We start from the raw sequence: 144,179 nt of genomic DNA, 5'->3' as shown, positions 1-144,179 counted from the left end.
GACTACATATAAAGTCTTGTGTGTGTTTTCCCCTCAGGTGCACCAGGCCCTCCTGAAGAATTCAAAAGGTCGCACCGTGCTGCTCATTACCAACAAGATGGGCGGTGTGGAGATGGCCGATAACGTGGTGTTCCTGCAGGGCGGAGAGGTGCTCGAGCAAGGCAACCATGACAGTCTGCAGAAGAGAAACGGACGGTACGCCGAGTTCGTCCGGCTTCAGAACACCAGCTTCCATCGTAAGGCTCAGGAAGACAGCTGAACCTTCATCTTTATGAAGTAACGACATGAATTTATCACACCGTATCAGCCCACTTATAATATGATTCCTGGCATATACAGTATTTCCGCCTGTAGGAAATAAATCTATCAAACCCTCAATGGCACAGAGATTAAAATATGCAAAACAAATATGCCAGTATTCACAAGATGTGTACCGCCTACATAGCACCTTCATAACATCATGTGTGAACTCTTATTATGGTATTCATTATGTTTAGATCAATATTCGCAATAAAATAGTATATAAATGTATTATTTTATTTAACAAAACACATTATGAATCTTGATCTAAACAGTTATGTATACCTTATGAAGTGTGCGTAGATATTGAGGACTATTACATTGAGGATTAGTTGAAATTCCACTGGAAATGAAGCTTCATAACAGTGTTATAAACACCCATACCGTTAAAATAAGAGTAAAGCACATGAACACGCAGGTAACCACACGCTGGGCCAATAAATAGGTGTGGAGTAAAAATACAGAAAATGTGTAAACACACTGTATATAAAACCCTTGGGAGTGTGCTGTTATAGGGGAAAAACAAACAGCATACATAGAAGGTTTTATCCTTTATCCTTTTTTAATATGTTTATAGTTACATTTATTTTCAAGAAACGTCCACAAAACTGGCTCGTTCCCCTTATCGCTTATGTTATAGCAGATAAGGGCCTAAGGTAAGGGCCTTGCTGGGGCTTGAACCCTGATCAACAACGCAGAGCCTCAGCCACCACTGACCCCAACTTATGTACTATTGCATATGTTGGAATAAAACGGCGGCTTACAAATTCTCTAGCCGGTAAATAGCTGTTAATCCTTTGTTTTGTAGATGATGTGAAGACATGGTGACCATCTAGAATATCAACAATCACGTAATAGCATCAACCACAAGTCTACAATGTAAATACAACAAAAACAAGTCAGGAATAACAACATTTTCACTCAGATATGGTAAAAATGACTCATTTTTCTCAGGTAATCTTGGGAATACTGGCATAAAACACTTGTGATCGCTATATGAACATGTCATACATTGATTATGTGTGCACTAAAATGCTTCTGTTGTCTCCAACAATAAAAATAATGTGTTTCTTTTAGGGTTTAAACGTGCGGTGAAATGAATCTATTGACTATTAAGTTAATTGTATTACACATAAATTATAACTTATAAGTTATGCATAACTCACTCCTTATTGTTGTCATGTCCTGAAAGTTTCCCTACATCTGATGTTTGTATAAAGAGTTTGTACTATTGTAAATTTTAGGATTTTTAAATTAGGTGTAAATATCACAGCCTTTAAAAAAATAGTACAAAAGATCATTTTTCCTCATGACTCCCAACCGAAGTGCAGCCAGTGGGACTGTGAAAATGCTCATTGTTTTTTTTTTTCTTTATGCTTACTTTTTTTCCATTTTAAGCCACTGAAATATCACTGTATGTTATGTTTTTTTTTTTCCTTGTACTCCAACCAATAAAATATCACAGAACATGAAGAGCAGCGACGACTGTGGCGTGAATTACATTTTTATTTTTGCTTCCTAGGTAGGTGCAAAGGTACGCAACAAAGGTAGTAGGTACAAATGCTTTAAATGTCATGTCTTTAGTACTAGGAGGTTTGTGATTTGTTTTTTTTAGGCTGGAAATTCTAATTATTAAATTACGAGACGTACATCATTGACACACACGCACATTAAAGATTAATCATTGGCTCGGACAATCAAAACAAAGAATGTTTGTGTTTGGTTCCTGATATATAGTGAAAAAAAGACCTTTTATGTTCCTTTTCTGATTTTTTTTTTTAATTGTATTTTTATTTATTTACAAAACATATAACAAACCTCAGAATATATTGATACCAACCGGTTGCATTTATTGCTAATAAAACTGTTACGAGACCATGTAAACACGTGAAGGGAACCAGACTACAGGCTAACATTCGTTTCCAGAAAGTTAGCTTGTGGCTAGGGAAACAAATAAATATATAAATAAATGAATTCAATTTTTTTTTTTTTTTTTTTTTACATATTTTTTTATTTAAATAAATGCAAATAAACAAAACAATATACATATATACTTTATTTATTTAGTTATTTATTCATTTATTATTTATTTATTGTTAGCTTATAGTTGGGGGGAAAATCTTTTTTTTTTGGAATGTTGGCTTGTTAGTTTGCAGGGAAATATAATATATATATATATAGTCAAAAAAAGACTACAAGCTAACAAAAAAAAAAAAAAAAAAAAAATATAAATATATATATATATATATATATATATATATATATATATATATATATATTATATATATTTTTTTTTTTTTTTTGTTAGCTTGTAGTTATGGAAAAAAATATTTATAATAATATAATAAATAATATAATAAATAATATAATAAAAAAATATATTTTTTTTCCATAACTACAAGCTAACAAGCTAACACCAAGCTCACATTTAGTTACAAAGAAAAACAACAAAGGAACATTTACCACACGCCAGTTGTCTTATATAACCATAAGAGAACGTTGATTTAAAGTTCTCCCGAGAACATTAACAGAACATTAATAACGAAATGCTGCAGCGTCACGTTTTTGCACTAGATGGCAACCCTGAGCTGAGTAACGACTACTGACGAACTTCCGCCATTGTGTAAGCAGACGTGATCACTGTTTGATTGGCACTCGAGTCAGCCAATAAAACGTTAAGCTTGGAGGCCGAACCGTGACTTGATAGGTCCAAACGCTCCTGCTATTTAAAACCTTCGAGGGCGGAAACCGAAAGGCGCCATTTGCTTCTTGGACTCTATCGGTGAATGACAATAAAACTGAGCTCGCGCACAAAAAAACCGAAACAAATAAAATAAGATAAAAACAACAAAACACCAGGTTCATCCTCATGGAGGCGGCGGTCAACCCGTCTATTGACAGGTAAATGTTCCCAGTTTGTAGATAGTAGTAATGTGAAGTAATTTATATGCGAACACAAAAGGACGCTTGAGGTTGTTTAGTCCCAAATGGCTCCATGTGATCGTAATGCACTACATAGGGCTACATAATAACACCTATTAGCACCGTATGAACTCCTTATGCACGGTATCGGGATCTTACAGGTGATTTAATACCTCGGGATGATTAAATCGGTTTAAAACAGTCGTATGTAAAAAAGAAAATTATATATGTATATTTTATTTTATCATTTTCTAAAACCGTCATCGAAGCTAAATGTTATTTCCGTCCATTTATTAACCAGTTTCGATTGTAACCGCATCGATTTTAAGTCGTTTTCTGCATGTTTGCTTTTAGCCGCGTTATCGGACCAATCCCAATCCGCTCCAATGCACCCTCGATTCGTGCCCTATAAAGGGCGCGTATCGATAGCGCTCGCGACCTACCTAGTGCACTTCACAAAAAAAGGAGGTATTTTGGATGCGGCCTCTGTCTGAACGCGCGGTACTGACACAGCTGTTATGACTGTTGGCTAGTTACGTAAATATCTCCGTTAACGTCTTGTTAATCCGTTAATATGCGGATTAATTTAAACATGTGGATTCTTTAGCGTGTTAATAAGATAGTCAGGGTCGTGGCTACGTGTTTAATACGTGTAAATCACGTGAGTTTTGCCAGGTGAATAATACCGTACGTCAATGGGAAGCTAACATCTTAAGTGTTTACCTCAGAAGAAAATGGCACGTGACGTGTTTGTTTGATTTGTTTACTAAAATGTTTACTAATAGGTGATGGGCGGGGCTATTAAAAACAAACAATAAACAAATCTAAAGTCGATTAGGATGTATCTTAAACAGAAGGTGCCGACATTTTCTGGTATGGTTTTGATATCAAACGTTATTGTAATTAATAATTAACATAATAAATACAATCAAAAAAATCAACTGAAGGTTAATTAACCAAACTTTTTCTACAAAGCAGGAATAACCGTTGAGTCTTAAAGGTGCCAAAATTTATGCGTCAGCCGTGGGGTTTGACAGACAGACCGAGATAGATAGACAAACAAATAGATAGATAGATAGATAGATAGACAGACGAACAGACAAATAGATAGACATAGCTAGATATACATAGATAGATAGTCAGATAGACAGACAGACAGACAGACAGACAGACAGATAGATAGATAGACAGACAAATAGATAGACATAGCTAGATAGTCAGATAGATAGATAGATAGATAGATAGACAGACAGACAGATAGATAGACACAGACAGATAGATAGACAGACAAACAGATAGATAGATCGACAGATGGACAGACAGACAGATACTTTTTTTAAATCCCCTCTGTAGATATCGGTCAGACGAACGTAGCCATACAAAACAAAGGATAAAAGAAATAGAAATAAAGTGGATATTAATTTACAAATACACAATATGTAGTAACATATAAACAGAGTCAACAGTGAAGCTCTTTTGATAAATTAGCAGTCAGACCAGGAGCAAATGAAATTCATTACAGTTCACCGAAGGGGAAAGGACACGGGACCAGAAAGACGTGTTACTGATGGTGGATCGTTTAATCTGCGTCTCGTACTGTGAGCCAATAGAAAACAAGGGGGTGGGACTGTGATCTTTTTGGCTAGTTGTCTTATTTATTTATTTATTTATTTATTTACTCTTTCTTAGAATATCTATAGCTCTGACGTTCACAGACATTCAGATACACTCTGGTTTTTGTGGTCAAATTCAGGATTCTCTCTCTCTCTCTCTCTGCTAAAACGTTCTTATTAGCCCCATTGGCACCTCTGATATCTATAGCTTTAATAATATAGCGTTGATACCGTATCTATATAATATACCACACCAAGGCCTTGGATGATGCTGTTTAAGTTTAATTTTTTTGGTGTCGGTTTGAGCGACACATTTTATTCTATTCTACTATTCGCTGCTACCTGTTTGTTTTTATTTTTTTAAAAACCAGTAATTTGTTGCCAAGTTATGCAAAACGTAGATGTCATAAGGACATGCTGTAAAACAATTTTTTTCATGTGCTCACATGCAAAATTCGGAGTCGTCGGTCAGCTTCACCCCTTCAAGCCATAAAAGCTTCGTGTTGACATTTTTACATGTACTAGAGACACAGATCCAGTGTTTAGGACCACATGCAAATTCCTAATAATAATTTTGTTCTTTAAGTTCAAAACAATATAAAGATGAATCTAGCAGCCAAAATGTTTGTCTGGTTGACTTCTGTTTATTCAAACGATTTTAAGTGCCGTGGGAATGTGCAGTGTTCTCGAGATTTAGAGCAGCGAACGTTAAAAGAGAAAATAAAACTCGGGGTGTGAAACACAAGGTTTCCAGCTAATATCTCTTCACTAATTCATACACAGACAGTGAGGAGGAAACAAATAAAACCAGCCCAAATAACGTACCGTAACGAGTCTATGCTATCAGATTCCTCACCCAGACTCGAGCTGGACTAATAGGTGTGAAAGGGCTCTAAGAGACGGAACAAAGTAGAGCCGTGTCTCAAATTACACACTTTTCTACACGGAATATTTTAGACAGTATGAACACTTGCATTTCCTTAATATTTGATGTTTAGTTTACCGCAAAGTCTGTGATGTTTGATTTTTCTAGATCATTATAAGCTCATTTAAGAGATGGTTAACCTTAATATAATTTTAATTAGGAACTCTTCTCTCATTACCATAATTTTGTTGTTGTAAATGTTTTTTTTTTCTCTCCAGTGCAACATTTAATCATCGCTAAGCGTCACGCTTTTAGCCCGGAAACTTTACTGCTTTAACATCTTGTTATTTTATTTTTATTATTGTTTTTTATTTTATTTATTTATTTATATACACTGAGTGAGAAGGTGGCACTTTCTCAGATGCCAGGCCTTGCGTTCGTTGTCCTATTTAGTCATTTCTCTGCTCCAGAAACATCCAAGCCATCTAATCTCTCTCTCTCTCTCTCTCGCTCTCTCTCCCCCCACAGCAGGTCTGTCATGATGGGCGCCATGGAGTCAAGCGCAGCCAACTCGGGCAAACGCATTCGCAAACCCTCTCTACTCTACGAGGGCTTCGAGGGCCCTGGCCTGCCGCTGGCTCCCACACCTGTAGCGGGGCCTCCGCACTCGCAGCACCTCCCGGTCAAGGATCCGAACCGCCAGAGCCGCATCACCAACCAGCTGCAGTACCTCCAGAAGATGGTGACGAAGGCGCTGTGGCGCCACCACTTCGCCTGGCCTTTTCACGAGCCCGTGGACGCCACCCGCCTCAATCTGCCCGTGAGTGTCTGCTTCGTACAGCCACAGGATGTAACGTCATAGGAATCGGACCAAAAATATCCTTAAATGGCACGAAATCTTTAAATCTCGGACGTAAACAACTCGCAAGGAACGGTCTTACTTATTATTCTGTTATGGTCTGTTATGTTATTGCCTAAGTAAAGTGGAAAGAAAGTTAAAGCAAAAAAAAGCACCAGATCGAATACGAGGCAACCATCTGATAAATATTTTACTTAAAAAAAAAAAAAAGAATCGATGAAGATAACGCCTTTGAGACGAGGTCTTCAGACTCTTATCCACACAGCAGGGCCGGTGCAGCTGCAGGCTTTTGTTCCAGCCACGTAGCACGAACACTCGAAAGCTGATTGGAAACCAAGATGAACTGATTAAACAGGTGGAGGCAAGAAAGCTTGCAGCCTCGCCGGCCGCTCGTGGAGAAGTTCGGAGATCCCCGTCTTGGAGGGTGGATCTGGCCAAAAATAATAATAAATATAAATCCTGTGACTGGAACTGGTCCATAAATATTTTAAAATATTAAAAAAATTATGGCTGAGCCAAAGATTATATGAACAGACTTTAAAAGGAAAAGAAATGATTAAAGTTATCATGAGCCTCCAAATATAGGTGAAAAATTATGTTTTGTTAATGTGTTTTGGTAAGAAAATTGTAATGAATTGTTATATATATATATATATAGCAGTTTTGTGTCTTCGGTAACAAGCATTAGGGAAAAAAAAAGAAAAATAAACAAACATGGAGCATATGCAAGTTCTCTATCGGAGAAAAAACAACATTGAGCAGCGTTTTTGTTCAGTGAAATAGAAGCTATATTTTTGTAAAGGCTTTTAACACGTCGTACCTTAAAGACGCCTTTGCAGCTCGATTGTAAGCGGACGTTCGAGTGGATTCTGACCTGCGGAGCGTTTTACTAACGGCGTGGCGTGTCTTCTGTCCTAGGATTACCACAAGATCATCAAGCAGCCCATGGACATGGGCACCATCAAGAAACGGCTGGAGAACAACTACTACCGCAGTGCCAGTGAGTGCATCCAGGACTTCAACACCATGTTCACCAACTGCTACATCTACAACAAGGTGAGAGAGCGTACACACACACACACACACACACGCACACACACATGCGCACACGCGCACGAAAAGGAGTAAACCCCCCACGGAGCTTGTTTCCACTGGTTACTTATTGTTTTCTTTCCCAGTGCAGCATGTGTTAATTATTCAGGGAGTGTCCGTGTAGCTTACGTTTTGCTTCCGTCTCTCCTCAAGTGTGAAACTTTTTTAAGTTTCAAGTGTAAGCCTCAAGTGAATTGCTTTCAAAAAAATAAAAAGAGCGTAAGAGGAACTAATACAGTGTTATTTGTGACGTAGCCGACCGACGACATCGTGCTGATGGCCCAGTCTCTGGAGAAGGTCTTTCTACAGAAGGTGGCACAGATGCCCCAGGAGGAGATCGAGTTGCCCCCTCCTGCCCCCAGGGGTCGAGCAATCAAGACCGCCAAATCCCGACGAGGAAGAGGTGAGTATTTGGTCTTATTTGGTCTAAAGATAAGTGTATAAGAAGGAGTTTGTGAAGGAAACGAGAGAAATTTTGCAGCTTATTGCTAACAGTCAGTTTCTTTGAATTATTTGAATAAAACTTGCACATTAAGACACGCAGGGTGGCTAATTCTGTCATTTAGCACCGAATGACATGACGTCATTGTTCGATGAGCTCAAAGCTGACATCAGGTCTGTTATTACGATATTATTAGTGTGTTATCGATGTGTTATTAGTGTGTTGTCAGGGTTTTATTATCACTTGTGTGCGCTTCTGCTTTTTGTGTCTTTTACACTGTTTGTGGTCAGAAACAAACATTTATACCACTGGGAGATTTACACGTCCCGCTCCAACATGAGTGTGCTGCTTAGCTAATGATGAACATCATCACTCACTCTCTCTCTCTCTCTCTCTCTCTCTCTCTCTCTCTCGCTCTCTCTCTCTCTCAGGAGGCGGTCTGAGTGTAGCTCAGCAGGTCCCGGCCGTGTCTCAATCCGCCTATTCGCCCTCTTCTCCCGATACTCCGGACTCCATGTTTTCTGGCTCTCCTCACATGATGCTCAGTAAACCTGGACCCCCTCCTCCCCTTCCTCCTCCCACGCCTCCTATCATGACTCTGCCCCCCACGCAGCCCACCGCTAAGGTACTGCTACCATATCAAATGCACACAATCTGTTTTATTTGTCATGTGTGAGCGTTTTGAGTAAAACAGGGCCCGATACTTTAAATAGGGAAGTTTACATGGTGCACTTCTTTTATTTCAGTTCATGTTCTTTATTAGTCAGACTGTCGCCGGTCCTGTATAACGCACCCCGGTCGAATCGGCAAAGAAATGAGGTTGAACCTATTGTGTTGCACATTTTAACAGGACGATAGCAGCACGATTCACTTCGATTCTCATCGTCTCGTTCCTACCTGGATATGTTTAGTTAAAGTGGATCGAAATGACTTATTTATAAATAACATGTTTTATTTATTTACCGGGAAACTTTCTTAATTGAGTTTCTTGACGCTTAAGCGAGAAGCATCGTCATCGTTTCGAGGCCGAATCTCTTACCTCTGTTTTTCTCCACCTACAGAAGAAAGGTGTGAAGCGTAAAGCAGACACCACGACCCCGAGCACCACCGGTTTCCCCGTGCCCCCCGCAGGCCGTGCTTTGGGTATGGGTAAGGGTCGTGGTGCTCTGTCGCTCTCGCCTGTACCCAGCCTGACGTGTGGCATGGGTGTAAGTGAGCCTGTGCACCTGCAGCCCGTCATGGGACGATCCGTGCCACGCCGTCCCATCAAACCCCCGCGCAAAGACCTGCCCGAGCTGGCGAGGCCGAAGAGCGCGCCGCGTCACCGCACAAAGCTGAGCGGCCAGATGCGATACTGCAGCTCCATCCTGAAAGAGCTGCTGAGTAAGAAGCACGCGGCCTACGCCTGGCCCTTCTACAAACCCGTCGACGCGTCGCTGCTCGGCCTGCATGACTACCACCTCATCATCAAACACCCCATGGACCTCAGCACCATCAAGGTCAGTTGTGTGCTCTTCAAAGATCTGATAAGTTTAACGTGCGATCAGGTTCGATTTCTAATCTTTCTCTGTCTAACCTGTACAGAGGAAGATGGACGAGCGGGAGTACAGGGACGCTCAGGAGTTCAGCGCCGACGTCAGGCTCATGTTCTCCAACTGCTACAAGTACAACCCACCTGAACATGACGTGGTGGCCATGGCACGCAGACTGCAGGTACACACAGGCATGCGCACACCCACACACACACACAGGCACGCAGACTGCAGGTACACACAGGCATGCGCACACCCACACACACAGACACGCAGACTGCAGGTGCACACACACACAGGCATACACACTGCAGGTACACACACACAGGGACACATACACACACACAGGCACGCAAACTGCAGGTACACACACACAGGCACGCAGACTGCAGGTACACACACACACGGGCACGCAGACTGCAGGTACACACACACAGGCTCGCACGCACACACAGGCATGCAGACTGCAGGTACACACACGCAGGTGCACACACAGGCATACAGACTGCAGGTACACACACACACACAGGCACACATACACACACACTGGCGTACACACACACGCACGCACGCACACACAGGCACGCAGACTGCAGGTACACACACACAGGCATACAGACTGCAGGTACACACACACACACACAGGCACACATACACACACACAGGCACACAGACTGCAGGTACACACACACGGGCATACAGACTGCAGGTACACACACACAGGCACACATACACACACACAGGCACGCAGACTGCAGGTACACACACACACACAGGCACACATACACACACACAGGCATACAGACTGCAGGTACACACACACAGGCACACATACACACACACAGGCACGCAGACTGCAGGTACACACACACGGGCATACAGACTGCAGGTACACACACACACAGGCACACATACACACACACAGGCACGCAGACTGCAGGTACACACACACGGGCATACAGACTGCAGGTACACACACACACAGGCACACATACACACACAGGCACGCAGACTGCAGGTACACACACACACACAGGCACACATACACACACACAGGCACGCAGACTGCAGGTACACACACACACAGGCACACATACACACACACAGGCATACAGACTGCAGGTACACACACACAGGCACACATACACACACACAGGCACGCAGACTGCAGGTACACACACACAGGCACACACGGGCATACAGACTGCAGGTACACACACACACAGGCACACATACACACACACAGGCACGCAGACTGCAGGTACACACACACGGGCACGCAGACTGCAGGTACACACACACACGGGCACGCAGACTGCAGGTACACACACACACGGGCACGCAGACTGCAGGTACACACATGCAGGTACACACAGGCATGCACACACAGGCATGCACACACACAGGCACACACACACAGGCGTGCATGCACACACACACAGGCGCACACACACCTCTCCAAATTTTCTCTCTTTATTATTTTTCATAAATGTGTCAATTAGAATTTTTTTGCTGTAAACCGATAGGTCAGTGGTTATAACACTGTTATTAATTAAACACCTGATTTGTCACCACTATGATGATTATTTACTAATTTTCCTACCTAATTATTTTCTTCCAGGACGTGTTTGAGTTCCGCTTCGCGAAGATGCCCGATGAGGTCCTGGAGGAAGAGGAGGAGGAGGAAGAAGGCTTGGCGCCTACCTCACTGGGCATTATCGGATTGCAGCACTCCTCCTCATCCTCGTCATCATCTTCATCTTCGTCATCCTCATCGTCTCCCTCCTCTTCTTCGGAAAGCGAACAGAGCAGCGACAGCGAGCCGAGCAGTGAGAGCAGCCCGAGCTCGGACAGCGAGGAGGAGAGAGCGCAGCGTCTTGCCCAGCTACAGGACCAAGTGTGCACTCAGGTACGCACAAAAACACACATGCGCTCGCGCAAACACACACACACACACACACACACTTCTATATATGATTAATAACTCGAATCCCACAAACTCACCTTGTGTCCCCCTTCACAGCTGCGGGCAGTGCACGAGCAGTTAGCAGCGCTCTCGTCCGGCCCCATCATAAAACCCAAGAAGAAGCGAGAGAAGAAGAAGGACAAGAAGAAGAAGAAGAAGCCGGAGAAGCGCAAGGGAGGCCGGAGCAACGAGAGGGAGAGGGAGAAAGCAACCAAAGTGACCAAGAGCAAATCCAGCAAAATGGCGTCCATGTCCACTCAGAGCAAGAAAGCTCCTGCCAAGAAGAACAGCAAGAGCAACAAGTAAGGCGACTGTTTCAGCTCTGAACCGAATCGTCTACATCGTCAGCTGTAAACCACACTGCAGTATTAACCTTTAAACACTGCATCAGTCACAATACTCCTAACCTTTTTTCCTCCACTTAAAAATCTGTAGGTTTAAAGTCAAAATCACAGACGTCATGTTGGTTAAAATTCATTTGTTTGAATTTAAGGACTTGTTCCTCTTGTACATTATTTTTGTAATATTTATTTATTTATTTATTTTTTTGACTAATATTTTTGTAATATTCCTCTGGTCATTTTTTTTCTTATTAAGAAATAACCATTTATTTTTAGGCCCCTGAGCTTCACAGTACTGTCTGTAATATTGTTGCCTTATTTATTTTTTGTAACCCGTATGTCGTATTTTCTTTTCAGGACGACTAAGAAATCTTTGGCCGCCGCGGCTCGTTTTTCGTCCCCTCCCCCGCCGATCCCGCAGTACGACTCGGAGGAGGAAGAGGACGGTCTGCCTATGAGCTACGACGCCAAGCGCCAGCTCAGCCTGGACATCAACAAGCTGCCGGGAGACAAGCTGGGTCGCGTCGTGCACATTATCCAATCCCGCGAGCCCTCGCTGCGTGACACCAACCCGGAGGAGATCGAGATCGACTTCGAGACGCTCAAACCATCTACTCTGCGTGAGCTCGAGAGCTACGTCACCAGCTGCCTGCGCAAAAAGCCACGGAAACCTTACGGTAAGATTTTAACCGGTCATGGATACCCAGCATCATCAAATCAAGGTAGAACCCATAGCTGACTCCACCCCTAAGTGCACAGAGCTCTTATGAGGTCATGGATATTTATGAAATTGTAAATGTTCCTAAATAGAGGTTTAACTGTGTGTGTGTGTAGTGATGAAGCCAGCTAGTGGAAAGTCTCGTGAGGAGCTGGCTTTGGAGAAGAGAAGGGAGCTGGAGAGAAGGCTGCAGGACGTCAGCGGACAACTCAACTCTGTCAAAAAGCCCCAGAAACCCAAAGGTGAGAACCGACTCCTTTACATTCTCCACCTCATCACGGGCATTTGGGCAAAAAAACACGTCTAAAGTGTTTACAGCAGTAAATTAAAATGTTCTTCCTCACATACACAATCCTACCCAGTACAGCGTGTATTGAAGTGCTTCTTTCTTCTACCCTGTTCTCACTTAGTGTGCGAGTCAACCTGAAATTAGAGTTACACAAGTTTCACCAAACTCTCTATAGAGTAAAATTCAGACTCTAATTAGACTCTAATCAGGTTCTAATTGTCTTTAAGTCTCACATGCAGTGCAGATTCTCTGGAATTTCTGCATCTACAGTGAAGCCAAACGCACTCCTCATCACCAGTTAAACTGATGAATGTAATCTAGTTAGTTAGCTGATGAGTAGCTAAGATGGGTAGCAGAGCTGTTATGGCGAGTTTCTCTGTTCATGTCCTGTAGAGCTGATGGGTTTTATCCTGCAGCGTAATAGTGCCCCATCATTATGTTGTACTCTTTAACGGTGTTTCCTCTTCCGCAGTGGAGAAAGCCAGCGTGAGCGCAGAGCCGCACTCCATGCCCGCTCGCCTGAGCGCCAGCAGCTCCAGCTCCGATTCCTCTTCATCCTCCTCCGACTCCTCTTCCTCAGACACCAGCGACTCGGACTCCAGGTGATCGTGCGGTTTACGAGAGCACCGCGACGTGACAGCGGCCGGTCCCGAAATCCCGGCGGGATGATTTCTGGGAGGACCGGGGCTGTCCTTTCAGAAGGAGAAAGGAAAAAAAACAAAAAAGAGCCAAACTGTATCATCCCTAGGCCACACTTTCATGTGCAACGACAGATTCCCAAAAGCGTGTTTTGAGACGTGTTTGTTAACGATGTACAGACTGTGTTGGATTAATTTTTCTTTCATAAAGAAGACTTTTATAAACGTGCCCATAGTGGGAGGTCATGTGGACATAGAAACTGCGCTGGAGTCTATAGTCGGTCATATACGAGTATCTTTCTGTTCGCAGTGGATTTAGAGCCCGCTTTCAAATTCTGGTTCACTAAACCACAACGTTCGACACCTTCCTTAACGTTTAATCTTACGTCTGCCTTAATTTGAAGCGAGCAAAACAATTTAACTCCTCATTTCATATAGAACTTTAGAGCGGACGTTTTGTCGCGCTTTAAGCAAAACAGTTTCGCCAAAACGTCCCGAAGACGGCAGAGAATTCGCGTCACGCTTCTCAAGCTAGTTTTGTTCGTGTAACGATTAACCAAAAGAAGGAACGTCCATCATAAAACTTGGATCATTAGTACTCGAGGATCTTCAGCGCAATTATTCCAGTGACCAGTTATGTGTTTAAAAAAAAAAATTAACTCGTTAAAGGGGTAGTCTGTGATTTTTAGGCCGACGTTAGCCGTCTTAAAACTCGACGTTTGAACACGTCTGGGCGTGGCTTCGGATGGCACGCTGAAAGCTTTATTAGTTTGAGTTTAGAGAACTAGCTTCGGGTTCCTCAAGCAGAAATCGACGCTTTTCTCACATTTTCACAAACGTGTCGAGAATGTGATGCGTTTTGGACTTTAATCGCTGACCGCACCTTTAATTTTCACATTTCGTCTATTATTTGTTCATTTTAACGTTTTTACATCATAAAATACAGGTTCTGAACATCTCAAGCTGACGTTTGTTTTTTTGTACCGTCACCTTAGCCGGATTTGCTGACGAGGCCGATACCGAGTGCACGCTAATTATAATCCCAGGTTACCCTGATCTCAGATCCGCAGCGCTGACCGTTTTCCTACTAGCATTCAGTCATCGCTAGCGTTAATCGTTCCGCTTTGTCACAGATTCGAAACACAAATCCGCTTTTGAAAATGTGATGCCTGAAGTTTGAGCTTTTATTTCATTTGTCAGGTTTGAAATTGTGATTTTGTAGGGGGGCGAAAAAAAAAAACAAAAAAAAAACTGTGCATGAAAACGACGGCGAGATTTGTTGTATATAACCTCCTCAGATCCATTATTCTACTTTTTCTTCTTTGTTTTGTATCAACTATCATCGTTTTAACCTGTTTTTGTTTCTTGAATGTAAAAGGAGATCCACCCGGTTGTTGTGAACCACGTAGCTGCACAGACACAACATTCCGTTCCTGCGATATTTATATTTAAAAATATGGTCTTTGAATTGTATATTTAGTTTGGTTTTATTTGGGTGTGAATACATGTATGCCAACTGATTTCAGAAGTGTTGCGTCTTTTTTTTTTCTTTTTTCTCTTTCCCCTCAGAGCTCGTGGTATGATTTTCTCAGCACAGGCTGTAACTTTTCCAATTACAATCAGTCAAAAAAATCAACGCACATGTAGTAACACAATCACTCTGATCAGGCAGGTAAGTGGGCGTGTCCTAATTCTTACCACTGTGCTTGTGAGAGAAAAACAACCCTAGATGTAGAAATGCCAACATCTTCATCCTGGTGTGTGAACAGTTCCTCGTTCTCACCTTCATCACTACACATCTGATCTCAACTAAAGATCCTCATAAGACTTAATCCTGTCTTTCTCATATTTACATTTATTGCATTTAGCAGACACCCTTATCCAGAGTGACTAGGGCCTTGCTCAGGGGCCCAGAAGTGGCAGCTTGGTGGACCTGGGGTTCAAACCCATGACCTTCCGATCAGTAGCCCAACACCTTTAACCACTGAGATACCACATCCCTCATATGAGACTTTTATCACTTCCTGTGGGATTCTTGTCCTGATGCGCACACACCTCTAGACTCGACCGGACACCTTGTGAACATTTATTTCAGCTGTCTTAAAATTCTTTCTATTAATGTCCATTTAGAGCACATTAATATGCTCATTCTGATCATATAACAGCTACCAACCAGAGATGTTGAAAGCTTCCGACGAGATTCATGTCTTTTCATGACAGCTGGCAGCGTAGCGCTGTAATGAAAGTGCTATCCGCCCTCTTCCGCATACATATGATTACATATTAGAAGGAGGAGGATGATGATGATGATGATGTGCCCTGACACTGCAAAAATGGCTTTCGGAACATGACGGATTCGAGGTGTTGTCTGAGGGATGTGCTGATGAGTGGAGGTCCCACCTCTAATATTACAGGACTTAAAGGATCCTGCTGCTAATGTGTTGGTGCCAGATACCACATACATTCAGGGGTCTTGTGTAGTCATTAGGGGGGAAAAATAAACATTAGCAAATATTTAAATTTATGCTAAAACGCATGTAGACGAAGATTTAAAAAAAAAAATAGATGTGATCAGACTGAGATTAAAGAAGGACGAGCGGTAAACACACATCCCTACCCAGAGTGCAATGTGCTTGTATGGACACAGGGTGGCGCAATTGGACCAGAGATACATTGGAATAGACTCAAACCTTCAGGCTGAAATAGAGAGCACTTTGTTATATCCCTCACGCTCCGTATGCACCGGTTTGAGATCAGATCTACAGACAAAACCCGTACGTTTGTGTACGTAAACAGTATTTAGAAAAAATCTGTTCTTGGATCATTTTTGGAGATTTTTTATTTATTTATTTATTTTTTTATAGCAAATGAAGAGGCTTACGGGCAAAGAGGTGCATGAGGACAACACAATTAACATTTATAACCAAATCTTAGTGCAGTGTAGCCTAGTTTTCATACACTTTTTAAAGCCGTAGTCCAGTTTTAACACTGTATTAGATGTCTCATCATAAGAAAATGAAATCATCACTCATTTACTTCATCTAGTTTGAGTCTTGTTCTACCCCATGGTCAGGATGCACCAATACCGAGACTCCCAGGTCATCACAGGGTACTTATGGTAGGTTCACTGAATCTATACGTTACTCATATTGCGTAAAATTCTGGTCTTGTTGTGAATGTTAAGTAAGGAATTAAACACCAGGGGGTGCTGTTAGATGGAAATATTAAAGACGGATAGTAGTTAAAAATAAAGTACTCTGTCCTGAAGACTTTCCAGTGACAGAAAAAGTCCTGTTTACTACTAAATACAGACACTGGAGACTCCGTCCAAACGTTAAAAAACTACACCGTATCACAAATAATAACGTATTTACATAAACAATTGAAAACACGTAGCTACTCTCAGAGTACATCAACCGATCAGAATCGAGAATCGAACAGCACCTTGGTATAAACAGTGTATTACAGATTACGTCGTTTGAGACGCAGTTAAAAAAACCAAAAAAACTTTTGACTGCTACAATTCCTTTTAAAGTAGACTCTATTATATTGGCTTGCAGTCGCATTTGTCCATGATTTATTAAATACACTGCTCTCATTATCGTGCTTCCATAAGCAGCAGATCCTACAGCAAGAGTGATCACGATGCCACTTATATTAATTAGCGACATTTTTCAAATGTCGCTTTAAAACACAATTATTCCTTCCAATCATCCGTATCGGCAGTCGTATATTGGATAACCGCGTTTGGGACGGCCGAGCGTACAGAGCGTAATTACGCACTAGATCCTTTCTGTCTTACTGTCTGTTTTAATCTATGCATGTCCATTCACTGCTGTCTCATTTGGCCTGTTGTAATGTATAAACGCGACGCATGAGAATGAAATGCAGCGAACAACGGAATCATATCATATATATTCTCTTCTTTACAGGTCTAAAAGTTTGCTTGTACTAACACGCATGATTTCCAGTGCCAGTGTTTTTGTAAGAAATGAAGCGATTTGTACTGTGATGGCAGAATAAACAACAACTTTCCTCTAACTGAACGTCCCGGAGTGTTTTATTCCTATTATAACACATCGATCGTTAGGACATTTCGAATCGCGTCAAGTGGTTTTTTTTTAGCCGTCGTTCCTCCCTCTCTGTACTGTAGCTTAGAGAGGACGAAACATCTTTTCTCCAGGATCGACACACAAACACATAAAATGCGAAAACACAACAGTGCACGGAAATAAACGAGACCAAATGTCATGGCGATGTTTTAGTTCCTGTTATCGCTTATGTTCCAGCAGCTCTAACCAGCTGGTTCGTCATCAGTCTCTTAGTCGAAGTTAAACAATGACAAAAAGAAAAAAAATACAACGCAACTTTGTTACAGAGAAACCGCAGACACTTGAGTCTCCTTATTTAAATATTAATAATATCTTCTTGTAGAAAATGTCACTATATCACCTACCAGACAACTTGTATACAGTACATCCCTGTCTTAGCTGTTACTATAGAAACCTTGGATTTGTTACGCCTACACTCCGGTCAGAGATACTCAAGTGTACGGTATTAACCAGAAATGACGCAAATTTATAGTTCATCGGTTCATCACGATCACTCCATCTCCATCTCCATGGTAGCGGATCATCGTTCATCAGGGAGAGAGCCATGATTAGGATGAGCTGAGTTAGAGCATGACCATGGGTCTGAACATAACATTCTGCTTCTATGGATATGTCAGTATCAGTCCTGTGCTGAATAAACCATTTGTGGTCACAGCAACGTGGGAAAAAACACATCTTGCTCCCTTTTTTTTTATTTTTTATTTTTTATTTTTTTAGACTTTTTCTGATATGATAGGATTCAATGTCTAGCAATGGAATATTAAACAGAATATTTTTAGAAGGTACTGCTTACTTCACACTAGATCAAACCAGTGCTAACTAATGTATACAGAGAACATGACTGCAATAAACTTTGTGTGTGTGTGTGTGTATATATATATATTGTTTTCATGGGGGGTCACGGTGGCTTAGTGGTTAGCACGTTCGCCTCACCTCCAGGGTTGGGGGTTCGATTCCCGCCTCCGCCTTGTGTGTGTGGAATTTGCATGTTCTCCCCGTGCCTCGGGGGTTTCTTCCGGGTACTCCGGTTTCCTCCCCCGGTCCAAAGACATGTATGGTAGGTTGATTGGCATCTCTGGAAAATTGTCCGTAGTGTGTGATTGCGTGAGTGAATGAGAGAGTGTGTGTGTGCGCCCTGGGATGGGTTGGCACTCCGTCCAGGGTGTATCCTGCCTTGATGCCCGATGACACCTGAGTGTTGTTTTCATCTGTTTATATGTCCATTTATATGATGTATCCGGTTCATTCAGACTGAATCAATTTGGTTCATTTATTAAAATCTTTAAACGGACATTCATTTCGAAAGCAGAGATATATAAAATCCACAGATGCTTCAATAATAAATAAAGCAGCTTTGATAGACGTGAGTTGTGATTTCCAGTAATACATCAATTCCTGGAACTCCAAGTGAACTCTAGTGAATGTTTTTTTTAGTTATCTACACTGTAGGGCTCATGGCTTAAGATGAAGGTTTCGATGTTAAACATCTAGGGTTCTACCTGATAATCTTGATCTAAACCGTATCCCAAAACTGGTTCTAGATTAACGTTTACACTCCCAGATCAGTGACATCACAAGTCTTGTCAGGATATTTATAATTAGTAGTAAGTATTTTGTACTACAAGTACAGAATGAGAGGAAGTTTTGGCATGTTAAGGCTTTAATTTGTTAGGAAACAATGGTGCAAAAGTTCTTGGTTTTAATTTTTTAGGACTGAAGAATCTTTCTTTAAGACTTCAGGTTTTTATCAGAATATCTTATTTGCGGTGATTGTCTCAAACCTTTCTGGATTTCTGAACTAAGTAAAAAACTGCAATAAGAGACAACATGCAGGCTTTAGCAATGGGTGCTTTGTTTTTAACCCCAAAATGAGAAATGGTACATGCTACAGTCATCTAAAGGTTTATTCTTTGTTAGCCGCAAGTATATGATTATTATTGTTAGCTAGCTTGATGCTCTAGTGCACCACACCTCAGTGACGAAGGTCTGTGAGGTACAGTGAGCTCGAGGGGTACGAAGGCATCATGGACTGGAGATCAGATGCTAATCACATTCTATTGAACCAAACAGTGTCTTGTTTGTGTTCTGTTTGGTTCAATAAAACAACATCTAAATCTTTCCATGAAGCCCAGATTCATAAACCATAAATATTCATACACTCTCATAAAGTTTTAATATTGTGCTATTAAAAAATGTTGTAATACAAGTGTCACAGTTCATTATAATGCTGTGTACTGTATTGTAATAGCTATGAACAGTTCTAACTATATGTATATATGTGTTGTAAAGCAATATATTAACTCTATTTTTCTGATGCAATGCAGAAGCAACTAATTACAGATAAAACACACACACACACACACACACACACACACACACACACGCAGAGTTATGAGGTGAGTTTTTCACCTGAATAACCACTGAGACTTTCATTGTTTCATCAATAAACGGTTTCATCTGAATATCACACTCCAAAGCTGAGATACTGCATGAGGAGTTAACTTCCAATTACCTGTAGTCCTAAAATATACAGTTCCGAGCGAGTCTAATAGCGATTACGATCTGTGTGATTATCTTGGCTTGAGTGTTTGATATTTCATTCATTCATTCATTCATTTTCTACCGCTTATCCGAACTACCTCGGGTCACGGGGAGCCTGTGCCTATCTCAGGCGTCATCGGGCATCAAGGCAGGATACACCCTGGACGGAGTGCCAACCCATCGCAGGGCACACACACACTCTCATTCACTCACGCAATCACACACTACGGACAATTTTCCAGAGATGCCAATCAACCTACCATGCATGTCTTTGGACCGGGGGAGGAAACCGGAGTACCCGGAGGAAACCCCCGAGGCACGGGGAGAACATGCAAACTCCACACACACAAGGCGGAGGCGGGAATCGAACCCCCAACCCTGGAGGTGTGAGGCGAACGTGCTAACCGCTAAGCAACCGTGCCCCCATGAGTGTTTGATATATTCGGTATGATTTTTAACGGTTTACATTTTAATCTTAGTAACAAACGGCGTGAAAATGAAGACGTTTGGGGAACATCAAAAATTCAGTGTTTGGGGTCAAGAGTTTGTACTTTGCTCTGTACTTTATAACTCAGCTTTGGAGTATGATATTGTCACAACCAGGAAGGAAGGAGACAGACCTGGATGCAGGATAGCTTCAAATGAAAGGGGTTTAATAAATAATGCAGACAAAGACAGAAAATGACGATAACTAAAACAATACAAATGACGACACTTAACAGGGACTAAACATAACTAATGATTCCGCGCTGCCATCGGCAACGCGGCTCACTTAAATATAAAAGACAATGATGACACAATATGGATCAGGTGTGACGACAGGGAGGAGCAGACGAAGGCGGGGCATACACGTGACAAGAAACAGTAACAAATGCACATGGCCAAAAAGTCCGGGCTGAGTCCTGACAGATATTTAGACGAAACCTGCACCTCTGTCTATGTCTCAACCTTTATAATAAATGGCGTGAATATGAAGAAGATTGGAAAAGGTCAATTTTTACTTTCTCATATTTGCCCCAAATTCACACTGTGGATTTGTTCAGTCAAGACATACAGTGGTGTGAGAAAGTGTTGGCCCCCTTCCTGATTATTATTAATTTTTTTTGCATGTTTGTCACACTTTAATGTTTTAGATCATCAAACAAATTTAAATATTAGGTAACACAAAGGTAACACAATTAAACATAACATGCAGTGTTTAAATGAAATGTTTTATTATTAAGCGAAAACAAAATCCAAAACCTCATGGCACCGTGTGAAAAAGTGTTTGCCCCTCTGTTAAAACATAACTTAACTGTGGTTTATCACACCTGAGTCAACTGTATGGACTGCACAGACCTACACAAATACACACACTTCCAAAATATATCCATCAAACTGTTTACATGCTGTTTTTGCACACTGTTTTTGCTCTTTGCACATGCTGTCTTTGCACATGCTCTTTGCACATGCTGTCTCACATTTCAGTCGTCCTTTGTGTAGCTCTATCCACTCCATAGCTGAGATATGAGGTTTAAAGTTAACTCAATACCTACATGTTTTAATGACTGTAATTAGTGGGAAATTGACATCTCATATCTCAGCTCTGAGGTATGATATTCAGATGAAACCCTGCACTTCTGTCTACAGCTTGTCTAACTAGCTTTGTGAATATAAAGACGATTGGAGAAGGTCAATATTTTAATCAAAAAATAAAAAAAATAACCGTAAGAGTTTAGCCTTTATGTTCTACTTTCTCAGATCTTTACCAGATTCACAGTGAGAATGAACAAACGTCAACAAATATACAATTTCTCAGTTTGATAATAATAATAATAATAATAATAATAATAATAATAATAATAATATTTACTTCATAATTATTCCTTGTTTGATGAGGTGAGTAAAAACACTAAAATATACAGTGTACAAAATCCTCACTGCCAGTGTAGGTCCTTTTTGCCCACCAAGATAATAAGGCAATGTTTTACACTCAGATATGTACACTGTACACTGGCAGGGAAAGTGTTTGAACACCTGCCGTTTTTTACGTTTTAGTCTAATCACTATTAATCTCGCAGATAAATGAGAACCAGCACAGACAACAGCACATGGAGTTAAAAAAAAGAAAAAAAAAAATTTTTATTCTCCCGTCAAAAAGCTGAACTGTTTGTATATAAGGTCTCTTGGACTTAAATAGGGCTCTAAACATTTATAATAAAAGAAAACATCACAAACAAAACAAAAAATGTAATATTTAATCACAAAAAATGTAAAGATGATAACAAGTGTATAAAACTCTGTACGTGTCATTTTATATAAGTGATATATATATATATATATATATACTGTGTACTGTGGAAGAAGGACGTTATGTAACAAAGGACCTGTAACTTGTCCTCTGACAGCTGCATCTTCCCAAGCGTGTGTGTATTGAACGATTAACCCGCGATAAGCCGATATAGTGACGTGAGCATTGCTAATAAAAACCCCATCGTGTCCCGAGACTAGTTGTGTGCGTGGAACCACAACCATGGCTCTCATTTATGTTACAGTTCTCTGCTTGGTGGCTCTGGTGTCATCTGTTGAGTTAGATGTTAAAGATCAGCCTAGTGTCATTCGTGCTGGGAGGACTTATGCATCGCGAAATTACACCTCAATCCTTTCAGTGCCAAATGGAGAGAAATTTGGGAACTGGATGTGGTCAGAGTTGTGTCCTGAGAAATTCTATGCCACTGGATTCAGCCTAAGGGTAACAATTTCTTCAAGTCCGTCACTGTTATCACCAGAACGTATATCTACAGCGTATCTCTGTGTATGATCCTGTCTACAGATCGAACCTAACCAGTACGGAAGCGATGACACGGCTCTGAACGGAATCCGACTGTTCTGCGTCCAAAATGAAGACCGTCGCTTCATCTACAGTGTGGAGTCCCATACCGGACAGTGAGTTTCTCTGTAAACTTCAGCGTACATTTCAATTGTTTTGGAAGACCGGGTTAAGAATTTCGCAATGCTAAATTACAACATCGCCACACAATATCACGTTTAGAAAAATTAATCAAACAGGTTTGAGGTCACTATTCCTACATAAAGTGTTATACATCTCACTACAATGACTTGTGTATGTACAGGTGTATACCAGGCATTATGAGGTATTATGAATGCTGCATAACATGTTAGTAATGCATTATGAATCCAGGAATCATATGATTATTTTTTTTAAATTAGTGAGTGTAAAGTCATTTATTTAGCATTCGAAGGAGTCTCCAGTGTCAGAAATAAGTCTCCAGGATGGAAGGTTTCTGGGTAACATGCCGGCTTTGTGAACCTTCATTAAGCGATTATAATGTAAAAGTAAGTACATTTTACACATATATAACAAATAAATATGACTAGATGCTCTTATCTCTTTAATAACAAACAATTATGTGTCAACTAGAATTAAACACTTCAGTAAGTACTTTTTTTTGTAAAACAGATTTCTTTATTTATTTCCTTAATGTATTTTATGCTGCAGTTAATAGGTCTAAATTTTAAATTAGGTCATTTGGAAGTTTGCTGAGTTTGAGGTACAAAACAAACGTGTTTTATTAGCATGAAGCTATTAGTTCTTAGGACATTATGGTGCATTTACTTTCTCAAACCATTCAAACAACAGTCTTTGTTGACTGACTGAATATAAATCCTACTATAAATTTCTTTAACATAAGGAAGTGATATTTTATTAACTGTGAACTGTCTGAGCCGCCATGTTGAATTGGGCTTGTGGAGAATTTCCAGACTTTCTGAGACCAAGATAAAGAGTGTTTTATTTTATCTCGTCTGAGGTTCGAGGTTCTGAGAAACAAGCTGAAGTTGAATCCAGCAATATTTATTACATGGAAGAACCAATCGTGGAAATTAAGCGCTATGTAAATTCAGGCCCCACAACACCAGAGAAAGTCAGTTTCGGCTTGGAGGAGTTTATAAATTGCATCTGTGTGTGTTTTTTTTTTTTTTTTATATTTAATGACATTTTTGTTTGTGGAACCAAACCAACACGCTATTTATTATTTAACCCGTTAAACTCCCAAGAGCCGAGCCCGAGTCCGGACTTCCATTCCTCACTCTTGCAACTCTACACCTTTCCCATTACTTCCACTGCAGTTACTGAATAATTGGTTGAAAGATTAATTGCTGAATTATAACCCCAGACTTCAGAGGGTTATTATTTACCACAGAAAAAAAAATGTCGGTCTTTGAGGCAAGTTCCAGGTGATTTTAGGCGCCGAACTAATGATGCCATGGTGCTCCACATATCCAGGAGTGCTGTCATATTCCCAGCTCTTTCATGATAAAGTGACTTTTTCTATAAATTATTGAACCCTCAGGATCCTGGCCTACTTTTGAGCTTTCTCGCTTCCTTTATTATTCGACTTCACACATTATAATTATGAAAAGCAGCCAGATACTGTATATGAGCTTTATAGTGTATTTTTCTGGGGTAATCATATGTAATAATTTAATCCATAAATGCTATCACAAGCTCTTAAACAGCCAGCGTACAGAAATAAACTGGTACATTTTGAAATCGGTTTATTACGAATCTGTTTTAGAATCAAATGAACAAAAAAATGGAGGTTGATTTAGTTAACTGTTCATGAAACAGTGATAAAATACACACAGAAGCTGCCCCAGTTCTGCGGCGTATTGATGACTTTTTTATAATGATTGGCAAGCTTAAGTGCCTATTTTTGGACTTGCAATGTTTGCCAATTCCCACCTCATACCATCCTGTGATGGGGAAGGCTAACACACTCATCCTTATTCTTCTTGTCAGGAATAAAAGATGGCAAGACCTGTGGGTAAAGACAAGATCCTAGGATTAGGGTTAGGGTTAGGGTTAGGGTTAGATACGTCATATGTCGGATTTTCATCGAACGCTTACGATATGAAGGAAAGGAAATGCTAAATAAACATCTCCATATCATAACATTCCCTTGTGTACACTGTTACTATAGAAACGATCAATTCAGACTGAAGAATTCAGCAGATTCTTTGGTGTAATGATTAATTCTGCACTATAATACCTCTTCACCCCAATACACTAATTACAGACATGGCTATAAACTGTGTCCATGATGCTGGAAGGGGTAAAGGCCCGGTCTCTCTGGGTAATTGAAGTATCATTAGAGATGTCCAGTAATGGACACAGCATTGATTAGATGTAGCCCGTTTGATTAAAGTACCACCGGTGTTGGGATTATAGCCGAGCTTCCTGTAAAACCCATTTAGACTGGAGACTAGTTCTTCTGCCACAGACACAATTGCAGTAACTAGCCATCAACAACTCCGAAGTGAACTCTGATGAACCCTTCATGACTGAAATAAACTGAAAGGAATGTACTTTTTTTTTTCTTTGGGTTCAGATCAGGGTTGTTGGATTATGACTGCTAATCCAGAATAAGATTTTCGCATAAATCATGTCAGGAAAGTAGATCTGTCTTTTATAGAAACATGTCACAGAACTGGTTCTGGGTCTGTGTTCTTTCTCACCAAGACATTTTTCTTTTGTTGTTGTTATTTTAGTAACTGAAGTGAAGCGGAAAGCATAAGGCATGAATTGGTTTGAAGATACTTTGACCATTAGGACTCTGGGCCTAGTTTTAGCCAGCAGCCAACTAATACTTTCCGATTTTTTCAAGAAAACTGCAGCGGCTTAAATTTCTAAAGTTTTTAAAGTCCTCAAAAACATTCTCACCTGAAATCTTTCTTCATAAAACATCCACCTCCAACACATCCATTTCTTCAGACGGCCTCCAGACTCACTGATGCGGTTTAGGACACAGTGTGACTCGCAGTCATGTATAAAACATGAACTAAACTTGAGGCAGGCTTTGCCATATGGCTTGTTGATGCATATAGACTAGTGACAGAAACTCAGTGAACTCTCATTGAGAGCTCTTATACTCTTACGGCTCATTTCAAAGTTTCCAATATTTCAACAGGCTTTGACAAATACAGCAAACAACCCAGAATGAATGTTTTTGTGCCTGCTTTGTCTTGTCTGTGATTCATTAAGGAGATTCATTTGCATTTTTCCTGATAATTCATCAACCTTAATGTGCATGAAACACATAAAACAGCACATCCTACACAAGCAACAGTTATTATGATGCTGAAAAGAAGCAATGTGATTAAATTACAGAGCAATATTTACAATACCGACTACATCTTACATCTTGTGAGTGAGTTAGTTCACCTAAAAGAGTCGGTTTAAAGAGCCGACTCAATTATGAACGGCACATAAAATACACTATAACATCCATATTAATTTAATGTCATTTTGATTGTATAATAAACTGAACGAGTAACGCTACTGAATAGAGCAACATATAAACCTGGCTTATGTAGTGTATGTTAGTCAGCTCTTCATGTTCAAAGCTCAAAGAACTGACTCATTACTGAACAACACCTAACCGTATTTTACTAGATATATTTTTTTTTTTATAATTTTTCTGTTTTCAGTGTTCTATTTTCCTCTTCCTCAGTTTTGGTGAGTGGACAGATCCTCAGTGGTGCCCTTCTGGTACATTGAGCTCGTTCCAGCTGCGTGTGGAGCCTCACCAGGGCATCTTTGGTGACGACACGGCCGCCAACAACGTCCGCTTCCGTTGTAGCTCCAACCCGACGCTGGAGGGCCGTGGCATGACCTGGGGCGAATACGGAGCGTGGAGTAGTGACTGTCGCAACGGGGGCATCTGTGGCATCCAGACCAAGATGGAGCTGTACCAAGGCGGACTGGACGACTCGTCACTCAACGATGTGCGTTTCCACTGCTGCACTCACACGCAGAAGTGAGATCGGATTGGGCGCTAATCGGATTTCTGTTGAGGGAAATCTGTTTTTTTTTGTTTTTCAGAGGTGAAAGAATGATATGATGTCATTGTTCTGATAAATATCAGGATGTGCTTTTCTCAGAGTTGCAATGGTGACACTTCTGTGACAGTTTGACTATCTTCGATTCCCAATTAGATGATTGGATGTAAAAATAAATTCGTGTCATTCATATGGAACTGCTGTTCTATTGTATTGTTGGAAATGTATTATTGTCACACTAAAAATATTTTAGTCATTAGATATTAGATATTGAATAATATATGTACAATTCACAAATGAAACAAAGGCAAATCTATTGTTGGGTACTAAACAGAATAAGAGGGTTTTACACTTTCCTAAATTAAATATAGATCCGTTTTAATCCAGTTTTTCCCCACCACCTTTTTTCCATAATTGAAAATTGTTTAATGAGTTTTCACATTTACATTCAGGCCCTTGAGAGTTAATACAAAGAGACCAGGCGGAGATAAAAGCACGCCATTGTTGTGATTGCAAACACATTTCAATATTGCTGTGCTTTTCGTACACACCGGTTCTGTTGATTTATGGATTAAAACGTCAACATCACCCAAAATCTTTATTTATTTTTTTGTCAAAACTGAGGCGTTGAGGGCAAACGATAGCAAATCTAATGCATGAAGGGCAAAAATAACCATGAATAAATGAATGTCAAACTTCACCTTCCTGATTTTAATTCCAGCCACTGATTTTAAGGTGTACGTTAACACTAATCGATTATCGCTCATCTGTAGCACTTCATAAGAGGTTGTGTTTGTTGTTTCTCGGTAACAAGGCAAAGGTGCTTTTCTTTAAATTGTGCATACTAAAAAAATGAGTTAAAGACTGGTTAAAGCTGCTATAACATAAGAAATAACAGGAAGTAACATGCTTCACGGACTTTTCACGGCATTAAACTATAAACGGTTGAAAAGTGTGAAATGTCATTCTTGAATAAATGAATTTGATATAGAAAAAAATGCCATATTGCTGTGATGTAAGAGGAATAAAAGACTGGGCATGTTGTTATTCAACCAATGATTCTGCTACATCACATCAATTCAGTAAATATTCAATTAGCACCATGGCTAGTTAGCAAACTTAGCTAGCGAAGTGTAATTGTAAAGCACACCAAAACCCTATCAATAGATATTACTTTTTTTTTAGATATTATTATTATTATTATTATTATTTTAGAGATAACGTTAAAAAAAAATTAAAGAAAGCTACAAATTACACAAATTTAGCTTGTTAGAGGTAGTTAGCTAGTAAATCAGTGACTAGCTGCTAGCAAGATTCGTTAACCAGCTGTTAAGTTGTGTCTAATTCAATCTACACTGTGCACAAGTAAATTAAATGGTATAAATAAAATAAGCTAGGCTATTTAGCTAGCTACCTCGCTAAAATATCCAAACATACTAATGACTTTCTCCTCACAATGAATGTTGTAGGAATTTTGAAAGTGTTTTTTTCCTATTAAAAGATATTTTTAATAAAATTTTTGTGCTCATTTTACTTAATTGTCCTGTCTGAAACCTGCTTGAAATGAATACCATGGACATTTTTTCCTGCATCCTGTCAGCGGGGACTGTTTTCCGTTCAGCGTTAAAATACTGACGCTCATCCATAACTGTTCAAACAATGAGTCAAGAGAAATACAGAATCTCCTCTAATAAGACCTGTTTATAAATGCAATGCAGTTTCATGTAGTAAACAGGTGGTAAACTGCATTTACAAATACCTAAGGTATTGAAGTACAACGTAATAAAATTATATCATACAGCGGCCTGAAGGGTGTCTAAAAATAAACCGGCATTCATCTTCAAAATGGGCTTTGTTCTAACCAAATTAGATAGTTAATTTATTTATAAGACGCAGTTGAGAACAGACATCCAAGCCAAAGATGTTACCGTAAGCTTCTATTTAAAGCTAATTTAAAAAAGAAATCTAAATCAAACATAATAAAAATTACACACACTGAGTGCATTGAGCATAACTGACCACTAAAGGGCACTGTGTCCTTCTACAGATCAAATCGAACACACGGTTTTGATTACAGTCTGAGTGCAGATACATTTGCATTATAAATACAACACGATAAATCTGGAAATAAAAGAGAATGTTAACACGTTTGATGAATAAAATGTGTTAGTAAATGTAAGCAATTTGCTTCAGAAGCTAGCATTTATGATACAGCCAGAATTTACGTAATGTTTGCTGGGAATGTGGTTTCACAAACAAGATGCTCTATAGAAAAGAAATAACTTCACACTCTATAAATAAAACCTCACGGCAAGAAAGCAATTTAGCGACTAAAACCTTTAGTATGAATCAGAGCTTTCTGATAATTACTAATATCAGCTAAACATGCTACGAACTCTAGTGACATTACAGTAGCTGATAGCCTAGCTAACGTTACGATTTATTTTGTTACACAATCATTCAAAATGCTAAATGAAGGTTCTAAATGCTATTAAGAGTAATTAATAATGGTATACTTGCAATGCATTATGGATAAGACACAGTAGTCAAAAAAATATAGGTCAAAGATGCTCAAATAATAGGTTTACGATAAGCTGCATTTAAATTCGAGTTGTTTTGTTTTTTTGATTGCGGAAATCTTAGCTAGCTATTTTTTTTTCTTTCAATTTTCTGGTGTGGAAATTTCCCAACATCCGAAGCTAAATATATGAATCAAAGTATAGTCTCAGAAATAAAACCCACAGCAATTATTTAATCATCTACTAACGACCTTAGTGAAAAAATAGCTAGCTAGTAGCTAGTGAAAAAATAGCTAGCTAGTTGCTATACAATTGTTGTCTAATAAAATGTTAAGACAAAATCTAAAATACACGAAATGTTAGCATTGTATTGATTCTGGACCTTGATTGGTGAACGTTGTTAATATGGTTATAAGTTCATTCGTATAAGATTTTTGACATTTGTTTTTATTCCCTAAAATCGTTGATGTTTTGAGAGTCGGTAAAGCTCTTTAATTGAAACCGTACGGATTTGGAAGTAAAACGTCGCAGCTAAAGAAATCTCAGACAAACAAACGATGCCTGAATATTTCACACGTCCTGGATCCTGTTTCTCAGCTGGTTCCTGAAGAACTGCCTGAGTTTTATCCATTATTTAGAGACCCTGGGTAACCCAAGCGTCGTTAGAGTCGTCCGGTAATGGAGGCAGCATTGATTGGATGCGGTCGTTGTGGTTAGTGCCGCCGGCGTTGAGGTTATAGACTCGTGTCCCTCTGAGATTCCCACGTCTGCTGGAACACTTCACACGGCTGTGGAGTCTTTACAAAATGCTGGTGGTTAAAACTCGCTGAGCTCTGAAGAGCACTTAGAGGCTTAAATAACCGTCGATGAGTGTGATGTCTGCAGGTAGAGAGTGCTACTTGAAGAGATTAGAACACAACCTAGCTTTAAAAAATCTTTAAGACATGTCCTTTGAGACACCTATTAGCTGTTGACATCTGTGTTGATTTCTTTTGACCACACCTTTCTGACTATTTTTTCCTTTTTCGTCATTGTCATGGGTTAATTTGTAATCTGCTATTGTTTATATTATTATTATTATTATTATTATTATTATTATTATTATTATTATTATTATTATTATTCCAAAAACTGTTAAAGATTCTTACAGTTAGCAAAAGCTAGTAAAGGCAATCCAGTACCTGAATGAGTGAGAAGCAAATCACAAAGATTGACTGACTCTACCTCTGACTCATTGACCTCAGTCAAAGCAAATGTTGGTCATGACTTCACTAAATCAAACACTGATTCGAACGTTTAATGAGAGAGAATCTTGAATCTTGGACATGAACAAAAAGATTCACTGACTCAACCACTTGACTCTCTGAAGGAAAGAGAAGTGAATCTCAGTCATGTCAGAAATGATTCACTGTCTAAAATGCTGATTCAAATACTTAAATCTTGGTCATGACCAGAAACGATTCACTGATTCATATGTGAAGATTTCTGACTCAAACATTAACTTGAATACAATAAGAGTGAAGCTTTTAATAGAATCACTGACGGAACACTGATTCACTGAATGAGAGAAAATAAAGTGAAATATTTGTCCAAAAATAACCAAAATAAATCACTTACTCAAACACTGATTTGTTAAATGCCGCATGAAAGAATTTTTGGAACGACCAAGTAGATTCAAAGATAAGTTAGTAATGTTATAGGAGCAAATCACGGCCATAACCGAAAGGAATCATTGATTCAAACCCTGACTCGCTGCACACTACAGGACTGAAAAATTGATTCGCTGAATGAAAGAGAATCGAATCTCGGTCACGACTCAATCAAGATTCACTGATTCAAATGCTGATCCTCTGAAAAGGAAAGGAAGTTACTCAGATGACACGGATTAGTTTTGGGACACATGAACACACAAATACAACTTCACAGATGTGTAAAGAAACACAGACAGATAAAGACAAAACAGAAACAGAAACAAACGCATTGTTTGATAGTTTACACAGTTCTGAAGCAACTTAAAGAAAGGAACGATTCAGTGACCGAAAGTGATTTGTTCACTTTAGCTGCTCGTTTAAAAAAAAACGAATAAATTCTGAACTAAGTATCAAAGATGGCTAATGAATGAATAATAATAAATGAGGACTCGAACAACAAGGTACATTAAGCATATTTAGAATATTTATGTCATATTTACTCAAACGCAAACCAAAATAAATCATATTTATAATATACAAATTGTACAGGGGACGTTAACATACACGGCAGACTGTAAATACTTGGACGCTGAGGCTGTTTTTTGTTACTTAGCTCCACACTGGCTGTGAAAAGAAGCCAACTGAATACTCAACTCACACCTAATGGAGATATAAATACCCTTTAATTAAAGCTGACTGTCTGCTCTTTTATCTCATAGTCATTATTATTTTACAAATCCAGTGTGTCAGAAAATAAAAAAATAAAAATTAAGGAATCATGTCCAATTAGTTACAGGCTGCACTTATGGAGACAATGCTATACAAACAGCTGCGATAGACAACAATAATGTTAATCATATTTTTTTAAAAAAAAAAAGCAAACTTCCAAAATGCATTTTTTTAAAAGATTAACATGTTTTTTTCATACAGAGACCAAAAACAGACAAAACCTCCTACGGCCTTTGAGCCTTGGTCCCCTTTTAGCACACCAGGAAACAAAGCAAACAGGAAATGGATTGAAGGAACCACGGGTTGTTATGCGTAATGACCTCTCTCTGCACCGCTGCAGTTTTTGACACATGAAAAGGTTGTGTAGAAAACGAGCAAAGTGCATATTAGCTCTGTCCACAAGGGGCAAGAACATTCCAGACGGGGGTCGAGTAGTCCATTAGCCACAGCGGGAGTAAATGTCACTAGGCTTCGTCTCCTATGTTTGTTTTTTTCCCGACTTGTTTGCAGGCGAAGGAATCGACCAAGATGAAAAAGCGCCTTTATGGAAAGTCGGCAGGGTCACTACTGTATTCATGTACGCATAACAAATGACAAAACCCTGGAGGCAGTATGTATGTTTTACACCGAGCAGACACAAACCATTTATCGTCTAAAAACACGTTCGTCCCTTTTGACGTCCAGCATCTACGAAGCAATGGCGTATTTTGGTTAAGGCCCATTCAGCATTCAGGTAGTCAGGATTCACAGAGCGCTGGAAAACCTGACTGCTCATCGACGTTAACGAATCTTATCTCAGCACTACAGACAAAGTGTGTGAGTGACAACCTGAATTACACACGCGGCAGACGAAACAGCGGCAGAACACAAAGTACACTTAACCACCTGTCAGAAGAACATAACAATTATCAGTTCAGTATTAAAAAGACGAGCGGATGAAAAGACCAGGATGAGTACGGAATGTTTTTTTTTTCGGTTTGGTAATTATAAACATCCTGAGAGACAATAACGGCATCACGTGACGATGATAATAACGTCCCATCGAGCTACGTTGCTCCATCAAAAGACACAAGAAAAAAGGTCACTTAGCATTAACGGAAACCTTCACGTGAACAAAGTCTCTGCTTTGTTTAGGCTGATAATAAAAATATCAATGTTTATGTTTATATATGGGTCAAAGACGAAAAAGGGTTTGCGAAACTGAAAAAAGGCTTCGTTTTAGCCAGTTGGGATGTTTAATAAAATATAAATAGAAATGTATAATATTTTGAAATGCAATAATTTTGTCAAAAAATCAGAAGCAGGGATGAACAAATCAGAAATCATCAGCACTTAAGAAGAACTCTTTTGAAGAAAGAATGATTTCTTTTACCTGGAAAGCAAATTGACTTGACAGTTTCAACAGTGAAAGCTAACGGATTTTCCATTTTTTTCTGGATTTTTAGGAGTTTTTTGTGATTGTTGCAGTTTTTTTTTTCTAAATATTCGGGAATTTTTTTGCTTCTGTTGCAAAAGACTACTTGAATGTGTGAAATCAACAAATATCTGAAAAATATCTGCATCTTTTTGAAAAATGTCAAGATCCAATTGAAAATCTGAAATCCTAAAGGGATCGTTATACTAACGTAACGTTATATTTGTACGATCGTTAGCTACTGACAAAATTTCTGATGCTGTACGTCGTGTTTGCTCGCTCAAAAAACAGCTGAGTTTTGTCATGCTAGTTATTATTTTCTCTATCTTTAAGTTGTATATTAATGTATTATGCGAGTTATGAAACAGCTTTACACCAAATTTTATTTAGATTCCATCTCTCTCCATGTACTTCATTACTTACTAATTCATCTGACTTGCAAAAATTGTTCTCTTAAATAGATCGGCTGATGTGTGTAGCTACAGATTTAGAGAGTAGAGCGAACTACACTTAAAAATTAAAGCGTCTGTTTTAAGAAAGTCATTATGAAATAGTGATATAATGATTTATTTCTCTGGTTGTTTAAACTTCTTGTACACTGTAAATAAAATAAAAAAAAAAACAAAACAAGAACAACAACAACAAAAAAAAAAAACGCAAAATCTGGTCTAGAAATTTGTCTATATCTGTATAAGGCACATTTTAGCTGTATTTAAATACATAGATAATGTATGGAACTGATGTAAGAATTATCACTTGCTGGTATAATTATATATATTTTTCCTCAGCAATTTCTTGTGTTTTTCAGTCTTCTAAAACAGTTTCTTTTCCTTCTTTCATGTCTTTAAGTCACTTTAAGTATAATGTTGAGTTTCAATGCTAAACAATGCTATGATACTATACAACGGTGCGGTTCCTTTTCGTCTTTAACCCTTGTGTATGTGCTATAACTCATGTTACTCCTCAGCTTGTTCAAAAAGCGAGACTGGAAAGTGAAAAAATGAAACGCATCACATCTCAATAGAAATGAACCAAACGTGGAAAAAAACGCCGAACCGCGAGGACGAAAGAAGCCAAATTACTGCAGGCAAACAGCGCCAGCCCACAATCCACACTCATTTATCTGTTATTCTGTTCCCCTCACCAAACCACACGAAATAACAGGCTTTAAAAACACTAGCTTGGCCAGTTTCCCGAGCACAGATTAAGTCTTCTGCTAATCGGTAGCGTCACTGGTGATTCTCTGTGGAAAATCGTTTCGACTCCCGAGCTTAATCTTTGTCCGGGAAGTTGCAGTCAGCATCATGTGATCGCTAAAATTCTTCTCCCTGTCATTTTTTATCATAATCCACTCAGCCGAGACTGGCAGGAGCGCAGTGCCGGCTTCAAACACCCTTGACAAGAGCTCTTCCTTTGAAATCGGAACATCTTTAACACGGACAGAAATTCACACTTTGAGTCCTACGACGCCGTACGTCTGCTGTCAGGGTGTAAAATAAATTATGGATCGAGAGACGAACGAAACTCCCAGCGTTCGTTACAAATAAATGAGCGGTCGTGACATTCAGCTAATAGGTGCGTCCTTATCCTGTGATGCTCCAAAGGTCACTGACAGTTTAGTTTAGGTGCATGAAAATAGATGCTGCACATGTGGTAACAGTTGCTTTGTGGTAGAGAGGATTAGGACCTCATTTGTCTGTCATGCTCTTGAGAGCTGTTCATTTTGGTTTCTGAAGATTTTGCAGACATCGGGGGGAATTTGACATTCATTACCTCGGTGAGTCAGAAATACACCAAAAGAAAAAGAAAAAAAACAACAACTCTGTTGCAGAGTCAGCGTAGATTGTCTGTAAATATGAAACACTTTGTTCGGCTGGCATCAAAGATGTTCCTCTAATGCTGACAGCTCAAAACATTGCCTTGCTCAGTGTGCATTTTAGGAGCATCAGCGCATACACTGATTTGCCAGCTTATCAGGTACATCGTCTGAATTTTAGCTACAACAATTGTCCATTTTATCAGGTACGGTTTACAGCTAGCACAGACATGCCTAACACTCCTACCATAGACCGTTTTTACGTAATATCTGGTCAGTAGTGGTCTTGTGGCAATATCTTTTCATTTATAAGGGGATATAGTGGGGCTGGTCAAATAGAGTAGAGTGGAGCTTCTCAAATGGGGTGGAGTGGGACTGGTCAAATGGGGTGGAGTGGGGCTGGTTAAAATAGGGTAGATTTGGGCTGGTCAGATGGTGTGAGTGAGGTTGATCAGTTTGCTGTAGGTTTACAGTGATTTGTATTGGTTTGTAATAGCACAAAATACAAAAATATCACAATGTATGTGGTCCTAGAATTAAATCATGTGGGACAATAATAGGTCTAATAGGTTTATGGTTTTCTAATGGATTTTATTTATTATATAAAGTGTATTAAATCAACACAATCACTAAACGACCACCTAAGTAATATTTGGTCAGTCACGGACCTTTTGATGATCTGATGATGTGTGGAAAGAGTCTGATCAGGTTTCTGTTGTTTTGTAATGGCTCATAATGGTTCACATTGTTTTTTTAATGGTTTGTTAGACCAGATCTCACCATATAAGTTGTCCTAATAGGAAACCTTGGGATCAGTCACTGGTTGTACGTGTATTTGATGGTTGTATAAATGGTTAAATGGATATCCTACAAAGTCTCTGAAGGTGCAATAGAATGTAATTTACTGGTGATTTAATTGATGTTGGTAATTCTTGGTTCGTGGACTGGTGTCCCATTCAAAATCTAATTCTTATAAAGTTATAAGGTAAACACCTGATAAGCTGGTCACTGGTTGTGGCTAGAAAGTTGCAGAACCTTGTAAAATGGTGACTCAGTGTTCATATTCAGACATGTAAACAAAAGGAAGTGATATCTTCTTCAGAACAGATTGCCTTTCGCAAAAATGGTCTCCGCCATTCTTTAAGTCTACCGGATGCATCTGCTGCAAGCAAACAAGTTGAGCACAAGTTGAAGAAAAAGTGTTGCCAGACTTGAGCTCTTTATATACATCATACATATCTCATGGGGTCTTAAAATCCAGTGCTTATACTAAAAAGAAGCTCAGACGCAGTATGAAGCGTTCATCTCAGATTACGAAAAGGTTTTTGCGTGACGTTCATGGCAACAGAGGCGGGATTAACAAAGGTCTTGCTTCTGATTGGTCAAATCTTGCACCTCATTGGTTGATGGCTCTTGCTCATCCAAACCATTATGCAGATGGTAGGTTTCCTCTCCACATTTCTCCACCTCTTCACCTTCCATCACTTCATTTTTCACATCAGAAAGTGTCTCTATCTCATCTCTATCTGCCTCTTCTTGCTTGACATTAGTTGATTTTTTCCCATCCATCTCCCTCCTCACATCCGCCTCCACCTCCTCCACTTTCTCATCGTTTTCGTCCTGATCTGCTTGCTCTTTCTGCGTCGTCTTTCCATCTATCTCCGTCTCATCGTTGTCTCCCTCTCCATTGTTTTCGCCACTATTCTCATTTGCTGTCTCTGCATTCTCTTTGCCCTCCTTTCCCACTCCATCCTGGATCTTCTGATCATCTGGCTCCTTTTCTGTTGCGTTCTTCTTCTTCTTGTTTTTCAGCGTGTCTTTGACCGAGCTCTTGCTCGAGTTCTTTCGGGTTCTGAAGATGATTTTCTGTAATACAATACAGAGTAGGGTACTTTATTAACCGCTAAGGGGAACGTTGGTGTCACAACAGCACCAACACAATAGCAACAAGAAGAACTAGGACTTTTCACAAGACATTAAAATGCACAATAAACTTACAATATATAAATATTTATTTAACATTTTTAGTTACTGCACTTTATTTTAACAGCTTTTCACACTTTTAAACGTTTTCCCTTTAAATTTTCCCACAGGAAACTCTTCTATATTTTGGTTTTTAGGCTTGGAGAGAGGCTAGTGAGGTAACAACTGTTTCTAGCGGCTAATTGCTAATTCGAGCTAACTTTTTACGCAGACATTCTACATCATTAAACGTAGATTTGAATGGATTAAAAACTAGGACATGGTGTTCATTAGTAAATAACTAATACCAAAATTCCAAATTGTATCATTTGACAAATTTCTGAAGTACAGTTTAAGAGTAATAAAACATTTCATGCCGTGACTTTAACTCAGTAATACAGCAAAAGTTACACATGCTGAAGTGTTTTTATTCCTTACGGAAAAACGTGTGAGCAGTCTATAGACATGGTCATAAGTCCTGGGGTGAGTGTGTAGTAATTTATTAAGGTTAAATCCATTCAACTTAGATTGCTATCTGGTGGCACAGCACTTTTCCCTGATGGTGTTTTACAATCGGACGGACGATCACAAGTCCACAGCCAATAGCGTTATAATGTCGTATGTACTCAACTGGAACTGATGAAGACTGAAACAAATGCTATTAATTAATTACTTTTGCACCCTGGTGTATATTGGCTAACACTCTGAACGTTTGGGCGGCGTTCTGAATATTCTGTGGAGGAAAGTTATTTGAACTGAGAGAATAAATGTGTGTGTGTGTGTGTGTGTGTAGGCAAAATGACATGAACCAAGATGTTTGGCACCTTGGAGTGTCTCCTCTTGAGGGGCAACGTTGGTCTCTGGAAGAACACGATCTGTTTAGTGGACACGCTTCCATCACTTGAGAAAAAAACAAACACAAAAGAGAGAAAAGAGAAAAATGAGCGAAGAGAAAGACATTAGCCGAGGTTCAGCGATTTACACACACATTTATAAGCCAATGGGAATTTCAAATGGCTTTCATTTGCTATAGTCACTACATCATTTTGATTACCTTTTAGTCCGTTGCACCTTAAGCAAAAAACGTTTAATATTATTTATACATTCATAAAAGCAAATGCACTACATCTCAGTGGTTATGATTTCACGACAACATTTTTGCAGAACTATTATTAAACGTCTAACAGCTTGGCGTGTGTTCAGATTTTCGGTGCTGCAAAACAAGAGTGGAAGCATGTGGATTTTCCCTATGAGTTTAATGTGAAAGAAAAACAAGCTCTCTTCCTGTGAGCAACATTTTCAGCACTGTTCTCTCTTTACATCATTATGAGATATTTGGGGGAGTAAAGATGAGCTGAGTTTGAACCCTTAGCAGTGGGGGGTGTCGGAGTTTCTCAACTCATATAAAAGTCATATAAACTCATATAAAACCTCCAGAGCAGCGCAGTCCAGGAGTTCACACACACACACACACACACACACACACACACACACACACACACACTCAATCTCTGTGTATCAACACACACACTTCAAATAAGGTTTGGGATCCTCAGAGGAGGCAGACTTGTTTTTCTAAACATTCTTCATCTCCCTCACACTCCCTTTTTCCCACCTCTCCATCCCCCATTTTCCCCTTTCTCCTTCTTTCCCTCCCAGATGCACTCTCTCTCTCTCTCTCTCTCTCTCTCTCTCTCTCTCTCTCTCTCTCTCTCTCTCTCTCTCTCTCTCGCTCTCTCTTTCCCCCTCCCATTCACCCACCACCTCCCTGATCCAACCCTGAGCAGTAAAACACTTAGAGGATCCCTAATGTGGTCAAGCCTTGATAAAACCTCACCTTCTCACAGTGGCATGCTCACCCACATTGCAACTCAGCCTATGAGATTTTGCTACATCAAATAGGACTCAGATCTGTGGCACGAGCTGGCAATCAACACCGAATGCCTCGTTTACCCCCCGTTCCGCCGCTGTTCGCTTTTCCTTCATGCCTGATGTTTAATCTTCTTGCTTCGGAATCAAAGAGAGAAAATAGGACTCTGGGAAAGAAAGGGCTCACCCTATTAAAATGTAAACGAGCGGTCGGCGAAGGAATGTAGGCCTCATTTTATTTTAGACTTTTTTAAAAAAGATCAAAATTGAAGAATTGAGCTATGCATCTATGATGCTATGTATGAAAGACACACTTAAAGACACTTAAAGCAGCAGATTCATCAAATGATTCAGAGCTTGATTTAATTCAATATGATAATGTATTTTAAGATTCCATTTTTGACGTTAACCACACCTTTTCACTCTATGACACACCCACATAACCTTCACACTATGTTATGCAGCCTTCACTTTAGGCTACACCTCCTTCATTCTAGACTACGTCTTATACACCCTAGGCCACACCTCTTTCATGCTAGGCCACACCTCTTTCACACTATGCTATGAATACTTCACTCTATTCACACTTCTCTTTCACTCTAGATTCTAGACTATATCTCATTCAATCTAGGCCATGCCTCCTTATTTCTATAATGTACCTTATTTACTCTTGGCCACACCCTACACCACACCTCTTCATCACTATACTATGCATGCTTCACCCTGAGACAATCCTTCCTCACCCTAAGCCACGCCTCATTCACTCTAGGCCACAACCCTTTCATTCTATTCTATGCCTATATCACTCGGATGCTTAGGCTGACATCTACATATAACATATACCTCCTTCACTGGGACTGACTGACAGAGCCACACCTCCTTCACTGGGACTGACTGGACAGAGCCACACCTCCTTCACTGGGACTGACAGACAGAGCCACACCTCCTTCACTGGGACTGACTGGACAGAGCCACACCTCCTTCACTGGGACTGACAGACAGAGCCACACCTCCTTCACTGGGACTGACAGACAGAGCCACACCTCCTTCACTGGGACTGACAGACAGAGCCACACCTCCTTCACGTGGACTGACAGACAGAGCCACACCTCCTTCACTGGGACTGACAGAGGCCACACCTCCTTCACTGGGACTGACTGACAGAGCCACACCTCCTTCACTGGGACTGACAGAGGCCACACCTCCATTAAACAGACTGAGGGTGCCAGTATTTGATATGCAGAGAGACCATGCTTCCTTCATTAATATAACCAGACACAAAGGCTACACTTCCTTTATTCAGCTGACATGCGTATAGGCCACACCTCCTACACACACCTCATTGTTACACACTTATCAAGCACCTAATTAAAAGGCTTCTAAAGCAATTTTGAGCATAATGAACTGATGTGTATAATCTTTGACACAATGCATAACAATGAGCTCTTTATTATTTAGAAATGTGGACTGACGGTAGAACAATGCAAACGCAATAAATTCTTACGCAGATTCAAAGCAGACAATTAAACTCCCCTAATTACTAAATGAGCATTATAGAGAATGCAACCACAAAGCATGAAACGTCTCATGAATCTAGGACAGCTTTGATTAATTAGCCTTATTGGCCGGTGTTGCGTCGTGGCGTTTGGTAAAGTTTAAAATAGGCCCGTAATTAATCAGATAAGACAGTGGAATGGTAGGAAAGCTTGACAGCATTCGGATGACGGGGGGAAGTGCTCAGGGATCAGCTGTACACGGGTGGCCTTATGACAGATGGAGGATGGTGCACTGCACGTACTGTATACATCCAGAAGCTTCCAGCGACGGTTACAGCGATCATCAATTTGCTTCAATGACAATCCATTGTGTTGGACACACGCTGAAAGACTCGCTACGTTTCATCCGAAATTTGGCAGGGCATTAACTTTTCAATTTGGAGTTGAGGTTAACTTTTAGGATAGGTTCGACTCAAAGCAATTCCTTCTGTATTTTATAAAATGACATCATATGTATAAATATGATGAAAACTTTCTTTTAATTATCCATCTTGAGCTTCCCAAACACGGAAAGAGTTTTGCGTAAAAGAGTGTCATAAATATTTCTAGAAACAAGATACAATGTTGTGTGTATTTTTAATACGCTATATAATAAAGATGTAAATGAATCTGAATAAATTCTACTATTACATCATGTGCCTATTAAAATCCCTCAATATTAAAAAAAAAAAAAAAAAACTGCTATCTCTCACACTTAGCACCATACCAGCACTTCAGTCCTTAAAAAAGTCAAAAACATTCATAAAGTGTTCACTGGTGAGAACTGTAACTTGACACATTTGTTAGAAAATTTGAGCTCGGTGTCACACAGTGGTTCCAATATGGTTCTTGATGCACCGGCACCCTCATCAACTTCCCTCTTTATTCTCTAGTGTCATCACCTACATTGCATTCCTTCTCAAGTACACTTCACCTTAGTACCACAGATACCAAGTGGTCAAAGCTCATTCTTTGGTGATTTGTACAGTTTTCCCCACCTTTTTTTTTTTTTTAAGTATGTACAGCAACGAGTTATCTTTCTAACCATGCAGCATGGTAATTAGCTTGCACGTTATGCCTGGTAATATTTTCTGCTGCTTTAACAAGGACATTTTTCTGAAATAATAGTTCCTTCTAGGCAAGTCCTGCTTAGGTCATTTCTAAGGTTGACTTGATCCCTCTTCCCTCCAAGGACTCAAGTCATAAACTTGTCTTGAGCTGATAAACTATTGGAATAGCTCTCGGGAAGACAGGGGAATTCTTCCAACAGGAAATGAGAAGACATTTAGAACAGTGTATTGTTCTGGTTCTCACGCTGTCACATGAGAAATACGCTTCGTAAACCTGTAGCCCATTTGTAACACATAATAAAAATTTCACATTGCACTGTATATCAATCCCCAATTAAGTCCGCAAACTAGGCGAGAGCTCCTCACTAGTCCTCTCTAGTTGTTCAGAGGATGCCACAGCGGCAAATCGTCCATCATCCTGCAGCTCCAGAGCTGTCCACATGTCAAAACAACTAGACTTATGGTTTAATCTAGAACTTCATTTGAAGGGCTTCAGTGGTTTGACTTGTACAATATATGGCTATGACACTATATATTAAAAAAGTGGTCAATTGTTTGTACATCAATAATGTTATGATGCATATAGATCCTAAAAACGTAGCAATTTATATCTTAAACCAAAACATCCCAGTTATAAACCAGAGAAAATGGTATTTCTAGATAATTTCCAAATCATGGACCTGATATATAAATGTATGTTGACGTGTTCAGTGTCTTATTGCCCGGGAAAGCTTAGCACGCCTTTGTGACCCTGAACAAAAAAAAAAGTGTCATTTTAAAGACGTTATTGTTGATTTGTAAGATTGACATTTGCATAAAAGCTGCCTTCAAAAAGCAAAAACAAACAAATAAACAAACAAATAAATAAATAAATAAATACATTTTAATCCACTTAATTACTACTACAAACTGTTGAAAAAGTATATTACATTTCAATTATTTATATTTACTGTCGGGGGGCATGGTGGCTTAGTGGTTAGCACGTTTGTCCTTGTGTGTGTGGAGTTTGCATGTTCTCCCCGTGCCTCGGGGGTTTCCTCCGGGTACTCCGGTTTCCTCCCCCGGTCCAAAGACATGCATGGTAGGTTGATTGGCATCTCTGGAAAATTGTCCGTAGTGTGTGATTGCGTGAGTGAATGAGAGTGTGTGTGTGTGTGTGCCCTGCGATGGGTTGGCACTCCGTCCAGGGTGTATCCTGCCTTGATGCCCGATGACGCCTGAGATAGGCACAGGCTCCCCGTGACACGAGGTAGTTTGGATAAGCGGTAGAAGATGAATGAATGAATGAATGAATATTTACTGTCACATGCTGAGTCTGGTTCATCATCTCAGGGAGTTTTTCCTCGCTACCATCACCTCCGGCTTAATTGTTAGGGATAGATGTTAGAGATAAATAATAACTTCATTTTAAACTTTTAACTTTCTGTTAATACTTGAAATAAAGCTGCTTTGCGACAATGTCAGTCGTTAAAAGAGCTATAAAATTAAACTGAACTGAATTAAATGGAATTAAACTTTGTTTGTGGAAAAACACCACTGTTCTCTATGGTGAAGCATCTCGGTCTCGCTAGAACATCTATATTTGTAGCCAACTGTCTGTGACCTTTCTTTAAAGTGAGTCAGATGAGGTACTAATCAATCCGACCTCAACATTCTCTTTCTCTTTTGCGTTTTTTAAAAATATTGTAAATTGTTTTGGAATCTGTGGGTGAAAATGTCAGCGAGTTGGAAAGGAGAATGTGGAAGAGAGGGCATGATGCTCACTTTATCGCTTTATAGAAAAATTGCACTGTTTTCTGAACTGGGTGTATTCTTTTTTTAAAGTGCAGCGGTGGGATTTGAACTTTTGCTGTTAAACTCCCACACAGACACACACATAGATAGAGAGAAAAAGAGAGAGAGAGCGAGAGAGCGAGAGAGAGAGAGAGAGAGAGAGAGAGAGAGAGAGAGAGAATGGAATATCCATTGTTGTGCCACAAAGAAGGCACACACACACACATTGTGACAGAATTTGCTGTTCAAATATATATATTCATTATGTTTTTTTTTTAACTCACATGGTGTCTCATTTTCACCTGAATATTTGTTTTTCCGCCTCCGGAAAACGAGAATTAATTTCCAGTGTAATGTGTGAGGATTACATATTTTTTCTTGGATAATGTATGTAGAGTTTGTAGAAGATGTGCATATTGTGTTCAGAAAAAGTGACTAAAACAAAGTGTGTAAGAAAAGAGAGTCACCTGTTTGTCTTGACGATGGGTGTGGGCAGAACGCAGGTGAGCCTCCATCCGAAAGAAGCCAGAGACTGCAGCAGTGGGATGTAATCCGTCTTCACCTGGACCCCCTGGACAAAACACAGAGTCAGATTCTAACTCAAAAACATGACTCAATCGGTAGAAACAGAGAGCGTCTTAGAGAATCAGAATCAATCTAAGACTCAAAGTCATATTGAGAGTCAAATTCATGCTCTGAGTCAGAATCGGAGTCAGAGTCTAATGTCAATCTGGAGCAATCAAAGCTGGAGTCAAAATCCGAGTCGGATTGAGAGTCAAAGACGGAATCAGAGTCAGTATCAAAGTCAGAGAAACGATAAACAGAAAACAGAGTCAGAGTAACTGAGGCGTTATTAAAATAAAAAGTTTGATATATATATATATATATTTACAAAATGTATTTGTCCATAGATTGAACAGTGTATTATATTCTTACAATATGTGTTCACACACACACACACACACACACACACACACACTCTCTCTCTCTCTCTCTCTCTCTCTCTCTTCTTCTCTCACTCTCTTGATTACTTCTCCATGAATAATCCATTAATTTTAAATCTGTCATGGTCCAAATGAATATATTGTAAAATCCAGATAATTAAAAGCATTTGTGATGGTAATGTAATTCACCTCAATCCTGGTTTCTGATTAATAATTTTTAAAATAAATCTATCCATTATTTTTAAGCTCCTCTGAAGTTTATTATAAAAGGCTTTGAATTCCCAATAAGCCTAAAATAAAAAAGATTGCTAATCCTCAGGGTTTATAAGGACAGATGTTAAAGGTAAGGTTAATCTTAATGCTAATTAGAGACGACGTGTAGAAGTGTCAGATGAATTCAGGGCTCAGAATTGAGCAAAGGAGGCTTGTTTTTGTGAAATTGTGGTTTCAGTGAGCTCACTGTTCCTCTTGTGTTAAGGACAGACGAGTCAACATGTCTCTGTGGTTTAACTGCAGCTGCCCTCAAAGGAAACCATGTCGCGTGTCAATCCGGTGTTCGTTTGCCGGATTGCTGCAAAGCATGGTTGAAGGTCTGCACACGCGCACACAAACAGACACACACACACAGATACACACAGACACACACACAGATACAAATAAACACACACAGATACAGTATGCACACAGAAACACACACACACGCACAGAGATACGCACAAACACAGATACACACATACACACAGACACATACACATGCACACACACAGATACGCACAAACACACACACACACAGATACACACACTCTCTTCTGTGTACGCTGTCCCTATAGAAACGATAACATATTAGAAGCTGTGAATACATTACTCTGTAGTTCTGGGTTATTACAGTCCAGTATGTGGTACGTTTGTTTTTTATAACTGATCAGATCAAGCCGATCTTCAGGGAGCCTCTGAGCCACAGTTACATCAGTACATTTGCCCTTTTGCCCAGACTGAGTGTATTGCTGTATTGGACAGTGTGTTAAAACGCTGAGGTAGACTTCACAGGCTTAAACACGACTCTGCTTATTTTCATTGGCTTGGGCAACAGCGGCGGCTCCTGGAGGGAGTGGAGATAAGGTGAGGATGTGTTTGTGTTGGATTCAGGCCTAGTGGTGTGCTTCGGGTTACACGTTGATACATAAGCAAAAAAAAAATTAAATAAAAATGATTTCTGTTGAATCAGCACTCTCTCTCTCTCTCTCTCTCTCTCTCTCTCTCTCCTTCTCAGAACAACAAATAACATTCAGTATTCTGGGCTGTTTTCAGGTCTTATATCTAAAAAGACACACATTTCATTTTCCAAAACAACACACACCCAATATTTAATACTTGTGCCTTCAGAGCTCTAATGTATTTTGTGCATTATATTTCCTCATTTAGCATACAGAGCGCCTCAGAAGAATATAAACATTACTTCCAGCAGCCTGAAAGGTTTTTTTTTCATTAGTCCTGGTTGAGAAGCATTTAAAGCTTCTACATAAAACCCTGCTACAACTTTCCCTTTAGGGAAATGTCTCATTCAGAAAGTTCATAAAGTCCTTCCTGTCATTCCTTCCATCCATCATTCTCCTCTCCCTTCTTTACTGTAACTCCCTCCATTCTTCTCTCCCTTCCTTCCTTCCTTCCTTCCTTCCTTCCTTCTTTCCTTTCTTCCTTCATTTAATCTCTTCCTTCATCCTTCTGTCCTTCATTGATCTCTCTGCAGGAACATTTGGTTCAATGTAAACCTAATTCAAAATACCTTCTTCAGACCATCCATCATTCCCGCCTCCGCCTTGTGTGTGTGGAGTTTGCATGTTCTCCCCGTGCCTCAGGGGTTTCCTCCGGGTACTCCGGTTTCCTCCCCCGGTCCAAAGACATGCATGGTAGGTTGATTGGCATCTCTGGAAAATTGTCCCTAGTGTGTGATTGCGTGAGTGAATGAGTGTGTGTGTGTGTGCCCTGCGATGGGTTGGCACTCCGTCCAGGGTCCAGGGCTCCCCGTGACCCGAGGTAGTTCGGATAAGCGGTAGAAAATGAGAGAGAGAGAGACCATCCATCAATCTCTTCTCCTTTCTTTCATGCCATCTATCCCTCGCTCCCTTCCTTTATTCACTTTCTCCCTTTTTTCAACTACTTCTTTCTGTCCTCATAAATCAATCTTTCCTTCCTTCCTACCATTACTTCCTTCCTACCTTCCTTCCTTCCTTCCTTCCTTCCCTCTATAATCCCTTGCACATAACCAAGGCATAAAGTAACAGCAGAAACTAAATAAAGACGGCATGTTTTCCTTCCTGACCTCAGCTGAGCGAACCTTCATTCTAAAAGAATTCGGGTCCTGTTTCGTGTATAAATATTATGCTTTGCACACATCTTTTCTGCGGAAATGTGAAACGTGGGACTCTGTGTACATACAAACAATCTGTGCTTTGATTCTCATTACAACCACATCAGGAAGAAAAACACAGACGTCTGGAGTTTAACTCCGGTTCAATTAAACGGTACTCTCTAAACTAAAGATGTTTAATATTTACTTTTGAAGTTCATTCGACTTCAGTTACATCCGTTTGTTTCTTAACTTGGTGATATTTCCATCCTTCATGTCCAGCTGTGTCCATATGGATTCACACATCGCGAGTGAAAATTGTCCCTTTGAAAATAAGGCTGCATGTTTTTCTCACCTCCGCAGGAGTCGGACAGGAAAGTACTGCCAAAGGACATGTTTTAATGATCTTTCCTCTTTTCCGATATCACACTGCTCCGACGCCTACATCGACCTTCAGACTATCCTGCTTTTACTGTAGGAAGCGGTGCAAATTAGACACTTCAGACTGGACTGTGTTTATGATCTGAGTGAATGCAATGACTGTTTTTTTTTTTGTTATAACAAAATTAGAACCTAAAAGAACCCCTCATGGTGCTCGATTTACCCTTTAAGAGTATGCCATTGGTTCCCTGGCACTTTTTAATGGTTGTAACCTTCCACTTGCTCTACGTTGTGTGTTGGTGTGATTAAACTTTAATAGGTATGAACCTACAACAGAAGGTTTCAGAAATTGCTCCATGATGAAACACTTAACCATCCAAAGAAGGAACCATTGAGGAACCTTTGAGCATCGCTATACACCATCTGTGCTTCTTTCAACGAGCGCTGCATCTGGCATAAATTGCAAACCAGCAATTTATAACGCTGTAATTGGACACTTTATTATTACGGTTTTCATTTATGATCATAACTCCTGATTTGAGAGTTTATAGACAATTGCTGCACTAGTTTAATTTCAATAAATTGTCTTCAGTGGTCCTGTCTAGTCAATGTTGGCTGTCTTGTTTATTTATTGTCCTGTGTAGTTATCGCATTTGTTTGTCCTCGTCTCACTCTGTTATGTATCTGCATTTTATGTAGTCCTGTGCACTACGCCATTGCCATTGCCATTGTAATGTGTTGCACCAGAATTTCGTTATGATGTATACAAAATATATAGATGAATGACAATTAAAAAGAAACATTTGATTCGACAAGCCAGGAATCAGTTAATACGTAGTGAACCATAGAAAATATAAAGATGCAATAAATTGTACAGTAAAATCTCTATGCTTTGTACCCAGTGAGTCAAGCACAAGAATCAGGAGATCCACAGAAAACATTAACCAAGCATTAGATCTCTTCATAAACATGCAAGTCATTTGAAAAGATATGAATTCTGCCTGTTTTTCTGTTGAGATTAAATTTTGATAATGTTGCCTTTGGGCAGACGGATCATTTTGAGTAGTCGTCACATTTCATCCAAATAACTCCAGGCTTTGTTCCTGCTGTGTTTATTAGTGGAATGTTCTGGAAACCGGGTACATACATATTGTCATTTTGTGTGATAAATGCTGCAATATCTGCAAAAGAGGAAAAGTGGTAATTACACTCTAAAAACAGTACCATCCTTTCAACACCTCTTCAAATTCGGGAGCCGCAAAATGTCAAGCTGACACATGCAAGAATATTCCCATCACACTTTCAGCACTGTAGCTCTAACACCAATCGCTGCTTTTATAGTTGACTACTTTTTAAGGAAAGAGGTTTGGTCTTCGGACAGATTTCAATTTGCGGAATGCATTTTCAAAACCTTGCTTCTGAGACAGTGGACATCTGGGGGCTAATAAAATGCCATTAATATGGTTCCCTTTTCAGTGGTTTAAAACCAATAGCGATGCTGACAAGGAGTAAATCTTCAAGGATTAATCCTTGCGGGAATTGTGAACAGGAAAAAGCTGGCCGTGCGCTGATAAGCCGGGGTCTTCATTGCATTATGCGTCCAAGGTTGCCTATTGATTTCTCTTCAGAGGAACAAGACTAGAGTGTGCGCTCGATTTGAATTGTGTCGTACATGGCATGGCTCGCCGTTTTGCTTCATCGAGAGCCATTGGGTGACATTTGAACTGGGAAAAAAAGACGTCAAAACAGGAAACGGACTCATTTAAAGTGTTAGTGTGTTTCCTTTGTCCTTGATCTTCAATAGGCTTTTTGGAACAATTCATCATGCTGCTAATCTGCGAGCTATCAATGTCAGTATCCTGACATATCCAAAGGTCCTGGTTGCCAAATCATATCCTGAAGAATAGAAATGTCAACCTAATGTCAGTCATGTTGTTATTTTGTCTTTAGCAAGCGAGCCGCACAGGTCACGGCACAACGCGTACAGCAAGACAAGGGGGTAGACAGAAAGTGTGTGAAAGCTAGACAGATCGAGTGAATAAGAATGGCACAGAGAGCCACAGGCTGAAGAAGCTCAAAACTCGATTACTGTGATAGCATCAGAATACACAACGATCCTGACAACACTCCCACACACACATATTAGCGTGTTGCAAACCAATCCGAGTGTGACCGCTTCGGAATGAGTCGACTGAGACCCCGGCACGACAGCTCGTGTGAACAAAACATGTCTGGAGCTCAAATCCTAGCAACATTAATGCCACTCGACGAGTGGAGCTGACCTTAAATCCCATTTACCTTCACCTCGCTGTTTGTCCTTCTTTTTATTCTCTGGGAAGAAGATCAGGCTTTCAATTACATTTGAAAAACATCATAATTCTGAATGAAAGATCAGTGCTGGAAGAGGAGGCGATGCAAGGCACAGCTAGGCACGGTTCACATAGAGAGATCCAAGTCAAAACAGTCAGGCGGAGGTGAACTACATGCTTTGTAGCGCATTTACATTCAAGCCTCCAGCACCATCACTCAAGATATAAAGAAGACATGCATCAAGACTTTTCTCTGCCCTGGACCCAGGTGGTGGAAAGAACTTCCCCTGGCTGTCATTAAATCAAGACTAAAGACACCACCTCCTCAGTAAGCATTTAAATGTGCAATAAAAATAACCCCAGTACATAAGAGCTTTTGCTGCTGCACCAAACCGTTGCACTTACTCCTTTCTAACAACTTGATAACATTCTTAGGCTCTGACCTACTTCTGCTAGCATGAGGATATGTTTTTGACTACAAAGACAAAGCAAAAGTAGAAACAGAAAAAAATAAATAAATAATAAAAAAGGCAGCAAAGACACAATAAAACCAAATGTGCATATAAACAGAGACTAAGATTACAAAAACGAGACAGAGGTGTGACAAACCAGACACAACATAACTCATAAGGGAATGCAGGTGCTAATTACAGTCAGGATTTGAAGATAGCTCTTATATTTCTTCCTGAGTGCCAAGTGGGTGGTTCTAGAAGAATTTTTGTGCTGGAGTCATTGAGAGAGTCAGTTATGAGGTACAGTACAACTAAAACACCCACACAATCCGCAGATAACCCACTACTTCCCATATTTTCGTGCAAATTCTACCTATGATTAATACTTAATACTGTATGTAAAACCCAGCAATACATTACAGTCTACATCTATACGACTAAGCAGTTGGGGGTTAAGGGCCTTGCTAAAAGACCCCAGAAGAGGCAGCTTTGCGATTTGAATTTGCAACCTTACAATCAGAAGTCAAAAATCTTAACCATTAAGCAGCCACCTAATATAGACGAGAGAAGGCTTGCTTAACAGAATGGCTCTGACTGTGTCCACTAATCACCCAGATAAGTACTGGAGAACGATTTGTTTCAAAGCGTTGTATGGCAGCAGATTGGGTAGTTCTAAATTTTGACTGAAGACTGAAATGCACTTTCTGCATTGTCATTTTATGCATGCATCATTTTTTCTACATATTCTTTCTTTTATCGCACAATATGCTCCATGTCTACTTCCAAACAGGCAGCGTGTCATACAATTCAGCTCTGTGAAATTTTAACCATGCGTAATGTCACTTCTTGAACGAAAAGGCATCTTGTTTTATTCAAGTTCTTCTGTATGTATAGACAGTAGCAATAGAACAAACAAGAAGAGCTCACTCACGTTAATGATGGTCCATTGTTCGACCACAATGGCGTCGTAGGTTGTACTTGTGCTGGAGTCTCCCTCTTGGAAAATAAACACGCTGTCGATGACCTTCGGCAACTGATCTGCAGAGGAAAGGAATGGAAGTTTAAGATGAGTATCTAACAGCGTGGGTCAAACATGGAGGAGTTAATCTAAAAGGGAACAGGGAGTTGCTGGACAGAAAAAGAATGATAAGACGATGGCGAGATGTAATAAAGATCTGCATTGAGAAGAAAGACGCCTCAGGGTACAATTTTAACTGTTGGTCCATAGTGAGCTACTGAAAGGCATCTCTAATTAATAGCTCATCCTCTTGATATAAACCTCGACTATTGGACCACGTTCAGTATAAAATAAAGATGCCACAAGAGGCTCGTTTTTGAATTTAAGTTTGGCGTCTGAGACGGCCCCTGCTGTCCCTGCGCTTGGCCCTGATTGAGATACATTACCACAAGCGTACTGTTAATAAGCTCGGCAGGAGGCGATATACATGCACCGGAGAATCTGGTGTTATTTTGGGTCGAGTGTTGTCTCCCTGCTTTCTCATCTCAGTTCCTCCATCTTCACTCTAATACTGTTTGTGTCTGCTTGCCAAGCCTCTTCAGATTTCATTAGCGAAGCTCAGGAAGGCGGGGTAGGGGGTGGAAAAATGGCTAGAGTCTAGAGAGATAGAGGGAGAAAAATATGGGGGGGACAATGGGAGGAGAAACCTATTTAAAGCTTGATTCACTCGATTGAAGACATCTCAGTGCCCTTTTCAAACAGTGGCTATTGTTCCCACCACCGTATGTCAGCTGTAATTGGAACAGTCCACTTGCAAGGCCATTCGAATGGTCTCAATACCATGAGCGTCTGTATAATTAGCGTTTGACCAGTCATGAGTTGCTGATGGAGACCCGCAAGGAAGTCCAGTCCAGTGCGAAACCAGTTATCATGACTAGCTGATCAGGTTCTTCTTTAGCCAGATCCCTGACCATTTCCCATGAATCTTGTTCTATATATCCTTTATATAATTGATTTGCATGTGGACAGCATTGTGATGTATAGGATAGTGTAGCTGCATCACACCTGAGCTCAGGATCGAACCAGCGAGTTCTCCATGTAGCTGTGTGCTTCTCCAGTTCCTTCACACCTCCCAAAAACGTGCCAGGAAGCAGCTTCTCCATGCTAAACATATGTAGGTGTGAACGAGTCTGTGTATACAGTATATGTGCATATCCTTTTGTGGACTTGTGTCCTATTTAGACAGTATTCCCACTCTATGGACAGTTTCCCAGGATAGGCTCTGCCTCTAACCAAAATAAAACAGTTCCTCTTACGCTTGTCATGGTTCTGGATTTCAGTCAAGTATTATTTCCCCAGTCTGTGTTTTAACTCTGAGAGCTCAATTTTTTTAACGAACCTAAATATCCGCTAAGGTCTCGGATAACTAATACCTGTGTTCTGTAAAAAAAAACTTTTACATGATCACAAAAATAAGATTTGCACGGATTCGCAGTGGACACAGTGTGACATGCAGAAACGCTTGAATAACACCTCTGACTCGTGTATATTTTAAAAAAATCACTCGCTTTAGCAACACCAGGATTAAACACGACACATTCATCCTGGAAGCTTGGGTTGCTGGGCAGATTTTTGAGAAGGTCAGCATTCACATGTTTTATGCAGGATTAATGTCTGGTACTAGTGTACTTCTCGCTTGTGCTTGAAGGTGAATACCAGACGTTGCAGTGAGTGTAGGTGTGCACGTGTTTGTGCATCTGCCACTCATCTCTCAGGAAATTTAACCTCATTCAAACGGCTTCCTTTGTGTCCCCCCCCCACCATGAATAAAAGAAAGTCAGCCGAGGTATCGTCAAAATTCTTTTCAGAGCAGTATAATACCTTATTGGAAATTCATACGCAAAATACCCGTGCTTAGCCCGGCATCTGAATATAGAAGGTGCGGCATGAATAGTTATGCATATGAATGTGTCACAGCTGTGGATACTAATCCGTTTCTGACGAGGGTGAGGAGGGGAGGTGAGAAGAAACAGACAAAAAGGAACCTTTTAGTCCACATTGTCCTTGTCTTTTTGAGCCACTATCGTGCAGGAGATGTTCAGCAGGGGGGGTTCGTGTGGCTCTTCTGATCAGTCTGACGCCATATGAATCTTTCATCTGGTACTGAATCTACAAATTCAACAAATGCCAGATATGCCTGACCCTCACCATTAATTAACACTATGGTGTCTACTAAAAATGGAAGTTTTACATTAATTACAGTGATTAAGTAACAAGCTATTATTAAAAATGTTAGAAATACTCCAGATTACAAGACGGGATTTTGTCACAAATATACTTTTGCATTTTAAAACGATCCTTCACGTCTATTGGTCTTCCTTCAATGTATGAAGGTCATAGATAGCCGGTATAAACTGGCTAGCATGGTTTAGTCAAGCCTTCATTTTTTTTAATGAAAAGGCATCAGTATGAAATATGAAAAGGCATCAATATTAGGTTTCATTTTAGATTTTCGTTAACAACAGAATTTCCAACAATCACAGAAAAAACAAGTCCCATGAAGTGAGGCTGATTTCTTTCGAGCCTAGACTAAAGATTCAGTGACAGCCATGTCAGGTCATTTGTGACATTTCCCTAGATTTATAACATGCTTCCTATACTCTATCTCAATTTTGGCTGATATTTTTTTAGACACATCTGTAACATGTCCTGTTCTCCCCGTGCCTCGGGGGTTTCCTCCGGGTACTCCGGTTTCCTCCTCCGGTCCAAAGACATGCATGGTAGGTTGATTGGCATCTCTGGAAAATTGTCCCTAGTGTGTGATTGCGTGAGTGAATGAGTGTGTGCCCTGTGATGGGTTGGCACTCCGTCCAGGGTGTATCCTGCCTTGATGCCCGATGACGCCTGAGATAGGCACAGGCTCCCCGTGACCCGAGGTAGTTCGGATAAGCGGTAGAAGATGAATGAATGAATGAATGTAACATGTCCTTGGGGTTCTCTGGCTTTCCTGTTTATAGTATTTGGAATTCGAAAGAAATACGCCAACCCCATCTGCCATTACGGATCAAAATAAAAAAGTCTCAAACACAGATGCCTATTTGCCTTAAAGTATGTGAGCGTGTGTGTGTGAGCAACAGTTTACCACATATCTTTCTTATTATGTCCTTGTACAAACATTGTGATATACTGTAATGCTCAAGCCTAACAGCTTCATTGTTGAGCCACCAATAGATATTAGATTTTAGCCCTCCATCTCATATCCGGACCACTTGTCACAGTGAAGAGTAAATACGTCTTCTCGGATCTGGAAACGGATGATCCTCAACAGAGGAGCCAAACAACAGATCAACAACAACATCGATTCCCACTACGGTCCAGAGAAATCCATCAGGAGTTCCTTATCCGTGGCCAAACTCACCCCAAAGCCGGCTGTGTGAACAGATTAGACGAGATATACTACGCAATACTTCTGTAAGTTGTGCCTACCAAGAATCAACTGGGTTCCTGTGCTCCTGTCACTTTCTTACATCATATCTAGGGAAGATCCAGTGTGGAATTCTAGTGGAATGTGAGAAATGATTCAATGCAATCAGGGCAGAGTTTCTTTTAATAGGAAATCACCAAGAAGGTTGAAAATATTTTGCAAAGATGGTTTTGCCTTCTGCAATTAGACACTGATAAATAAAGTACACAGTTTTCTAGCGTTCTACAGGCACGGCACGATTCTCCAAACACCTCCCTCTCTGCCTGTTCTGTGCTTGACTCGGGGACAAACATGTTCTTTATCACTAATTAGAGCGGTTATCTACAAGTATTTCCACTTTTCCTCTGCTTCTGCCAAGAGCCATTTCTTTTACATTTACATTTACTTTTATCCAAGGCAACACTCTGTGAATCGAGCACAGGGGTGCGGGTCAACCGAAGACAAATTTCTTCAGTAAATTTCATTCATTCATTCATTCATCTTCTACCGCTTATCCGAACTACCTCGGGTCACGGGGAGCCTGTGCCTATCTCAGGCGTCATTGGGCATCAAGGCAGGATACACCCTGGACGGAGTGCCAACCCATCACAGGGCACACACACTCATTCACTCACACAATCACACAATCACACAATAGGGACAATTTTCCAGAAATGCCAATCAACCTACCATGCATGTCTTTGGACTGGAGGAGGAAACCGGAGTACCCGGAGGAAACCCCCGAGGCACGGGGAGAACATGCAAACTCCACACACACAAGGTGGAGGCGGGAATCGAACCCCAACCCTGGAGGTGTGAGGCGAACGTGCTAACCACTAAGCCACCGTGCCCCCCGTTAGTAAATTTGTTCTAGAAATTTAATCAAGACATTCTGACTAATCACAATGGAGAATCTGAGTGTATTGTGGTCAAATGTAATAGACTTGGTTAAGGAATACTGGATAAATGTATTTCTTTGATTCAAAGAAAAAAGCTTTCCCAGTTTCCCGAACAGGAAACGATCAAGCTAATGATAACTAGAATTATTTATCTCTCCAAACGTAGTTTTTCTCTCTAAATGTAGTTAGCACATTTGGTAAACGACATACAGGGGGTTAATGTTGAACTGTTACGACTCAAAGCCTCGTGATCTTCAAAACGATGCCAAATCTCTTCTACACAAACACACAAAGCCCTTCATCTCGATGACATCGAATAAAAGGATTCTTAAATCTCTTGGGTGATTCTTTTAAGTGAAACTGTGTCAAATAACACTCGTCATTTCCGATTGCTTATTCAGAAGGCATTGTGGAATACGCACTTCCTGCGCTCTGGTGCGCGAGGTCTCAAAAAGTGCCGCAACCAAATGTTTAATTATTTGGATAGAAAATAAAGAGCTTGCTAATTCGATCTGGTTAATTGTTTCGCTCGAAACCCGGCAATCCTTTCATGTGGAGGGGATGAATTAACAGATCTTTTTAAAAGTCAGGATTGAATTAAACACCTGAAAAGACTAGATATTTAATGATTAAAGATTTGAGGCTGGATTTAGTTAAAAGTTAAAAGTGTTTTGCTTTGTGATCTTCCATCAGATTTCCTCTCTTTCCCGCTCCACCATCTTCCTGGTGTATTTTCACACCTCAACTTTCTACTCATCTACATTTCTTCATCTGTGCCATGTGCTTGTGTTTGTCCATTTCCATTAAGAGATCAATAAAGTAAGCACGTGTGTATGTGTGTACGTGTCTCTCTATGATGCACTAATGGAAAAGCCATCTCACCGTTGCTCTCTTTGCCTAGACTGAAGTAGCCGTCGACCAGTGAGGCTCCATTGTTGAAGTGCTGCGTCATGTGGTCCAGCCATTGGGCCTCGATGGCGCGACTGCCCTCATCACCTGGCTGCACCCGTAGAGGCACTTTTACTGTGTAGTACTTCAGCGGCCGCTGACGCCCACCGGGGTAGTTAAACAAGCCGAAGAGTTCGGCACCTGATGATGATATGGGGAAAAAAACGTTTCAAAATGCAGTGAGAAGAAAGCCAGTGAATGTCAAATGAATAGCATCAATAATTAACTTTTGGTAACTTTTTTCAGTAACCGGATCTACTGCAGTTCATGGCTAATCAGTTATGTCCTAAGAGGCAGTTGTCTCTTGTGATAAAGTTTGCTCCTGAGATGTAGTTCAGTAGTTAATTTATCAGATTAGAAAGAACGCAAGGGAAAGCGGAGTAACTAATTAGCTAAATCAGATAACCTGGTACACGGATCAAGTAAGGACAAGAAGTCCCCAGCTGACTGTCTTCTTCTGTTCAATATGATTTGGCTTTTCTCTGTATGCCGAATTAGCTTTTACATCTGAAATATAGAAGCACAAAGTGCATCTAATGGATTAAAATAGGGTATGATGAATTTGTTTGTGTGCTTCGATCCAGCCGTGCTCGACCTCTCCCCCACACATTTTTCAGATCTATATTAGAACTAATGGATATTTGACCGAAACAATAAATAGAGATGCACTTTTGCTCTGGCGGCCGACGCTCGGACCGCCGATGACCGCTTCCGAGCCATTTACTGTCTCTTTCAGGATTGTGCAAAGCAAACGTGAGCACAAGATATTCCACACCCCCACCCCGTTCCCCACAGACACACAAATGCTCAGATATCATCAGGCCTTACTCGCTGTGGTTTTCTGTCAAACTCAGTTTGAAGGATGAATCATCTCTTCAGCAACGGATGAGCGTTATGACAAGCAGTCAGAGAATTCACAGCTCGGTCACAGCCCTCGTCCCACGACCAGCTGTGCATATATCACAACTCGGAACACGACGGCACTCGCAAATTGATGGTGTAAATACAGCCTTGGAACTTTCCGATTAACTTTTGACATCAGTCGGATTCTTGGTCATGGTGCAGATCAAAAGAAATAACAGCGATGATGGAAAAACTAAAGGAGTTGGTTGACAGTCTGACTTGATAATAATGCTGTTGTGCATCACCCGTTTTTTATAGTCAGTTGGTTACATCAAACCTAATCGGTACCAAATCAAATTTTACATTTTGTAGCATTCATTTTCTTGTCCTTGTCAGACTATTTTCAGTGGAACTTCAGTGGGGTTCATTGAATTATAACGGGTTTTTAATACGTCATAAAATGGTGTGATTTAATGGGGACAACTGAAGTAAAGTTGTGTGTGTAGAGCGTGTAGATTTTTGCTAAACATCTGGCTATATAATGAGCTTCATGCATTAACAGCAAACATCTTCTATAAGCACATCGGATCTGGAGACTATCCTGGGAATACTGGGTGAGAAAGCACCATGGATGGGATTCCAGTTCATCACAGGGGCACCATACTGTACACACTCATTCACACACTCACTCACACAGTTATTCATGTGACCAATTTAACATATCTAATGCCTGTTTTTGTGAGACGAAGTAAGCAGAGGAATCAGAAATGGACACTTGGAGGACATGAAATTCTAGAATGGCAGTAACCTTAGATCAGCATTGAACCCTTGAGCTTTTTTTTCCAAATGAAAAGGAATTGTGCTGACGATGTCTCTGAACTGTAGGAGCTCCTCCAACAAGTGGCACTCGAGTTGATATAAACATTGGAACTGATATTCAAACAGACAACCCCATGTATCTCGAGGGACCTAGTGAGTGGATATCAGAGTGGGACTGTTTTGGACACAGTGCTGGTCAATTCCAGAGGTCTTGCTGTAAACAAGAAAACGAGCACAATTGCAGTCCGTCACATTTGTCAGGATGTTGTTAGGACCATGCACGGGTCACTACACTGTTTGACAGTTCATCAACCCCTTTCCTAATCCTTTCTCTCTGAACTAGTTCAGTCTAGATAAACACATTTCCACACATATTTCTACAATCCCTAATGCCTTGACCTCTGTCCTCCCAAAGGCTTAGAACCTTGGAAATGTTTGGATCTGCATCTTTTCTCTTTTTCAATATTTTGCAAGACCTCAGAATATCAGGCAACCTTCCTGACTGGCTCTTTCTTTCTTTCTCTTGTGGAGTAAACTGTGACTTCCCCACCATTTCACATTAGCGACCTTATGAGCAAACATATGACTGAAAACCAAACACGCAAGCCATCGCATTTTCTCCAGGCACTGCGTCTAGGGGATTAAGGAGCCGGGGGCTGATGGCAGCCCTGGAATTTCTCTTCCTCCTCCTCCTCCTCCTCCTCAACCTCCTCATCCACCTCCTCCTTCAACTCGATCACTTCCTTGTCCAGATGGAGCACAAGCTCAGATCACCAGGCATCCCAGCATGCCTCGTTTCACACTAGATGGCATACGGCATGAACAACAGCACATTTTCTGATTCTCGCACAAACAGCAAGAGCGAGAGCCGCCATCTGGTTTTTCATGAAAACAGCCCAAACGAGGCTTGATCTAAAACCCAGTGAGTGTTTTTCAGAAATGCCGAGACAAAGCGCCGCAAAGCAGTCGCACATCACTGTGGCATGTTTCAAGAAGTGGGGAAAGTTTAATTAGTTTGAAATATTTAATGTTAGGTGACAGAAATGTTTTGCCCACTCTAAACACTGCATTAAAGATATAATCTAATTAAATTTAATTTAAATTTAGTCAACTTTGCTTAATATTATATGACAAATAACACGACTCTCTTAGTTTCCTGTGTTTGCTACCGTTGGAGTTCCTTGAAGTACACTTTTCATCTGTTTACTGTATATCACTCAAGTGTCATATACTGTACATCTACAGTAAGTTGCATAGTGATTAAACTGATGAACACTTTTATTAAAAAACCGAACATGACACAAACACAATTGTCCCTAGAGTCCACAGTAAGTTATTGATAGGATAAAGTGTAGAGTAATCAGAGAAGGAAGCAAAAATGCCTTCAGGGTAATGACGAACATGATGCTGCCACCATCATGCTTCACCACAAAGAGATCAAGGATTTAACGCTACACTACAAAGAAGGGAAGAGGGGTGAATACTTGTAGAAAACAGTACTGACATATCACAAAGTACGTCCTCACCACATTTGCCTAAAGAGGGCCTACTGAGATTTTCGTTCCCCTCCCTGTCTTTGGCCTTGTTGTTGGGCGACGGTAAGTCTTCCTGGTCTGCATCACAACAATCCGATTTGGAAACATTGGACATCACGTCTGAGAGAGCGTCACCACCTGTAACAACAATAACGGTGTTAATAAACGGTTGGTTTGTTATTCTAACACCACCACAACTCCCCAAAATGCTGAGACCAGATTTCACAAACCCGTATCTTGAGAAGTTCTCGGCTCTTCCGTGTCTCCGTCCGCGGCCCAGTCCTCTGTGCCGCTCTCGCCCTGATGACTCGGGCTCGCCGTGAGCTCTGAGCAGCGCAGAGAACTCGGACTGGAGTGCAGGGACAGGGACGCCTCTCCAAGGCCACCTCGAGACGTGACGCGAGGGTGAAGGCCGGCTGGTTCCTGAATGAAACCGGAAAACATGATCCCCTGGTCGGCTGCATCCTGAATCTGCTGGAGATCAAGGGGTCACACAATCACTAGATGAAAATAAGCATGCGAGATAAGTAATAGTGACACGAGTACGGTCCAGGAAAAATGGATTGAATAGCTCTTTAAGAAAGGGCAGGTTGCAGCAACAATTTTTAAATTAGATTTTAGAAAAATGACATGATGAGTCTAGCCATCATTAAAATTCAATTAAAAGAAATGAAATTAATTAAAATTGACTGACAGCAGTAGGGACGATTATACATAATGCGTAAAAAACCTGACTAATTGAGTCAGTCCCAGGTCAGTAACAATATCAATGCCATAATTCATCATAAAAATGAAGGCACAGACTTCATTTCTACACAATAATTTATTAAAAGGATAAAAAAAAAGAAATGTTGCAGAGCTGCTACATTATCAGGTACTCATTAATAATGTATTATCTGTTATTGACATAGAGTATATTAGTGCATTAATGCTGTCAATAAACACATCCATCTACAGCTCACTGCTCTTCTGTTAATAAGTCAATAAGTAACACTATCAATATTCCACTTATTACTCATAATAATACATTAATGAACTAATAATGAAGCATTAGTTAGTAGTAAAAAATAATTTCATTCATAATAATGAAACTAATAATAGCCAATAATATTAAAGGATTAAGCTAATTATCTATGTCTATATATTGGGTGTAAAAAATGTTTTAAATTTATTAATTTAGATAATAAAAGATACTTAGGATTTGTTTACAGCTTCTGTAGTAATACTAATCTTTTAAAAACATGTTCAAAAATATTTAAGAATATTATTGTGCAATGCTAACATACAAACAAACAACGGGTAACTAAACTAACTTATTAACTAACAAAATAAAAAAAACTAACTATCTATCTAAATAACTACGTAAACAAACCAACCAACAAATAAATAAATAATCTTGATTGTAAGCGTTTGACAGCACTTGTGTTTATAAGCCATTAACACTCATGTTAATAATTTATTACTGATTATTTATTAACAGCCATCATTACATTTGCGTTCTACTGCTAAAGACATACAAAATTATAAATATAACATTTTAGATATGGCCTAAAAATATCCATAAGACTTTATCAGATCTGCTTAAAACCCAGCTGCTAATCATTTATACGCTGTTATAGTACACGATTAGTAAAGATTATAACACAAGCTTCCTTATAACTAAACGCATTTTCTGTTATATGAACTTTTATACACTTAATGAATTTATTTGTGTGATGTTTATTACCGAGTTAATCAGGATTTTTACAGGTCATGTACTTATTAAAAAAAAAGCTGTAGAAACGTTAGCACATGAATCGAAAATAAGCGCATGAAAAATAAGCAAGAAAACGAAATCTCATCTTTTATGTAAGTTGTGAAAATTTTTAAAAATGTATATGTTTCAGTTCAAAAGTTTGTATACCCTAGCACCAAAAAAAAAGATAACGTTTTAAAGATGAAATGAAAAATTAATTAAAACTTTTTAGCTTTGTTTTCATAAATCAAAAAAAAAAAAATATTAATTAAAAAACAATGTTATCAGTTTTAATATTAGCTACAAAGTGTACACTGGATTAAACATTTAATAAATAAACAGATACATATTTATGATAGTTTATGATAGTAACTTCAGATAATTCGTTTACTCATTCATTCATCTTCTACCGCTTATCCGAACTACCTCGGGTCACGGGGAGCCTGTGCCTATCTCAGGCATCATTGGGAATCAAGGCAGGATACACCCTGGACGGAGTGCCAACCCATCACAGGGCACACACACACACACACTCGGCGGAGGCGGGATTCGAACCCCCAACCCTGGAGGTGTGAGGAGAACGTGCTAACCACTAAGCCACCGTGCACCCCACTTTAGATAATTAAAAAGTACATATAAATTAAACCTAAAAAAAGCAGAACTAACATATGGGTAACTGCATTCATTGTCTTATGGACACTTCATTGTTACATAGTAAATTAATGAATGAATCTTGCGTAATAAACGAGTGTTAAATGATAATATTAGAGTGACTTAATAACAAAAGAGCATCATGCTGTGGATGATGAGCGTTGCTTTATTCACAGGCGTGTTCACAGCATGAAGTTTTCAGACCAGGAACAAAGAGCACATTTTTTCTCGTTTTTTTTATTTTTTATTTTAGACCTGACCTTGACTTTTCCAGAGGATGCTCACGGAATAAAACAGCGGGACACCAGAAAAGGCAGTAAAGTCTAAACATCAAGTGGTAGCAAACAGAGGTCAAAGGATGTCTCACAGACACACACACTCTCTCTCACACACACACACGGCGGTACAGATTAATACATTATATGAACAGAATAATACATTATTAATATGCAACCTTTAGAAGGTCAGAGAGTCTGTATTGTCTTGATCTTTTAGAAGTATTAAATGAGAATTATTTTTACCATACGTTGTCTTACTACAGGAAAAAAGATGTTTAAATGCAAAAGTTTGCACACCCATAGGACATACAGTAACATCAAAGACAGTGTTCTGACATCACACAGGGACGCTGTTATAGGTAGCACCGTTACAATAGAGCAAAAATACTTCAAAAGTTCCAAGTGACTTAAAAATGGTCAGCTCTACACGATGACGAGTGTGTTGTAGCGTATAAGCATGAACTTAGACAATACAGATCTGGGCAGAGTTAAGGATTAAAGCACTGCTGCAGCTCTTTCTTAGCTAGAGATGAAAGGAAGGCCACTGCAACACTATTTGCATGTGTAAGGAACAGAACAAAAGCAGATCTGATTGTCTTAGAGTTGGAAGTAAAAAGCTTTTCAGTTGTCTTTATTGTCAGAAGTGTCAAGCTTGAATAATAATCCACATTATTCCCAACAATAACATTGTATCCGAAGCAATTATTTACAAACCGGGCCACCCTCGCTCTCTGGAATTGGCTTATTCAGTATTAACTAGCCTGATTAGTATGGCTTAAGTCCAAGTCCTCACTGTGCTCAGTGTGTCCTGAAATCAGTCGCGTTTCTGCCCCCCCTTCCTTTCGGCTTTGTCAGTTTGCATTTGGAAGCCAATATGCGAATTCTCATCAAATGAAATTGAATTGTTAGCTGTCAAGAAATGCTAATGACGCCATTCTCCATTCTGCTGCTTTAATAAAACCCCGCCTGAGGTCTCGGATGCTGATGGCAACGAAGTCACTGCGCCAGTTTATTCTGTCTAACATTAAAACCCACGGAACCGTCCCGTCCTTCCAGAGCGCGTTGTTTAATGCATTACTGCACATTTACGCCCGGGGTCCGTCATTATATTTCCAACAATACGGCAAATGAAATTGCACAGATAAGAAGCCGTCGCTCTGTCGCTCGTCGGCTCTGATAGTAATTCATTTGTCGTCGGAGAAAGGGCAGCCGAATCATTTCCTTTTTTTTTTCCCCCACGCAGCCGTGGAAGATGGATGTCGTGATGGTTCTTTGAGGAGTAATAACTCTCACAGATATGCATATCACAGAAGCAAGTTCACAGAGACGCTGAACCGTGTGGGGCCCTTTTGCTTTTTAATATCAATCCAATCACAGGATGAGTGATGCCTATGTGGAGTCAGATTTCCGTCCTACAATCTTTCATATGAAGAGCTCGTGTTCCTACTCATTTGCAAGATCTGATGCAAGGTCTGTGGGACTGTGTGTATGTGTTAGAAAAAAGAAGTGACGATGACTTACTTTTTTGACATATCCCTGGATGTGCTCCGGGGTCGGGATGTGATCAGCGGACAAACACTCCTCTAGCTTCAGATGGTACGGCTCGAACTCTGATGGACTTTTCTCTGAACTAGAAAGAAAGATAGAAAAGAAACTTATTTATTATGCAATAATGACCAGAATTCTGGCTTCTGATTGACCAGAAAGTTTCAATCTGACAGCAAATCACAGTATATTCGCTGGTTCTAATGCAATTTCTTTTCCATAGTAACGTCTCTTTGTTTCTTACCAACAATAAACATGTTTGTAGTTTTGTCCTGTTATTAAAGAAATAAATGTAATGATGTAATGTTTATGGAAGGAGTCTCCAGCGTCAGTTTCTGCTTCGGCACACGATTCGGTACACTTCTTAAGCAGTTTGGGAATAAACTCACAGTTCAGCTCATAACAGTGTGTGAAAATAAGCATTCTTGCTACAAAGAGCCAAAGAAATCCATCATTCTTTCCCCAGAAGCAAAACTCACAATAATCTCTGGGTAAAGTTTCCTTTTCTGTGCTTCTCCCTTCACTGAGAAAGCTATTATCAAGCTGATGAATATTAATGAAATTAGTTGTCTGATTTATGAATATTAATGACTAGTAGGCGGTGTCTGTGAAAACAGACTGTAAGTTTACGAAGCAGAAAATAGCACTCTGTTACAATTTATTACATATATTTGTTTTTTAGAGTGTTTCTGAATAAAAAGAAATGCCTGAAAATAATAAGATAGGACTCAATAGCTGATACGCTGTTGTTTTTTTGTTTTTATAAAATGAAAGTGTTAAAAATGAATCTGCACACATCACTGTATGTTCTCTTTGATGATCATATTTACTTATCTACTCTATTATTATATTAGATTTATTTTGAATACACTGCTATATTCAGATATAGTTGATCAGTCTTGATCAGCTTAGTTCTATCCATCCATCCATCCATCGAGCCATCCATCCATCCATCTTCTGTATTGTTTATCCTATACAGAGTCACAGATAGTCTGGAGTCTATCCCAAGAGACTTAGGAAACACACACTTCTTCACACACTTTAGAGATGTGAACAGCCTACAGTGCATGTCTATGGATTGGAAGGAAATTGGAAAACCTTTTTGTACTAGTAGGAAACCAAGGGTGAACTGACTGGAAGGGCCCTACGTAAGGCCCTTAACCCTCAATTGCTCAGTTGTATAAGAAAAAAATAGATAAAATGTAAGTCACTCTGGATTTGGGTGTCTTCCATATGCCGTAAATGTAAACCACTGAAGCATGAGGAGAACATGCAAACTCCAAACACACAGAGAGGAGGTGGGGATCAAAGCCCAACCCTGGAGGTGTCAGACAAATGTTCTAAAAACTAAGCCACCGTGCCCTCGGATTAGCTATATTTAGAAAAAAAAAAACATTAAAGGCCAAAAAAATTATGTAAAAAACATCCAAAAACAAAGGATCCATACCACAGTCTTGACATTTAACTATTTTAATATTTAAACAGGGCTGAATGTGTTTGATTTGAGGCCTGACTGTGCCCAAGCAGAATGCTTTTTTTTTCCCCTGTGTAGTTTTTCTCACTTGCGATCATGATCATATAAGCCCGATTTTATCATCTCTACACTGGCTACCTGTTAAGTTTAGAATTGATTACAAACTGCTGCTACTTACGAAGAAGGCTATAAATGGTTTAGCTCCCATGTATTTAACCAGTCTTCAAACACGTTACAATACTTCACGCTCTCTGAGATCACAAAACTCAGGATTTCTGGTAGTTCCCAGAATATCAAAATCTACTGAAGGCGTAGAGTGTTTTCGTATTTAGCTCCCAAACTTTGGAACAGTCTTCCTGATAGTCGGGGGCTCAAACACACTTTGCCAGATTAAATGTAGATTAAAGACATATCTTTCACACATAATACTTCTCATAATCTTGTGATCTAGTACATGCACATTATCATCTAGTGCTTGCTAAAATTAGGAACAGCAGCTACGCTAATTCCTCTCCATTTACTTCTCTATTTCTACCCATTCCGCTGCATCCAGCACTTGTACCAACTCCAGTTCCGTTTCATGATGATGTTGGACTTTCAGTGAGAAGTGACCAACCCTGTGACTATCCTGAGGCATCTAGAGATGTACCAGCTCCAGTTAGATCATGAAATTTTCGGACATTCTAAGACGAGATGCCCGTCTCCATGTGGTCTTTGAGGACAACAACCTCCTCATCAATACACAATTGCAGACTGTATCTGACTGTAGAAAGGACATTATTCATAATAACACTCTCTGGTGTTTATAACAGTTTATAATCACACCCTCCAGTGTCACCCAAATGAGGATGAGGTTCCCTTTTGAGTCTGGTTCCTCTCAAGGTTTCTTCATCTTCCATCTAAGGGAGTTTTTCCTCATCACATCTCAGTCACCTCAGCGCAAGTTTATTTGTATAGCACATTTCATACACAGATTTCATTCAAAGTGCTTTACATAGAAATTAGAAAAATGTTTATAAGGGAGAAAAAAAAAAAAAAAAAAAAATATAAATAAAAATATATATATATAATATATATATATATACTTATATAAAAAGAGACACACAATAAAATCATAATAAAACAAAGAGCAATTAAAAAATTAAAAAATAAATAAATGTGATTTTGATACAAACATTGGGGATAAATACAAACACATTTAAATATAAGTCTAATATTTTTATTAAACGTTTTGTATTATGTTTCTTATGTTCTGTAAAGCTGCTTTGAGACAATGTCGATTGTTAAAAGCGCTACACAAATAAAATGGAATTGAATTGAATTGATTGGTTTAGAGATAAACATTGTTGATGTCTTTTTCAAGGAGTCGGTGTGGAAAAAGGGTCAGACAATTCCACCTTTCCTGCTACAGCATTAGATGGTGAAAAACATCCAGTGTGAAGAGGCTAACATTAGAAAAATAATCTGAATGTCATTATTTTTCTATAACTGTTGCTTTAAGTCTTATTATATTTGCTAAGCATTGATATAAAGTGAATTTACACTGTATCTCTACATTCAAGCATCTAGTTTGTGGTTTTGCGGTTCATGTTCTCACTGAAAAAAACAAAACAAATCTCAGCTTGTGTGTGTATTCGTTAGATCTGGTACTGGAAATAAATCCGAGTCAGTCTTGCCTCAGCACTGACTCCAAATAAACCAAAAAAAAACTTTGTCTGTCCAAAATAAACATATTGCAACACTTTTGTGTTTATTTCTTCATGCCATGTAGTTCATGGTGGAACTGTAATGAATGCAGGTTTATTTTTGAGAGCTCATGATGTCTGGAGATGAAGAATTCGACGACATGGGTTGCACATAATTCATGGCATATATTAACACACGCATGCAACTTGTACAAAACTACAGAGACTTTTAATTCAGATCTTTTTTCTTTAGTCCGTTGGATGTATATTCACTGCATACAGCGCTCACTCCCACCCTCCATCGTGATGACACCAGTGATGCGATCCTGAGCTCCTCACTTCTTCCATTTCGTGTGTGGGTGTGTGTGTGTGGTGTATGTGTGTGAATGTGTGTGAGTGAGAGATAGACACCACAGTGAATTCAACCCACCAACATGGCTATTCCTGCTACACAGCCCAGCAGGAACCAGACTCACCTCGGGCACAGCGCTCGGTTTTCTACACACACACACACACACACACACACACACACACACACACACACACACACATACACACACGCATTTGCGCCTCCTGACGACAACAGCCATCTGCTGCCTACATACAGCTTCCCTCATGTCGCCATGTGAGTCCCTTGACACACGCTCAAACCTAGTCCTGCCTACACACACACACACACACACACACACACACACACACACATATACTTTCAAACTCAAATATCTTGTCTCAGAGAAATCCTGTCCCAAACCACATTTCCTCTAAAAATCAGAACATGGCTAGCAATGAAATCTGATGGTGGACAGTCTGATTTGTGCAGTGCTAATCAGCTAACTAGCTTTTATTAGATTATGCTAGCTCAGATTAGCAATTCACCTTCCACTTTAAGCAGCTTTGTGTCTAATAGTTTTATTTCTTTTATGTGATGTGCTGCTCAGTGAAGTCTCACAGAGTCAACTTTGTTTATTTTAAACTTTTAGTGTTAAACCACACAAGTAACAGCTTAGCCTAGCTAGGTAGCTAGTGAAAAAAATATGCTATCATCCAGTAGCATGGTTAGCAGCTTGACTAGCTTGAGTAACATTCTAGAGCAGATAAATGCTATATTTAACAGCTAATATACACCAAAGGACTTTCCTTTATGAGTCACTACAACCTGTCAAGCTAGTTTATTAGCAAAAAGATTATAATAATCATAAGTATACCTTCGGTTTACAATATTTTGAACTTTTGTCATGTAGTTTGTAGCAGCTAGTATAACTAAAGCTACAGTCCACAACACTACAGCTTCTATTAGATTTCATCAAACGAAGCGTTGCTTTAATTTTATTCCTCTAAAGAAGCCTCAAACACTTCTTTTTCTATGAGAAGAATTTTACAGGTTAACTGAAACTTGGTGTGTAAAGTTCTGATATGAAAAAATGAATACTGTAAAATCAATACCAAGTCAAAATTTAAGCATTTATTTAAAAAAAAAAAAAAGTATTTTGTTTTATCGCTAGTATGATGTCAACAGACTGCATGATGTCTGTGTAAAATTACATCGGCTTGACAGGAGAGAAAGTAAATAATGCATTATATTGTATGTAAAGGGAACAAATGCTGGGGACTGATCTGGATGGACAGTCAGTAACTCATGGGATTGCTGTGGATGGGGCCGCCCCGGAGACCGTCAGCTTCTCTAGATGCCTCAGGATCCTCACAGGCTTGGTCTCTTCTCACTGAAGGTCCAAAATCTTCATGAAACGAAACTGGACCATCAGTGACCATTTGAAGACTTCGGCAGGACAGAATTAGTGTTGGGACTGTGGTGAACTCAGAATTTGAGCTCACCTGTTAGTTCCTCAGGAGCTCTTGGTTGGTGTATTAAGGACATTATTTACATTTACTTTATTTACTGTCCAGTGTCACCTAAATGACAATGAGGTTCCCTTCTAAGTCTTGTTCCTCTCAAGGTTTCTTCCTCATATCATTTTAGGGAGTTTTTCCTCACATTACTTTCGATTTGCTCATTAGGGTTAATTTTTAGAGATAAATAGTAACTTAACAACATACACTCACCGGCCACTTTATTAAGTACACCTTACTAGTACCGGTGTGGTCTTCTGCTGCTGTAGCCCATCCACCGCAAGGTTCGGCATGTTGTGCGTTCAGAGATGCTCTTCTGCATACCTCGGTTGTAACGAGTGGTTATTTGAGTTACTGTTTCCTTTCTATCAGCTCAAACCAGTCTGGCCATTCTCCTCTGACCTCTGGCATCAACAAGGCATTTGCACCCACAGAACTGCCGCTCACTGGATATTTACTCTTTTTCGGAGCATTCTCCATTGAGTCTTGTTAATGTTTTAATTTCTGGTGGTAAATCGTTCCATAAATTTATGCCTCTTACTAAAAATGACGTCTGAGCAAATGTTGTTCTACGCTTTGCGGCTATACAGTTTCCACTAGTTGTTCCCCTAGTTCTTATTCCGCTCTTTTGTTTCACTACTAATTGACGGAGTATTTCTGGAGCAAGGTTGTTCATACACTTAAAAATGAGTTTTAAAAATGAATAATTTACAAAACTGTCAAAACTCAATATATTATGCTTCCTTAGAATGATTCAATGGTGCCATCTTATAGGTTTTTGGTCCATTACTTTTAATGCCTGTTTATATAATGACCTAATAGGTGTAATTGTTGTTTGATTGGCCTGACCCCAAACAGTGATGCAATATGATAGATGAGAAAATATCATGGAATGCATAAATTGCTGTGCTGCCTTAATGGGTATATATTGTCTTATCAATCGAAAGCAGTTTAAATTAGTCTTGACAGTTCTACACAGCCTCTTTACATCTATCAAACTTAAGATGAGAATCTAATGTAACCCCTAGAAATTTAAATTCATGTACCTCAACTATCTCCTTCTCATCCTTTGAAATGCAGCAGATCGTCTTGACCATGTCTACATGCTTAAATGCACTGAGTTGCTGCCATGTGTTTGGCTGATTATAAATTTGCGTTAACGAGCAGTTGGACAGGTGTACCTAATAAAGTGGCCGGTGAGTGTATAGTATAATAATAGGAGCAACATTAAAGGTGCGGTCAGTGATTTTTCACCTGATGTTCCTTCAGATTCAGACAATATCTGGTGGTGAGTGTTGGTAAAACCCTAGCTTTTATAATGCTATGGATCACCACAGGGGATCTGGGGTCCTGTGGGACCCCCAAAAAACTACGTGAGTGAGCAATCATTTACTTTCTTGCTGGTGTTTAGAAGACAAAGATATGCCAAGCTTACTAACAAGAAAGTGAATAGAAGGAACGATGAATTCTTAATACTTTCCTGATTTTTTCAGTGAATGATTTACCCTGGTTAGACACTTGTTGCTTGGTTAATTTGTTTATATTTTAACAAACATTACTAATGTAGATACAATCATACCATATCTATCTCTAATCTCTATACTTAGCATCCATTAAATCAGCTGATAATACAGAAAGATATGCCTCCAGCCCAGTGCTAGTTAGGAGGTGTGGCTTTGGTAAAGGGGCGGGATTTATTTGTTTGGAAATGGAGTGTTGCTAGAAAATTGCTGACTGTACCTTTAATCTAAACCTTTAATGTATGATTTGTTCCGGCTCGAGGACATCATCGCCTGTAAGGGAGCTAGTTGGTAGGCAGCACAGATGTTGACTTGTTTTTGATTCTGTTTTCACTGATAATCGCAGCTGAATCGCACCGTTGGCAAAAGTCAGTCTGTGGATGATTCAAGTGTGTATCTGTGTGTGTGTTCGTGTGTTCCCTACAGTACTTTTAGTGATAATATCAGATAGACACCAGAGGCGATGTTTCCAGGTCCCGCAACAGCATCCTGTTATACGCGTGTGTGTGTGTGTGTGTGTGTGACCGCATTGCCATGACAACACTGTCACTTTGAATCCACTGAATGTGTGTTTCACAATCTTTCATCAGTGCATTAATTATGTAGCACTGCCTATTTGCCCAACCATGAATAATATTCTGCGAGCAGATCGCCCTTAATGGGATCCCCCGTCGCACCTCTCCCAGAGCGCAGCGCACTACAATTTTCCAATGATCTTGAATAAATTATCCAGCATTCCCCACTGAAGTGGAACAGCATATAAAAAAAAGGGACCCCGAGACCTCAGATGGTTGACATTTGGAATTAGAAAAGGCAGCAGCCACTCTCTCTCTCTCTCTCTCTCTCTCTCTCTCTCTCACTCTCTCTCCTGCTCAGTTATCCATTATGTCCTGACTAATGTCCAGCCTATGATATTTGAAACATTAATGATACTGTCAAGGTTGCCATGTTGTTTACCTGCCTGTAGGTTGTGAGACAGGTGGGCTGATGGATTAGCGCAGGTGTGTGTAGGCAGCAGGAACCGACTGTAGTGCACAGTGGTTTAGTGGTGAAGCTAACAGACACAGGGAGAACTGGACTGGAGCCACACACATGTTCTGAATGCTAAACACCTCACATGCAGCTAGCGGTGCTAACACGCTAACAGGCTTTCCTGTTATTTCTTGTTTCTGCCCCAATTATCCCCAAACTTTCTTTTCGTTTCTCAACAGTTTTTCATTTTCTTCTTTCCGGTTTCCTTTTTATTTATTTATTTATTTATTTATTTTTTTTATTGTTTCTTCTCTTATCTAATTTTTTTATATTCTTTTATCTTTAAATTACTTTTAATTACTTAATTTCATTAGAATTATCTTCTCGTTTCCTAGACTTTATTTTTCTTCCTCTCTGTATCTGTGCTTATCTCCCTCTCTTCTTTCCTTTTCTTCCATGTATATTTCCTTTTCTTATTTTCTACTAATAACTGATGAGCATCATGCGTTCATTTTTGTTTCTTTTCCTCTCATTATCTTACACGTTCTTGCTTCATTACTTTTACGCTGCTCTCTCTTTGTTGTGTCTTTGGTTTCTCTTTTCTTCTCTTCTCTTCTCTTCTCTTCTCTTCTCTCCTCTCCTCTTCCTCAGTGGTATAAATATCTAGATATTGGGAGGTGATGAACATTTTCATCTTTTCTGGTCCTTCCTCTCTCAATGACGTTTAAAGAACATGAGCAATGATGTGCTGTATTTCACGTCTCCTCTGTTTTTTTTTCTTGCAGATTTTTCCCCTAAGGCTGCTGCTGATGCGAGCGACTGTCTCCACGGTGACGGATGCTGGCGATAAACAGGACAGCTTGGTCACAAACAATCAAAGGATGACAAACCCCTCACCCTCCCTGTTCTCTATTTTCCCCTCCTCTCTTACTCAGACATGCACATTTAAACTCCAACATCTCCAAACCCCTCTCTCTCTCTCTCTCTCTCTCTCTCTGACTCTTTCCCGCCCTCCCTCTGTCTCTGGATGCATCTCTCCTGTCACCCGTCTACCGCACATTTTTCATGCATGAAAGCACACATGTGTTTCAGGTGTCAAGGCTTGAGAGGAGTGAACATGTGTGCTTCTGCATTGAAGTTAAATGAGTGTGATGGTCACCAGAATATCGATTAATAAACGAAATCTATAAAGCATATCCACTGCTCCTGCTGAAAGGAAAAACACCCCTTAGGGGAAAAAAGATGAAGAATAGTGTCACATATATTAACTTATCAGACGGATTCTTTCATGTACACATGCCTGATTCATCCCAGGCGTCTCAGGGCTGCACGTCAGATGCTGGCGTATGAGGAATATGCAGCTCGGACCCTTCCTGAGCCCAAAAAATCAGAGAGATTTTGGGGATTTAGTAAGTTTATGTGCCCCCGAGATCGATCAGAAAGAATGAGATACGTTTTAGCACTTTGAGCATCAGAAAGGACGGGCAAAAAAAAAAATTATCCAAGCTGGCCAGAGGGAAAGGACAACATAACTGTAAAGACGTTCTGAGATATACAACTAAAATATCTCTGTAATCATGAGAAACAGTACTACAGTACAAAGTAGCCATAAAGGCCACACCTCCTTCAGTATGACTGACAGCCATAAAGGCCACACCTCCTTCAGAGAAACTGAATCTGACAGGAACAGGAACCTCCTTCGGTGTGACAAATTATTATCACTTGCACCAATAGACATAAAGGCCCCATCTACTTTAGTATGACTGACACCCATAAAGGCTGCACCTCCTTCAGTGGGGCTGATAGACATAAAGGCCACACCTCCTTCAGTGTGATTGACATGGCACAGAAGCCATGCTTCAAGTCTTGTCCTTTGGAATCCTACATGGTGTGAATGTGTCATGAGGCCACACTTTCTTAAGTGAGACTGGCAGAAGAACCAAGGCCACTCCTCCATTGCTGTGACTGACAGGCCTAGAGGCCACCAGTATTGATCTCACAGTGAAGGCGAGTCAGTGCCACTGTATATCTAATGGTCTTTTTATTAATACTAGTGTTATTGGAATTTTTTTTCTTTGCGTGACTGATAGTTACGCCTGCCTTAGAATTGCTTTAGCAGTAGCGTAAATAACAACAATGAAAGCAATAAAACAGACTTTAATGGGAGAGATAGAGACAGACAGAACGAGAGAGACAAAGAGGCTGTAAAACATAGACCGAAGCTTAAGCATAGGCGCCTCTCCACCTCTTCTCAGGGGAACTACTGTCTATTCTCAGAGATCAAGACAAGCTCTTGAGCTCCTGAAACCTGATGTGTTGCCCTTTCTCCATCTCTCTCTCTCTCTCTCTCTCTCTCTTACACACACACAAAAATTGACTTGAGATTGATAGGAACATTGTAGGAACATTAACTGTCTGCCCTTTGGGTAGTTCAATGAAGTTTTTTTTCTGGTGGTTTGGTTACACAGCCTGCGGGTTAAGACTTCTGTCACGTGTGCATCCTGTTAGACATTTTGGCTAGGACTTGTGCTTTTTTGGGTAATTATGTAAGTTCTGGCTACCTTTCTGAGGAGTGGGTGTCTGTTGTTTGTTTTCCTCTTGGATGTTTGTGACCACTGATTGCCTTGTATACACTTTTATGAGCACTACTTGCCTTTTAGCCACTTTTTTAAGCACAGATTGTCTTTCAGGAACTTCTGTGGAACCTCTAACCTTCTGGGCATCTCTTTAAAACTGGTCTACCTTCTACGTACTAAAAATGATCATGCCTGAACACTCTCTCACTCTCATTTTCTACCGCTTATCTGAACTACCTCGGGTCACGGGGAGCGTCAGGCGTCATCGGGCATCAAGGCAGGATACACCCTGGCACACACACACACTCTCATTCACTCACACAATCACACACTACGGACAATTTTCCAGAGATGCTAATCAACCTACCATGCATGTCTTTGGACCGGAGGAGGAAACCGGAGTACCCGGAGGAAACCCCCGAGGCACGGGGAGAACATGCAAACTCCACACACAAGGCAGAGCTGGGAATCGACCCCCCAACCCTGGAAGTGTGAGGCGAACGTGCTAACCACTAAGCCACTGTGCCCCCCATGCCTGAACACATTATATGGATTATATGAAAATGTACTTTATAGCTACAGCAGTCAGTGGAAAGAGGAGCAGAAAGTATGAGCTGATGTTGTATTTTCACCAACAGAAGAATTAGAAAATAGTTGTGCTATTTTTAAGGTAAAATGATTGATTAGTTTTTAACAAATAATACAATTTTAGAGGCTTGACCCTGTAGCTGGTTATGGATGTACAACATCGACAACATCCATTAATGCTCTATTACTAAAGCATAAACCCTAACGCAAATAGAAACATAATAATACCCTTGTGTGTGACAACGGACACACAAACTTACACACTAACACAGTGAAAACGCTGGCTTTGCTTCGCTACTGACAGCTGTGTGGGAGTTCAGGCCAGTGGCTTGACTTTCACTGTGCCTGTCTAGCTGGATACACTCCACTTCTGGACACACATATACCACACACACACCACACACACCACACAGGGACTCCAGGCTGCAGCCAGCAGGGCTAGGAGCAGGGAGTGGATGTGACTTTGAGTGGTGACTGCTGCTTGCCAGAGGATTAGAGACCTGCACTTCAACATTCACACACTCTCTCTATCACAATTCATCACTGATGCTGCCATGTACCATGAACTGGAGGCAGTAGCTCTAATAGAAAGTGTTATAATTTTAACTTTCTGCAGAATTCTGATGACACTTTTTAGAGCGGAGTTTTGCTTTTTAGAACCCTTTCCAACACTGAGATCTGGATAAATATCTGGCAGATTGGTTACCATTGAGGTTTGGCTACCTTTTTAAGAGCCTGTTGAATTCTTTCCCTGACTTTCTCACCATTTTTTCAGGGAATCAGAATTATAAACATGCTTATTTCAGCGTTTAAACCCCCCCCCCCCCCCCACCACCACCACTACCACTAAACCCCTCATCCAAACATATTGCAAATTGAAGAAACTTCTTTCCCACTCACCCATCCTCTTTTCTGCGGAAAGAACCATGCAATTTCATGGGGAACGCCTACTGTTTCAGCTGTTTGGTTAGAAGTACTTTCTCTGGATATATTTTGATCAGTTTGGTAGACAGATGCTGTCTAACTTTAAGGGAGTTCTGCTTGTTGTTTTGCTTACCTTTCGGGTACTTTGCTGAGCACCGCTCGATAAAGCTGTCGCTGGATGCTGGCAAGCTCCGGGCCACACGGGTGGACGAAGGGATGGACAGCAATAAGGACAAAGCCTTGCTGGTAAAGGTCCTGCAGCTGAGATGGCAGCTCCCGTACCGAGGACAAGCACAGGGTCGACGTCACATCTTCCAGAGGACACAGAGAGAAAGACAAAGGTGAGACGACTTTATTCTGAATACTCATGAGTGCTAAGACTGCTAGAATTGCTGCTGTAACCCACACAGGGATGAACACTGAAGGCTAATTGGCTGCATTTCAGTTCAGAGACTACTTACCTTTCTTGTCTTTTTATACCTAAATTTACACAAACTCAAATATTTTCCAGCAAATGGATTTTCACCAACACCATATTTCTTGCATAAAGCCCCTAATAAATTAATTTGATTTCAGTGTGATAAATTGGGCTGCGGTCATGATCTTCAAGCCACGAATCAGAACTTTATTAAAAAAAAAAATGCTTTATGTCCTTTAAGTTGAACCAGTTTGGATGTTGTCTAAATATAGGCATACATTTTTATACTTGGAAGTGTAGCTGTTGAATTATTTATGAATTATTGATGCATTTTCATAGTGAGAAGTATAACTGTTCTTTTTCAAACTGTAATCAGGAAACTCTAACTACAGCTATTTTTATTTTTACTGTGAAGCTTGCGCTGCATTGTTCATGCTCGATGCAACAGGAAAAAATAGCAGTTGTTTTAGTTATTAGAGGCATGCTGGTGGCTTTCTAACCGTTCCTATAATTTAATGGGTTTGGATGGAAATCCAATTAAACATGATTGTTTAGCTCAACGTGAGGTGGGAGCCTTTTAAACTAGGGCATTGAAAGCTTCTCGGCAGGGCAGACGAGGCCAATCACGCACCCTCTTCTGGCATTAATGAGGTAGGTTTGATAGACTGACCTGATATTGTGAAAGGGATGTTGGGGAGACAAGAGACTAGCTCCCTGTCTCGTGTTTTTTTTTTTCCCCCTCATCTGAATCTAAAGCGAAAGAGACAAGCCATGAGAAGACAGCAGACAGAAAGTGTCAGAGCCACCCAGCTGTGTAACAACATATACACGAAGCCCGTCAAAGAGCATAATCTAAGACAGGCATATGCTAATGACATGGACAAACATAGAGAGAGTCGGAGACAGAAAGAAGGAAAGATGCAAAGGGCCAAGTCTTTGTCAAATCCACTGGTTTCAGGGCACTTTTCCAAAAATGGTGGCATTTTACAGTCCGAACAGCTGGCTGGGGTGAGGTTTTTCCAAGAGATGAGTTTCGCTGATATTAGATGTATGGCTACAATCTAATATACTACAATGTTTTTTGGACACCTGACCATACCACCCATATGTGGTTTCTCCCCAAAGTTGAAAGCGCACAGTTTTCCTTCATAGGAACTAAGAGTCCCAGGCACTGTTCCAGCACGACAATGCCCCACAGTCAATGCCCCTGACTCCCAGAGTGACTTAGCCCTGCTAGCCCATTTATACCATTTGGATCCACAGACTTGCATTAGGCAAATTATCATGGAAAGTCTTTACTACCACCCCATTCAAGTTATATTCAGTGCCATGGGAAAAGCTTTAACCTTGTTAGCTTTTAAATCTTGTTAGCCTAGCCCCTCACAGAAGTCTTAACCTTTTTTATAAAAACTGATTACTGCTAATTGCTTCAACTACTATCGGGAGACTTCATGGCTAACAACCACTGAGTTCAAACCGGCTGGTCAACAAATACAGGAAGTCCAAAGTTCTCTGGTCATCTCCTTCCAAATAGAGGCCATAAGGTCAAGGGTAAACCTTCCCCCAGCCATCCCGTACTTTGTCTGAGCTCTATATATGTGATGAGGGAAAAGAACTAAGATAACAGGTAATCATATCACAGAAATGTCCCTTTTGCTTGGTACATCAATTTCAAAACCATTTTCTCTTCCAATGATCTCCTATGCAATAAAGTATGAAGTGAGGCGTATAAAAGAGTGCAAAGGAAAGAGAGGAAACGGAAGGGGAAAAAAGAGCTGATTCCAGCAAATTGGAAGTGAAAGAGTTCCCTTCAGGCAAATTACTGGCCATCTCAAAATAATACTGGATTTCTCAGTCAACTCTCTGCTCTCCATGAAAAATATACGATGCCCACCAGATAAAATGGAGGGAACGGAGCACAATCACATATGCACTGGAAAAATCTTTCTCGCTTTAGTGTAATTAATTCCATTCTGTTTGATTTGATTTGACTTTTTGGTTTGCCAACACTGAGAGTCCCCAGAGGCAGCGTGCTGTGTTTGCCCTTCCTGGAGTCAGTGGATATTAACTCGCTTTACAGTCACTGCTCTAGCACCTCGTGCACCCCCCACGTTGGGAGGAATAAATAAGGAATGGTTTTCATTACATGCCGTTGGGAAAACAGCCATGGGGCACTCGCTTTAGTCGGCCTTAATCGCAGCGAGAGCTCCCACCAAAACACTACATCCCATTCTCATGATTCATGTTTTGTTTTGACGTGAGAACAGCTAGCCTGGCTTTTTACTAAATGTATAATGCTAATCACCACTGGGAAGGGTAAATTGGGCCATTAGCAAGCAGAATAAAGATAGTTTTCAAGTCAACAGACTCCTCCGTGACATTTTAGATGAGTCAATAAATGCCAATAAGGTCATGCCTGTCGTAATACTTTGTTTGGGGGAAAAACATTTGATTTGGATTTCGTAATTAAGGCTCGGTCTTAATAAAATTTTATTAGCTTACAAATTGCCTGGCACAGAATAATATTGCTGACCGACATAACCTTTGCCCAGAGACAGAACTCTGAAAAAAGTAAATTACAGCAGCAGTTTCTAGCTATACCCTGAAGACTATTAATAAGAAATGTAATTATTTCTTCATTTACTTTTACATGCTATGCATTGAAGTGGAGCGGAAAATTGCTTGAGGCAAAAAGGACAAAACTAGCTTGGGCCCTTTTTTTCCCCTCAGTCTTAATTTTCTAAATATTGGTTTCCCTCATTCTGTTAGTTCCATAACCTTTGCTGGAGTTTAGCAGAATTTTACTAATAATTTACTTTAACAAATAAACATTATTCACTTTTTTTTCTGTCAAACTTCCTTCCACTACCTGTCTGATTGCTAGGCTGTGTAATCTGGTCTGATCCTTGTGTGCACACTTTTAACCCTGGTCCCAAATCAAACTCCCCAGGGTTCTTATATTCAAGGCTTGAATAAGTAATTATGATATGACTGAGGCTGGGGGATATAAAGGCGGAGTTTGGGAGTGAGAGCGTAACACAAGAAGAATAGACACTTGCTTAACCTGCTTAACTGTACTCGCAACTACTCTATTAACTCATTTTTATAGCATAAAGGCATTTTATTACCAGTGAGTATCTGCCACCTGTGGAAGGTAAAAGTGGCGAGATGGTCTTTATGATTAATTTTATGACTGGCAATAACAGATTATGGCTGGCAATAACAGATTCAGCACAGGCGAACAAGTCACATTGGAATTATGTTACAATGTGTAAAAATATGATGAGACGGAATATCCAGTGGCACATCTGGTCTTCAATCAATCTAAACTAGTGTTTCTCAAATCAGTCCTCCGGGACAAACCAGATGGTCTCATTTGAGTCAGGTATTCTTTTTCACTGATTGCTTGGTGTAGGTGTTGGGAGATGGGGAAAAAGCAAAAACAGGGTTTCTGAGGACTGGTTCGAAAGGCATTGAGCCAAATGTACACTGGTCTTCCGTAACAACTTGCATCAAGCTTAAATCCCTGGTGTGTGCTCTCAGAGTGCCCATTTTCAACTAGTTGCACCATGTCATTCACCCATTCAGGCTCATGAATGGAGCCTGGTGATTTCACCACCAGATTTACTTAATGGTACAGATTCTTCTTTGACTAACGTATATTGAGTACTGATGCAGAAGCACCCCAAACCTCTGACAATACCAAAATTGCAATTAGCTCTGGTCAATTTAGGGATCAGCTGGTTAAAAGTTTGGTCAATTTGGAATCATTGGCTTAAAGTAAGTCTTTAGTCAATTTGCAGGTCAGCTGGTCAAGCCTATGGTCAATTTGCAGGTCAGTTGCTTAAGTCTTTGTTCGTTTTGGGAATCTGTTGCTTAAGTCTTTGGCCAGTTTGGGGATCAGTTTTTTAGTCTCTTCTCATTTAGAAAATCAGTTGCTTACATCTTTGGCAACTTTAGGGATTGGTTTCTTTAGTATTTGATCAATTTGAAATAACCAGGTTGTTATATCTCTGTCTCCGGTGACCAACTGGAAAAAAAAAAGTCTAACTATTAAACAAATATATGCCTTGATTAAATTTTTCACTCATAAATTGCTCTGAATTCAAATCTCAGATCTGTGTAAATACTGTACATGAGGACAAATAAAGTCGATGTGATGTATGGGAGCTGGTTATGAAATAGGCCTTAATGATACAGTAATGGTGTTATCAGTACATCAGTGCTCTGGTAGTACTTTGTGTGTACAGCAAGTTCTTGTCATTAGTAGTCATTGCTCATTCTGGGCATATGAGCCCTGGGGCACCACTGCACACGTTAATTACCTCACTAATAACCCTCTGTAAGAGCAGCCTTTTGGGGCCATGGTGCCTTGCGTTAGGTTTCTACTCTGTTTCTTTAGAGCTCAGTTCACCCTTGTGTATAGATTTTGGTCCAAAAGAACTAATAGCAGTCCATCTAAGTGGCTGATTTTCAGAGCTATTTCCTGACCATGGTCAGGGATCAGAGGAGCTTTATTTTCTCCCAGGGTCCTAGCTGCTCAGGGGTAATTCCCACTTTAATTCAGTCTGCACTGCAGGGAGTCTTGCTGCAAGCACAATGGCATTTATTGGCTCTACCAGTGCTGAGTCTGAATGGAAAAAAGAAAGGAAGGACCTTTGGAGTGGTGGTGAAGGCCTAAGCATAAAGAATACCCTAGCCCAAGACTTAAAGAAACCCACAATGCCACATATTCATCAGACGAAATTTGTAGGCCTGAAAGATTTGACTTCTCTGACATTCATTAATATTATTTTGAAAAGTTGAAGTTTGGTTTAGAATTTTTTTTATCTATTCTCAATCCTTGCAAAATGTGGCCAAGGACCAGCATGTCCAACAGCCAGCTTCAATAGACTAGCAGGAACTGGTTTAATATACATTCAATCAAAGCATTGCTCTCTTTGAATGTTTAAAATGACAAGGACAGTGAGATAAAGTAAATCAGAACAAGTCTTATACATTTTTAAAGGTTTGGAACTACTGCTCTGGCTGAACCCAAACCACTTCACATGGTATTTTTGTACTCTTTGGTGTTTAATGCACTCAGTGATATGATGATCTTTATGAGTACAGCTTTAGGCAATGGGTGGAGAAACATGTCCTCATTCTAATGGAATGTCACTTCACTGAAATGCATTACGCTCATTAAGTCGGCCATTTTAGCCTCAGCTCTTTTTTCATATGTCGAAAGCACAGAGGGACAAAGAATAAAAATAACACAGAAATGTATTTAATCATGAGCACTTAAAAAGCAAGAATTCCATTAAAATGCTTTATGCCACCTAGAACAAGGGCTGCTCCATCCTACCCAAAAGCCTCTATGACTCAGACACACAAATGAATTCCCTGACCAATTCTGCTGGCTTTCTACTGTTCTACGGTTTATACTGTCGATTCTCTTATCTCTTTGTCTATTTTCCATAATCAAGTCTGTCCACATGCTTTTTTTTTCCCTTTAATTGTACAATTCCACCGACCTGCTGCAAAAGTGCGCGGCCGACATTGAAAGATGATTTCCGTTCTGATTGGATGCATTCAAAGAAATGAGAAGCTGCTTTATTGCCGCTCTTATGCAGGCACTGTGTACACCTGGTGATTGGAAAAAACTGGTTCTCTTTTGTCTCATCACCAGTTAACACACAAAAACATGACACTTTCCGGAGTAATTACACCGTGTCAAGTGTTTATTCGCCGGGCATGGCGTGAACTATCGGTGCTATCAGACTCGTTCAAGTTCTGTGGGGAATTAGCGCTGGATCCAGATGTCATTGCAGAACTAATGGCGTAATCAGTATTGCAATCAGGCTGACACTGTTCAAGCTGAAAAAGATGATTAATGCTGGACAGTCTTCTCCTGGACTGGATGTTGGGTCTGTTTATTCACATTACATCATGTTAGCTGTCATCAGGCAGTGGAGCTCTAGTTTACATATAATAACAGTTTTGCTCAGGATGCTCTTGTGTACTGTAGGAACCTACCACCTGATTTGGAGGTAAATTTCTGATATCTTTTCTTTAAATATCTTTTAAAGCTATATTCTTTATGTAAGGAATTAAATGCTTGGAGTCAAAATAATCAACAGCAGGGTGGTGTGATAAAGCACAGTTAATGTTACAACACTAATAAATAATTTGTTTCCAGTAACTGCATGTCCAGATGTGCTTTATACCTCTTATAAATGTGGTAGCTCAGTGGTTAAGGTGTTGGGCTACGGATCGGAAGGTTAGATCCACAAAGCTGTCACTGCTGGGCCCCTGAGCAAGGCCCTTAACCCTCAGTTGCTCAGTTGTAAGTCACTCTGGATAAGGGTGTCTGCTAAATGCCGTAAATGTAAATGTACAGTAAATGTTATAAAGCGATTTCCCAATGCCTTTGTACTGTTTATCCAAATGTTGTTGAAGATCCAATAAAATAGCTATGAACAGTCATCAGTTTTTCTCTTAAAATTAAGACAAACAAAGAAACAAACAAAAAAATCAAACAATTGATAAAGCAGCCCTTCATACTGAAGATTTTCAGCTGAAACTGGAGACTCCTTCCAAGTCAAAATGCCTTATTATATGTAAACCCATGATTCGAAGCTGCACTTTTGTCGGGGCTGTTGTTATAGGATAGAAAACAAATCAATACTTCCTGACGAATCAGAATGGAGAATCTTGAAAAAGAACGGAGAAGTAAATTTTCCATGAAATCCGCACCATCTTGCTGTTGCTCCATACAGTCAGAATCTCAGACCACCCTGTATTGCTTGTCGTTTATAGTTTGCTCACTGATCGCTTGATCTCTCGTAAAGCTTGATGCTAATTCTTAAGGCTAGCCTTCTTATTAAGAGCTTTTTCTCTGAGTCTTCATAAGGGCTGAGTGGATTCTCGCCTAGACGTGTATAGTCTTGTAAGTATTCTTCAACTGCTTTTCTTTCCTCTCAATGCCTCTTGCATTACCAGGCTGTCCCAGAAAAGTGCCACTTCTCTGTTTTTTCATAATGAACGCTGACAGCGACGTCGGGTTCAATATCTAACCAGTATGGATAGCGAGAGAAATTTGAAAATTGAAAACTGTCTACATCTATCATGAAGAAAATAAGGTTCCTCTATGATTACTCAAGGATTATTTAGATAAGCTTCCTAAAGGAGATTGTATTTGGAATCCAATTCTTTTCTTTTCACAGAGAGCCTTAAAGTGTTCCCTCAGAGGAAAAAGGGTGGGCGCTAGTTAGAACCTTTGATTAGTATTTAGAAAGGAAGACTTGTTCTGTTCTCCTTGGGTTTGAACTCTCAACCCATCCCGACTTTAACGACTGTTCTTTCCTTTTAAATAAACGTTTAGCTATGCTGTTATTAATACAGGACCTCTTCCCTACCATGCGCCTTTTGAATATTTTTTGAGCGAGGTCGTGGATATTTTGAAATGCGCTGTGAAATAAAGCAAATGGCTAACGGGTGCTCATAAAGACGCCTTTTCCTTTACTACCTTCATTTTTGTGATGGTTGGGTTTCATATGAATATAACACATTTGCTTTAATGTACTGTATTTTCAAGTAGAATGGCATGAGTAAGGCAAGATTGCTCTCCTGCTGTATAATGCTGACATCCGAAGAGAAGTTATTTCCCATAAACTATTTTGCAAACTGTGCTGTGAATATAAGAAGGAAAACCAGGAGGAACTACAGAAGGAACTACCCAATCTTCCTACAAGTGGCATCATGGAGAAAAAACATCCATATGTGACCCTAATTGAAGGAAAATTCCAGCTCTTACCCAATATGTTGATCTTGACAATTCTCTGCAACACTATTCAACTCAAGCTCAAATCATCATGAGCTAGCTAGCTAATGCTCTTCGTATACAACGTATCAGCTTGCTAAGGTTAGTAAGAAAGAGCGTGTGTAGTGAACCAAAAACACAACCAGGGAAATATAAACACTCCTGAATAACATGTTCTGTGATGCCTCAGATAGATTAATACTAATTCAATTTAATTCAGATTTATTTATATGGCACTTTTACCATTGACACTATCACAAACAGCTTTATAAAAATCTATAAAATCCTAATATAGAATTCAAATTTAGAGCAAGCCAGAGGCAATAATGGCAAAAAAAAAACTCTTTGAGATGTAATGAGGCAGAAACTCTGAGAGGAACCGGACTCAAAAGCAAGCCTTCATCTGGGTGACACCGGATAGTGATGCTGATTATAAACATTTCAACGTCTATGTGCATTTATGAAGCCAGGAAATTTATTCTAGTTTCTATCTTGGTAATGTTAGCAACTGTCCAATGATAAAGATAAAACATAATACTCCTTATTGGTATTTGGCCAAAAAACCCCACAAACAGTTCACTTTCAGTTTTACTGGACCAGCCCAGAACTCTTTACTTGCTATTAATTCAACCTCACCAGTAACTTTCTTGGATAAAGCTTTCTGCTGAATCAATAAATCTAGATAGGTGATAGCGTTAAGCTCTGAAGTCAGTGTTTGGGCCATAGCTAGCTTTGTGTGACGTGCCTTCAGTGGAAAATGGAAAATTTTAAGCTCAAGCCCCCCAGCTATAGCGCACCTTACTAACCTCCCCACAATCCTCCGCTTCTCTGCCTGTGTGTCACCTCCCTGGGCTCCTTCACTTCTCCGCTGTTTGAGTTTCCTCTTCCCTTTCGTTTATGGCCTCTCTACACTACACGCCAACTTTCCCATGAAGATGGATAGAACAGGAAGGAGTTTCTGTGCCCCAGAGCCCCAATCAGTCTGAGTGTTGGTGGAACGTTAAGGCTTTACTTAATTCTTCTCGAATAAGTTTTCATGCTGCTGCAGATCTTATTGGATTCACTGGCAAGTGCCCGCTCTTAAATTTCCCAACACTCTCAGTCTTCGATATTTATAAATTCTGAAACTTCTCACAGGTTTCGAATTCGTTTGAAAAGTTAGTAGCTGTAAAGTATGTAATAGCAACATATTAATCAGAGTTTTTATTGTTTCTTTTGTTCAACATCCAACAAGATCAACTGACTTACTAACATACTGTAGTATGCAATCATTCTTAAAAAAGCAAATTTTCCAATGTGTCTAGTTGAATACTGAACGGTTAAGATTAACTAGCAACCATAATTTAGCAACCATAATTTTTCAGCACAACTTTATCACTATGATTTATAATTCTCTTCAGGGATATATAATCATAAGTATGTCCTGTAACATTACCACGTTATATTTTAGCAAGATTAATGCTTAGCTAACACCGAAATGCTAACACTCACTACATCGTGCTAACTCATGATCTTGTTGCCGCTAACCTTAGCCTAAAAAAGAAAAATGAGAAGATTATGAATACAAAGTTAGCAATTATGACTTTTCTTGCATTTTTATCCAAACAACCCAAACTCCTAAAATTCTAGTAGCAGAACTGCTAATTAGTGGCACCTAACGGAATCCTATATTATAACTCATAAAAAGCTACACATGCTAGAAACATTTACGGTTACGAATAGCACTGAAAATGAGCCATTTACATACACACAGATGAACTGAATTTTATTTCATTTTAATATCTTTTCATTTGACCAACCAGATTTATGGTAAGGTTGAACATTTTTGTTTCAATTTAATCCATGATTGCTAGCAGCAACCTGACCATTTGAATGAGTGACGCATAGCGTATATATCAGATGAGTTAGTAAAAGAGCGCTGATCAATACACTATGGGAGCATTCCACGTGTTAATATTCCGAATACTGCATAAAGTCCATCATACGTCACATATCATTTATTTAAAAAATAATTATTAAAAAAAGAAATTTTCATTTGTTTATGATTGAATTTGCTTTTCTGTTTCAAACGTCAAGGTAAAATTATTCGGTGCCAAGAAACCGAGTTGAAAATTCCACTGGTAAATCTGATTCAGTATCAATGACCTGACGGATCTGTTATTGTGTCATAACATCTAAGAGCCAATCACAGTTTAAATATGCAAATTTGGCCGATAAAACAACAGTTCACCAGCGAAATAAGAAGCGGTGAACAGAGCTGGGATTTTTTTAACAAAATTATCTTGCATTATATATAAACCACAACTGGTTTTTGAGTTATCAGATGTAACTAGTCTGATATAAATACATGATTTGGTGGAAGATGAAGAAGTTCACTAAGAAAGTGATTCGTATACAGTGATGTGGCGTAAGTGCCAAAAGTTTAACTAGAGAAAATAAATAATTGTGGTTTGAACGTTCATTGTGAATCAGTGCACGGAGAGAGTTAATCCTAAGAGTGCCAGTATTTCCCAGAACTGAATCCACTAGTGACAAGAAAGCCTCAGAGCCTAATGGAGAGCAGCACAAGTGATTTGTTTTGCAGGTAAAAAAACTCTATTAATAGCCACTCTGTGGAATTCAACAGCGTATTTGCTCGACAGGATATGGCGGACGTCGGGTTTTAGCCCTGTTGCTTGGAGACGCCTTTTGAAAGACAAGCTTGCTTAAATAGGCAGCCTTGTTCATCAGCATCGTTTCTTCCTCCGTAGATGAAAATGGCTGGCTGTCGCTGTGCTTTTGTCCCACGGCTTATTTTACGCCCCTGGAGTTCGCAGGCATCACTTTGACGCGTCCTGATTACAGACTTTTTGACGTGCGAATTGTTCTTCTTGCTCATAACAGTGCACATTTGTTTCACATGAGCGTAAAATATGTGCTGTCATTGGTCATAATTGTTGCATCAACATAATGAAGAGATGTAGTGAAGAGGGCACGGGAAGCTCTGACGCCCAGGTTCTGGACTAGTGAGCTGAAGCAGGGGTGGACAAGTGATGAATTCATTACAAGTAAAAAAAACATGTTTTTGGTCACCTGGGAAACGGGTAGTAACAGCTATCATACGCAATGTAGTAACGAATGTCAGGCTAATTTTATTAGCGTGTTAATAGAAACAAAACGAACGCTAAAAAAAATTACGAGAAACACACAATGTGTTTGATGCCTTGAGGAAAGATGTAAAATGAACTGTGTTTTAATGTGTGTTTTGCTAGCAGGAGAGTTAACTACTGATGGTGTTCATTACTGCGAAGGTTAAAAGTGAAAATCAGCATGAAACCACACCCACTTCACATCCAGAATCAATTTCTTTTGCACAATAGCTCTGCCCCCTAGCCTGAGTAGCTAAGTTAGCTTTTCTGTAGAAGCCAAGTGTCGCGGTGAGGCAAAGGCGAGTGAGGATCCAAATGCAGTTCAGTCTTTTATTGATCCAAAACAAGAAACAGACAAACAGATGGGCAGGCAAACCAGGGCAGAACACTGAGCAGACAGGAAACAGGAACATAGACACCAACATTCAACAACGTCCAACACCAGGGAAGTGAACAAACAGAGTAGATATAACAAACAGGAACCAATCACAACGCAGAGACAATCAGAGACTAAGACGATACACCTGGGGGGGAGATAGAGTGCAATTAGTGTCCATGGTAACAAATGAGTGGGCGGAGCAAACAATTAACAGCAAGGCAGATAGCAGACAGAAACAGGGCAAAACACAGACAGACTCATTACCCCAAGTGAGTATCTTGTGGTGTAAATAGAAAATGTTTAACCTATCTGTCTGGGACAATCCACAACAGGAGAAAGTATAGAAGCTCCGAGGTGAAATACATTGTGTTAATTACATTCTTACAGCCTTGTAGCTTCAGTACAAAAACAGCATTAGTCACCACATAGTTCATTGGTTGAGTTAGTTGAATATAATTGCGTTTTAAAAAGTAAATTTTAGCGTATTCGATTTCTGATTCAGTTCCCATTAATTAAATTCCGAGTTAACCTCCGTTACCTAACATGGTATTTCCTTTTCCTGAAATCCTGAGGTCATGTTTTTACGAACGTGTGCTCAGTTAAAGGAACTCTCTGTCCAACAACCAGCATTCCTTTGTTGTTTAAACAGTCAGAGAAGGGTTCACACACTTGGTGTAATTGCAACCAGGAAGCATGGGAGAGAACTTTGTTCATGCTTTGCTTTTACCCAAAGGGAACGAATGATCCGCATCCAATCCAATGCTTGATTAATAACAAATCAGCAATCCGCCAGCTATAAGTCTGTGCATGAAAGAGCAGGACAAATGCGAGACTTTTTTTTTCAGAATGCCTGTGAAAGTCAAGGCAGAATTCTTTACTTATTTATTCGCATGTTATCAAGGTCTTTGCTGCAGCTTCTGTTATTCGTTGACGTGACTTTTACTTGTTATATTGTATCCATAGCGATTTATATGGCTGGACCTAATTCAAACAGCCGAGCAGTTTACGAGTCTTGCTCCAGGGTCCAGTGTGGGTAGTCTCCTTTAAAAACATCCTCATGCTGATATTAATTGGTCAGGGTTTAAGAATGCTATCAAGCACAAGATAATACAGAGACCGAAAACAATACATGTGGAGTTTTCAGGATTTACTCATTGGATTTTCATCCATTTTCTTTAAAAATTTATCCATATTATTTAGCTGGTTCCCACTGTCTAGCAAGTTCTCCACCATGATACAATAGTTACCAAATGGTGAAGCCAACTACAATGTTTTTAAACCACCACACTCGGAAGAAAAGATCTTTCGCTAGCATCACAATGATTGCCAGAAGACAGAGAATCCCTCCTGGAAATTTGGAAGGCTGTGGCATCACCGGGTTTTCAAACTTATGATCAAGAACCACTAAAGAGCCCTTCAGCTGACAAGGGAAGTTCATGGCACTACCTGGGAGCTGGATAGAAACAAATCCTGCTGGATGGTGGGTCTAATCCACCAGATTCAGAACTTGGGTTGTACGAGAAGTAGCTGACTGGCTTTCTCTGGAGTCATTAGTCATCAGTCGTGAATGTGGACTTCGGAGAAATGGCCTGTTGGACTGCGAATGTGTTTTTGCAGATACAAAATGTGTCAGAATCAAAGATCAGGTCTTGGATGGCCTTTAAGGTTCTAGGTATTGTGATGCTGTTAGAAAAATCAAGTGAAATGGAAATGAGAGATGAAAAAGCTATTAGAGTTCATACTTTCGTGATAAATTGTGGTCTATAATGGGGGATGAGTCACTCCGAACCTTGTCTCAGATGTGAATAAAAGGTCAAGTGGCACCATGGCATTTTATCCAATGATAGATTAGATGTCTGAAAAGGGTAACATTTGGTCTGACAAATTTTTTTCCACAAAAAGGCAGATATGTCTCTAATTACTGATGTATTAATTAATTCATGCATCTAACTTTTTCTCGCATGCACAAAAGGATGGAATGAGGCTTATAAATACGTGCCACAGATAGAATCTGTAACCACACAGAACTTAGTCTCAGTGGATCAAACAAAGAAAAGGCCTGATGTAACATGAGATTCCCGATCGCCGCTAGTCTCCTGACAGACGTGCGAAAGCCCCAGAACAACAGGTGGCTGATCGTCATGGAAACAGCTCCGCGATCCCAGCGCAGAGACGGATTCCATGGAAACCCTCGCGTGTCCGAAAGTTAGTGGCGTGGAGACATCATGCATTTCTTTCATAGCTGTAATGCCTGCTTCTGTTTCATTCATCACGATACAATATAGCATTTTAACCAGTTTTTAATGGGTTTCGCTTCCTGCTTGGATCGGTTTTCACGTTTCAGGATCCCCGACTGAGCGAGTCCGCTTCGATCCGACTGGGTAATTTGTCAGTATTTCATGTTGTAACATGAAATCAGTGTTGAATGCACAATAAGTGATCAAACGAGGGTGGGTGCGCAGCAAGCAGCCCATCCTTTTTATTGTCACGCAGGCTGCAAAGATGGAAAATGATCAAGTCTGTGGTGATATTTGAGCTGAAATAAGGGACGTGTAAATGATACTCGTCATTAGATGCTTTACGTTTCCCGTTTTGGAGAAGATTTTCTAATAAAGCATGTTGAAGTTGGAAATGAACAGTTAAAGTAAGCCTCTAGGGTGCAATGTATCGGGGTCTGTACTGTACATTTGTGCATGTGTGTATGTGTGTGTGGGACAGTCTTCCCAGCTGGAACCGTACCAGAGCCTCTCATTTACATTCGCATTCACGTTTTATACACTTGGCAGACACTTTCATCCGAAATGATTTACAAGTGAGGCAGAATTGAATCCAACGACAAAGCTGTTAAAGGAGCTGACAGTGATGCAGTGCTACAAAAGTCGAGCTGCACAAACTGATCAGAAACAACAGAAGAGCAGTTAGTCAAGCCGCAACCGACAAACCGACAATTCGTTTGCATTCCGCTAAAGTCACAGAAATCCTGTTGGTCAGAAGGTGTTTATATTAACCTGCACGTTCTAATATATTACTGTTTAACCCTTTTGACCAGTATACTGGAATTCTGGAAATGGACTTATGGGATGTTTTTAATCAGTAGAAACTCTCTCACTCTCTCACTCATTTTCTACCTCTTATCCGAACTATCTCAGGTCACGGGGAGCCTGTCCCTATCTCAGGCGTCATCAGGCATCAAGGCAGGATACACCCTGGACGGAGTGCCAACACATCGCAGAGCACACACACACACTCTCATTCACTCACACACTCACACGCTACGGACAATTTTCCAGAGATGCCAATCAACCTACCATGCATTTATTTGGATCAGAGGAGGAAACCGGAGTACCCGGAGGAAACCTCCGAGGCACGGGGAGAACATGCAAACTCCACACACACAAGGCGGAGGCGGGAATCGAACCCCCAACCCTGGAGGTGTCAGGCGAACATGCTAACCACTAAGCCACCATGCCCCCTCAGTAGAAACAAACAAATGAATTTCTGGCTGTGAGTCTGATTTAAAATGAGTCAGAAATCTGTTGGCTCTCGGTGCGAGATGTGTGTCAGATAACCTTAGTACATGAAGATACATTTTGAGCTGCTAATGAACAAGCACTTTGAGGCATCTCAGAGACCAGAAATGAGTTTGAATCCTTATGAAACACTTCAAAGTCTTGAGTGTTTACTTTCATACAGTATGAGCTTTATATTAACCTCTATTGTGGAGTAAGACATAACAAAGACGTTCTATACTGAACACGAACACAACCAATCGGGAGCAAACTCCATTTTTTAGTGTGTGGGGATACAGAGGATGCATTTATTTAGCATTTCTGGAAGGAGTCTCCAGTGTCAGTGTTGCTGTTTGTTATTAAAGCATTATTAGCATTATTATCATTTAATATTATTATCATAATATTAAAGAATATTATTATCATAATATTAAAGAATATTATCATTGGGACTGGTCGCTTAGTGAACCGAGATAGAGAGAGAGAGTCCAGTTGGACTTTTGTTCATTTTCTCTTCCAGATGTTGGAGACTGCTTTTACACACATTCGAATGTGTCACGGCGGATAAAGAGAAAAGGACAACGAGAGACGTCAGGGATATCTCAGCCATCATCGTTTTCTGTTTCTCTGTTTCTCACCGAGACAAAAGCAGATACTTTGATGTTAAACACGAGCCGGTAATGACAGCCAGAGCCGAAGGCAAACACCCCTGAGCAGCGACGTGAACCAAACCAGACTCAGTGAGCGCCTGCCAGGAAAATCTAATCAGAGGAAGAACCATTCAAACTCCCACTGAAAAAACAGGGGGGAAACGTTTAGCCGTGTTAGCACGCCACATCGAGCTCAGAGCCGGAACAGAGAGAGAGCTGAGAGAGAAAAAAAAGTGCCCCAGACACAGGAAGGAGGTAGAGAATTTCCTCTTGATAGCACAGTTTGGCGAACTGAGCTTTGACACTGTGGGTGCGGGGAGGAAGGAACTGTGCACAGATCTGCGTTTCCTGTTGACAGGAGCTGTCATAGTGCACACGCTCAGCTCTTCTGACATGTGTAAGAAAAATCGGGGGCTGGTTTAATATCTCATAGCAAACCTCTCAGGAAGCTGACAGTCGTCTCGCGGTGCCATCGTTCAAGTCGACCTGAACAGTCAGTAAACAAATCTATTTACAAGATGGAGCTTGAACTCAGGAAAAGTGACAGTATGTGCCATGTGATTTACAGCCATGTGTAACGTTATTAGCAGGATTCAATCAAAACATCGTCCCTGCCCTCGTGCAATCATGTGCTGCACCAGACACAGCTCCTATAATCAATCCAATCTAGATTCTGTGTATATTGAAAAGATCTGGCTAGTAATGAGACTAGCCTAGCCAAAGAAACATGTCCAGTAAATATTTCCCTTATTCCGGTTATTTCCATGAGAAGCTACAGTAGTGGCCGCCCGTTGCTCTAATTGACAGTATAATTTCTAGCACAGTTACATGAGTACGAATCTAAAAATATAAGTCTATATAACAATCAGGCTTTGATGAAAACTCCTGAAATCAAAATGGTACAAATGCTAGACGCAAGACGATGCAGTTGCCCTGAGCGAGTTAGCGATCTACGACTTGAAGATTGACGACGTCACAGATGACAGTAATATTATATTAGCATTATAGTTAAAGCTTTTAATGCAGAGTTTACTGATCAGGAGGCATTAGAGCTTGACAATGTAAATACTAAAGCGCCGCTGCATTACTCTGTAGCCCTCGGGTACCGGTAAAAGCCGATGAAAAAAGTTTTTAAAAAGATTGACGAATGCTGGATGGGTTTTTCTTTCCATATCGTAAAAATAGGACTGTTTTTTTACATGATGCTAATCTGATACATTAGCTAATCTTTCATTTCAAGCTAATCTTAAGCTTTAGGCACAAGGCTTTTCTGATTGATTAGAAATGACATTTACTGGCATTTCAGGATTCAGGGATTTGCTGATGTAGATATGATTCAGTCATTTTTTAAACATTTTTTTATCGTTAAAGTGTAAAAGAATTGGCTAATAATAGCTTTCCAGCCAGAAAAAGGTCAAACAACACACCCCGACTGCAGGTAATGCGATGTACAGACAATATTTTCTAAAAAACGTGCTGAGGCCCAAGAACACTAGGCTGCCTCTGGTTAGTGGAATGGACTCATCAGGACAATGGCAGTCATCCATGCAGCTCAGGACGAAATGGGGAAAAGCAATGCGGCGAACCAAATGGCTGTCGAATTCTCGCCTGAATGCGTCTCTTGCAGAGTCCTTTTATATCTGAGTTTTCACCGGGTGATGTAAATGCGTGTGTATGTGTGTATGTAGGGGGGGGATTTCCTGCATCCGTTAATCTAATCTAGTACATAAAACAACAACCTGGCATACTTTTATTTTCTGCTTTGAGCCTGATCTGTTGATCAGTATCTCAAATTTGCATTTTGAAAAATAAATAAATAAATAAAAAAATAAATAAATAAATAAATAAAAATAAAAATGCTAATCAGGAGAAGCTTTTAAGTGGTCGCTTAGCAATGCAAAATAAAAATAAGACCGTTCTTACGTTTTTTTTGTCGCATCGTCGGTCATGTTGCTGTTTCAGACGAAGTATTACTTTCTCGCGTTATTAGGCATCTTTGCATATAAATACGCTGTCGCACTCTCCAATCACGCCATGATGACTTACGCAGGAGGCTGAAGGACGGCGGCGGGCGGGTTACATTCTGTAAAACACAGCACCCGTGTGGAACCCTGGGGTTTTATTAGATTTATATACAGTATAGGAGCGTGATGTTGGTTATGATTAACTGTCTGAACTGTAGTTGAGTCTAAGGAGTCTCCAGTCCGCCATGTCTTTGTGCTAACCAGTTTTTCACATTTACAATGCTGTTATTCAACTTAGATTATTATGGGGTTGAGCCGTGGATAAATACTAGCCTTCCCTTTAAACATTACTCTTTTGATACGACTACAGCGATGACATAGTTTCAAAGTTAGATGGATCGCTCCGGTTTCTTTGACAACGAGCCAGTAATTTTTTTTTTCATTGTCTTTTGGATTATTCCAGAAAATCTACTTTTATGATCCATCAAGATGTTAATCTTAACAAACAAACTGTTATGAAGCCTAAATCAGCAGAAGGAAAAAGCTAAAGTTATAAAGGCTAGAAACGAACTACAGGCACGTGAAATCACACGACTTTAGCGTCACTTCAACAACACTGAGCTTTAAATCTTTATTTAATTAACGTTTCCTGTTATTAAACAATTATAAACACACCGAGGCTGCAGTAGGAGATGAGTTTCTTGTTCGGTGTGATGACGATCAAAGTCATCTGTAGTAAAACACTGTAGAAAAATTTTGCCACTTGTCCTCCTTTTGTGAGACTTTTTGTGTAAAAGCTTTAAAAACATCACGAGTGGTATATTACTGATCTGTTGTAAGTCATAGATGTAAAATTTAATAGTGAGAATATTGCATGCTTGTGTTAAACAGAGACTTCATAAACAGTTTTCAGGATGACGGAAGCAGAAATCCAAATAAATAAATAAATAAATAATAATAATAAAAAAAAAAAGTAATTTGCGGATTTTTGAACTCGTTCCAGCACTTAATAGAGCAGGAGCATTGCTCTGATTGTAATCGTGATATAAAACAGTGTGTAAATCCTGAATAATATTCTATCACAGGCACAACAGGAGACTTTACATAATACGCAAAATAAGTCTAATAATAGTGCAAGTTTTTTTTTTTTTAGAGGGAATCTTGCTTACGTCCGGAAAAAAAACACTTTAATCGTCCTTCCGGGGCCGAGGCAGGCCCTCGTGTTCCCCGTTAAATTGAGCCATACATAATCGACTCCTGCTGTTTGGGCTGAAAAGCGAGAGGAAGCCACTTTAAGACATGAAGGTCACAGAAGCAGCTCAGTTCCCTGTAGATCCTTGACTCGCTCGCTGCCCCTGCCGATTGCGTGTGTGCGAGTTTATTTTGGTTCGTGCAGGTCGAAGGTGGATTTGTACTAAAAATGATTTCTCCTGGTAGTAAACAGAACCTGAGGGCGTGTGGTGCTGTGCTTTCTGTCCTTTATCTACCTGACATTTTAAACAGTCGGAAAAATCTGGTTCGCTAGAAAAATCAGGAACGTGACAAACATCACAAACGGCGTGTTGGTTGATCTGTCTGGTTTATCGCATCGAAAGCTTTTTTAACAACATACGCGTTGATTTTTCCTCCTCCAGGGGAAATTCCGCAGTTAATTTAGGCCGACGTTCAAGTGGGTGTCATGTCTGAGCATTCTATTCAATTGATAACTTTGCTCTCCTGACGGTACACTTCGACATAATTATACCATCTGGCACGCTTCACTGTCTATGAGATCTATGAACGATTTGTCTGCTCCTCCTAATCATACTCGATTGTAATGATGGCCGTAAACACAACACGCTGTACCTTCATCCACGTCTGCTGGGAGACCGAGGCATGAATTCGACCACGGCACCATAAACTTGATTAATATGACTAAGCAATAAGCATCGCAGTCTCTCATCTCAGCAGAGGAGTGTCAGGGATCATTAGACACGTGGAGACAATCTCACACACTGGAGTTTATATTGTCCTCATACTGAAATCATACACTCGCTGTTCTTTTAGGATTCAGGTTATTATCAATAGCTTTACGGAGGCTTTCTTTTGAAAAAGAGCATGAACAGTGAAAAAAACACCATTCATAAAAAGTGAACAATGGACTATTTATATAACTTTATGAGTTATTTAATTTTTTATTAATCTATCCATCATTTTATTCACCAATCCATCCATTTTCTTTTGTGTTTAAACTACACAGAGCTGCAGGAAACCTGGGCCTGTATTCATAGACATTCTCTGTGTAATGAGTTTCTCCTAGTGACCCAACTCAAAGAAAAGTATTAGAAATGTGGGCGTTTCTCCTTAAAAAAGTTATTCATAAAGCATTATTAACCCTTAAAAGAGCTCATAAGGTCAAAAAGCATTAGGAGTCGTGAGGAGGACTTTTAAGAGGTTTAAGAGTTTCTTTATCAGAGGAGAAAATGTCCAAAAGGTGAAGAGGGAGAAGAAATGTGTTGTGTACAATATTTAATAATGATAGTGAGTTAATAAAATGATACAGATTGGATTGTGTAGGGGTTATTTTTGTGACCAATCAAATTACAGATTACATCTCCGACACATGGGGAGCACGGTGGCTTAGTGGTTAGCACGTTTGCCTCACACCTCCAGGGTTGGGGGTTCGATTCCCGCCTCCGCCTTGTGTGTGGCGTTTGCATGTTCTCCCCGTGCCTCGGGGGTTTCCTCCGGGTACTCCGGTTTCCTCCCCCGGTCCAAAGACATGCATGGTAGGTTCATTGGCATCTCTGGAAAATTGTCCGTAGTGTGTGATTGCATGAGTGAATGAGAGTGTGTGTGTGTGCCCTGCGATGGGTTGGCACTCCGTCCAGGGTGTATCCTGCCTTGATGCCCGATGACGCCTGAGATAGGCACAGGCTCCCCGTGACCCGAGGTAGTTTGGATAAGCGGTAGAAAATGAATGAATGAATGAATGAATGAATGAATGAATCTTGGACACAGATGTCATTTATAGATTCACCAACATCTAGACCAGATATTAAAAGCATGCATTTATTTATTGGACAACCAATCACAGTCTTCATAAGAATGTGTCATACTTAGTAACAGGTTAAGCCCCGCCCCCTCTCTAAGATAAAAGTTGTTGTATTTTCCTTGCTCAGAGTTTCTCTGAGATTGGGGGCCTGGCTTAACCTGTTACTAAGATAAGATTCCTAGCTATAAATTTTCAAGCTAAATTAGGAGCTCATTCTGAGAATCTTTATTAATATGGGCCCTGGAGTCTATCCCAGGGGACTCAGGATACAAGGTGGGGAGCACCCTGAATGGATATAAATCAATTTTAAATAAAGAAAAATCATAACTCTTCACGTAATTGATTAAAGTGGTACAAGAGGAATAAATCTCTTGGGCACGTGCAGTTATAGGAATTTAATCATCTCTGAGTTCAGGGCCGTCGATTATTTTCCAGCATCTTGTTTTATTGCTTACTTCATTATACATAATACTTATTAATGAAGTGGCTGATACACTCCTGAATCCTACAACAAATGGCTTCCATTCAGAAAAGCATCCAATGAGAATTTTTCATTTTGTAAATCAAACCCAGGCCATTGCACATCATTGCTGTTATCAGATTTAGTGTAAATTCGCCAATATTCCCGTCTGAAGGAACGAGACATGAAGTAAAATCATCTTTTTGTTTCATTTCACAAAGAAGAAATGTCACCGCTGAGAAATAATTTTTTTTACTGATGCGTATTAGCTATTCTGACATGCAACCGAGAATCCAGACTAACATCAGAAGGGTATTATTTTCCAAGTAGAGAGAGAGAGAAAGAGAGAGAGAAAGAGAGAGAGAGAGAGAGAGTGCACAAGAGAACTTCTAAGCCCCAGATAGAGTTCAGTGTTCATCTGAAAGCTCTATACAGGATTAATGTGATCTCTGAGCTGAATTGTTAGCACACGTGCCTTCTCACATTGCTCGCTAAGACGTTTCATCACACCCTGCTTTCGTGAACAATAACACTGACAGTTATATATAGACTCCGGATTTTTCCGTCGCCGTTCTCCGCACGTTCAGCGGGGTTCGGGATTTCGTGCCGAACCACCGCACACCTCTATAAACACCTCTCCTAGCACCTTGCGACAACTTAACAGTAACAAATAAGCCTTATGACAGGAAGATCCAGATATAGAAACCAAGTGTAATGAGTCAACACGCTTGGATTGCTGAAGAAATTCTGAGAGATTTTGAAGGAAGTTTGTTGTTTGTGAAATCTAGTAGTAGTTTTGGCTCATGCAAGGCGCTTGACAGTTTCATAAACAAATTTCTCACTGAGCGATTGTTTGTGTAGACGTTTGTCTACATGGCTATAGTTTGAGACACAACTCTGTATTTGATCCTGCAAATGAAAGTCTGAATGATCACCGAAGGTATTTATCCTCCATTTTCACTGATAAATTTCAAACAAATATTTCGCGATTCAAAATGCCATGACTGGGGTCACGGTGGCTTAGCGGTTAGCACGTTCGCATCACACCTCCAGGGTTGGGGGTTCGATTCCCGCCTCCACCTTGTGTGTGTGGAGTTTGCATGTTCTCCCCGTGCCTCGTGGGTTTCCTCTGGGTACTCCGGTTTCCTCCCTCGGTCCAAAGACATGCATGGTAGGTTGATTGGCATCTCTGGAAAATTGTCTGTAGTGTGTGAGTGCGTGAGTGAATGAGAGTGTGTGTGTGTGCCCTGCGATGTGTTGGCACTCCGTCCAGGGTGTATCCTGCCTTGATGCCCGATGACACCTGAGATAGGCACAGGCTCCCCGTGACCGAGGTAGTTCAGATAAGCGGTAGAAAATGAATGAATGAAAATGCTATGACTGTATCACTGGGTTTAAACCACAGACCAGTTCCTCATCCATGTAAAATCAGCTCCAGAATTAATAGCAACCATCAACAAAAAAGGGTATATAAAACGAGCAGAACACAAAACGGCCACTCGTTTATCAACGTTTTACTGAAGTTGCCTGTGAATGTTGTCGTAGATCAAACTGAAAACAAATTTCCTGACAGATTTACTTTTACTTGTGAGTGTAAATGCAATTAACCAAAAGCTCAGTTCAGAGAAAAGCTGATTTGCATTTAGCCACAAAACTAAAGCTACAAAACTAAAAGGCAAAGACACTCACAGATCTCAAAAACGACAAACTGACGACTAAATAGTGAACAAGAGCCTCTTAAACAGGAATCGAATCTTCCAACAATGTAGTTCTGCCACTGCAGCTGTGTCTTTTATTTGCATTACTTTTGTCCTAATTGAATATTTCATGTTTTCTTGATTTATTGATTGTTTTTTTTTTCAAGTTTATATATATATATATATATATATATATACATATATATATATATATATATATAAAACTAGGATTAAAGTTCCTAGCTCATAGCTCATTTCTACTCATCATATGTCCCATTTGGCCAAATAATCATCTTACTTTCATTTATCCAACCATCTCTCTCTCTCTCTCTATCTATCTATCTATCTATCTATCTATCTATCTATCTATCTATCTATCTATCTATCTATCTATCTATCTATCTATCTATCTATCTATCTATCTATCTATCTATCTATCTATCTATCTATCTATCTATCTATCTATCTATCTATCTATCTATCTATCTATCTATCTATCTATCTATCCTAGGATTAAAGTTCCTAGCTCATTTCTACTCATCATATGTCCCATTTGGCCAAATACTCATCTTCCTCTTATTTATTTTTTATTTGCATCAATCTGAACAATATTTATGAAAAAATGGAGCCCTAAAAACCCTAGACATTTTCAAGGATCCTCCTGATGGCAGGTGTACACACAGGTGGGAGTGTAAATAATGGCACTGGAGGTGAAGTGCAATAACGAGATGGAGGGAACGTGACAGATCACGGCATGACTGCGGCGTTAATCCAATCTTAACAGATATTCAAAGTGATCAGAGCGTCATCGTCTTGATAAGTGGCAGCTCTTTTACAGCAAAACAGAGTCTGAAAGCGCTAATTAAGCCGAGTAAACGGGCGCGCTGTAATTAATCTCACTCTGATTTTATTGTTCTTCTGCTTAACCAGATCAGACACCAGGCAGTTTTTTCCACCAATGAAAACTCTCAAACCTTTCAAAAAGATTTGGCATGACCACAGGTTTTTAGTCCAACCGAGTCACACCTGATTCCACCAGTTGGTCTTAGTGTCAGTGGAATATTGGGTGTGGTAAAGAATTATGGACCCTGTATAGAACATTATTGGCTCCCAGTTCTGGTCTCGGCATTCACAACATTTGTTAGTTTGATAGATAGATAGATAGATAGATAGATAGATAGAGATGGTTGGATGGATAGACGAAATAGACAGACAGGCTGACAGACAGGTAGGTGGGTGGGTGATTGGGTGTATTAAAAGATGAATGGATATATATATATATATATATATATATAGAGAGAGAGAGAGAGAGAGAGAGAGAGATAGATAGATAGATATATAGATAGATAGATAGGAAATTCAAGCTTCAGGATTATATCGTCGCTGTCAGGCGGAAACCTTGTACGTCCAAATTTGGTCAATTTCATATTTTTTCACATATGGATGCTATCGGTCAGTCCCCACGTGGGTCTGTTATTTTTACAAGTTATTAACCAATCTAAAGTCTTGAAAATAGCTTGAGCGCAAATCTCATAACTCCATTGGACACTTCAACTGTCCACCTCTTCCTCACACCGTGGGAGAGCTTCACGGCATATTTCTCCTCAAGAAGAGTCGCAACGAATCAACACGTCTTCTGAGGTAAATGTCTTCACAACACTGGGCTCAAAGAAAAAAAAAAATCTTGACCCCCGCTAGTTCTGGTGCTCGTCTGAGGACAGGAATTTAGCGCAAGACAATCCGCTGCAACGCGGACTAAACCCTGTGCACTGCAGATAAGGTACGGCGTTTTTTTAATTTCCTGAAAAATAACGGTTTTGGAGATACAAGGATTCCGCCCGACAGCGACGATATGTTTATTTAATGTGTACAGGTAGGGTGGTACATAGTTTTCATCCTATACAGGTGTTATATGTTGTCTTGATGATCGAATACTAACTTGGAAGTTTAGTTTTTCAGAGTTTTTTCAGAACTCTGTGACATAAAGGAGGCGCTCGTAGTTTGTTTTTCTTCTTCTTCTTCTTCTTCTTATTATTATTTTTAATTTATTATTTTTTGTCACAATATCAGTGAACGCGAACCAAAAATCTTTCTGAAGCCATTGACATGGCAATAGTTTTCAAGTCTGTTTCTAACGTGAGCATTCTAATTTTTGAAATATGAGCTTACAATTTAGGAAATTTTTTTGCATTACAGTAGAGCAAAGAAAACACATCAGGATAATGTGCAGGATAAAAGGTACTTTCAGTACAGAGTTGGGAACCTTGTGCTACCTGTATTCTACACTCCACAACACTGCTATCATAGAAACACTTCAGCTATCATATTAACCATCAGTACTGGCTCATACTCAGGGTTTCAGTTTTAGTATTCATATCTGAAAAAAACAGTTCACATGGTTACAAAATATTTTGTATGGTTTGGAGAACTAAGACTACAACCTTTTCTAAACTGAAATATATTTCTGTATTCCATGGCCTCAGTAAAAGTTCTAAAAGGACAGAAAAGTGAAGCATTTCATTCCAGGAGCATCACAGACAATTTAACAGCCGGTATCTGTTTACAAACCGGTTGATTCGACTTCTGTTCGTTTCGCAGCTTGATCAAAGCATGACGTTAGTTAACAAGGTTTTAGAAATCTTTAAACAGACATTTTTTTTAACCATAGTGTATGTTAACATGTTAAACTGGCTTCGTACACAGCACGATATTTGCAGAAAGATTAAAAAAGCAAATGCAACATTTCCACATCAGCGGGTCGGCCACAGCAGCATACGATGGGGTTTCCAGAGCGACTCACAGGTGTGCGTGTAGATATCGATCACTGAGCCTGACTCTATTTGCTTTCAGTCTAATTTAATTCTTTATTTTTTTTTAAACATCTTGCATTCATTGGGAATGAAATGTAGACATTTTATAAACCTGTCTGTGCTCACTGCTTGTTCCTTGTTCCTAGAAGATGGACTTACCTTCTTTTCCAACCAGGAAGTCCACGTTGCAGTACGTGTAAGTGACTCCTATCTTGGTCTCCACCTGTGGTCTCTTGAGGGTTGAGTAGATTTTCCCTGGACTGCAGTCGTCCGTCTGACGGATCTTCCTCAACCCACAACCCATATCTGCTGTCAGAGTGCACGTTGAACCTTAAATGAGACAAAAACAGAAAAGTTTTTTGGAGCGTGTACACAGGTGTTAAGTTAAGTTTTTTGTTTTATTTTTTCTATTCTCAGACCTGCTGTATAAGGGAAGTGAGACCTGAACCAACCATTCTTTAGAAATCTATAAATACTTGCAGATGTGGAGATAAATATCTGAACGCTAACATGTCAACGTCATTTTCCTGCAAGTACAGCCTCCTCGCAGGTGTTCATTTATTGGGGTTTTCTCACCAAATCTATGAATACTCAGAAACCTTAAAACCTCCTACCATTATACAAGAACAAGACAATCTATTTTTACACTTTACTGGTCAATAACTCAAACATTGAGCTTTGTGCTCGACATACATTGTCTTACATCGTCCTCTTGGCTTCATTGTTGTACTTTAACCCTGGATTCAAACCCTGGATATTGTCTTGGATTATGTACTAAGGTCCTGGAGGCTGGATACTTCCCCCCATTGTACATCTTGTATACAGATGATAGCATACAATTGCGTGACTTAAAATGGAAAAAAATAGTCACCACCCTTGGACTCCATCCAAATTACAGAGTAGAACTAGCTAGCAATCCATTGAGGCATCAATTCTGTTCAATATTGGCTTAATGTCTAGCTTAAATACAGCTTAAACAAGCTCTCAAGTGCAGTGATAGTCAAAAAAAAAAAAAAAAAGCGCAGTGATAGTCAGTGCTAGCTGCTTCAAGATTGACAATCTTTCAGTGTAATGCTAGTCAGCTAGTTATATTTAGGAGAAGATTATTTAGCTGGGCAATAGTTTAAGCACAGCTGGGTATTTTCTACTATTTCTGGAAAACCTGATAGGCAGCCAAAAGCTCAAATGCAGTTAGGTATTTTGTAGCTATGTCTTTCTACTTCACTAATCTTCCAGTGTAATGCTAGCTAGTTTGCTATGTCTAATTAAAGAAAAGTATCTTTAGCTAGCTGGCTAATAGATGTATGTTTAGAAATCTGTATCTAGTAATGCTAGTCAGCCAGCTGCTAAATCATAGCTAGGTATTTAGGTTAATATATGTCTAATATTGTCAGCATCCCAGTGTAATGCTAGTCAGCAAGTTCTAATTTTGAAAAGATTAGCTAGTTTGCTAACAGCTTTATCATAGCTAGTTTTTTTTTAGAAATCTATACCTAGTTATACTATTGCTAGTCAGTCTGCTATATCTAATTGAAAAAACAATAGCTATGTTTAGCCAGCAAGCTAATAGCTTCTATAATGTTGGTATTTAGAAATTTTTAAAACTTTCAGTATTATGCTAGTCAGCTGGATCTGTTAAGGGAAAGATTAGCAAACCATTTAGACGGCTAGGTTTAGCTACTTCAAAGACAATATATCAGTGCAATGCTAGTCAGTTTGATAAAACTGAGAAATAAAAACTACCCAACTTTTTATGTTTATCTAAAGTACTGTGCTATCAGTCACTATCGCTAACACTTTTGTCCTTTGTTTCACTAGCTTTCATGTAAAATGACCTAGAAACGGTTTGCTCGGGCTCGCTAGTAAAAAGCTAGCATGCTCCTGTAATTGTACATAGTGTACAAATGTAATAGTGAGTGATAGCACGTGACTAGAAGTAGTGATGAAGTGACTGATAACACGCTAGTTAAAGATTTTGAGTCTACACGAGCATGCTGTCGATCACTTTATGTACGTATGTATGTTGTCACGCTGTGTCTTTGTGCTAAAAAAGTACGAAAAATTCAGTAAAAGTCCATCTAATGACTTCTGACGGTTGGTAAATAAATAATAAAATGAAGTAAATAAGCTATCGGTTCCTCTAACAGGTGAGAAAGCTGGACCTTCACTTCTACCTCGTCACACAAATCCGTTCTGTCAGCAGCGTGACGGCTGATTAAACGGTGAGGGAGCGACGATGCCTTGTGCACTTTATTATGTTCCCTTTTAATTACGTCGTGTAGTTTTTTGGTGACCAGCTAATCCGGGAGAAGAGAAGCTGCACAAAACCAGGTGAATGGTGCGAACGTAAAGGTGAGAATCAATCACTGCAAATCAGGGACCTGCGTTGTTCTTCAGGGAATCGAGGGAACGCGAGACGAGGCCAGGCGCTGAGTTTAATTAGGGCCTCGGCGAGGAGCTTGACTCGTTCACCAGCTCCGCCATGAGAAATGATGCTTTCGGGAAAGCGCGGTCGAATAGATGCGTTTCATTAGCGTCAGGATAATGATGTTTTGCGTTCAGCGATCATGTCTGAACTATGGGCCTCCACCCGAAAGAACGAAATGAGGCGCGAATCTGCACAAGTAGGACGTTAAGGAAATTTCCAGTCGTGCATCTCCCGGGTGAATAATCAAGTGTGTGTCACCCTGAAGTGTAACTTCTTTTTTTCATTGCTTTATTTTTATTATTCTGTTTGCTCTGTCACATCCCTCTGAGCAAGATTTCAGTTTTTCAAGGCGGCGAGAAGCAGACAGAAAGACAGTGACACAGAGAAATTATATATATAGAGAGAAAGGGTGAGAGAGTAACAAACACAGAGGGACAGGGATGAAGAGAGACAGAAAGAGAAATGAAAGAGAAAATAAAAATTCTCCCTCAACAGTAATAACTCTTAAATTGCCTAACTGAGGACTTGCAGCACTCAAAGCCTCCTCTGTAAAAGAAAACAGAGGAAGGCGTTACAGATGGATTAAGAGAAAAAGGCGCTGAAATAAACACAGGGTTCTGACGTGAGGAGTGACGACGTCCAACACGGCTCTCTGAAGGATGTTCAACGTCAGATGGACCTGAACAAAACCAATGGAGGGAAAGTGGAGCGACGGAAAGGGGTGAGGGTGATGGATGGATGGATGGGGTATGAGTCGGCGGGTATTTTTAGAGCTGAGGGTTGGAGTGAGAGATGTTTATAATTTCAGAGTGACTACTGGATCCTCTGAAATTCTCAGCAGCACAATGCTTTATCCACCAGAGCGAAGCGAACCGTGCACACAGGAGACTGACAGCGGAACAGAAGAGCGTGCACTCAGTAAAAAGTTCGCTCCCTCAGCGCCGGAAGAAGAAGAAGAAGAAGAAGAAGAAGAAGAAGAAGAAGAAGAAGAAGAAAAAAGAAGAATGCCCTTTGGATGTCAAAACTTTACCACATGCCCACGTCTGTCTTTAGTACAACACACTGCTCTGCTCTAAAGTATCTGAGCACTTAATGTTTCTTCTCCTCTCACAAAAAAATTATCTGGAAAACATTTGTAGCATCATCAAAAAAAAATGAAAGTTATCTGGCTGCTATGTTCTAAACAGCTACTTTAACAGACTTCGAAGAAAGGGAATAAATCCTTACAGATTTTGGTAAGACTGCGATATGAAACTTGAAAAGACATGAAAAAAAACAGTGTTAGGAAAAAAAACTGAGTTTAATGAGTCATCTAAACAGACAGGATTCATACTTTCCGCATGATGTCACACACAATGGTTTCTTTGATCTATCAAGAACAACTTTCCAATTCTGCTGAAACCAAAACGTTATAGAGTTTGATCTATACTGTGATAATACGGCGATGAGGAAAACACTCACTCACTCACTCACTCACTTTCTATCGCCTCGGGTCTCAGGGAGCCTGTGCCTATCTCAGGCGTCATTGGGCATCAAGGCAGGATACACCCTGGACGGAGTGCCAACCCATCGCAGGGCACACACACACTCTCATTCACTCACACACTCACACACTAGGGACAATTTTCCAGAGATGCCAATCAACCTACCATGCATGTCTTTGGACCGGGGGAGGAAACCGGAGTACCCGGAGGAAACCCCCGAGGCACGAGGAGAACATGCAAACTCCACACACACAAGGCGGAGGCGGGAATCGAACCCCCAACCCTGGAGGTGTGATGCGAACGTGCTAACCACTAAGCCACCGTGCCCCCATGAGGAAAACATTCATCAGAAATAACGGACCATTTAAAAAGACCTTGTGTGGTCTGATTGATGATGTACGGCTTGTGTTTTTTTTTGCCCATTACAGTGTCTGTGATTACTTTGCTATACTAAATCTTAATTATGACTTAGCTTATGATTAAAAAAAAAAAAAAAGATAAAAAAGACAAGGTCTTCTAGCGCGGTTCATTCTTTTGCGTGTTTTCCAAAATGAGTCTGCGTGTTCTCGGTCTCGACGATGCCACGTTTCACTGATCCTAACAATCTGAGACGAGAAATAAAACAGGCTTAATGTTTAAAGCAGGTGTTACAGTAAGAGCAGGGGTCACACTCATGGTTTCTCACAAACCTGTAAAGAGAATTAGCATACACTGAAAACTCTAATGTAGAGAATTTATTTCTACAACTGAGCAGCTAAGGGTCGTGCTCGAAGGCCCAGCAGTGTGTAACTCAGTGGACCTGGGACTTAAACTCACAACCTTCTGATCTGTAGATCAGTCAGCAACCATTTCCCTGTTTTTTTTTTTTTTGTTTTGTTTTGTTTTGGGTTTTTTTAGTTTTTTTCCAGACACGTAAACATGTCTCACTTTTAGAAGGCTGAAATGAAGCATATAAAAATAAAATTTCATCAGCTCATTTGTACATATTTGGGGGTGGAGGTGGTGTAATCTATCCATCTGTCTATCTATTTATTTAGACAAAACAAGCAAACTATAAATGCACCAGATCATAGACTGCACCAGTTACAATCTATTTCTGACCCGATTGAAGTGCAGAATAACTTCCGCAGCCGTCTCTGGTCAGTCGCTTCTCACTATTTTTATGTATTTACGTTGTTTCCGCTCAACTGGTGCAGAAGAACATTCTGGAAACAACGAAATTTAGTTCCACGGATCTCGATTAGCAGCTAGCAGATTAGACATGATACGCAGTGAAGAGTCTCATGATCGACGAGCTCGAGTGACCTTTGTTCTTTTTAAGTGACAAATAAGTCCACGGCGCAGCAGCTTCCTGTCCTGTATTTTTGTCCGTTCAGCAGGGAAGCCTCTCTCTGTGATGCCCTGTTTGGACTTCTTACTTCCTTCCTTAGCTTCCTGCATCACCCTCCTCACCTGGGTGGGAGCATTGTGTGTGTGTGTGTGTGTGTGTGTGTGAGATGAGAAAAACAGGACTCTCCATACATCTGATACAATCTGAACTAAAGGAAATCATGTCATGTGATCTCTACAGACTGTTAAGGGCTGTTCGATGCTTAGCCTTTGCAGGTCATGAGACGCTTTGCAAGTCAATACGAGGTCGAATGTCACATCCACAATCTCAGAAGAGCAAATTTGGAGGTAAGAGAGTAACAGGAAAAAGGAGACGCTGCATCGTAGGTATCACTGGCTAACGAGTATGAACTGGTGGAACTGGGCAGCTGATTGGTGGCTCTCAAATTTGACCGGTTACTTTGCAATTAAATGACTTTCACCCAAACATAAAACTTAGATTTTTTTCCTCCTGTTTATGTTTATCGTTGAACGTCTTTGTCACTCTAGGGTTGGGTTTTGTTTTGTTTCCCAGCTGTGATGTCAAATACGTTACTGTCTTGAAACTTATGCATACTGTACATCTCTCTACTCTTTACTTTAATCTTTTAAGGTTCTCATGCCGTCGTCGACTTTTGACGATGAAACGACATGTCAGTAGTTTACCAATGAATCTTTTAAACCCCCATGTAGCTAGTCCCTGGCCTGATAAGCTGCCTTTAGCTAACATCTGACTTTATAAACAGCACCAGAGGATCTGTTACAGGAAGCTGGAATGGTTTGTGGTTAGAAAATTTCTGCACCAGCCATTTTTTTTCAAGCATGAGTTTTGGAAATGCATGTAGCATCAGTTCGTAGCAGTGTTCTTTTTTTTTTCCTTTTATCCATACAATGCTTGCATGCAAATTTTCAACCCACACACTGAAATATCGGTGTGAGGATCCATTAAAAAATGTGATTTCTCTGTCAGTGTGTGTCTGATGCTGCTCTTTCGCCGGAAACACAATTGCCATTTTCTTTGGGAGAATGCAGACATTTCTGTCTTTAACGAGAATTCATAGGGACAAGAGACAAAAATCCATCTGCTCAGCATCTCCAGACCTGGCCATGACCACGCTGGGAGCCCGGCCCCGGCCGATGGGATTGCCATGGGAACCGGCCCCTTGACAACCATTTCATACAAGGCAGAATAAAAGACGACAGTCTCACTCTCTCTCTCTCTCTCCATCTCTCTGCTTTTCTGTCTTTACACCCCCCCTCCCTATAGTTCTTTTCTCCTTTTCTAATTTAGATTTAGCCGGACAAATCATTTCCTTCGTTCGGCTTGCACCGTCGCTGCCATATTCTGGCACAGACTGGTTTTATAGGCGCAAGGCGAAGTCTATAAAAGTGAGTAAATAACTCAATAAATAATAAAGACCACACAGAGATGCACAATTTGTTTTCCTAGGTAGCATGCGAACGTTCCAATAATGCAGAATAATCATGGAATGATCTAAATTTGCTCCCAGTCAGTTATTTATTAGGGCGCACGGAGGCCAAGTTCGTTTTCCTCTTTCAAACAGGATATTGACATCTCCTCCTCGAACGTTACCGGATCGATACGGACGCAATTTCCTTGACCACCCATTAACAAAGAGAGTCGATCCGTCTTTGAGAAATATCCGAGGTGCTTCCTTACCCTCTACTTTCCCGCTGAACCGTCAGTGGCACGCTAAATGGCTGCAGGCCCATGGCTTCCTGACACCTTTTTTGCTCAGATTGCCTTTTAATATTCTGTCTCATGACAAAGTGGCGAGGTTTGTGCCCAGGGCTTCCGTCAGCACGTCGGGAAAGAGAGGAAGCTAATCTTCGCTTGAACCAAGAGAGTGTAATTCATTCAAAGTGGCAGGGCGTAGCGGCAAGGGGCAGAAATTGCCATTCATCTTCCGTCAAAGCGCCCGGCTAAGCCGACTCGTTTTTCTTTCTTTCTTTTCTTTTTTTTCAGAGAGGCATCTGATTTGAAGTCCGCCTCGTAAGAAGAAAGTCAACTTCATTTTCTGCTGGAGTGCGAACCTCGAGTAAGAAGGAACGCTGCGGGAGAACCGCTGCCCTAATTACATGGGCCGTGAGAGCTCCTTGCTGAGATGAGGGTGGTGAAAGAATGAAATATGGTACGTACTTGAGGAAAAGGTGTCAGTCATTTCAAAGTCACTTCCGTGCGTGTGTATGCCGCGATTCGTTTCGGATGCGCCAAGCCATCCTAATTAGCTCAATTAAGCTTAATTGGGTGCAAGAGGATTCTCTGTCCTAATCGGGTTATCAAAATATTGAAGCTTTCGTGTGATCCATTAATCACGCACCTTCACAAGCAAGGACATCTGCCAGCTCGTAGGTACTGATGACTGGATTTAATTAACGAAATCCTCAAACTTAGAACGAACGCAGGCGCTCGTGACTCATCAATAAAAAACAGAAAAACTGTCTGCTGTTAGCTAGAGACAGACAGACGGACGGACAGATGAAAGGATTGTTAATGGGTTTTTATTGCCTTCAGGACTGTCAGTAGAGTTGGTATTACCCATTATGGCAAACAGTCAAACTGGGTTACAAGCTGATTCATCAAAACTAGATATACTAGTACTTTAATCATGGGAAAATCGATGTAAGGCTCACACACTGGGCAGTGCGGGGAATTCCGAGCCTCGGATTCTACACAAACTCCAAGTCATATACGAGAAACGTCTGTGCGGATTAAAGATTATGTATAAATTATTTTTATTCTAATTTTCACAGCAGCTCAGACAGGTTTATTTTGTCACCTATAGGTTGATTTGTGCTCATTTTTTCAAACAAAAATCAGTAAAGGTCATTTGATTTATTTTCAATATCCAAAGTAGCCCATGACCTTTTGATTTAAACTTTAATTCGTTCAGATGTGTTTATCGGTTCCGTGGGATTGAACTGAGTGACATTTGAACCCATGATGCTGGAGTTTTGGCATTTCTTTCATCTTGAAAAGTAAATTTTGTGTAATTTTAACTAATTTTGACGCTAAATGCTAAAACGTTTCCAATATACAGTAAAAAAACTACAAATTAGGCAAAAAAACACCACATCCCTCTCTTTCTCCCTCCCTCTGATTCTCCAGCAATGCTCAACTGATCCCTCCATCTCTCAGGGTACAAGGAAGCCATGCGTCAAGCCTCGTCTCTGTTCTGGCAGCTGAATGGTGGAATGAACTTCCCCAACACGTTCGAACTGATGAGATACTAACCACCTTCAAAGGGCGTCTAGAGACCTGCCTCTTCCTGAGGAACATAATCCAGCACTTGAAGAATTACATTTCTTGCTCTGTTTCCTCCCAGCAGAGTTTTTTGGACTGATGGGATTGTTAGTCTGTGACCCAGTGAACAAGTATGAGGATATATTCATTGATAAAGACTCCAAAGCAGTCTGTGAGTCGCTCAGGATAAGGACGTCCGCCAGGGGAATGTAGAGAACTTAGATAACGCTTCTTCGAGTAACTACAAATTAGTGCTAGAGCTAGCTTTATTTTCTTGGATCGTTTAAAGCTGTACAAATTGGGATTAGTGGTCAGTGTTGCTGCCTCATAGCTCCAGGGTTTGAGCCTGAAATCAGTTTTCTGTATTTTATCTATATGGTATTGTAGTGTATTGTGTTTGTTCTCTAGATTCCAACCGATGTGTTAAGCCCCTAGTGTGAAGGTGTATGTACACGATCCCCTGTGTTGCCTTGAACCCAGTGCAGATCTACCAGGATAAAATTGGCTACAGAAGATAAATGGATGGAAGAATGAATGTATGAATAGATGGATAGATGAATGTATGAATGGATGGGTGGATGAATGTATGATTGGATGGATAGATAGGTAGATGGATGGATGGATGGATGAATAAATGAATGGATGGATGAAGTAATTAATGTATGAATGGGTGAATGATTGGATGGATGAATGTGTGAATGCATGAATGAATGAATGGATGGATGGATAGATGGGTGGACGGATGAATTAATGTATGAATGGATGAATGAATGAAATAATAAATGTATGGATGGATATATGAATGAATGGGTGGATGAGTGAATGAATGGACAGATAGATGAATGAATGGCTGGATGAAGTAATTAATGTATGAATGTGTGAATGATTGGATGGATGAATGTGTGAATGGGTGAATGCATGAATGAATGAATGGACAGATAGATGGGTGGACGGATGAATTAATGGATGAATGGATGAATGGATAAAATAATAAATGTATGGATGGATATATGAATGAATGGGTGGATGAGTGAATGAATGGACGGATAGATTGATGAATGGATGGATGAATGAATAAATTAGTGAGTGGATGGATGGATGGTTGAACAAATGAATAAATGTATAAATTGATGGATGGGTGGATGAATGGATAAATGGAGGTCTTACCATATTGCCATATCTTTCAGCTGTTACAGGAAAAGTTTCTCAGCTTTTTTTATATGACGCTATTACATATTTCTGGTATAAATGACTATTTGTCTACCCCAGATTTTATTATCTTTGTAGAGGATTTTAAAGACTTCACGGAGCACCAACAAGAGCCACACTCTCTTAGCAACATCCCAGAGCAGACTGTAAAGATCTGACAGCAGCTCTCATGACGTTCCTGCCACAACGAGCTCCTCTGTGCGTGTGTTCCTGAGACCCAACACGACCCAGCACAGCTTGCCTCGCAGGCAGCCGCTGGAACTGATTAATGACAGTTTGCCCTCTTTTGCCCTTTTTTTTTCTCGTTCCTTCCACTTGCCTACATTTCTCTCTTTCCCCCTTACTTCTATCCCTGTTTCTCTTCTTACCCTTATTCGCCCTCACTTCTTTTCTGAAATACCCTTGGCCTCCATTCTCTTACTAGTAACAAGGGCAAATTCGAGACGAACGGCTTGTTAAAGGAGTGATAAAAGTCTCAGAGCGAGCTGCTGTCCTGGATCATGCTTTCCTCATGTGACTCACAGAGAACCGAATCACTGATCTGTGAGAGGATTAAGGAGGGGTGTGTGTGTGTGTGTGTGTGTGTTTGTGAGCGTGTGAGGCAAGTTATGAGGCTTGCGGCTTGCCGTGACTGATCATCATCGCTGATATGCCCTTTATCAGCTGTCTTCTTAATCGTCTCGAAAGACGTCGAATTAAATCGGATTAAAATGATTTTGAAAATGATGTTTTTGAAATTGATATTAAATACTTCTTTTCTGTGGTTACACTTCTGAAAGTAAGTGTTTGTGTGCCATTCGCTGCTCTTATAACCAAACCTGCACCTGTACACACACCTGCCTTAAGCTTGAGAAGAATTTTAGAGCCTAATCTTGATTTATTGATCCATTATTGAATCACAATAATTTTGCTGTATTAAATCTCTACGATGTTCTTTGCTAAGCAATGAGACAGCATGATGATTTCAGAAAAAAAAAAACATCATATCATACAAACAAACAACAAATCATATATAAACCATATAAACTTTAGCTGAGTCTCTGAGAAGTCTGAGAAACATCTGGAATATGCATGTTGAGCTCATACCTGCTCGGTCGTCGTGGATCCACAGGTCCCTGAAGTCTCAGCGATCACAGAAGGTCTTCTCTGCCAAGTTCACCAACGGCATGAAGTGATCGAAGGATGGAAAGTGTGCTCAAAAAAATTCCAAAATTCCCAGATGAAGTCCTGAAAGCTCCAGAGTCTGTGATCTGTTCTTCCTGAGATTACTTTTTTTGCACCGTGGCTCTGTTTTGTCTAAATCCCACCGCTTACGGTCCTGCGAAGAGCTAAACGGATCGTGGAGATCTCACTTTGCGTGCCTGTGTTGAGGTCATGCTCAAACTATGTCTGCGCTTGTGTTCTGCAAGCTCAGGAAAACCACATCCTCTGACATCTCTACCTCCGCGCTCCTGCTGCGCTCCCTCTCTCTCAATGTCTCTCACACACACTCACGCATGCACATGCACACAAACACACACAATCTCTCTCTCACACACACACACTCGCTCTCGTTTGCTTGCTCGCGCTTAGATTGTCTGAGATGACAGACCGCGCTGACCCAGACGCAGCTTGGTCCCTCCACCCGCTCTCTTTCCACTCTCTCTCTCTCTCTCTCTCTCTCTCTCTCTCTCTCTCTTTCTCTCTCTCTCTTACGCTGGCCTCCTCCAGCAGCCGCTGCAGTTCCAGCCCACTGACTGAAGAATACATCTGAGGAGGAGGCACCGGGTGAGAGAGCACGAGAGAGAGAGGGAGAGAGAGTGAGGGAGGGAGGGAGGAGATGGAGAAGAGGGGAGATAGAGGGAAATGACTGAGAGAGGAGGGGAGAGAAAAGAGAGGTGGGGATTTTAATGAGGAATTTTGGGAATCGCTTGAAACAAGAGTCCAAACCAAAACACAAAAAAGAGACTCCGAGTAGACGAACACCGGGCGCCTTAAGAGACGTCCAGCGTTCTGAGGTTGTTCACGCTTCATGCTACAGGAAGTTCTTGAGGTGAACGTCATGCATGCGAGCACGTATACCCTTAAAGAGGAAATCTGCACACTTCTCAAAGGCATTTTCACAGAATGTCCGGGGCACTCTGTTGGGTGGGCGTGGGGTGGTCTAGAGTGGCATGCTTTTCTAAAATGCATTTTTTATAAGCCCCACATGAGACCCTCTGTATCTATTATTCAGACCGATCACTGACAGAAGGAGGTCGTTACCAATGGCTAAATAGCGTATTTGACTCTGATGTTGCAATGTTGTTGGTTTAGGCTTGAAATGACTCGTCAAATGAGTCTCTGAAAGTGTTCATTCTTAACCAGTTTGTTGAATTACATTAACTAACATCACGGTTTTTGAGAATTTATTTTTATAGTTTTACAAGTATGTTTTGGTTTTAAAACATCCTGTAGCACGGAATCTACTGTAAATGCCGCGTGTCTACTTTACCTCCAGACACAATTTGTCCAGAGTTGAATCAAGACTGTTACAGATGGAGTATTCGGCATGACTCCTGTGATCCAGACCTCAAGCTACTGTACAAAGTTCTTTGGGTTCTCTGGTTTCTTTCCACTGCTCAAAAACATGCATGTGGTTTGGTGACTCAAGTTACTTCAAGCTATGAAAAAGAAGAAGGCTTTTATTTTTTTATTTTTCACACACACATTACAGTTCAGTTAAATTTGTTTCTTCACATATCCCAGGCTTGTAAGAAGCTTGCGGCAGAACACAGGGTCAGCTATCAACCTTTATCAAGGGCCCAACAGTGGAAGTTTGGTGCTAAGTGCTAAGGCATGAACCAGATGAACATCTCAAAATCTTTCCTGATCGAGCCACCACTGCCCTAATGAATGAGTGTGCATGGTGCCTATCAATGGATCCATGCAATGTATCCTCACCTCACCTCACACCCGTTGTTCCCAGGATGTTCTCCATAGATGAATCAATGAGTGACAGGGCATCGGGAAAAAAGAACGCTAATTTGTCGCACTAATCATTTACTTGTAGTTTGATATTTGTGATATCAGTCTTAAAATATCAAGGAAGGGATAAACCGTTGAAAAGATGCATACATCAGAGCTGAAAAGGGTGAAGATCTTTGCACCAAAGTGTATTTGCACATCCTTATATACAGTATATTTATATACTGTGTGTAACAAAAGCAAAAAAGAAAAAAATCTCATTATCCCATTATCCCATTATTTATCTCATATCCAAAGATCGGCAGTAAATGTAGCTCGTGCTACATGCTTAAAACAGTACCATCTGACACAAACAAAGGATTTTCAGTTTTTGTCCTTTCACCAAGAACCTGCAGTTGCTTTAATATGATTGTAGGGCGATTCCAGCGGGAAGGGATGGGAGGGGAAGAGGGGCGCAAAATTTTAGAGCAATCGCAGCTGGACACAAAAGGGATGAGAATGACTGGAGAAAGGAACTTGATTAGGAACAAAAAATAGACAGTAATTGAGTAATCGTAGCAAATGCTGAGTTAAAAAAAAAAAATTCAATGAAGCGGTCCAGTCTCCTTCCTGGTAAATATACATGGCGGTGACATCGCGGCATTTGAGTTCCTAATAAGCAAACAATTTGATTGAAGCAACTACAAACACTACGGTTACCTTCCACTGTCAGTAAATGAGACAGAAATAATGCCGTGATGATTATCTGGCACTAGCACGTGTCCTTTACCGAAGCCTGAAGATAACGAGAGGATGATGATCTCCCAGAGAGTAATTACAGCTAATCATGCCACAATCCATCACCTAGCAAAGAGCACGGCTTGTTTTGCTAATTAAGAGTGGAAGCATGCTAGCATGTTATGTTAGCGTGCACCGGTCGCTCTGTTATCCGGCCGTTTTGCTAATCACACAAATGCTAATCACAGAGCTAACAGAGATGGGAGAACATGTGTAAACATAGGAAGACTTGCAACTTAAAAAAAAAGCTAGTTTATGTACAATAATTTGAATGCATACGAGTGTGCTGTTGATTTCGAGAATCTAATTGGTCAAAAGGTGGGTTAATTTAAATAACGTTCTAATGCGTTATCATTTCTATAGTAACTCATTCTCAGTGACTTGTATGGCAGATGGTCAACGTAATCGAAGACTAATAATAAATGTTTTTTGTTCTCTAGATTTGATCTGATGAAACCTGGAGACATTTCTTGAAGATATTTTGGAAGGAGTCTCCAGTGTCAGTGCTTTCCATCAGTAACATTTGCACTAAAGTGTTATTGCGCTTAACACATGGATGAGCATGCTTTTAGTTTTAGGATGGCTTTCTTGGAGATCTCTCAGGACAGGATTATAAATAACCCCAAACCTCTATGAGAAGATGTGATACGATGTGAAACAATGGAGATGACTGGACACCGTTTTTAACTGGGAATAAACGAATTAGGAAGGGAATGGACGGCAAAAGATTTAGACTGGTTCGTGACAATAACTTGGTTGTCCTTATAAGTATGTGTATGTCTATGGTGTATGTGCAAGAAAGGCTGGTGCCACACTGCCCCCTAGTGTTAGAAGTATTAAACAGCGGGTGTATGGAGTTTGCTGTCATAAAATTGATTCAAGGCTGCAGACTGTTGTACTGCTTGAATAGGTATAAAACATCAAGGCTAATGTGCTTTCAAATGGAACTGGAGGATTTACAAAACGTACGGCACTAAAGGGATTTATTTATTTATTTTTTATTATTATTTCAATAGAAGGCTGCATACTTTTCTGAATTCACTTCAGGAAGCACTTTACTTTTGTCTGGTCACGATGACAGAAAATCTGAAACACAACAAAACCCATCATGAGACATCACCATAGCATAGCCTCACATTAAACAGGACAATTTATAGGCTCTAATCCACCTTCTGACATGTTTCTGGGAGACTAAAGGAAACTGGAGAAGCTACAGGAAATCCATGTGGCTGTGGGAAGAACATGCAAAGCTCCACCCAAGCTCAGGATGGAACCAATGTCAATACGTGGAGCTAGCATCTGCTGCATTTCTATGTTGCATACTGGGACAAAAAAAAAAGAGTTTCAGTCTCACTCACTCACTCATTTTCTACCGCTTATCCGAACTACCTCGGGTCACGGGGGAGCCTGTGCCTATATCAGGCGTCATTGGGCATCAAGGCAGGATACACCCTGGATGGAGTGCCAACCCATCTCAGGGCACACACACACTCTCATTCATTCATGCAATCACACACTACGGACAATTTTCCAGAGATGCCAATCAACCTACCATGCATGTCTTTGGACCGGGGGAGGAAACCGGAGTACCCGGAGGAAACCCCCGAGGCACGGGGAGAACACGCAAACTCCACACACACAAGGCGGAGGCGGGAATCGAACCCTGTAGGTGTGCCCCCCCAAATAGAGTTTCAGTTAACTGGATTAGTTTGAGTTAGTCTAAATTCCTTTTACTCCAGTCTGCTTCTAGTGCCTGTTGTAGCCTTGTCCCATACACTGTCCTCATAGTTTGGAGCTGTTTTTCTTCTCGTTATGGCTGTAAAGAACAATCGTATAAGTTAGCCTTCCTGTCTTCTGGTGGTGTTTCCTTCCTGTGCCTCTTACTAGATTATTATTATTTTTTTTAGCTCTGTTCTGTGTCTTATGTTATGCGTAAATATCCTGGCAGACTAGCGTTTGGTCTAGAAGAGTGCAGGGTGTGTGAAAAGTCAGGAATCTGATAAGAGTAAAGCTAAATATAGTTGACTTTATATGTATTGTTTACATCTTACAATATGTTCTACGTGTAGCCCTCCACCTCAGGGGTTTCCACTGGGTGCTTCAGTTTCCTCCGCCAGTCCACAGACATGTATTGTAGGCTGTTTGCCATCTCTGAATTGTCTGTAAGGTGTGAATATGTGTGTAACTGTTCTGATAGACTGGCATCTTGTCCAATGTGTACCCTGCCTTGTGCCTCCGGTCTCAAGGGATATGTCCTAGTAGGATAAGTGGTAAGATGGATGGATGGATGGATGGATGGATGGATAGATGGACATTCTTACAACAATATTTCCGGACCCTGTAGGTTTGAATCAGTAAAAGTGACCTGCGATGCCAATCACTAAGGTAGCCATGACGATGCAAAAAACATATTTTTCAGCTTTCAGGGGAAAATCTAGTAAAAAAAGAAAGACGAAGTATGTCCCCACTCTTGTACTTAGGAGTTAAATGTAAATTGAAAGATGGTGATGAAGTCAAAGCTATAAGCTTAACAATATCACACAAGGTTAGAGCATGCTGCCGGGATGTATGGCTGTATGTATCAAGGACGAAGTCATTTTCTATAAGATCGCGTCATTCCAGTAGCGGATTTAAAGCGAGGATTAACCGTTGACCTTGAAAAGCAAACATAAACCTTCACCGATACCAAAAAGACAGAACATCCATTAATCTGAAGAAAAGAATAGTGGTTGCTGTCTGTGGTATTAGTGTGTCTGTGTACAAGCAAATGCCCTTTGTGACGAGTTTGATTCATGAATTGATTTCTTTTTGACACCAAACTCGGTGACAGAACATGTTCTAAACAGTAAAATTGCCACGGTGGCTTTTTGTCCGATGATACATGGGGTTTAAACACAGACACAAGGGATTTTACAAATAGAAAATGAATAGAGTGTTAAAAGATAAAACGTTTAATAGGACCAGAGGATTTTTTTTTCTTTTTAATAAATATTTGCACTACAAATAGAATGTTGACTTTGGGACCCGTCCAAAAGTCAATAAGTAGTTTCACAAACAGGAAAATAAAGAGAATGTATAGACAATATCAATTAACTGTACAAAAAAACAAGAACATTGAGTAAGTCTCACTCACTCATTTTCTACCGCTCATCCGAACTACCTCGGGTCATGGGGAGCCTGTGCCTATCTCAGGCGTCATAGGGCGTCAAGGCAGGATACACCCTGGATGGAGTGCCAACCCATCACAGGGCACACACACACACTCTCATTCACTCATGCAATCACACACTACGGACAATTTTTCCAGAGATGCCAATCAACCTACCATGCATGTCTTTGGACCGGGGAGGAAACCGGAGTACCCGGAGGAAACCCCGAGGCACGGGGAGAACATGCAAACTCCACACACACAAGGCGGAGGCGGGAATCGAACCCCCAACCCTGGAGGTGTGAGGAGAACGTGCTAACCACTAAGCCACCGTGCCCCCCAACATTGAGTAAGTAAGGAATAAAATAGCAGGTTATTCCATTATTTATTTTCTCAACATCTAGACAGAGAGAAATACAAAAATGCTTGATTTTGCTGTTACATTTTTATCAAAATTTCTGTTTACTTGAATTGGTGAATTCACAAGCACATGATTCTGCATTCAAACTCCTACCCGTGAAGACACACATGTAAAGACTTACTATGATTAACTATGATAACTCTGAATGCATGCTGTCCTGAAGACATTCCCATTACTGTTACGAACAGCCGACACTGAAGACTCCATAAACCTCCATAAACGTTAAATAAATGTCTCATTAAAGAAAATGTCACCAATAAAATTTCTTTGACTTATTACAAGCCGACGGTTATGAAAACATTTTAACTGGATTGGCCTTAGTTGTTGATATAGAAATGACAGAATATTAGAACAAGGGCATTTACAGTATAACAAAACCTCGCAACCACACAGCCAGTCTCCGGTGTTGAAATGTACATTTCTTATCCCAGCGTTGCATGAGGTGACATGACTGACTAGACGTCTGACGCAAAACAAGTCTGTAGAAGGTTTTAGACAAGATTCACAGAGACAGATTGATTGAACGGCACAGCCGAGGTTCCCAGTTATTTCCACATTTCCAATTGAGAACCACACAAAATCCATACCCCAAAATAGGACACATAATCAAACCTACTGAGCGCTCTGTCAGGAACACTATACAGTACTAATAATAGGTGAAGCCTCTCAAAACAGCCTCAGTTCTTCATGGAATGGATTCCACCAGATTTCAAAAGCATTCCTTTGAGATTCTGCTCCATGTTCACGAGATTGCTTCAATGCCTCCTGATCTTTTGGAAGACTTTCATCTTTGTACCATATAAATAACAGCACAGTAAAGTTCTTTCTTTGCAAATCCCAAATATGAACTTTGGGGTCAGAGCACATGATACAGCTCACCTGAAGCAATGAGGATTAAAAGCCTTGCTCAAGGGGGGTACGGTGGCTTAGTGGTTAGCACGTTTGCTTGGGGGTTGGGGGTTCGATTCCCACCTCCGCCTTGTGTGTGTGGAGTTTGCATGTTCTCCCCGTGCCTCGGGGGTTTCCTCCGGGTACTCCGGTTTCCTCCCCGGGTCCAAAGACATGCATGGTAGGTTGATTGGCATCTCTGGAAAATTGTCCGTAGTGTGTGATTGTGTGAGTGAATGAGAGTGTGTGTGTGTGCCCTGCGATGGGTTGGCACTCCAACCAGGGTGTATCCTGCCTTGATGCCCAATGACGCCTGAGATAGGCACAGGCTCCCCGTGACCCGAGGTATTTTGGATAAGTGGTAGAAAATGAATGAATGAATGAGGAATGAGCCTTGCTCAAGGGTACAAAAGTGGCAGCTTGGCAGTTGTCTGATCAACAACCCAGAGCCTTAACCACTTGAGCCACCACTGCCCTTTTGAGAATCTCTACCACATCTCCAAAGCTGATCTACTGGATTCAGTATGAACTCATTGTCATTCAGTTTGCTTTGTGACATCATGTGTGTTTTCATGATCATGCTAGAAGTAGTCATTAGAATATGGTAAATTATGGCTTTGAAGGGATGCACATGGTCAACAGCAAGACTCTGTAATAGGATGTGTGTGTGTGTGTGTGTGTGTGTGAGAGAGAGAGAGAGAGAGAGAGAGAGAGAGAGAGAGAGAGAGAGAGAGCGAGAGGGATAGAAAGACATAGAGAGATACTACATTTTCTTCTTTGTCCTCAGTCTTTTCATGAGAAACAAGCTCACATTATCTACAATTTACCTTTTTATCATCGCTTGGACCATAATCTGCTTTACATTATCCAATCTCCTTTTCCTTTGGCCAATTTATTTTACAGCAGAAATGGTTCGTACATAATAGATACACTCTCTGCACTTACAGTTTCCCTTTGTATGCCAAAAATGATTAGATGTAATTGTGATTATTTGCTTTAAAACAAGATCTTGGCAAGACCTTTAAAACAAGTACATGCTTTGTTCAGCTGAAACCTTGTTTCAGATTGAGTCCAGTCTGACGCAACTCGGCAGAATGTGGAACAAGGACACTAGGCGATTAGAGGAAAATGCTGAGGCAGGTTTAAAAAATGCAGTCAAAACACAACAAAAGAGACGCAACAAACAAACAGAAACAGACTGGAAAATAATGTTACCAGAGGTAAATTTGATCCAGGTGTAAACAATGATGAGATCAGGGAGTTGGCCAAGGCGGAGATGAGGCAGGAGCTGGAGCAAGACAAAGAAAGGGTGTTACATCACCATTATCTTCACAACATCATGTGAAAGAAGATCAAGTGTTCATCGTAAAACTTGTAAACATATCATTTTCATCGAATTACTTTTGGATCTCGGTCATGCTCAATTACATCCGCAAACATCTGCACTCTCTAATGATCCTATAGTAATGTCAATATGTCCTGACTGACATCTCAGACTGAGAACATGCATTAAATAAACAAAACATTCTATCTTGTATTATGGACTGTTTTTTGTTCTATTATTGTAAGTGCACCTTTAATGTAGTGTCGCACTGAGATACAGCTGTTTTAGTGTGATTTAGCCCTATGGGTTTTTGCTTCATACTCTAAATACTCAAAAACGAAAAAAAAAAAAAAAAACCCAGATTCTGCCAAAACACCAGGGCTGATGGTTTCCTTATCGTTTCATATGTCACCACTTGTGCTCGCTTTTCGTCAGATAAAATTACAAACACATGGAGCTCCCTGATTAAGTGCTAATCTTGATGGTGCCTAATTTATTTGAAAACACGCAATTATGTTACAATAAATGAATGAATTCCCTGAAAAGATGAAAAAATAAAGTGTCTGTTCGTATGGTTTTGCACTTAACAGAACCATTTAAGTTCTTAGGGATCGTAGCTTCTTAAAGTCTTCTACTACAGAGCATCCAGTTGAGACCATAGGTTCATCATGTTTATATAAATGATGCAGTTAAATCCTTAGTAACAGCCTGATCAGGTTTATAGTGAATTAATTAGGCCTGTGTTCTATTCTCTGAATACATGCTGGATGTAGAGGGCAGTCTAATATGGGGGAACTTACACACTTACTGGGAAGTATATGGGATGAGGGAGGAAACTGGCGAACCCTGAGGAAATCCATGCAAAGTGCACAGAAACTAAAGCTGCAGCATCCTGAGCTGAAGATCAAACCTTCAGATGAATTTGCATAATCTTATTCTATGCAATCTTATGTATAACTGCTCAGATTTATTTAGATTTACGAAATTATAGTCAAAGTAAAACTTTTGCTAGTCATTTTTAAAGGGGTCTAACATTAAGCAAACTTAAAAAGTGCTTCTGTTGTCCAAGATTTCCACCTCAAAATATTTCAGCGTTAAAGTTTCATTATCTCCTAAATCACACACATTCCTTTTCGTCTCGTTGTTTCGTTTAAAGCCGACTTAAAGACATACACGACAGTAAAAATGTGACTTATCCTAACATTTGATAAGCTAGCTATCTACAATGTATTAAGTACTGTATATCTCATTATCTTAATGTAACTGCGATAGCACTGAGTCACATGTGTTTGCTTAGTATATTAAACAGATACGAAAGTGCTGGCATTTTTCACACAGTTGTTTCATGAAGGTGGAATTAACCCCAAAGGATAATCAGGTGTTATGTCAGATCTGCTGATCCGTGCAGAGAAAAACGTATGCATTGAAATGCGACACATGAATGCCAAGTCCACCTGAGTGTCACTTGTGAGTGATGGTGGGATTAACACCAAAAGATAAACATACATTATGGCAGGTTTACTGGCCCGTGCAGAAATAGGTACAGTTTATGCACAGCATGAACACGAAGTCCATCATTAATCATCTTGAACGTTTGGGTGTAACTCGCTGCCATACAGTCTAGTGCATTTGTTAGTTCTTTATCAACATAATTTACTGACTTTAACTGGGTTAATACATAGGGTTGGTTTCACTCCCATAAATTATTTGCTAGAATTCTCGGCTGTTGTTTGCGGACTAAGGCCACATCCCTTTGTGTTGCTCAGGGTGGGTCAACTGAATGTCATTTATGTATGTCAAGTAAGCGTGTCTCGTGAATGACACTGGCTTATAAAAACCAACACAGAGAGCACATACTGTACTGCAACACTAGTTCATCTATAATCAGCAGGTATGTATATTACTTACAACTGCATTAACTTTTATATTGTAAGTTTAATATCATTAATATGATCTGTAGTGTTATTCATTATAATTATGTCAAAATTTCAACATAGAGTTTGATATTTAAGGTAAGGATATGATCATATCATTAATAATAAGTGATTTCTGGTACACAGATTTCTGGTACTCTGGTATACAGCATATTGAAATGTAACCTGTTTACTTATTTCCATAGGTTTTTATTTTAATTAATCTATTTAAAATTTTTACTTTGGGCCTAAGAACTTAAAAACATGCCAAACATGTTACAACATGCAAATTTACACTTCAAAATCTAAAACCATTACAATATTTTTGCAATTTAAAATTTTTAAATTTGCATTTCAAGTTCGACATTTTACATGTACACTTATGACTTTGTAAGTTTATAGAACTTAAAATGTAGAATTTCAAATGTAATATTATACTAAAAAGAACCTTTGCATCTTCACACACTTTACTACAGTATTTATTTTATTATGCAAAACTATATATCATAATTTACTTGTAGTTACTAACTTAAATGTATAAAATATAACATATATATTATTGACTCGTACTTTATATCATACAAAATACTTGTACTTACTGTACTAAATTAAATTATTAATTATTATTTAAATTATAATTTAATTATAATTATAATTTATTTTAATTATAATTTATTTTAATTATAATTTAAATTAAATAATTATTAATTATTTAATTAAATTAAGTGGCACCACTATTAATTTTTGAATTTCACAATTTATACAATTTGAAGGTGCAACTGATAACTTGTAATAATTTTTACTTAATTCCACTGAATTCCAATCAGTAACATTACAGTGTTAAGTTCAGAATTATGCAAATTGTATTTAAGAATGCCTATAACCCTCCCTGTAAGTAAATACATTTACAGTACATATATTATGTTAATATATAACAAATACTGTATATACCGATGAGTTACGATGTATTTCTATTTGCAGTAGTGTTATCCATAGTAGTAGTAACATCATTACTAGAATTTAAAGTAAGGTATAGTAGTTATAGTAGTAAAAGTGATTTCTAAAGTATTTAGTAACCCTTGTTCTACATTTTTACCTAGGAGTCAGAATATGTACATCTGAATTTAGTAATGAATTGACTTGAAGTTTCATCACATTTCTGCAACTTCATTCGTACTTACGAGTAACACTAGACATAATAATTTGCATGCTGATTGTATTAGTAAGTAACTTACTAAAAAGTGAATTTAGGGTAAAAATTTACCTCAGAAATTGCTACAAAGCGGTAAGATAATACTAAGTTAAGTTCTTACTTATGCAAGATAATGAATATGTAACTTAATTATCCAGATTTTAGCATGAAATCTGACTCTATATCTGTTTTTTTTCCAGAATAGTTACTGTGTATGTAAACACACTGTATTACATCTACACACATCATAATCTATTAATTTTGAAAATGTATTGTAGTTTCCGCAAAAGTTGTACAATAGCTGTACTAAATATGATCAATAATTACTTTAGCTAATTTATCTATTAAAACACCATGTAAACCCCTCTACTGCTTAACTAAAGTATGATAAATCTAATATTATATTGCATTGATGTAATATGTAATAAGGGGTCACGGTGGCTTAGTGGTTAGCACGTTCGCCTCACACCTCCAGGGTTGGGGGTTCGATTCCCGCCTCCGCCTTGTGTGTGTGGAGTTTGCATGTTCTCGTCGTGCCTCGGGGGTTTCCTCTGGGTACTCCGGTTTCCTCCCACGGTCCAAAGACATGCATGGTAGGTTGATTGGCATCTCTGGAAAATTGTCCGTAGTGTGTGAGTGCGTGAGTGAATGAGAGTGTGTGTGCCCTGTGATGGGTTGGCACTCCATCCAGGGTGTATCCTGCCTTGATGCCCAATGACGCCTGAGATAGGCACAGGCTCCCCATGACCCGAGGTAGTTCGGATAAGCGGTAGAAGATGAGTGAGTGAGTGAGTAATATGTAATACAGCAGATAAGGATTAGGTAGTAAATTTTATGACAATGTTGCGTAAATCATGGCTTATTTATTTATTTATTTTTGATCGGTCATTCTCTTCTGTTATTTTTTTAATAGAACTAAGACCTTTGACACAATGCTTCTCTGGAGTGTGTTTGCACTCGCTCTGCTTCATATGAGCTCCACCTGCAGTGTGGTATGTAGCTTTGAACACAATAACACAATGAATTCATTCAGGAGTCATTTGAAAACGACACGGTTGAGCAAAATATCGTATAGCAAGGTATCATAAGATATAATGATATAAGAAGAAGGATCATACACTTACTGCATTTATGTTCTCCTTGGAAGCACATACAGTACTTACCAGACGGGAAGTCATAATTAAGACGTCAGGTGCGTTTAAGTCACTCTGGATGGAGAGAAACTGAGGGGAACTTTCTCTTAGTTAACTACAAAAAATTCTGCAAGGTGTTTGAAGTTTACTTATAAAAAATGAACAAAGTGTGTGTGATTGTATTTTTAATCAATTTCAGTAATGCAGGGTTTTAATAATAATAAAAAAAAAGAAGAAGCTGAAATTAGCTTCTGAGACATCATTTCATATCGGAAACTTGGAACTCAGAGTTGCCTACTTGTAATTCCGACTTTGTTTTGGTGTTCATGTGCATTTGACACGTAAATAGGATCTTTGCAACATGACTTGAAAGCATCAGTGTGGCTAACTGACGTCAGATTTTCATAAATCTGACGTCAGTTAGCCACACTGATGCTTTATCTACTGCAGTTACCAAACTTTATTACTGTAAATTAATGTACTATTACATTAACCTCATATAATAGCAGTATAGTGTGTAAAATTGATTTGAATCTCTTGAGTTTTGCAGTAGATTCGACAGTATGTTTTACACCAAAACTAATCAAGTACTTTGGGTATCTTAGAGACGGGTTCGATATCAACATTTAGTTTGAAACAATAAAAAACAATATTTGTAAGAAAGGAAGGAAGCAATAAAGGATAGATAATTGACTAAATACCTACATGATAACACAACCGCTCGGCTATAAATATCACAAAAAAACTGCATGAGGAAATATTTATAGATGTTTTATATATAATAATATTCAGAAGATAATACAATGTTTTTTTTTCCACACTCATGTCCCGTAACTCCGTACTGTATCTCATGGCCTCAAAAGTCAGGTAAGCCTTAATCCTATTGCAGTTAGCCTCTTACATACAGTAACACGACCTTGTGTATCAATCAACATTTAACCGTATCAATCATTTATTTTGTCATAATTTTGCCCCGTTTTTATTTTAGTCAATAATTTGCAGAATTTGTAGATTTTTAAATTACTAAACGTTAGCATTGGAGGAACGTTAACTCGAAAATTCATTTTATAGATTCAAATTGCTTGTGAAGTTCTAGCAGCTGAATCGAGTCTGCTGATGTCTTTGTGTCTGACAGATGAGATCTGTACGAACCTGACCGCAGTGCAGGAGGAAATCATCAACATCCACAATACGTTTCGGAGAGAAGTCGTTCCGACCGCTAGCAACATGCTTAAGATGGTAAAGAGTAATAAAAATCTCTGGCCACTTTATTAGGAATTATTAATCTTTGGTAAGAATCTGTTTGCTCGTAGAAGAGCCTCGATATTTCAGGGCTCCACATTAGGCCACTGAAATCATTGTCATTTTCATGAAACCAGTTTTTCTCCTGCAGAGATGGAGCGACGAAGTGGCCGCAACGGCTCAGACGTGGGCGGACACCTGCGCGATGGCTCACGGCCCGCCCAGCAGCCGCATGCTCGGATGTAGGCCGAATGTCTTTACTCGCTTTGTTTACGGATTCTAAATTTAAATCACTTAAACTGATTAAAATAATGTCCTTTTGATTGTTCAGGTCTATGTACATTTTTTTTGGTTCAGATAAGGGTTACTTAGAGGTTAATCTCAAGTGTTTTCAGGTTTCATTGAGCTCACGTTACAGCTCAAGACGTGATGAATTGTGAATATATTTCAAGTTGACACTTTCAAGTGGACCATTGGGACAAATTAGTTTAAGTTGGCTACAGAGAGGGGCACGGTGGCTTAGTGGTTAGCACGTCCGCCTCACACTTCCAGGGTTGGGGGTTCGATTCCCGCCTCCGCCTTGTGTGTGTGGAGTTTGTGTGTTCTCCCCGTGCCTCGGGGGTTTCCTCCGGGTACTCCGGTTTCCTCCCCCAGTCCAAAGATTGGCATCTCTGGAAAATTGTCCGTAGTGTGTGATTGTGTGAGTGAATGAGAGTGTGTGTGCCCTGCGATGGGTTGGTTGTGTATCCTGCCTTGATGCCCAATGACGCCTGAGATAGGCACAGGCTCCCCGTGACCCGAGGTAGTTCGGCTAAGCGGTAGAAAATGAATGAATGAATGGCTACAGAGAAGGGACACGATTAAAAAGTGATGGGAGGGAAAACTGGTTACTGGCTAAGACCGAAAAGACTGAAACCGAGCGCACTTCACAGACGCTAACAGGGTGACTTTAATTCTACACTTACTGTAGCAGCGCTAACAAATTTTATCATGGTCATAATCACTGCTGGTTATATGAATATATCTTGCATTACAACTTTGCTGAATTCTTTATTGATCAGATGAGTTGGTTTAGATAACAACAGTCTGTGAGAGCAGAAATGGCAGAATCCTTCTGACATTGTAGAGAAGAAACCAACATGATTGTGTCTTCACAGTTCCACAGCACTGTTGATTATTTTCCCCATACAGCACATCTCTGAGTGTACTAAATGATACAATTACAAATAAGCACTTTTGTTTCTTGTGTTTTGTCTGTACAGCTTATCAAATGGGGGAAAACCTGTTACAAAGCTCTAATATAATGTCCTGGACGGATGTCGTGACAGCATGGCATAATGAAGTGGCCAATTACAATTATCCCACAGGGTCCGCCAACGGAAAGCCCATCGGTCACTACACACAGGTCAGTTAGTTGTGTGTAAAAAAGAAAATTTTTTTTAAATGACAGCACTTTCCTGGCAGGATTCATTTAATTCAGTGACTAAATTTGGTTGAAGGAATAAAATGAAACCTTAATCTTTAAACCTTAAAATGAATCATAAACTTTAATAGGAATATTTAACATTCGTTCATTCATCAATTCTTTAATTATTTGGGAATTTCAATTTTATATTCAGTTTAATAATGTGACATTTCTTTTGGACCATTTTGTTACTTTTTCCTACAAGCGAGCATTTTAAAATCAACTCACATCTTTCCATTGTTGTTCCTCCCGTTTTTTTCTTCAAGTGTGTGCGTGATCCATCGTGTGGTGCAACCTCTGTTCTTATTAGTCGTAGTGAATAAGGAGGAATAGTGGTGCAATGCTGTTTTTGAGAACCGGATCGATTTTAACACAATGTTTTGTGTACCTCTGACTTTTCCAGCACTCTTAGTACACCTCAGAAGGGTCCTGACTTACAAAACTCAGAAATAACATCCTATTAGATTCCCTGCTACTAAACAAATCATAGCACACAATAATCTGCTTTAATCACTCCATCTAGGATTTTGTGATTGCTTGCAATTTTTAAAATGGACGCAGATTTGGGTCCAGACGCCTCGTGTGACATCATTGCTACACTCATTCACCCAAATCCCTCCTCCTTCACATGCATCGACACATAAGTACTGTACAACTCTCATAGAAAGTCATTACATAAGTGTCTTCACTGGTACGAGTTTAAAAGAAGAATCCTGTACTTGCGATTTCACCAGTTTTTTTTTTTCGGTGCAACGATCAGAAAAAATCTGCAATTCTGTGTTCCATATTTGAAGTATTATACTCAATTGTTAAACTTATAATGACAGCTGTAGTATGTTTCTGATTACAGGTGATTTGGTTTGGCTCGTACGAGGTCGGCTGCGGCGTGGCAAAGTGCGGGAGTGCATATTTCTACGACTGCCAGTATTACCGAGCGTAAGTTCCTCTTTTCACAAGAGGCCGTACACACACAGTTCGATATGATGGAGCGTTCTCACAAGGGCTCAATTGTAACTTTCGTACCTAATCAGCTTTGTTTGTCTTTTGCAAACAGAGGGAACTACAGAAGAGTGCCTCCGTACTCTTTGGGAGAACCCTGCTCGGCCTGTCCGGATGACTGTGATGACAAACTATGCAGTGAGTAACCTGTCGTTATCTCCTTATATCACTGGACAAACATTACACCCAGTCAACAGAACACTTCAAAACTATACAGTGCTTTGATGTAAAGACGTATATATAAATTTGTTGAAGTGATTTTTTTTTCTTGATCTTTTATTTCTAGCCAATCCTTGCCCTTATGTCGACACCTTCGCCAATTGCCCTGCCTTGAAAACAAAGGGCCCGTGCAGCGACTACATGAAAGAATGGTGCACGGCTCAGTGCTTCTGTCCCACCGAGATCATTCCTACAAACTAGAAAAAGAAGACAGGATGCACTGCAAATCTGTTTTCAACTCCCAGTCTGTCATCCCTTTGTCATTTTCTCTCAAGCAATCAGGATATTTTTATACTTTATTTGCTGTAGTGAATAACGTGAATAGGACTGTACTTTCAGTGGATTATCACTTGTCACCCCTAATGAGATTATAAGTAAAAACTTGTACACAAAGCATTAAAATGTGACCAAGATTTGATTTGAAATTATTTAGAAATTCTAACTTTTAAACTTTTAAAAGTCTTCTTTGATGAATGGTTTCCAACATTAAACCTAATGCAGTTCAACAAGCTACCTAGTGATATTTGTGCAGTGGGAGTGATGCAGCGGCGCTTTAGTCTTTTAGTCTGTCCAACTCTCTAATCTCTTGCTCAATCAGATCAGCTTCCAAAGCTTCACCTTTCATCTCAATGCCACGTACGCTCGTCATCTCGGTGGAGTTTGTCCTTCTTAATACTTATAATAAAAACAAACACACCTTTCAGATTTATTTTTATTTATGTTTGTAGGCAGTTTTACATGCAGGAACATTGTGTTCTCAGTGAAGTCGGTTATTACTGTGTAATTGAGGTATAATAATATATTGCAGTACAGCAGACAGACAGCAGATGTCACTATTGCACAATAATAGGATTCAGAAGCTCATTTAGACTAAAAATAAGTGCACTTACATGAGACTTTTACATATATTACAATTTACACTGTTAAGGCTGTTACAGGTGTTTGTTTTTCCAGCACACAAAGTTTCTGCATCCCCTTTTTGTGTAAAAACAACCCAGTCCACCTTATGGTTCATGAACAGATTAATAAATCTAATTAAACTATTAAAAATATATGTACATTAGACACATATGTACTATCGTACTTACTCATGAGAAGCCTGTTAGTAATGTATGTAAACATCACAAACATTGTGAAGCAGCTGGACTTAAGTATCATTTATGCTTATTATTATATTATTATATTGTGCTGTAAATTAAGAACAATGCATATTTATTATTGGTATCATTTTAAATACATTTTACTAGAATTAAACCTTGGAAAAACAAAATATAATGTAACGGTGAATTGTTATTCAATTCAATTCAATTCAAATGTATTTGTATAGCACATTTAACAATTGACATCGTCTCAAAGCCACTTTACAGAACATAAACATAGAACAAAAGGTTATTATAAAGAATAATGGAAAGATTAATAGAATACAAAAATACAAGATTAATATTAGATATATTTAAGGTTAGGGGGGCACGGTGGCTTAGTGGTTAGCACGTTCGCCTCACACCTCCAGGGTTGGGGGTTCGATTCCCGCCTCCACCTTGTGTGTGTGGAGTTTGCATGTTCTCCCCGTGCCTCGGGGGTTTCCTCCGGGTACTCCGGTTTCCTCCCCCGGTCCAAAGACATGCATGGAAGGTTGACTGGCATCTCTGGAAAATTGTCCGTAGTGTGTGATTGCGTGAGTGAATGAGAGAGTGTGTGTGCCCTGCGATGGGTTGGCACTCCATCCAGGGTGTATCCTGCCTTTATGCCCGATTACCCCTGAGATTGGCACAGGCTCCCCGTGACCCGAGGTAGTTCGGATAAGCGGTAGAAAATGAATGAATGAATATTTAAGGTTGTCTATGGGGTATAAGCACTCTATAAAAACAGAGTATAAATACAGAGACAGTTCTGTCTTAAAAAAGACAAACAAACAAACTAAAAAGACTGTAGACATACATATTGCTCATATTTTCTCTAGATAGCCAGAAACATGTAAACATGATTTGTGCTGCAGCGCCACCTTCTGGCCAATCAGAAAAAAAAGAAGTAAAAACAACAACAATCAAAAACAAGAAGAACAATGATCTGTATAAATGAGTTATTGAAGATGAATGAATTAAGTTATAGTATTAGTAAAGTATATTAACAAAAATAACTGTTCCAAGCATTAGTGCATGGGCTAAAAATAAAGAACAACACATTGTATCACTGATTACATGCAATCTTTAAAAACCAATGCGCTATATATTTTTCGCATTGAATTGTGTGATATCATGGGCACACACACACACACACACACACACAAGAAATCACCGGCTATGTTACTGACAAAACCTCCTAAAACAGTGCACTGAACACACTTGGTTTCCAACTAACTCAAACTAAGATAACAAACCGAACCCCTTGTCCAATTCTGATTGGCTAACCCTGACTCAAGGGAGCCTATCCATGCTCTTGAAAGCCTTAAGGAGGCGGGATCAACATCGCACACTCGCGTACTAGACAGTACGTCTAAACAGAACGCTGATGATTGGAGGGCGTTTAAGCGTGTCGCCATGACGACGCCCGAGCTCGCGTACTAACATACTAAAGAGTATGTAGGTTTAAAGCGGGGGGCAGAATTCGGGTCCGTACTTTTTTCAGCGGTAGAACGACATGTCAAAACTTTCTGTGTTGACAGAACGAACGCAGAACGTTGACAGAAAAAAACGCTTAAACTCAAAAAGCCTGAAAAGTCGAATCCGTGTTTGATTCTCGGTCTAAAGTTGTTAGCGCGAGCGCGCGCGCGAGACCTTTTTTCTGAGTTTATTTCCTGGTAAGTTTTTCTTTTGCTAACTGGCTGTCGTGCTAAAAAAAAAAACATTCACCTTGCGTGTAAAAATACGAACCAGAGCGTATTTTATATCTCGTGGTAACTCATTAAAGTCCCAAAAAGCTCTTATTAGACGACTAAAGGCGTGTTTGTTGGTGTTGTTTTTGTTTGTTAGCTAACTGGCTAATTAACGGAGGCTAAGCTTTAATTTTGTTTAATTTATTTTTTATTTTTTCTATTTATAAAAGAATTTCAGTATCCGAATAGTCAATGAATCAGCCTGACAAACGTATAAATGATTAAAATGACCGATAATTAGATAATTAGATTAAAATGAATGATAAACCGTTAATTATTATCAAATAGTAGGTAAGCAGGTAAGAGAATTAACGAGCGTTTGTTTATATGTCCTCGTGCGTTTCGGACACGAATCGGTGTGGAAACGGGATGTTTATGATGCGTTAATTCAGCAGATGGCAGTAGCACGGAGGTCTGTCCTCACCCTGGATGTGATGCTGAAACAATAAGGCTCGCAACCAGCACGAGCAAGCAGTGTGTGTGTGTGTGTGTGTGTGTGTGTGGAGTCCAGATGCGGCCGCACGCGCCAGAGGTCGCTCCCGTTATCGCCGATGTGAGTGAGCGCGAGCGCCTCGAAAGCGCCTCGGTAGTGAAACTGGCTCATCTGTAAAATCAAGCACAACGGACTCGGAGACTCGTCCGCGCGCAGCCGTGTGTCAGCGTCAACCAGCGCTCATGGCGGAGTTCACGGAGAAACCAGGAAGCGCCGACGCTGGAACACAGCGCGAGCTCTCGGGCTCGGTGTCGGTATTAAACGGCGATTGTGGACTTGCACCAGATCTGTCTGGATCAACCGGAGCGGATAACGCATCAGACAGCAAACCTGGGATACCCAGAAAGGCCAGCATCATCAAGGTGGGTACATGACGTGCCATTTTGTTTTGGTTGCTATTACTATCATCATCATCATCATTATCATCATCATCATTATTAATTACTTTTAATTGCTGTCGTTCTGAAGGGCTTCACGAAGCTACACATGAGTGTGTGAACGATTTCTATAACAAACTGATCTCAATGTCCCAGTATACAATAAATAAAGCTCTATTAATGAAAGATGTGTAGTTAAGGATTAAGGACGGCGTGCTGTTGGAGGAAAATAATCACCGACCCTGCGGTGGCCTGCCTGCTGCAAGGAGTTCATGTTACACCACACAGGTTTATTACATATCTATAAGCGCGGTATAAGTACAGTTCATCCTGACAATAAAGCGTTCTGCGATTACGGTCCGTTTATAGTTCCGTTCTATTTATAGGACTTTCTAGAACATCCACAGAACAAGTTCCTGTAATCACTTAAGTCACGACGTCGTTTCTTCACCAGACTCTTGTTTTTTCTCATTTGAACTTAATATGACTAATCCCCGCCAGCACATAGCGCTCCATCATGAAGAAGGACGCCAGAAGACACTGGAGAGTCCTTCCATAAACGTCAAAAACCGTCCTCCAATACGAGTTCCTGCGAACCAGCTGTTACTTAGAAACTTAGCTTAGAAAAGCTGATGCGTTCAATTTAAAGCAAACACGTTATTATAAATGTTAAACAGTGCAGTCGCTTAAAGAAATCTGAATCCCGTCTAGCGTTATGTTCTGTCTGCGTTTCGAAAGATCACGTAAATCCTGATTTATTTTTTCTTTCTTCCTTTTGGTCGCTAGTGTCATAGCAGCACTGTCGCTCTTAAACTTCAGCATTCAGTGATCTCACTCATCCTAACGCTCATAAAACAAGATTGACTCTACAAATGTGAGGTTTTGGATTTCGGACATCTCTTCGGAACCATCGTTCTTTTAAAAAATGTGTATCAGTCAACCACTAATTTTAATACGGTGCTCTGTTTCACATCAGCGAACGCAAAGAAACGTTTTCCCTCGTCATTATCAGTATTAATGTTTACCTAGGCGGCTCTGCATAAAATTTACTAACGGTTCACAGCACTAAATGTCACAAGCTGCACAAATACAAGCGTACATCTGACCAGACCAGGAGAGTTTGTGCTGTATCTTTACGAGTCAGTTTACCAGGCTTAGATGTATGGTCATTAATGATGATGATGATGATGATGAGCAAGAATTGCATTATATACATGAACATGCTGAATCATTGTGTCCATAGTTCACGTGTACTGGATCTCAGGCTTAACAGTTGGTGCAGTTTAACCCTTTTCTGTACAACACACACACACACACACACACACACTCACTGAACTGTTTATTTAAGGCTGTAAATCTCCCCTGAACCACTCCAGCGCTATATAGACCATCAAGGTTTTTTTTTTTTATTACCCCGTTAAGTGTTGCTCCCAATCCAATATCACTGACAGTGACGAACGATTAGACACAAAAAGTAATCAAGTCTTTAAAGAAAATAAGTTCTTACTTCCTAAGAAGTCAGACATGTTACTTCAGAGCCAAGCTGCATAACTAATACACATCTAAATTTACTTTTAAGTACCAATATAAATTGTAGATGAACAGAATTGATTTGTTTTCCAATTATTTTTATGTATCGACTGCAAACCTTTTTTTATATATATATTATATAATATAATTTATAATATTGATGTAATAAGGTGATCGCTCATTTGAACAAGTTCATCATTCTGTATTTTCTAAACGATTCAGCGAGAAGGTGATGAAGTGGTAAACCTCATGTCCCTGTGGTACTACAGGGGAATGCCACCGCCTCGCTAGAGAAATCTGGCACAAGCACTTCTTCTCGATCAGCTCATGGTTTTGAGTGACGTTCAGTAGGTCCACTATGCAGACAGGAACCACACAGGTCAACACAGGCCACGAGCAGAATGTCACAAGGAAGTGGTGAAACAATGAGCGCAGGAAATACAGAAACACAGGAAAAGGACTTCATTTTTTTTGTTGTTGTTGTTTTTTTTCTTTGGTTAAATCATAAGGGAAAGTACGACTCCAAACATCACAAGGTTAAAAACGATCTTGCTTGCTGTGTGGAACAGCGTGTGGTAAAATGAGGATTTTTTTCCGCACAGTTCTCAGAGTCACTGCTCAGTCGACAAGATTGCGAGCTACACAAAACACCTGAACTGTCACGTTGTCACGCTTTTGCTCATCAGCTAAAAGTTTCCATCTGATACGCGTTTGATTCCTGCTACACTGTACGTCGTTGAGACACTTTCTCTGCAGTAATCGCTGAGACAGGAAACGTTGCTTTACTTCCTCATAACGACAAACCCATCAGTTTCACCTGTTCACCCTTGAAATAGTAAACTTCACCATGAGGTTTCACCACTATTTTTTTTTTTAACAATTTATCAATACATCCATAATAACCTATGGTAAATAACTGTTTTACCCAACAGCGCAAACAGATAAGATTCTTGCAGCAGAGTGAGGAGTGATGAAAAGGATGTTACACCACAGCGAGGTTGAATTCACGCGTGATTGGTCAGATCGGTTTTCGTATAACAGCACTATGTCGAGGTTAATAACGTATTAATGCTCTCGGGCTGAGATGTTGTTTCTACAGTAACAGCTCATACACTCCGTCTTTGTTATAAGAGCAGCAGATTTCTATGATTATGGGAAAGAAGAGTTCAAAGAGAGAATGAAAACGAGTCTCCATTGTAGAAGTGACAATGATTTGTGATGTTTTCCCACGTCAAAGAGGCGTTTTTTAGAGAGAGAGAAAAGTTGGTAGCAAAACGATTGTCATCTATAATGTAGAATGTAGAACGAGAACATTAACTAGAATTGTAAAGTTCGTCGTGACAAACTTTGATGTTGGCTTTGACAAAGCAAGTATTCACAAAGGCCGGTGTTTTTTGGAGGCGAGTGGACATAAGGATCAGTGTTACGTTTGGAGGCAAGTGGACAGAAAGCTAGGGTGCCAAAACATTTGAAGGCAACTGGAGACAAGCATGTGAGGTTATCCGAATACTCTTGAGGAAGTTCCCCTCATTGTTCTGAGTGTTTTGATATGTCACATGTCCATGTTGTAAAAAGTTTTTTGATTTTGCATATTTGGGGGCGGGGCTGTGGCACAACCGGAAGGCCAGTCGGTACACCAATATAAAACTTTGTTCAGAGTATCACCCTAAAGGAGCTGGCCGAGTTTAGTGTAGACAGTTCAAAAGCTTGCAGAGTTATAAACATCCAAAGTTTATAATGGGAGTCTATAGGAAAAAAGGCCACTTTGAGACCCGGTACCGGAAGTACCGGTACTTAGATCACTTAGAAAAGTAATAGCAACAAACTTCAGACCAGCGTCTACAACATATCTGAATTTGGTGCATGTGGCTCGAAAGCCCTAGGAGGAGTTACTCTTGATAAGTTTTTGTCTAAGCTTAAATAGGAAAACAGAAACAAAGCCAACATCATTATGTCGCTTTGTAGAAGCCAACATTCTGTTTTCTTATTTAAGCTTAGACAAAAATTTATAAAATTTAATGCGGCCTAGAGCTTTCGAGCCACATGCACCAAATACGGATATGTTGTAGACCCTGGTCTGAAGTTTGTTGCTATTACTTTTCTAAGCGATCCAAGTACCGGTACTTCCAGTACCGGGTCTCAAAATGGCCTTTTTTCCCATAGACTCCCATTATAAACTTTGGAGGTTTATAACTCGGCAAGCTTTCGAACTGTCTACACTAAACTCGGCCAGCTCCTTTTGGGTGAGACTTTTAAATTGGTGTACCGACTGGCCTTTCGGTTGTGCCGCAGCCCCGCCCCCAAAATATGCAAAATCAAAAAACTTTTTACGACATGAACATGTGACATATCAAAACACTCAGAACACTGAGGGGAACTTCCTCACATGTATTCTGATGACGTCACATGACGTCACGTGATGTCATGTGAAAATCAAAAATTAGCACAACATGGATAAGTGACATATCAAAACAATCAGCCCAATGTGGGAAACTTCCTCAGGAGTATTTGGATGATGTCACATGCTTGTCTCCGCTTACCTCCAAATGTTTTGGCAACCTAGCTTTCTGTCCACTTGCCTCCTAAAGCAACACTATCCCTTATATCCACTTGCCTCCAAAAAGCACCATTCGTTGCGAATACTTGCATCGTCAAAGCCAACATCAAAGTTTGTCGTGACAAACTTTACAAATCTAGTTATCTTGTAAAGTTACTCGACTTTAAATCGGACCGTAAAGCGTTCGGTTGTTCTGTGTGCCGCTGCGGTATAAGCAGAATAACACACTCCAGGCCGTGCTGAAGTCTGTCATCTGTTATTCCTTACTTACAGAACAGTTCCAGTCAGTTTCAGTCCTGACCACGATGTTGCATATTTGTGTCCTATCGTTTTATTTTCTCTGGAAAAACGTGACTAATGTGATTTATTAATTAATGTCTGCAATTGTGAGGAAGACCTGATTGTTTCTGACGATCAACAGAGCAAAAAATGAATGTGGTTACTTCAATTCTGCAAAGTCTGACTCGCATAAACCAGGAAGAGGAAATGCTTTCGCCGTGCCCGATACGCTGTAGTCACACTACTCTCTGATCTTGGTAGAGACACACAGGGTTTCCTGTGGAAAGTGTTTTTGTGAGCAACTGAAATGTCACACGAGGAGAAGGAACAGGACAGAAACACACGTTTTATTCACAATGGGTAAAACGTCCAGATTTTCTGTTCAACATATATTACTCATTATATGGAATTATTATTTGAACAACTACAGTATATTTGTGTTTTTGGAAATTTGATGCCTTCCATCTTTCATGAGAAAAATCACCACAACACAATTTCCTTCATGGTTAATTGAATCAGCATGTGTATTACTAACTGTAGAATAAGGAATAAGTGGCTCCTCCCACTGTGAGTAACTTAATGATTTGTGAATGTGAAAGTAATGATGGAGCCACGAGGTCGTTTTGGCTCATCTCTGCTGCTGCACGTTGAATCACTGCCAACGCACAGACAGATGTGGAGTATCATTATTACCAATGTCATGTAAAGAACTGGCCAGCTTGAGCTGATCTTTCCTGTCAGTAAAAGGATTCGTCTTCATGAAAGCTGCAAGGTTCAGTGGTTCTAACTCACTGACTCACTCTTGGACTTACTGATTCATTTGCTCACCCTCACACTCACTCACATACTGCCTTACTGATTTTCTCATTCACGCACTCATGCACTGACTCACTCACTCACTCACTCACTCTTCCTTCGATTCAGTCACATACTCACTCACTCACTCACTCACTCACTCACTCACCCTTCGATTCAGTCACTCAATCACTCACTCACTCACTCACTCACTCTTCCTTCGATTCAGTCACATACTCACTCACTCACTCACTCACCCTTCGATTCAGTCACTCACTCACTCACTCACTCACTCACTCACCCTTCGATTCAGTCACATACTCACTCACTCACTCACTCACCCTTCGATTCAGTCACGTATTCACTCACTCACTCACTCACTCACTCACTCACTCACTCACTCTTCCTTCGATTCAGTCACATACTCACTCACTCACTCACTCACCCTTCGATTCAGTCACTCACTCACTCACTCACTCACTCACCCTTCGATTCAGTCACTCACTCACTCACTCACTCACTCACTCACTCACTCACCCTTCAATTCAGTCACATACTCACTCACTCACTCACTCACCCTTCGATTCAGTCACGTATTCACTCACTCACTCACTCACTCACTCACTCACCCTTCGATTCAGTCACATACTCACTCACTCACTCACTCACCCTTCGATTCAGTCACTCACTCACTCACTCACTCACTCACTCACCCTTCGATTCAGTCACTCACTCACTCACTCACTCACTCACTCACTCACCCTTCGATTCAGTCACATACTCACTCACTCACTCACTCACCCTTCGATTCAGTCACGTATTCACTCACTCACTCACTCACTCACTCACTCACCCTTCGATTCAGTCACATACTCACTCACTCACTCACTCACTCACTCACTCACTCACTCACTCACTCACCCTTCGATTCAGTCACATACTCACTCACTCACTCACTCACTCACTCACCCTTTGATTCAGTCACATACTCACTCACTCAGTTACTCTCTCACTTAATCACTCCTTCTTTGATTCACTTACTCTCACACACACTGACTCACACACTGACACACTCGCTCCTGTGCTTAAACGGAAAAGCTCTCCTGTGGTATTGGTAAAGTACATTGGTAAATTATTAAAAGCATTAAAACTGAATTACTAAAATAAATTACATTAAGGTGTTGGTCAGGAAATATGCAACAAGTAAAGGAACTAAATGTTGATTGTAAAAGAAAATGCAACATAGTGTTAAGAGCTTAAAGATCTTAAAATCGGTTTATGAAGAATAATTAGTTTCTCTAAGTTTTCGACCCTTATTGCTTCCTATGTGTGTGTGTTAGAAATTAATCATGTGACGTGACTTTAGTTTGAATTCTAAAAATGGACAGGTCTCGGGTTTAAATCAGGAAGTCACTGTTTTTAAATAAAAACAGGTCTCGATAATCGGGCTGTTTGGATCCCGCTGTAGCCCGAGGATCAGCGCGATTAATCTTGACGTTTGCCTCTCTGAACTACGCGGATCTGCCTTAAAGGGCAAACTTCAGCAAACGGAGCAGATTGACGCGTTTCCCTTTGTTGCCTTTCTCTGCTTTTGGAGCAACAGCTGGTCACGTTAACCCAGCGCTACATCATGATTATGGATTTACTCAGTGACGTCGCAGAGTAAAAACTAGGACACGATCGGGGAGTTAATACAGAACAGCGCATGTGCCTCGGTGGTCGATATGAATTAGCATCAAGTATTATTAGGGACAGATAGTCAGAGTCAGACATTTCTTCTATTTCAGCTGTTCCTTTTCTTATTCTTATCGGGAGGGCTTTGATTCATTGATAATTGATTACTACGATGAGTTCAGAGTGGCAACATCATTCTCTATGTCTGTATATATATATATCGTAGTTAACTACCAGCTTGATACCTGCCCAAGTTGCCATTTTGCTCACATAGGCCTTCAGGAATGATTTTCACACTTTGTCTCTCTTCCTTCTTCAAGGAAGAGTCATTAAAACAGAAAGAAACGGAACGATAACGGCGTCTGAAAGGAACACCACACCTGACCTTATTGCGAAGTCTAGGATCTGAGTCGCACAGCGAGTTAGATTCCTAATTAAAGGAGCAGACACGGCCATTTTTTTTCCTCCCGGCACAGAGCATGAATAATCTTTATCAATTTCCACGAGAGGACATGGTCAGACCTCTTCACAGACGTCACGTCTTCTTACCAGACGCCTTACAGAATTGCGGCGTATTTTTCGATTAGCCTAGATGCAGGTTGTGGCTACGTGAAGACACAGTTAATTGGAAAATAGAGACAAAACCCATTTTACCTGACATGCTCATTTTTTTTTTCCATTTTTCCAAGACCACTTATTGATCTGGTGAGAATGCGTGAGAATGTTTACAAGGTATGTTGTAAGTAGAGTGAAAATTGTTCCGTTCACACCGATGAATCATCCAAATTTCTATTTTCTCTAGAAATCTATTCCAGCTTGCGTCAACACGTTGCCCAACACAGCTAACCAGAGGGGTTTGGCTTCAGCCATGACTATGCTGTAATCTTGCAATCCTGTGTTTATAACTGCTGTAAGTTGAATTGCAGGGTGTGTGTGTGTGTATGTGTGTGCTTGTGAGTGTACTGTATGTGTGTGTTTTTAACAGTAACGCTGCACTGCAAAAACTCCAGCTTTAGCCTTTAAGTTCCCCTGCACTCCAGACCGTATTTACTAATCCGTTAACTCTGGTTATATTGACTGGTACTTGGGACATATTTGTTTCCTTTTTTATTTATTTATTTTTTAATTATTTCCATTGTGAACCAGTAGAACTGTCAATTATTCTCTGTGACACGATACGTTCTCAGTCTTGTCAATCATCCGCCAGTCAGCGCGTTAAAAGGCGTCTCATCGACGGCAGTTTCATCTCGGGGTTCAGCAAAGCAGCTCAAGTTTACATTTCCGCTGTGGACAATAACACCTAGTGCGAGAGCTGCTGATATAATGCCTCACGTGATCGGTACAGATTTATCTATCAGCTATTTTCAGGAATTTATGCTGCGGTTCTACGACATTCCACAAAACTATTCGATTCATATCTGGTGACCGAGGAGGCTCCTGACATGCGATACACTCATTATCTTAATCACAGAACCGGTTTAAATATGCTGTGGCATTTAAACGGTGCTCGCTTGGTGTTAAGAGGAATAATTATAGCTCCCATTATACCATGGCTACCAGCATGAGTACTATTACTGGGTAGCCTGGGTGCATGAATTCACGCCAGTGATGCCAAAGTCTGATAAGATTCATCAGACCAACAGTCTTCATTCTGAATCTGTTCCTGCTGTTGCCTCAGATTCCTGTCCTCGACCGATCGGAGTGATGCATCAGTGGTAGACGCGTCCTTCTTGAGATGCTTTTCTGCTCACCGCTGCTATATAAAGTCATCGTGTAGTGTGGAATAAACAACAAGGCGTATCAGCCCATAGTACCGGTGCTGTATTTTTTTTTTTTTTTTTTATGTGTGAAAATAAACATTTTCATTCTGTGTGAAAATAAACATTTTTTTTTTATTAAAAATTGTATTTATCTCTTCTCTGTAGGTGCAGGAAGGGTAAACGATTCATCCTTTCTTTCTCTTTGGTGATTACCAAAGCTAAATCCTCCAGATAGCGATGTGTGTATATCTCACAGATCTCACACCATTTGCTTTTCATTTCCACACAGTTTTATACAGTAGCCTGAACACCACGTGTGCCACAGACGCCTCAGCCGTACTCAGCCTGTTTTTCACTACAGCTCAAAACCATTTTCATCTAGATCCTAAGCCCGCAACTGTGAGCGCCCTCATAATAATGTGGCCTTATTTGGAAGTCTTGTGAAGCGTCATGATGGTAATTTAATTTCTTGCTGCCACTTAGCAGATGAAACCTTGTGGTTAAACCGCTTCAGTGGCTGTCATTTAAAACCGAACCGTAGTGGGAATTATCCTGGACCGATCTTTTCTTTCTTTTTCTGGTGAAATCTAAAACATCATTTTCCATTCGCTGTACTTTGCCTTTTGACGGAAGGCATTTAAGATAGAAAACTAGAGTAATTTGGGGAAATTGCGTACCGTGGTTAACACAATGTCTTCTTGTGTTTCCTGTACCAAGTAAATAGGTTGGTGAAATTTTATTTCAGTTGATGCAGGAAGGCAAAGTGGCATTAGAACGTTATGCTCGTCTCATTTTGACTAACGTTTTCCTGTTTGCTCATTGGTAATTAACCTAATTGTATTTTTTTTTTTCCTGGGTACCACCCATGAGGTTCAGCCTCTTTTCTATTTGGATGGAGAGTGTAGCCTGCGTGAGGATGCAAAGAGCCTGATTAAATCTCTGGACCACGTGTTATTTTATTTCATTATGATCTCATTGCCCTAGGACCCCAGGCTTAATGAAAACCTGCGATGTTCAGGTCTATCGGAGATTTAATTTTCAGCCCTGACTCATTCACCACTCGTAATAAACTCAGCCATGCGGCAATTTTAGGTTAATGAAACATGGTGTTCTTTGTCTCTTTGGCAAAAACAAGAGAGACCGTTGCTAAAAACCCTAAGGATAACCAGACATTGATAATGTTCTGAAAGAGATTCTGAAAGAGTTCATTTGCGATATTTAAAATGATATTTAAAATTATTTTCGTGAATATTGGTCCATCATAATAGTTCAAAAATCACTAACCATCTTTGTACATTTAGCGGAGTGTAGACCACACAAATGTGTTACACAGAACGAGCAAGCTGCGGCTAACCAACCCCACACTTTTAGGTCTGACGGATGAAACACGGGTCAAAATAGTTCCCTGAACAACACCAGGTGTGTTTGCATTAATCACGAACGTCATGGAAATTCATTAAATCTGCACAGGACTCCGAAGGTGATGCATTTACAAAGAATCTGGAGTGCAGGAAAGCTTATGCAAGCTGTGCTGTTAAATTTCGAGCTACTCAGTGGGAGAGAGAAGCTGCCATGCTTAGTGCTGGACCAGCCATAGTAATGGCAGTGAGCGTACTGCCTGGTGCTGTCAGCTCTATTTAATGAGCTATTCCTGACCAGAGCAGGACCCAATTTTGAAGGGATACTAGTGCACTTGAGGCGGTTTATGAGCCTCTAGAGAACACCCATTGGCTCAGTTTTTTTTTGAGCCAGGCTCAGGCAGCTGGACATGTTCATCAGTAACCAGGTTAACGTTCCTCTTGGGAGTCAGCAAATTGTTTAGCAGCGACCGCTTTAATGTTCAACCCTACAGTCCATATGGGGTCTCTGTAGCCACTGTTTATACTCATACAACCCAGGGATTTTTTTTTACCAGATGTTGAAGACGATCTAATGCACTCGATCTCCAGAACATATTCCTTTACATGTTTTATTTATTTCCTTTAAAAAGAAGCAGCTAATACACTAGCGCACGATGTTGTCCTGCTTTAATTAACGGCTTCATTTTGTAAGCCTTGTGTTCCAGACACACATTCAATGCACTTTAGTGTGATTACCTATGCCCAGTGGACATTAGAGGCAGATTGACACGAGTCCCATGTGAATACCTCAATGGACTCAATGCAGCGAGCCAGAAAAAGCCTCGCAACCCATTAGGGGATTTAGAAATAGTCGCTCATCAGGGAAACACAGGTTTCCAGTGTTTTTTTTTTGTCTCTTTGTGTTTGGCTGTTGATGGCTTTTGATGCCACAACACTCCAGGCTGTGTGTGGTAAACTAAACAAAATTCGTTCAATATGGGTTCTTCTATTTTTTGGGTGGAAATTCTGTGTGGCTTTTGGTTTTCATTTATAAGAGGAAGCCAGAAAACACAGTGTACTGATACTGACAATGTCAAATGTTTACAACCTTTTGTCCTAAACACAACAAATCATCTTAAGTGCTGTATTACTGTATATAGTTGCATGTTTAGATGAAACATGCAGCATAAAGATGTAAAGTGTTGGGATTTCATCTCTAAAACCCAGCCACTTAGTCACCACTGCATTGTATTTATTAAAGGAACTTCTTAAATCTTCAGTAGGTCTCAGATCCAGGACTATTTGCGTCATAAGCACGTGCTATAACTTTCTGTCTTGCTGTCCACATGATGTTTCTTCACATGTTGTTAATGTATATTTCTCCAGGATTAATCTCTATCTTGACTCAACCCCAGTACTGCCTCAAACACCTCATTAGAATAATGCTGCCACCACCGTGTGTCACTGTGAATATGGTATGACTGTCTTGTTCTGGCTCAAATCATAACATTTTCAAATTATTCCCAGGGACCGATTAAGACATTAGATGTTTCTGAAACAACTTAATTTTTGCCGTAGGTCTTCGGGCAGCCTCACTGATAGGATGTCAGTGTTGTCTTTTTTTTTTTTTTTTTTTTACTTTTGAAGGAACGTCCTGTTTTGTTCATTCTGCAGATTCATTAACACATCTCTTCTGAAAACACATTAACACATATCTTCTGCAAGTAATACAGCAAAAAAAAAAGTTTTTTAGTTCTAATAAAATCTCTATAGTCTCTACAGACCTTCAGGTGTGGTTGTGTGTTTGGAAACAGTGTCGGTTCCTCATTAGACATCGTCCTAAGGATTTCCTCTCATGGCGTCTATGGAAAACCCTCATGTCTTTGGGCTTGAGAAACAATGCTGTGAAACCACCCTGTGGCTCGCACAGCTATTTCATTATTACTAAAAAGTCTATTTCTGTGGGTTTTACGCAAGCATTGTTTTTGGGAAAGGCTTAGGCACATGATTTCATTACCGTCCAACTGAACGCAAACAGCTTTTTTAAATAAACCCAACCCTAACGTAAAGATTGCCACAATCTGTG

The 144,179-nt window shown here is 40.0% G+C and overlaps 6 protein-coding genes across 10 annotated transcripts in view; 5 read left to right on the top strand and 1 right to left on the bottom strand.

The window, feature by feature from the left end:
* Positions 1-1,778, top strand: part of tap1 (transporter 1, ATP-binding cassette, sub-family B (MDR/TAP)) — a 10,072-nt gene extending 8,294 nt beyond the window's left edge. For all 3 annotated transcript variants that reach the window (XM_060861533.1, XM_060861532.1, XM_060861531.1), the window contains exon 13: positions 38-1,778. In XM_060861533.1, the coding sequence (XP_060717516.1) occupies positions 38-259 (222 nt within the window). In that variant the 3' untranslated portion in view covers positions 260-1,778. The remainder of the gene's footprint in view (positions 1-37) is intronic.
* Positions 1,779-3,043: 1,265 nt separating this feature from the next.
* brd2b (bromodomain containing 2b) lies at positions 3,044-15,097 on the top strand. Of its 2 annotated transcripts, none has more exons than XM_060861213.1 (12): positions 3,044-3,201; positions 6,229-6,520; positions 7,478-7,615; positions 7,907-8,054; positions 8,525-8,718; positions 9,155-9,592; positions 9,678-9,806; positions 11,247-11,534; positions 11,649-11,893; positions 12,290-12,609; positions 12,767-12,892; positions 13,412-15,097. In XM_060861213.1, the coding sequence occupies exons 1-12, from the start codon at positions 3,170-3,172 to the stop codon at positions 13,543-13,545; spliced, it is 2,484 nt and encodes an 827-aa protein (XP_060717196.1). In that variant the 5' UTR covers positions 3,044-3,169; the 3' UTR covers positions 13,546-15,097. The 2 variants fall into 2 exon arrangements, with proteins under 2 accessions (XP_060717196.1, XP_060717197.1); XM_060861214.1 differs by having other exon boundaries at positions 3,069-3,201; positions 6,232-6,520.
* Positions 15,098-22,712: 7,615 nt separating this feature from the next.
* LOC132840236 (vitelline membrane outer layer protein 1-like) lies at positions 22,713-27,267 on the top strand. Its single transcript, XM_060861751.1, has 3 exons — positions 22,713-22,961; positions 23,043-23,155; positions 26,743-27,267. The coding sequence occupies exons 1-3, from the start codon at positions 22,743-22,745 to the stop codon at positions 27,050-27,052; spliced, it is 642 nt and encodes a 213-aa protein (XP_060717734.1). The 5' UTR covers positions 22,713-22,742; the 3' UTR covers positions 27,053-27,267.
* A 4,475-nt stretch (positions 27,268-31,742) lies between these two features.
* On the bottom strand, positions 31,743-112,429 carry LOC132840095 (raftlin-like). 2 transcript variants are annotated; one of them, XM_060861476.1, is made up of 11 exons: positions 111,836-112,429; positions 101,155-101,325; positions 75,276-75,453; positions 63,532-63,640; positions 59,577-59,820; positions 59,338-59,484; positions 56,084-56,290; positions 50,813-50,919; positions 43,916-44,019; positions 38,026-38,101; positions 31,743-37,105 (listed from the first exon to the last, which is right to left on the bottom strand). In XM_060861476.1, the coding sequence occupies exons 2-11, from the start codon at positions 101,297-101,299 to the stop codon at positions 36,596-36,598; spliced, it is 1,827 nt and encodes a 608-aa protein (XP_060717459.1). In that variant the 5' UTR covers positions 101,300-101,325; positions 111,836-112,429; the 3' UTR covers positions 31,743-36,595. The 2 variants fall into 2 exon arrangements, with proteins under 2 accessions (XP_060717459.1, XP_060717460.1); XM_060861477.1 differs by having other exon boundaries at positions 59,577-59,817.
* A 9,626-nt stretch (positions 112,430-122,055) lies between these two features.
* On the top strand, positions 122,056-128,925 carry LOC132840501 (cysteine-rich venom protein). The gene is made up of 9 exons (XM_060862181.1): positions 122,056-122,144; positions 124,272-124,350; positions 125,355-125,358; positions 125,627-125,730; positions 125,885-125,975; positions 126,996-127,138; positions 128,049-128,134; positions 128,253-128,335; positions 128,484-128,925. Exons 1-9 carry the CDS (start codon positions 122,071-122,073, stop codon positions 128,615-128,617), a joined length of 798 nt encoding a protein of 265 aa, XP_060718164.1. The 5' UTR covers positions 122,056-122,070; the 3' UTR covers positions 128,618-128,925.
* Positions 128,926-131,036: 2,111 nt separating this feature from the next.
* The window catches only part of LOC132839972 (inactive phospholipase C-like protein 2), a 43,662-nt gene continuing 30,519 nt past the window's right edge, over positions 131,037-144,179 (top strand). The window contains exons 1-2 of the mRNA XM_060861203.1: positions 131,037-131,213; positions 131,800-132,143. Of these exons, the coding sequence (XP_060717186.1) occupies positions 131,964-132,143 (180 nt within the window). The 5' untranslated portion in view covers positions 131,037-131,213; positions 131,800-131,963. The remainder of the gene's footprint in view (positions 131,214-131,799; positions 132,144-144,179) is intronic.

This window comes from Tachysurus vachellii, chromosome 25 (assembly GCF_030014155.1).
Source record: "Tachysurus vachellii isolate PV-2020 chromosome 25, HZAU_Pvac_v1, whole genome shotgun sequence".
In the NCBI taxonomy this organism is placed as follows: Eukaryota; Metazoa; Chordata; class Actinopteri; order Siluriformes; family Bagridae; genus Tachysurus; species Tachysurus vachellii.
Note: the sequence above shows the minus strand (reverse complement) of the source record. Positions and strands in the feature narration are given on the sequence as shown.

Bases quoted from the DNA above. Each gene is read 5' to 3' on its own strand.
- LOC132840095 (XM_060861476.1), bottom strand. From the start codon at position 101,299: ATGGGTTGTGGGTTGAGGAAGATCCGTCAGACGGACGACTGCAGTCCA. The intron at 63,641-75,275 runs GTAAGCAAAACA...CTTTCTTTCTAG, and splicing joins CTCAGCAAAGTACCCGAAAG to TTCAGAGAAAAGTCCATCAG. The intron at 59,485-59,576 runs GTTTGTGAAATC...TTGTTGTTACAG, and splicing joins GAGAACTTCTCAAGATACGG to GTGGTGACGCTCTCTCAGAC.
- LOC132840236 (XM_060861751.1), top strand. From the start codon at position 22,743: ATGGCTCTCATTTATGTTACAGTTCTCTGCTTGGTGGCTCTGGTGTCA. The intron at 22,962-23,042 runs GTAACAATTTCT...TCCTGTCTACAG, and splicing joins CCACTGGATTCAGCCTAAGG to ATCGAACCTAACCAGTACGG. The intron at 23,156-26,742 runs GTGAGTTTCTCT...CCTCTTCCTCAG, and splicing joins GTGGAGTCCCATACCGGACA to TTTTGGTGAGTGGACAGATC.
- brd2b (XM_060861213.1), top strand. From the start codon at position 3,170: ATGGAGGCGGCGGTCAACCCGTCTATTGACAG. The intron at 8,719-9,154 runs GTACTGCTACCA...CTCCACCTACAG, and splicing joins CCACGCAGCCCACCGCTAAG to AAGAAAGGTGTGAAGCGTAA. The intron at 11,894-12,289 runs GTAAGGCGACTG...TTTTCTTTTCAG, and splicing joins AAGAACAGCAAGAGCAACAA to GACGACTAAGAAATCTTTGG.
- LOC132840501 (XM_060862181.1), top strand. From the start codon at position 122,071: ATGACACTGGCTTATAAAAACCAACACAGAGAGCACATACTGTACTGC. The intron at 125,731-125,884 runs GTAAAGAGTAAT...TTTCTCCTGCAG, and splicing joins CTAGCAACATGCTTAAGATG to AGATGGAGCGACGAAGTGGC. The intron at 128,336-128,483 runs GTGAGTAACCTG...TTTTATTTCTAG, and splicing joins CTGTGATGACAAACTATGCA to CCAATCCTTGCCCTTATGTC.